The sequence below is a fragment of the Episyrphus balteatus genome, chromosome 2 (assembly GCF_945859705.1).
Source record: "Episyrphus balteatus chromosome 2, idEpiBalt1.1, whole genome shotgun sequence".
NCBI classification, from domain to species: domain Eukaryota; kingdom Metazoa; phylum Arthropoda; class Insecta; order Diptera; family Syrphidae; genus Episyrphus; species Episyrphus balteatus.
Genome location: NC_079135.1, coordinates 10,347,110 through 10,484,746, shown reverse-complemented (window position 1 = coordinate 10,484,746; position 137,637 = coordinate 10,347,110). Strand labels below are relative to the sequence as shown.

At 29.3% G+C, this 137,637-nt stretch overlaps 6 protein-coding genes across 13 annotated transcripts in view; 3 read left to right on the top strand and 3 right to left on the bottom strand.

Annotated features, from left to right (window-relative positions):
- Positions 1-574, top strand: part of LOC129910786 (COP9 signalosome complex subunit 3) — a 5,397-nt gene extending 4,823 nt beyond the window's left edge. For both annotated transcript variants that reach the window (XM_055988328.1, XM_055988327.1), the window contains exons 8-10: positions 1-89; positions 157-227; positions 296-574. The exon at positions 1-89 is cut by the window's left edge and continues 94 nt beyond it. In XM_055988328.1, coding sequence (XP_055844303.1) covers positions 1-89; positions 157-227; positions 296-311 — 176 coding nt within the window. In that variant the 3' untranslated portion in view covers positions 312-574. The remainder of the gene's footprint in view (positions 90-156; positions 228-295) is intronic.
- Positions 575-6,540: 5,966 nt separating this feature from the next.
- On the bottom strand, positions 6,541-7,423 carry LOC129912048 (uncharacterized). 2 transcript variants are annotated; one of them, XM_055990143.1, is made up of 2 exons: positions 6,978-7,423; positions 6,541-6,811 (listed from the first exon to the last, which is right to left on the bottom strand). In XM_055990143.1, the coding sequence occupies exons 1-2, from the start codon at positions 7,159-7,161 to the stop codon at positions 6,600-6,602; spliced, it is 396 nt and encodes a 131-aa protein (XP_055846118.1). In that variant the 5' UTR covers positions 7,162-7,423; the 3' UTR covers positions 6,541-6,599. The 2 variants fall into 2 exon arrangements, with proteins under 2 accessions (XP_055846118.1, XP_055846120.1); XM_055990145.1 differs by having other exon boundaries at positions 6,685-6,816; positions 6,978-7,422.
- An 8,636-nt stretch (positions 7,424-16,059) lies between these two features.
- LOC129912540 (cAMP-dependent protein kinase type I regulatory subunit) lies at positions 16,060-113,040 on the bottom strand. Of its 4 annotated transcripts, none has more exons than XM_055990829.1 (6): positions 112,543-113,040; positions 21,477-21,836; positions 17,726-17,945; positions 17,468-17,622; positions 16,229-16,368; positions 16,060-16,160 (listed from the first exon to the last, which is right to left on the bottom strand). In XM_055990829.1, the coding sequence occupies exons 1-6, from the start codon at positions 112,717-112,719 to the stop codon at positions 16,076-16,078; spliced, it is 1,137 nt and encodes a 378-aa protein (XP_055846804.1). In that variant the 5' UTR covers positions 112,720-113,040; the 3' UTR covers positions 16,060-16,075. The 4 variants fall into 4 exon arrangements, with proteins under 4 accessions (XP_055846804.1, XP_055846807.1, XP_055846805.1 ...); XM_055990832.1 differs by lacking the exon at positions 112,543-113,040 and adding an exon at positions 91,442-91,614; XM_055990830.1 differs by lacking the exon at positions 112,543-113,040 and adding an exon at positions 56,609-56,630.
- Positions 80,626-83,303, top strand: LOC129912542 (uncharacterized). Of its 2 annotated transcripts, XM_055990835.1 has the most exons (4): positions 80,626-81,315; positions 81,423-81,652; positions 81,760-81,918; positions 82,141-83,303. In XM_055990835.1, exons 2-4 carry the CDS (start codon positions 81,553-81,555, stop codon positions 82,269-82,271), a joined length of 390 nt encoding a protein of 129 aa, XP_055846810.1. In that variant the 5' UTR covers positions 80,626-81,315; positions 81,423-81,552; the 3' UTR covers positions 82,272-83,303. The 2 variants fall into 2 exon arrangements, with proteins under 2 accessions (XP_055846810.1, XP_055846808.1); XM_055990833.1 differs by having other exon boundaries at positions 80,626-81,652.
- Positions 113,041-117,120: 4,080 nt separating the features above from the next.
- LOC129910728 (uncharacterized) lies at positions 117,121-120,245 on the top strand. Its single transcript, XM_055988218.1, has 2 exons — positions 117,121-117,270; positions 117,402-120,245. Exon 2 carries the CDS (start codon positions 117,407-117,409, stop codon positions 119,537-119,539), a length of 2,133 nt encoding a protein of 710 aa, XP_055844193.1. The 5' UTR covers positions 117,121-117,270; positions 117,402-117,406; the 3' UTR covers positions 119,540-120,245.
- A 2,527-nt stretch (positions 120,246-122,772) lies between these two features.
- LOC129909170 (purine nucleoside phosphorylase) lies at positions 122,773-129,360 on the bottom strand. 2 transcript variants are annotated; one of them, XM_055986174.1, is made up of 3 exons: positions 129,023-129,359; positions 124,487-124,558; positions 122,773-123,974 (listed from the first exon to the last, which is right to left on the bottom strand). In XM_055986174.1, the coding sequence occupies exons 1-3, from the start codon at positions 129,133-129,135 to the stop codon at positions 123,119-123,121; spliced, it is 1,041 nt and encodes a 346-aa protein (XP_055842149.1). In that variant the 5' UTR covers positions 129,136-129,359; the 3' UTR covers positions 122,773-123,118. The 2 variants fall into 2 exon arrangements, with proteins under 2 accessions (XP_055842149.1, XP_055842150.1); XM_055986175.1 differs by lacking the exon at positions 124,487-124,558 and having other exon boundaries at positions 129,023-129,360.
- Positions 129,361-137,637: the final 8,277 nt, after the last annotated feature.

The window sequence follows — 137,637 nt, the reverse complement described above, 5'->3', positions numbered from 1 at the left end:
TCCTTAAAGTACAAGAAGATATGTCTGGAGTAATGGAAATTATAAAACAAATAAATAAAATGGAAGAAGAGATTGTATTAAATCCTTTGGTAATACAAAAAAAGTTACCTCTTTTAACGAATATCATCTAATGACTTTATTTTGTTTTCATTTAAGTATGTAAAGAAGGCAATCGGCAATCAAGAGGAAGAAATTGCATCTGGGCAGCATTCAAAAACATATTCCGGGTAAGTAGTACATCTCAAAAACTGAATTTCAAAACCAAATTTAAAATTGTGTGTCATTTTCTTAACAGAGATCCCGCAGAATGATGTTTCAACGCTTTGTCATGACTGCAGAATAAATTTTACAAACTAGTTCATCCATTATCATCTCTAAATCTGCGTTATATTTTTAAAAGAACAATGAAGGAATGTACACTATTATATATCTCGTTGCAAGAGTGCTAAACAAAAAAAAAAAACAATATTTTGCCAGTTTATTCGGCAAAATAAAAAAAAAAAACAAAACAAAATTGTAATATTTTATGTTTTTCTATCATTTAGTATTATTATTGTTTTTTTAATTTTTTTTTTTTAAACCGTGAATCGAAGAAATCCGATATAAAATAAATCTCGAGGCAAACAATTTAATTAATGCATAGCTAACAGAAAAATTAAACAAAAATATGAAAAAATAAAATCAAATAGCACACACAAATACACCCACAACATAACTTCACTGCAAAATTCCTTGGTTATTTTAATTTTTTTTAATATAATTTTTTTTCTTTTTGTAATTAAATCATAAGAATTCTTTAAAAAAATAAAAACAAAACAAAAACTATGTTAATTTATGCAGAAAAATAATTGAAGTTCGTTTGGATTTTGCTCGATTAAAAGCTGGATGGTGGTGATACAAACAAATTTGTAGCAGCTAAATATGTAATTTGCATAAACATATGATTGAGATTTACATACACCAGTTGGAAGAAGTTTGACCAGGTTATGACATTGAGGCCATCAATAGTTCAATACATTTTTTTTTAACAAAGTGGGTTTGATTAAGCTTGAAATCGATTTCTTAAGTGCTACCAAACATAATTTCAAGAAACAGAATATTGATCTATCAAGGTGCTAAGAGTCCCCGCACACTACAAACTTTCTATCAGAATGAAAATGTATGAGAGTACGCACACTAACACTACAACGATTAAGTATCGGCGGATCAACAAGTTTGTTTGATCGAAAAAAAAAGTTTGTTTTGCTATACAATTGCCTTCAAACTAAAATATTTCCTAGCGACCCGACTGTTTAGTCGGCTGCCTGTGCGCACACTAGGAGCCCAACCCGACTAAACTATCGGCCGATAGAAAGTTTGTAGTGTGCGGGGGCACACTTCAATAGTTTACAGAACTTAGTGAGAGATAACTATTTTTGTCGTATTTGTGTATGGTATTTTATAATTTTCAATTAAGGTATTGATCCAGGGGTGACATTCTGTATCGCATAAGTGAAGTTCACTTAGGCGTACGGTGACCATATTTCTAGAAGCGAAACCCGGGACAGATAAAAAATTCCTTATATCGTTTTGAAAATATTGATTTAAAGAAAAAATAATAAAAATGGAATTTTTTTAAAATGAATTTTCATATTTTTTCCTTATTTTGATATCATGATTTCTTAAACGATTTGATGGGAGTATTTTCGTTGAAATCATTTAAGCTGTTTTCAAAATCAAGAAAGCGGATTTATAATAGGTACTGTTAATAACTTCGAAGAAAAATATTTTTTTAATCAAAATCGGGAGAGCTGTTTTTTGGCATTTTATTTTTTTAAATGATTTTGAAATTGTATCATCTTTATTAAACTTTTAAGGGGGGAAATCCCTCTGGACGACGGGTTTTTCAAGAATTTTTTTTGGAAAACTGAAAGCATTAAATAAAGTTTGGAAAAATACATGATATTATTGACATCATGAAGTATTAACACAATTTTTTTGAAGTAATAAAAAAACAAAATGGCGGCTCTACAGCCGTTTAAAGTTGATTCCTCGCGTTTGCGCCGTGCAATGCCCAGGTCCATTTAATTATTTGTAATCAAAAGAGAATTTTGTATCCATTAAAATATATTTATACGCATTACATGAACCTAAATTTAGCAAAAAAAAGTGTAAAATAAAAATTAGAGACCAAAAAAACGAAAAAACACAATGTTTTTTTATAAACAAATTGTTAAAAAAAATATTTATTGTGAAAATTATATTAAACTTTTAGGTTCATGCAATGACCAATAAGTTAACGAGTAATTTGCACTTTATTTCAAGTCGATAGCTTCATTATTTTTTGAGTTACGTTGCACGGCGCGGAAAAAAACGTGTTTCGAGAAAAATTCGTTTAAAGTTTTCCTTTTTGTACTGTGGTAGGCTGGGAACCCAAGGGTTTCAGGACTATCAGGGGACTTTTGAGGCTTAATTTAAGGCTAAGACCACTAAAATAGTTTCTTCGGTTGATAAATGATTTTTTTAGGCAAAAAATTAATAATGCAAAAATAAAAAAATTCCAGAGGGTTTTCCCCCCTTAACATGTGCTTAAAAGTTTTGAAATTTAGCTGGGTTCTTTACTCTAACATATAGGAGGTATGTTGTTCATCATTCGAAAAAACTTTTCCTGATATAGCTTTTCAACTTTACAAATACAAGCTGGAATTGACACAAAATTTTAAAAACTACAGCTTAGTCTTGAAGGTGAAACGAAAATTTTTATATAAAACCAGCACAAGGAAATACGAAAATTTAGCTTGTCTTTGCGCATTTATGCAACTTAACCAACGAAATTCTTAATTGTGTTTGAATATTTGGAGAGTCTTCAATTGTTTATCACTGACATTTAACTGTCCAAGTAATTTTTTTTTGCCAAAAGAGTTTTTTGACTTTGGAGACTTTTTTTTTTCGTTTTGCTTCAGCAGCGTAATGTTTTTATAGGAAAAATTAGAAAAACTTTTAATTTAAACCAACCAGCCACTGTTTTTCTTGATTTCCGTTAAAAGTTTTTAAGATTTTGAATACAAAAATCAGAAAATGTGCAAATACGGGATAAATTTTAAAATACGTCCCGGGTTTCTTAAATAAAAACTCGGGACAAGCTGTTGAAATACGGGACAGTCCCGGGTAAACCGGGACGGATGGTCACCGTACTTATGCGATACAGAATGTCATCCCAGCTTTATTTGAAAGTTTATAGAGGGTAAAACAAAAATTAATCATTTTAACAACGAGACGATTATTTTACTCTTTGTTTAAATTTAGTTTTGATGTTTCCTTAAAATATTCACGTGAATTGGAAAACTTTTTGCAAGAAAGTCAGATTATCTTGGTTTTGGTTACATGCACGCATTATCGAAAAATCACCTAAGATCATGTGCCATAAGCTTAAGTGATTTTTTAAATGACCTTGTTTGTTTGCATATGATACACAAAGGACCCACTGGAATTATATGGATGTTAGTGATAACATAAAATGATTGCGTGTTTTTTCGACTAAAAACATTTTAAGGCCGTGTGTGAATTGCGTTAAATAGTTAACACCGTGTAAAATTTTTGATACTATTGAAATGAATATAAAATGTTCAGCTGTTTAAAATTTATTGGGCTCTGGGACCTGGTTAAATTTGAGTAAAATTTTTTTGCAGATGGTTATTTTTTGTTTTTTTTTTTTTTTTTTTATTAAAAAGGAGTTTCATATCAGAAAAGAGGCAGAGAAAAATATTAAACAATAAGTCATACAGCTGAAATTTTTTTCTTCACCTCAATAGTGTCAAAAATTTTACACGGTGTTAACTATTTAACGCAATTCACACAATATTTAAAAAAAAAAATAATCTTAAAAAAATAATTTTTAGATTTAAAAAAAAGTTGAACTTTTTTTATGTTATGTGCTGCAAAATGGCAAACAAATTTTATTTTTTTGTTTAATTACAGTAAACTCCCTTCAAGTCGAATTTCCCTCTTACTCAAACTTTTTCACCATTTTCAATGAAAATTTTTGAAGAAAAAAGGATATATTAATATTAATCCGTCTTATTCGAATTTCTCTCTAACTCAAACCAATTTTTGTATCCCGTTAAAGTTCGACTTTGAGGGAGTCGACTGTATTTACAAGTTAAAAAAAAAAAAACGGTTTTAAGATTTTGAAATTTTATTCTAAAAATGCACCTAAATAAGAAAATTAAATTGGATAGGTACTTGTTCTGGAGGTTTTCATTGGAGATTTTGTTTTTTCCTTTGACGTATTTGAACATATATCATGTTTTTTTTAATTTTATATAAAAATTCTCAAAATTTTAGCAGGTTCGTGCATTTTATTTTCTTTGCCACAGCTTACCTTTTGGATTTCAATATAGAGATCTCTTTTAATTAATTAATCTCTTATCAATGTATAAATTGGAATTTTTTCTTCTTTGCGAATTTTGGAAATTTTTTTGTTTATGTGCTTGGGGATTTTTTGTTTGGATATTTTGAGCTTGGGGATAGTTTATTTGGGAATTATTCAAAGTGTGGGGATAATAGTTTTAGGGGATTTTTAACTTTGGTATTATGACGTTATCCATATCAAACCTTGTACCAACTAATAAAATAAAGTAGATGTTAAATCCTTTGATAATATGCATCATTTTGTTTACTATCTATTATTTTAAATGACATAAGTGTACCCCTTCAAAAATTACCACTTTTTCATTATTTTAACTTTAGGTTTGAAGAAAAGCTTTAAAATGCTATAAAAGGTTTTGGAATTTTGAAGTCAACTGAAATCGAGAGATTCGTACAAACTAAAAAAAAAGTTTAATTGCAATCTTATGGCTCTGGTTCTAATTAAGTGTGTAAGTGTTTCAATTAATATGGAGCAATTGGGTAGACTGATTGCCATAAGTCTTTGTTTATTAAATATAACAACATTCAAGAATAACTTTTAAGCTTTTTAAAATGGTCTCAAATAAAAAATCAAATCAACGACCAAAGATAAGTTTCTCTTGAAAAAAACGCCAACTTTCAACAAATTTGATTAATAAAACCTTCATACTTCATAACAGCTTTAAAAATAAGAATATTCGACCCAATCGTGTGCTTAACTTTTTTCATAATGAACAAAATAAAATGTAACTTTATCTTATAATAACGAAACACGAAAAAATACGCAAAATATTTTTTTTTTCTTATTTGTGTATCGCTGAACTGTCGGATTTCCTCTATACTTATCTTTTCTTTTATCAATTGCGCCATATTAAAGGTAGGTATATAAAAATAAATACCTACTCGTAAATGAGAGCAAGTGCACGAAGTTTCAAATAACGCCAATATATCATTATTTATTTTTTTAATTTCTGTAGGTACGTACGAGTATACTTAGACTTAAGTATGTACATATTTTGTTTAATAGCTCTAACATGATGCAGCAGTAACACAAAAATTTGTTTTTGATTCTGATAAAAAGAAATCTATCCGGTCAATGGAAATGGACGTTATTATTTCGTCATAACTTAACTATAAGATAAGCTACGATCACCCCATTTATGTTGAATTTTTTTTTAAGATAGGTAAACGTTACTCATAATTTCCTTATCATTAAATGTATGAATTTATGTGTGTGAAAATTGAATAGAGATTAGACCACTCCAAAGAACTTTAGTACTTTTAATAATTAAACCTTGTATTTTAAAATACTAGAACCTCTTATGTTATAAGGGTATCATTGGTTGATCTAGCATCCGAATGGTTTAAAGGTCAAAAGAAGTAGGTTTGAATCATATATCTACAGAGAAGAATAAGTCCACCTACACACCTTTTAGCTACTGCCATTCAAAGACTCTTAAGCTTACCTTCATCAACCTTACAATCTTACAGAAAAATATTGCATATTGACCCAGTAAAATTGTTCAATATTAATTCACTAAAAATTATAATCTTTTAAAAAGCGCACCACAAAACGTATTCAAAATAAGCACACAAATATAAGTAATATTTTCACCTTGACAGTGAACGACCCTTTTAATATAAACAAATGACTATCACCAAAAATGGTATTTCCGCATTTAAATTAAGGCTTTTATCTCTTTTCATCTCCAATTAAACTCAAAGCTTTGACCAAATATTTATATCAATAAATATTAAAATGACGAGAACAAAAAAAAAATGCAAACTTATTTTGAATTTCAATCATTTGAGAATGAGATTTAAATTTATTATTAACCTTCATATATTTACATATTTTTTTTATGGATCTTTGTATTGCAAATCACCAATTTATTTCTATTTAAAACAATCGAGTTCGTCCGTCTACTTGCGGTACTAAATTATAAGAACAGAAAAAAAAAATACCACAGCACGAGCTTTTAATTAAAGTGTTTCATGTTACTTGTTTCATGTTTCTAGTTTCAAGTTTTTGTTAGATAAACGTTTATCACACTTGTAACGTGTTTTTCTTTTTAGTTTAAAGTAATGACAAGCTACTTAAAAAAAATCACATTCACATTCTATTTTATAGCAATTAAATTATTCAAGAATGTATTTTAAGTTTCTATGTATTTTATTATTCATTAAAACCACTCAGAGTGACTTTATTGCATTTATGTTACGTATACGCCATAGTGATCGATGCCACGACAAATGCACTTGTTGCAGTTTTGTATGTTTCTTCCAGAATTATTGTTGTTTTCATTCCATGGTATTGTCGAAATACTATCAGTATATTTTAATAAAAGCGTACCTGCTGAACCCACTGGTTCCAATACCAAGATAGCTAAGCGACTTCGTCCGATCCATATGTAAATTCTTAGTGCTGTACTGTTGCCGTTTTTGTAGTTTTATTTTTTGTTGTTGTTGACATAATAAGCCAGAACAGAGAAGAAGAATCCAATTAATATTGTGTTTTACATTATTTATACATAAACTGGCCAACAGTCAATGGTGGGGTTAATTATTCCAAGTCGATTGGTGGGACTTACCGGGGGCAGATTTTGATTTGTATATGGATTTTGTTGCATTCGTTGGTGTGACCGGCAGAATATCATAGATATTGAGATAAACTTTATGGCTGACATAAACAACAATGAAGCATAAAATGACGACCAGTAAACTGATAAAGGTGTAGGCCAAAACTGTTGGTATATAAATTAATGTGTCGAGCATTTTGAATTTTTATTTTATTTTTCCAAAGAATAATTTAGAATTTATGGTTATTTATTTTGATGTTTTATTTATTTTGAAAGTTGAATTAAGAAAGTCACATTGGTGATTTAAATAAATTCTATATTAATTAAAGTTTTTTTTTGTTGAGGTGTTGGTTTGGATATTGGAGATCGTTATTTGTTGTTGGAAATGTTAACACCGACCGAGCACTTTGGATCGAATAGGAACTTCTCTAGATACTATCCATTGGATAACTGATCAAATTGTGGACGTTGAAACTTGTTGAAAGCCTCTGAGTGAGAACCGAGCAGTGATACCACTTTGACTTTATTGATAAATAATACTTTTATTTAGTATTAAAAAGTAACTTTTGCAAAAACAAAAGCAGAAAGTTATTCATATTTTAATAGAGCCGTTGAGTTGATCAGAATAATATAAAATTAACTGGGTGAGTTATAGTTTTTATCATCTGTTCTATCACAGCTCTAGTGGCGTACGTTGAGCTGCTGGGGCCCTGGGGCAAGAGTAAATTTGGAGGCCTTTTCTCTCTTTATTTTATAATAATAATAATTTAACTATATGCCTGTAAGACCTAAGGTCTTTTAAATGCAACTGCACGGCCATAGTTAGAAGGAATAGAAAGATAGGAAAGAATTTTTGTTGGTACAGTGAATTGAGAATAAGATGATTAATATCTCATATAGTCCCACGGGTGGCTTCCAAGCTGGGGGATTAAGAAAAGAATGCTGCCTGATGTAGGGCCCGAACCCACAACCTTCAGGTTAGCAGTCAAGTACTACATCCACTGCACCATTGCCACCCGCAATTTTTTTAAGAAAAATTTTTAAAAACAAAAATAAGCTTCTTTTTATTTTTGTTTACCTTATTTAACATTTTGTAGCTCCTATCGGTCAGCAATTACTAAAAAAAAAAAAGATATTCTTTTCAAATATCTCCATTGACTTGAGCAAACCTTGTTTCCTAGCAACACATCCTATTTATTTTCTTGCGCCCCTAAAAGGAGAGATAACAGAATATTAATTTTCAGTCTTACATAAATGTCTGTATGTAACTAATTGTTTTATACAGTGCTGCTAAAAACATTCCGGATTTTTTTGTCATTTTCATCAATTGAAATTTTATAACACAAAACTGGAACAAAATATTATTTTAATATTTTTTCTAGGTCGTTTATATATCAGTGAAGCAGTTTCAACAGAAAATAGTGATCTTTAAAGTATACACAAATTTAAAAAATTGAAAAATGAAGTAAAGTCAGAATTTCAGCTGTGAAAAACTAACCGGATTTTTCAAGGATTCCGATTCTCGTTGTTGAGGTAACGGTTTTAAGCGTCACTTCAATACAATTTTTGTTTGCACTGACAAACAAAGTTATTAGCTTTGTGAATTGTATAAATTATTTAATGGAACAACGGAAAAAACGCGTTATAGTCATCAAATTCGTTACTGAATTGTAGAACATTTTCAAGACGAAATAAAACAAAATATTGTCCCTTTGGGATGTTGAAATTGCAACGTCAAGTGAGTTTGATATCGTCAAAAAGTAAAAATGCGAAAATTTAGTTGAAGTAGTTCAATTGGGTGGGTGCCATCACAAAATATCCCTAAAAACTGATAGGGGAATAAAGAGTTTTTTGATAAAACATTCTTTTGCGACTTCTTAAACGATTTGTGAGGAGCTTTATCTGCCTTTAATATCAAGTACAGTAAGAAAGGGTTTGAGAGATATGGTCTTTATGTCTTTCGGCTCGAAAATAGGCCATTTCTGTATACTGAGCATTGTCTAACAAGGTAGGGCATAAAAGGATCTTAAGAAACACTTTAAATTTGAAAATAAAAATATTTCATCATGGTTGTATTTACAAAAAAACATCTGAGCTGCTCGACAACAAAACGGAAAAATATGCTTTTCAGTGATAAAAGCAATTCTAGCTTGTTTTATTCCGATTGTGAAATGGCTCAAACATTGACATGTTTCAAACCAAAAAAATATGCTCCCTATCGTGAAGCACAGCAGAGAATCAGTGATGGTTTTGGGTTTTTCAGCTGCAGGCTCTAGCCCGTTACACCAAATCAACGGAATTATGGATCATTTCCAGAATAGCGAGATGTTGGAGTCGATAATGTCTCCTTTAAAGTAGAAAGAAATGCTTTACGTCACCTCATTCTGCAAGTTATGATGCCAAAAATTCTTAAAAGCTCATTAAATAGTAGTTTAGGGTAGACAATACTCCTGGCTTAGAATATCCGTAACAATTAGCCGACTTGAACCCGATTAAAAATGTGTGGGCCATCTTTAAGTGATGAGTAGAAAAGAAAAAGCACACCTCAGCAACTAACGTACTTGTATAGCTTTGAAAAATGACTGAGAGCATATTCCTAGTTCTATTTTATTTAATTTGTCCTAGTCCAAGTCTCGTTGGTGCCAAGCAGTCTTCAAAAAGAAAGGTTACTAAGCAAAATATAAACTTTGAAAATTAACATTAAAAAATCCGGTTAGTTTTTCACAGCTGAAATTTTGACTCTACTTCATTTTTCAATTTTTTAAATTTGTGTATACTTTAAAGATCACTATTTTCTGTTGAAACTGCTTCACTGATATATAAACGACCTAGAAAAAATATTAAAACAATATTTTGTTCCAGTTTTGTGTTATAAAATTTCAATTGATGAAAATGACAAAAAAATCCGGAATGTTTTTAGCAGCACTGTATTTTTTGGGCAACTCTTTAGAAAATCCTTCAAAAGACCACCTGCGCAGTCATGCAGTGGTTTTGAAATTAAAGTACATACAGTCGTCGGCATAATTATTTTGACTACTTTACAATTCTCGATCTGATAAGAATAATTTCTTACGGTTAAACTTTATATAGGTAAAGTTAGTGGTTATTTATTAAGTATGTTATGGTGAATCTCATGGTGGTCAAAGTAAGTCATATAAGTGAAATTTGACTTTCAGGCAGCTTTTTTTGTATTAGAAGTGCTATTTTTTGAGCGGCATAAGTATTTTCACCAGCATTCTTTTTCAATTTTGGTAAGGTAAAGTAATACCTTTTGCTTATTTTAAGCATGTATCAAGCTGTTGAACTTGTTAAGGCTCAGATTCATAAAAAAAATTGGAAACATTTCGCAAATAAATATTGAAATTAGGGCATTTATTGTTACAAGTTAAAATTATCGTTACCTGTTAAACAAATCAATGGAGAACTGATTTGTTTGCGTCAAATTATGTCTTAGCTAATAAAGAAACACAAGAGTACGAGTACTGAGTAGAATTAGCCATGAATCTGTACAAAACAAAAAAATACACAAAAAAAGACTATTTTTTTTTTTGCGTAGTTCACTTTGAATCCTAGATCCTTATATCATGGAGCTGGAAATGAAATCCCTAGGGAAGAATTCCTCCTCGGAAAGCAAAGATTCCCAGGAGACTTAGGAAACACAATTTTGGGCCTTATTCATCAAGAAAAGCACCAGTTAACCTCTTGAAAGTATGTTGAAAACTATGAAATTCTAGACCGCATCCAAACGAAATTCAATCTTGGTGATTTATGGAGTGCAAAAAAACTTTCATCGGTCCATTAAACCTTGATCCAGAAAAAATTAGGCTTACCAACGTGCTTTTTTGCAAATTCCATAGTTTTCAACATACTTTCAAGAGGGATTTCATTTCCAGCTCCATGATATAAGGGTTCAATCTAGGATTCAAAGTGAACTACGCAAACAAAAAATAGTCTTTTTTTGTGTATTTTTTTGTTTTGTACAGATTCATGGCTAATTCTACTCAGTACTCGTACTCTTGTGTTTCTTTATTAGCTAAGACATAATTTGACGCAAACAAATCAGTTCTCCATTGATTTGTTTAACAGGTAACGATAATTTTAACTTGTAACAATAAATGCCCTAATTTTAATATTTATTTGCGAAATGTTTCCAATTTTTTTTATGAATCTGAGCCTTAACAAGTTCAACAGCTTGATACATGCTTAAAATAAGCAAAAGGTATTACTTTACCTTACCAAAATTGAAAAAGAATGCTGGTCAAAATACTTATGCCGCTCAAAAAATAGCACTTCTAATACAAAAAAAGCTGCCTGAAAGTCAAATTTCACTTATATGACTTACTTTGACCACCATGAGATTCACCATAACATACTTAATAAATAACCACTAACTTTACCTATATAAAGTTTAACCGTAAGAAATTATTCTTATTAGATCGAGAATTGTAAATTAGTCAAAATAATTATGCCGACGACTGTAGTTAATGTTTTGGGGGCCCAAAACATTTATTTTTGTTCAGGACCCAATTAACCCTCTGTAGGCACATCTCTTTTTTGCGACGTGATAGACACACGGGTGCGAATTTGGCTTCTACTTTTTCATTTCACTAGAACTCATATTTTATAGAGAAATTTATGTAGAGTTTTCCGAGGAATTCAAAAATTGTATTCACAATTCCATAAAAATATATTTTCACCATTATAAAGAGACTTTTTTGCACCCACTTTTTTTAAAGTGTTATGTTTTTATTTTTGTCGTGCCAAATTCACACCCTTGTGCCGACAGAGGTTTAGGGTACGGGCCCAAACTATTATTATGGTTAGAAAACAATGCAGCATGCGGAAAGGCCCTATGATGGCATGTAGGAAAAATAATGCAATTTGTATGTTTTGTAACAAAATATAATTTACTCTACATTAGGTATATTATTATTTATTTTAATTTCAATTAAGAGATGCACCTACTACACTGCATAACTGCAAGCAATCAATCTTTATCTATAAGCCTTATTTTTAACTCCCATACGAGATTCTCTCAAAAATTTAGCCGAGCTAAAACTTTACTAAGAATTTTATGCAAGTAGTGCGCAGATTCAGATTCAGCTAAAAATGCACACATTCTTTTCTAACTTTACATTTGTATAGAATATTTTGAGTTTCTTAAGCAAACCTGTTATATGAGTTTTTGTAAGAAGTCATTTTTTTGAAATTTCTAATTTAAAAATTACAATTCTAAAAAAAACCTGGAAATGAAATGGAAGTAAATGCTAGCCACAAATGGGCCACAACCAACAAGCTTCTCCAGCTATCTCTATCCTTACCTCCTTGCTTCCAGTTTCACACGCCAAGCTGAAGTGAGAGCTTGAATAAAATAAGTCATTGCTCAGTTTTTTTTTTGTTTTTATATTTTATTAAGACATTAAGTACCACCAAATACACAATTATAATTACAATTAAACAAAATGTTTTTATTTGTAATCTTAATCAGTTATGTATTTTATTTATTTGCTCTTTGTTTTAAATTATTTAATTTTTTTTTTTTTTGTTCACATAACAACGATGTAAAAGTCTACAAATGCTGGCTTAAAATACGTTCTCTTCTCATTTATCCTAAAATTGCTTAGAAAAAATAAAATAAAAAATTTCTTCACAACAATCTCTCATTGAATAGTTTTGCATTGTTTTCCTTTGTTAAAATGATGAAAATAATATAATAAAAAAGGAATAAAATAAAATATATTTTGTTTTGCTAAGATGAAACATTTTTCTTTTATTTGCCAAACGCACTTATTTGTTTTTTTTGTTCTTCTACAATAATAGTTGGTATACTTTTTATCTGATTACATATTTTATTATTTTAAATACAATAGTTGTTTTATTTTTTATTAATATAGTTTTTTTTTATATAAATATTTAATTTTCAGTTTTTTTTTTTTTTTTGTTAAATATATATCTTTTTTTTTTTGTTTTAAATAATTTTCACCTAACCCGCCGGCGGGTATATCCATTGCTCACCTAAGTTGTTATATGGTGTTTTTATGTTAAATTTTTGAATTTTTATTTTGTTATTTGTTTACAAAAAAATCAAAACTTCAGTAAAACAATGGATCGCGCACCAGTGCGCATTTATTTGTTATTTTTTTGTTTTTTTTTTTTTTTTTTTTTCTACATTTAATAGTTAAGAATTATGATTTAATTTATTTTAAATGCATTTTATCATTTTATCTAGTATTTGGGGGTGGTTTATTTTGTTGTATGCTGCATGAATGACTTTTCGTTTTTTTCAACATTCTCTTTTCTTGTCTTGACTATGAACTTTGACGCAAAATTTTAAACTATTTAATTAAATGCTAAAGCCATTTTATTAAGTTAAAAAGTAGTCAGTTTTTTAACATAGTTACTTACTAAAATTATTTTAGCATTTTACTAAATTGTTTAATATTTTGCGCCAATGACCTTTTTTTTTAGAGTGGCAGTTAAAATTAATCTAAAGATTTTTGGGTAATTCAAATAAAATGATAAAATGCATTTTGCCAAATAATATAAAATTGTATATTTTTTTAAACTATAAAAATAAAAAGTTAAAATATTTTGGTACTTAATGCAAACACTTTTGTTTTTATAGAAAAATTGTGTCTAATTTTTCTTCTTTTTTTTATGTTGGGAGAAATGAATTTATGAATTGAAAGAGTTGCTTTGGCTGTAAATTTGAGGATTTTTTCGTCTACCGGGGTCATTGGACTCTACTGTTTCAGAAATGAGGGAGGCTTAAACCTAACCATTGAATAAGCAACCTGTTAGCCAAACTTTCATCTGAAATCAAAGGTATGAATTTGATACATCTTATAATAATCAAACTTGATCATAGCTTGATACATTGAGGGCCATTTGCTGAAACGAAACTTAAATAATTTAAGTTGAACATAAGCTCGTATTCTCTTTTTTCTCTGCGTAAACTGTCACATAAGGATTTATGTAGAACATAAATGCTTAAGTTTCGATTCAGCAAACGGCTCTGAATGAAGCATGAATAATTTAAAAGAAAAGAAAACCAAAACTACTCCTTTGCAATATAATGTGTCTCAAAAATCTTTCTTTTTGTTTTCATTCAGAAAAACTAAGAAAGTGGCAATTGCAAAATAAAAATCATTTCTTAATTTAAACAAGAATACGAGAAATTAAAATAGAACCATGCGATGTTAGAGCACTAGAGCCATAGCTCTTCTAAAATATATGATACATCTCTCCCAACTTTTTTTAAGCTTATTTTAAATTATAGTTTTTTTTGTTAAATAGTTAAATTTGTTGATAATATTAAATTTCCTACAATTTACAAACAATTGGCTAAATACAAAGCTCGAAATAATGTGTGTGTTTTTTTATAACATTTTGTTTTTTTTTTTGTTTTTTTTTGTTTGCGCTTAAGAACAAAAATACACTTAAATGACAAAAAAAATTGATTTTCATAAAATAAATTATAAAAAAAAGAAACTACACACTTATTATTATAATTTTTTTGTGTGGGTAATTTATTTTTTATTTTTTTTTTAATTATATTTATAAAACCATGAAATAATTAAAAATTAAAAAAAAAAAGAAAAACTAATAAAACATTATTACACCACTTTTTTGTTTTGTTCAGTTCTATGCATAGTCATTTTTGCTTCATGTGTTTTATTCTATTTCGTTATATTTACCAGTTTTACAATATTTTTTTTATTAATTTAGCAAATTGAATTAAAAAGAATATAAAGGATATTTTCTTTCAACATACACATACTTTGCACAAAATAGTTCTTATGTTATATTTTAATATTTTTTATCAACTAAATTGGCAATTTTATGCATTTTTTATTTTTTTAAATAACACTGGTCAACAAAATTAAACTTTTTTTTTGTTACAGAAACCAAGGTATACTTTTCTATAGGATTTTGTGTGCTGAGCTCAAATCCGAAGTCAAAAAAATTCTATCACATCACGTTTTTGAGATAATCCTGTTAAAAAATCGAAAATGCCGCTTTTTACCAGTTTTCGAGATTATTTCTTAGCTTTTGGTTATTTGTTTTAAATAAATTTGCAATGGTTTCTAATAGAACTAAATGTTGTCTTTCTAAATCCGTTTAAATCTTTTAAAAATCTCTTATCTTCTTTGAGAAATCTGAAATTGAAATCAACGTGTTTGGTATATCTCATGTTTATTTACTTTTAATAGCGAATCTCGAAAAGTTCTTTGCCAATCGCTTTCAAATTTTGACACAACGTTCCATTTAGAATCTTGCAAGTTTTTATATTTGCGAAGGTGGTGAATCGCAGTGAGATACATCAAAGAGTGACCGTGTCAGATACTTATACTAAATAATTACTAGTGAGAAAAATATAATTTTTTTCTTGTTAAAAACAAGATAAGAACTTACTGGAATGTAAATGAAACGTTGTGTCAAAATTTGAAAGCGATTGGCAAAGAACATTTCGAGATTTACTATTAAAAGCAAATAAATATGAGATATACCAAACACGTTGATTTCAATTTCAGATTTCTCAAAGAAGATAAGAGATTTTTAAAAGATTTAAACGGATTTAGAAACACAACATTTAGTTCTATTAGAAACCGTTACAAATTTATTTAAAACAAATAAATAAAAGCTAAGAAATAATCTCGAAAACTGGTAAAAAAGCGGCATTTTCGATTTTCTAACGGGATTATCTCAAAAACGTGATGTGGTAGAGTTGTTCTGACTTTGGATTCGAGCTCAGCACCCAAAAAACCTATAAAAAAGTATATCTTGGTGTCTGTAACAAAAACCTTGTTGACCAGTGTAATTATTGTTCTATTTCATTTTTAAAAATTCAATTTTTTTTTCTTTTGTATTTTTAAATTTTGTTGAGTTTGTAACAAATTTATTTGATTATTATTTTTGTTATTGTTGTTCATAGAGAATATGAATATTGTGAAAAAAATATAAGAATTTTTATTTTAGTTTTCTCTTGTTTTTTCTTAAAACACATGCAAAAAGTTTTTTTGTTTTTTTTTTTTTTTGTTTGTATTTTTTTAATGAGGTTTGCGTTTTCTGAAGATGCATATTGATAAATCTGTTTTTGTTGATGCAATTTAGACGGAAAGTGACACGAAACTGTTGTACTGCGTAATGTTACGCTTGAGGATATCAGCACATGGGCCTAATACACGTTCAAATCTGTTAAATGGATAAATAATGATTGTATTAAAATATATTATAAGAAATATGTATTGTAAAATATTTACCTCGCTCTGTCTAATTTAACACATTTCAGAGGACCTCTAGCAGTAACGGTGGCTGCTCTTGGTCTGTCCAAAAGTAGTGCAATTTCACCAAAGTAATCGCTGGGGCCCAAGCGACCAACTTCTGCTGGCTCGTCTCCTTGCTGAAAATTCAAAAAATAATTATTATTATTAAAATGAGTTTTGAACAAAATAACAAATTTAAAAAAGTTTTTAGATAAAAATAGTTATTTTTTAGAAAGCGAAATTGTTAACCCGCTTTTACATAAAAATAGTTATTTTTTTAGAAAACGAAATTTGAACCTTTTTTTTGGTATTATACATCTTTCAATTTTTGGTGCAAATGTGACCAATCATTTACAGTTTAAAGTTTTAGAAATATAGAAAAAGTTTTTGTCACGCTAAGTTTATTTGTCCTCTTACATTGTATTATTGCAGACAAATGATTTTTCACATGAATCTAGGATATTTTTGGTTCAGAAACTGAAAAATCAAAACGCAAACGAATTTTCCGAAAAGTTTTTCATTGGAAGACTTTTTTTCAAAAACAATTTCTGGGAGTTTCTGACGGTGGTGAGACGGATGCAATGAAGGATTTTTGTGTGCTGATTCCGAATCCGAAGTCAAAATTGCACTGGCACGCCAGGTTTTTAAAAAACTTGAAAATAAACAAATCAAAAACGCGGGTTATGGGTAATTTTAACGTCGCTGCCGACTTACTGCCGACCAGTGCTCTTAAACGACAGATGGATTTTTTTTATATCTAAGTATTGTCAGTTTAATAATGATAAATGTATGTATATTAAGGGTAGATATTTGTAAGTTAATAATGAATTTTAAAATGGTACTTTTGACAAATATGTAAAATATTACAAAATTTATTTTGTATCTTGGAAATATTATGATGTGATAGCTCAATTCTGATTTAAGATTAGAATTAGACATACTAAAACACTTGGAAAATTCAAATGTTGTTTCTTAAACAGAAAAAGTGATGACTACATTTTTATTAAAACTTCTCTATTAGGATTGTCAGGAGCATTGTTATTAAGTTACTTTCTAATACTTTCTAGATGAACAAAAATACATTTTAGACTTTTACTTCCTATTCATACTTTCCAATTCCATTTCTTTTTTTCATTTTCCATTCAAAAATAAAATTTAGAAACCTTGATGTTGTTTTCTTTCTTTAGAATGCGTTTTTTGTTTTGTTTTATTTATGGATTTTGAAACAAAACTTACCTCTGCCCTTCGCTGCAATACAACAGCACACCCCTCGACAATGATATAAAAATCATCACCGGCTTCACCTTGTTTTACAATTGTCTCTCCATCTTCAAATGACACCATCTCTAGAGCATCAGCAACTGTCAGTCGTTCCCATTTATCAAGGCTCTCTATTTGAAATAAAAAAAAAAAACAAAAGAAATGGTTAGAAGAATATTTAATAATATATTTATTCATAATGTTTTCTATGTAAAAATAGAAAAAAAAACATACCCAATATAGATACACGTGACAGGAATTCTTCGTACATTTTTCGCTTGCGAATTGTTGAGCCCATGAGAATTCGTCTATAGGAATCACGATCGATGCCCCACAGTTTGACATCACTTTTAGCTTTAACTGTTGCAGCACGGGGTGTGCCATAAATTAATGCTAATTCACCAAAACTGCCACCTTCACCAATTGTTGTAACCATTTCAGAATTTACAAATACCTAGAAAGAAAATGCCAATTAAATATTTGTTTTCACAAGTTTTTTTTTTGGGAAAATTATGGAAATTATGTTTAAACATTTCAAAGATTGGTGGGTTCTATATTCCAATATTTCTTGAAACAATTTTAGATGTAAAATTCATTAACTGTTCTGTTACAGGAATGTTATAGGAATGTTCTGAGTTTTAAGAAAGGAGAATGGGCATATTGGACGTTGAGCGGCCATTAATAAAATTGGTATCAAATGAAAGGACTATAACTTAGGAAAAACTTTTACTATGGACGTTTCGCAGTATTGCGTTAAGAATGTAAGAAAATGCAGTATTAGTATCGTTAATGCATTGTTGGATAATGTAGTGGTTGGATATTCAAGATAAAGGTCTTCAGATTTAGGAAAAATGAGAGAGTATCGTATTTTGCACTTAAAATACACACATAAGATACAACTTTGAGACAATCTGCATAAAGTGTTACATGCAAAAATGCATTTTATCCGTTTTTGGAGTACGTCGCAAGGATAAAACTTCTCCACTGTATATGTAAACCTTAATTACATCAAAAAATAACAAATTCATTCCTGGCCGCGCAACGTCCATATTCCATACAAACTTGCCCATTCTCCTTTAAGAACAATTTGTGTCTGTGTCTTGAATGATTTTCTCTTCCCAAAGCTTGTCCAATTTAAAGGGGTTTATATATTTTTTTAATGGTTGCTCATTAAATGAATTCCTCCATAGATTCTGTGGCGCGCATAGCACCTTTACAAATAGCATGACATTCAAAGTGAAATAACCAAAAACAAATACTCAACTCTCTTTTACCTCTTTTACCACAGAGAGATCTCATTAGTGAAAGAAAAACATAAAACTTACTCATCCTTGCAAAAAAAAGGGGTTCAATCTCGAGTCCTTAATGAACAAGTACGTTCGAAATTCACTTAAATGGAATGAAATGTCTGGCCTTTGAAATAGATTTCTCTTTTATTGAAGGATATAACCTAACCACAGTACCCACATAACAAACTTTGCTTTCTGGTGGACCAAATAGATGGGGGTTTACTTACAGAGTATTACACCGCTATGTAAAATTTTCAGAAAATATATCGGAATGAGAAATCGAAACATGTACTCTTCTCTATCAGAACGAAAAAAGAACAATCAAAATGGAAGACTGTCTAGAAAAACTTATATTTTTGTCGATTATGGTATAGTAAAATAATAATTTCTAGGTCATGGTTTTTTATTTTCTATGAGTATTGATGATTTGGCGCCACCTGATTCATAAATATTCAACAGAGCACAAACTTATATCTTCAAGATAAGACGTTCACATATTCCAAGGCTCTTAAACATTTACCTAGGTATAGACTTAAGGCAAATGAATTTCAAGTTGAACGAAAACTATATTATCAAACATGCCCCACCTCCTAAGGCTTTGAATAATTAATTTACAAATTGTGTGTACATAATATTACGTTCCCCTTGTATGCTTCATTAATAAATTATTTGGAGCAAAGTTTGTTGTTTTTTTGTTTTGTTTCATCGATAGGTTATATATAAACAATTTTATGATACAACCGAAATAACAATAAGTTTCGATGTCGTTAAATATGAGAAGGTCAATATTGGCCAAATATCTTTTTTGTTGTTTTGTTCTCAAAATAATAAGATTCTTGTTTGTTGTAAAAACTTTGACCATGATATTAAATAATGGCTGAAACTATATAAGATCTTTGTGTATCTATAAATATTTATTAGATAGGTATTGGAGGCATGACTGTCTGACGCCAGGATTTTACTTAAATGATGTTTCTTTTCTTTATTAGAAACAGTGCGTAGGTATAGGTAATGTAGCTATATGATGTTAACATTTACAAAGTATGTTCTCAAACGACCAGTAAGGGAATTTTCTAAATTAATGATGATTTGCAAGCAAAGAATTATAAAAGGACAAAGTTTGACAAGTAGGTAGTCTTACAATATCTTAATACCTAAGCCCCTAGACTAGAGCAATTTTCTTCAAACTTGATGGTTTATAGTTTTGGAAGATTTCTTAAAGAGGAAATTGAAATTTTGATTAGAACTAAAACTAACGTACCATAAGAAAATAGAAATGTTTTTTTTCTTAAAAACGGCTCTAACGATTTTAATTAAAATTTTTGTGTGTAATGTAGCAACTAAGGCGGTTGATTGGTGATAAAAAAAAACTTCTTTTAAGGTTATTTTAAATTTAAAAATTTCAAAAAACTCATTCTTGTATTTTTAAAAAAATTTTAATTTTTTTTTCTCTTTGAAAAATCAATTTTTTGAAAATGTGGTGATGATTTTTTTAATGTCGTTTTTGAGTATTTTTAATATTTTCTTAAAAGTGGCATGCCTACTCCTTTTTTTTTAAATTTGTTATACAATTTTTCTACACGGTGTCCTCTTTTAAAACAAGGAAAGTTTTAGAGTGTCTTCCTTGATGTTGTATGCGTATGAGAGACCCCGTTTTTAGGATTTTATTTTTAAAAATAATTTACCAATTTGGGGTATTTCACTGATTCAACTAGGTGCATCATATAACCAACAAGATAGGGCTCCAGCCCACTACTGACTAGAATTTAAATATTGGCTGATGAACAGTACGATAGTTTTTGGATGGGAGGAATGGGCCAGTTCAATGCCCTGCAAGATGTCTCAGCCGCATTTCTTATTCGAAAAGGGGGCAGCAGTTAGAATAAACTAATATCCACAAATAAATAACAAAAACGGACTCTATCATACATACAAAATCAAAGAAGAATTTTGATTTTTTGATTTCAACATGATCAAGCAACAAGTTATGAGGGGCACGGCAATTCTACAATTATTTGCAATGTCATATTCTAATGAACCATTGGTTTTAGTAAATAGATTTTAACCGTGTAGTCACAAAAAATATACGAAAATATGCCTTCTCTAGTAAGAATTAACATCATTAAATTTATTTCAAACAGTTTACAAGAACAATTTTGTATCTTCATATGTCACGTTTTCGTATGCTTCTTCATATTTGTTCAAAAACTATCTTATTTAATCCCAAAAAGAGCTGAAACCCCCTTTTTCGACATGTGATTAATTTGGAAAAATAATTGAAGTGTCCACGGAAAATGGCACATGTCATTTTAAACCAGTTCCACCATTTGAAAGTTGTATGCGAAAAATGCGATATTTTCGATATGCGATATGTAGCAAAACTGATTCAACAGTTTTAATTGCAGCTGATTGTCATTTTTTCGCAATAAAACGATAAGACGAACGATATAAGGGTTTTAAAAACATTTTGTTTATATTTCTTTTTTGTATATTTTCTATTTTGTCCCGCGACTGTGTAAAGTTCAAGTTCATATTTAGTTCAAACTACTATATTTCCCTTTTTCTGTGGTGCATAATGCAAGTTTTTGATAAAAAACTTTGTAACCTCAAATTTTTTTTTAAAGCTCAAGACACTGTAATACCGTCCTACCAATCTTTATATTTTGTAAAAAATTAAAATAATTGATTTGACTCACCTCGACCTCACCCATATCGATCACGTAAAAATTGTCACCTTCGTCACCCTGCTGGATAATGTTCTCGCCCATCAAATGTGTGACAGGGAACATTGCGTCGAATATGTCTGATCGTTCATTTTCGTCCAAATGTGAGAAGAGCACATTTTTGGCAATAGCCTTTGACAAGGCAGCCATAGTCTTGTAGTCCTTTGGTACGACTTTCTTCACATAACTTGTGGCATCTTCTTCGGTAACAGGTTCAGCAGAAATACCACCACGCCGACGAACTGGTGGCGCAGCAGTCTGTGGCATTGGACTCAGATCATCACAATCATCGGGACTTGTTGCCTGTTTGGAGGCATCAAGTTTTACCTGTTCCTGCAAATAAAAAAAAAAATAAAGAAAAGTTAGAAAAATTGTGTAACACTTCAATTTAAGCAAATTACTATTACAAACTTGTAAACATTCTTTTTTCGCAACAATTAAAGTTATAAATGTAAATATACAACTTATCAACTATATACTTAAGCACACGACAAGTTCTCTATAAAAAGATTTAAAAATAAACAACATTTCTATGCCCCCTCAAGAATTTTATTGCAGAAGAAACAACTTACTTTGGACTCCATAAAAAGCCTCAGCACACGCATTATTCATAATCAAGTGGTTTGTCCTAATTGGCAAAACAAGATCTTGATTTGGCCAAAAAGGTGCTAGAGTATTTTTGAACATCCAGCAACAAGCACTTAACAGTTTTATTGATTGCGTGGAAAATTGTCAAGTGGAGTTTTATTTTTTTTTTGTTTAGTTTTAAATAATTCGTGACGGAGTCATATTTTTTTCTGTCATCACCTGAATTATTAATCAATTAAACAGGCTATAAGTTCATGATGCAACAAAGCTAGAGGTGCTTGTTTTTATTGACTTCTTGATCTGCAATCAAATTATGTTACCTAAACTGTCAATCAGAAGAAGTAAAAGCAGAAAAAACAGCAAACAAACAAAAAAATTATGAGAAAAAAAAAAACGAGATAATTTGTCACTTATTTAATGTGAGGTCGATATAAGTGTTGACACCTCGAGGCTGACATTCGGAATTAAATAATTGATTAAACATGCTTATGTTATGATTAATAGTGGTTGAAAGAAATCTATTTCAGCATTATTAAGACATCAAGATATAAGATTTGAGCTTTGTTTTCATTGTCACTATTAAGTTTAACTTTCACATTCTAGGGTTATGAAAACAGATATTTTGAAATACTATCACCTAAGAGAAATTTAAGACATCAAACTAAAGCAAGGTATGCTTACAATGATGATAGGTTGTTATAAGTTGCTTATATAGATAAAATTGCTTTTATTGTTAAAACTTAAATAAAATACATATTCCATTTAATTATTTTTTCTATTAGTATCTATAAATTTTTGAAAAAAATCTTAATCGATAAAACCTTTCTTTTTGTCCTTTTTCAAAAAAAAAAAAGCCAATAAGTAAACTTTGGAGGAAAATCTGCTTCGATACCAATTAAATTAAGAAGGAGTCAATAAAAACTTTTTCATTCACAAATTAATGAGATTTAAGGATTTTTGAGCTGCATATATCAATGGCGTACAATTTTAATACTGTATTTAGCTCAAAAAATTATTTAAAATTTTATTTGAGAATGAAACAGTTTTGGTTGATTCCTGCAAAACTTTAACTGATGGACGTAAGTAGTTTTTCAAATGACGGATTCAATTATTATTAAAAAATTATTGAATTCATTTTTCTGCATATCATTGCCAGGGTTGTAAAAATATCAATTATAAATAATAATATTCGTCGAATTAGACTATTTGGTCTAACATTTTGCTTAATATTACAGTTGAAATATCAAAATTCATTTCAATTTTTTTAAATTCTTTGAGAATAAAATTTCAAAACAATAAAAAATAAAATGCACGACTGGGTCGCACGAACTTGATCTTAGAGTTCAAGCTGCTTAAATTTTTAAGACTTTTTTATATATAAATTTGAAAAATGTCAGGTACAAAAAAAATTAAAAAAAAACATAAAATTCGTTTAAAAAAAATAAAACAAAATCTGAAATCAAATTGCCCTCCAAAACAAGTATGCAGTTTTGATTTATATATTGAGATGCATTTTTAGAAAAAACAATTTCAAAATCGTTAGAGCCGTTTTTTAAAAAACTAATTTTTTATAAATAGTTTTTTGGAAAACAAATTTTAAAATAAAATTGGTATGCCATTTTGTAAAAATCACTAATCAACATCTAAACACAAAATTTCAAAAAAATTCAATGTCCCGTTTTCGAAAATTTGATTTTTCAAAAAAAAAATTTCAAAATTTTTTTAAAAGTCCAAACATTTTTTTTTTCGACATTTTATTTTTGGCTTAGTTAAAGACTTTTTATATATAAATTTTAGAAATGTTGAAATGTTAGGTACAAAAAATAAAAAAAACCATAAAATTCGTTAAAAAAAAAAATAAAAAAAAACATAAAATTCGTAAAAAAAAAAAAATAAAACAAAATCTGAAATCAAATTGCCCTCCAAAACAAGTATGCAGTTTTAATTGATATATTGAGATGCATTTTTAGAAAAAAAAATGTTTAAAATCGTTAGAGCCGTTTTTTTAAAAACTAATTAAATAGTTTTTTGGAAAAAAAGTTTTAAAATAAAATTGGTATTCCATTTTTTAGAAATCACTAATCAACATCTAAAAACAAAATTTCAAAAAAATTCAATGTCCCGTTTTCGAAAATTTGATTTTTCAAAAAAAATTTTTTCATTAGAAGATAGACCTTGTTTTAAAACTTCCAATTGAATTTTTTAAACAAAATCGTTGGAGCCGTTTTTGAGCAATTTCAACTTAACTAAAATCGGTATATGACAAGTACCGTTATTTTTGGTCCAAAAAAATTAATTCCAAAAACCCCTCTGGAGAGTCGCCAAATAACGCTACATACCAAGTTTGACATCAATCAGTCCATTTGTTTAGGCTGTAGCTTCGTTTACAGATAAACAGATTGACAGACAGACAGACAGACAGACGGACTTCCGGGACCCAATTTTTTGGCATTCTCTATCATCGTAATGTCATCTAAAAATGTTATCTCAACTTTTTTTTTGTACGAATGCATAACTTGATATAGGTATAGTACCTATATCGCAAGTAAAAATGGTCTTCATGTACTCAGTGTACGTTATTATCCGAGTACTTATCCAGTATTCTTTCAAGCATACTCTGTGTTCCATGTAATAAAATTATTTTGCACTTAAATAATGTAAATTACTTTCTAAGAGTTTGCCATTCCCATTATCATTACTTTCATACCTAAATGTCTTGTGTATCCTGTTAACACCCAATCAATTTCCTCCTCGAACACACTCTTGCTCTCAATATGAACATGAGCATACATAAATGTGAACTATCAATATATTTTTTTTCTTGAAAGCAAACTAGCTGCTTGTTTTTATTCCAAATCCATAATTCTTATCTAAGAATTGGTTATGGGTAATTCACAAGTCCTGGAGCACTTTTGCTTGGTGCGAAATGAGAAAACAGCAAGACATCATTAACAACTCTTCAGTATATCAAACCATCAAGCTGTTAGGTGCGCTGTTCTGTTGGCACTCCTTTTCACGCCGACACTTAGCCACTCAAACTTAAGCTGTTGACATTTGCCATTAAGCGAATTGCAATATTATTTTTACGACTTAAAGTAAATAAACACAAAAACTCATCGTTATCGTTGGTTCTGGTTGTTGTTGTTTTTGTTCTTGTTGTCGTTACTATGATGGTCGTCGCCGATAAAGTAATAGCAGCATAATTTTGCAGAAACAACTAAGTTGATTCTCGTTCTCTGTCGTGATGACCCTGACACATTAATCGTGCTCCCTGCCGGTCTTTGATATGTCATAAACATTAATAGTTTGGACGGTTAAGTTGGGTTTTCAACTAAATGTATTTTAATGAGGTTTTTCATCTGTATATTTTGTATCTTAGGGTAAATTTTGAAATTAACCTTTTCATGAAATTTAAAAGTTATAAACCGATTTTAAAAGAGCTTTTAATCCATTTGAAAAAAATACTAATTACCAGTTTATGCATCTCATTTTTAACTTTACCATTTAAACTATTCCACATTCGCTGCTGGTAATCAATGAAATGAATGAGAGAATAGTTTTGTTTTTAGATAAATAAATGCGCAAATACTCACATTAAGTAAAAAACAAAAGTTACAAGTACTACACGGATAATGTGCTTATATGAATAGTTTGATTAATTAATTGGAGGTAGTATACCGTATACAATGTATATTTATACTAAACATACTTGACTTAAAGCCCATAGATTAGAAACAAAAGTGACAGGAACTCATTTATTATACTCGAAGCATTATTCTATGACGTGTAAACAAGATTCATTAAGCAAATTAAGATACAAAACGAAATTATGTATTTGTGCATGACACACGCATTTCAGGAATTTAATGTGTATTTTAGCAGGAAATTTTGAATTGAATTAAGGTTGAAAGGGATTAGGTATTGATGTTTGAAATATCCTGGCGGCCAAAATAATGTAATTTAAATCATTTTCATTCCACTCTCAATTTTATTCATGTGGTGATTCAATCTATATAGTTTAGTTTACAATGAAAACCCAATCATGAACGATTGTCGATTCACTTTGAATTGCTGAATTTTTGAAGAATGCATAATTAAATAGGCTCATAGTCGAAAAAACTTGCAGAGTAACATAAAAAGTTAGTTTGACTTTTTTAACCATTAATTAACTACTGAAAAACTGAGCTTTAATTACAGGGTGTCCCAATAGTAATGGATCAAACGAAATATGCTGATTGGTCTACTTAAGGGCTTTCAGAATATGGTAACTTGTTCATCGCAAATCCTTACGGGTTTTGATTTAATGCAATTCTTGTGAAATTTAGAAAAATCCCTACTTTGCAACAGTATTTTGCTTCCTGCGCCCATTATTGATTTTTGTTTTTTAAAATTCTTTTACAAAAACATTGCCAAATAATTAGGAACAATTAATTAATCAAAATGGAAGGAAAAATAATAAAGTTTCAATTTTTGTATTTATTATGTGACTTAAAGTGAGTTATTTAAAAAATTCAACGATTAAAAGAAGGTGAATTAGATTTGCAAAAGGGTGAATTTTGTTTCGAAATAAATTAATTTATTTAATTTAAATTTCAAAAGAGCGAACTTAATGGAAAATATACCAAAATGTTTATTTTTTAGCAAGATGTACCTGGTTTTTTATTCAATCCCAAAATTTCTTCATTTTGGCCCTCAACGAAAAGTTTTAATTACGAGTATGTTCAGAATTTTCATCCAATTTTGTTCGTGTGAGATTTTTTTGTTTTGAAAAATGTACTTAAAAATCTTTTGTATGAAAATTTAAATCAATTTATTTAAGCCCTAGCTTGATGAACACATGGATGTACAAAGGCACAGCTCCGCAGATCAACGGACGGCAAATTGACAACCACTTTCTTGAACTTGTCCATCATTATAATATGGGATTTCACGAAACCAATACTTGCTTTGCAGAACAAGTAAAAATCTATATTAACAAAATTGGCAGGTACTTTATATTTTTTTAAGAATCCTATACTCGCAAGTAGAAAAAATACTGAATTTTTTGGTATCACTAGAAATAAAAGTAGGTACCAAATTGATTTTTAAATTTAAAGAATCAACATTTGATTTTCGAAATTTATTTTGTCAATAAAAAAAAAGTTACACATACGCCACAGTGAACGCACAGTTTGAAATATAAAAATTCTTTCGTTGACCAAAAAATAAATCAACTTGAGTTTTGTTAACCATTCTCAAAACTCAGAAATCTCATGAATTATACATTTAAACTATTCAAATACCTGGATATAAAATTGGAGCCAAATTTCTGTGTTTTAGAAAATGGGTTTTAATTTCCCAGAAAAATAGCTTAAAACGTTTCTTTTAAGTGTTTTTCTTCTTTTCTTGTATTCATTAGAATCTTATTCACAACTTTAATTTTTTTTTAAATCGTTTAAATTTTATAATCGGGTTTTTGTACCTGCTAATAAACAGTAAAATTGTATATGCATACAAAACTGAATGCTTTTCACGGTGTCAAACTGTGTACGTGTTACAAATTAAATCTACACAATAGCACCAGCTCTTTGCACGCACAACCAATAAAACCAGTCAAGGAAGCTTAATTACAGAATTCTAACTTACATTTAGCCGCCTTATTTCCTAAAGGAGCAAAAAAAACGCCTTTAATTAAAAAAAATCTGCATTTATAATTCTGCAGTATTTCTCTTGTGAAAGCAGCCATTAAATCTAGTTTTCGACGTCATCGTTTAAGTCCAAGAAAAAAGAAAACCTATTTGAGTTGATTGCATGTGAAACATTTAATAAACTGCAGCACCAGTAGCAGCTGACAGTATGCTAATGAAATTATTTTAGTCCTTGTTTCGTTGGCAATATGTATGTAAGTCTATGCAATTTTATATGAGAAATGACGTAAAGCATCAAGAATGTAAATTCCTATATAAAAGAAAACTTCAAGAGATGCGAGAATATATCCTTTTGAGAAGTGAGGGATCCTTGAAACGAAACTATAGAGACATGCGATACCTTCTTTGGTAAGTTAATATCCTTGTGTCGGTCGTGTTGGTATTGTGGTGGTGGAGCTGGCACATTTAAAGGTCACACGAAATGACTTTTAAAACCAAAAGCCCTAAAAATCAACATTTTATTGCATTTTAGTGTAAACACGCATTTTAAATGCAATTAAGTTCCCGCCTGTAGGTGGTGATATGGTGTTGAACCGTTGAACGTGATAGATAATATATCTTTGTAATTTAAATTCTTTTGTTCAAACAAAAAAATTATACAAAAAAACAGAGGGAAATGAAATTAATTAATAGAACCGTGGGAAAAGTTCGGTCTCTCTATAAACAAAAGTCCTGTTTATGGATATATTTTTTGTATTGTATGTGTGTTGGAGAGAGGTTGTTATATTTATAGAAAATAACCTTTGCGGTTGATGGTTCACTTCTAAAATGAAGGAACGAGGTATTTCTCTTGTTTATGTCAAAACGCCTGTTGCTGATGCATGAACCAACTAAACACGCAAAAGGTCAACAATGAATCTAGCTAGCAGTTGTGGTTTGAGAGGTTGGGGGTAGTGTAAAATAGCCATACACTCAACATTAATTTTGTGGTTCTTTTGTTTTTTGTGTGCGTGTGTTGAATATTAAATTTTTGAACAACACAAAAGGACATCAATATTGTGTGCTGTCTCTGTACGATAGCTGGTATTGTGTCGTCGTAAATAAAATCGTATCGTGGGCGTTTTGTCATCTGGTTAGTTATTCGAATTGATTTTACATACAAAATAGGAAATTTTTTTTTTTTTTTTCATTTTGCACTGGCTGATGGAGTTTTCAGAGATGAATATTGTACAATTTAATGGAATTACATTGTATTTCACGGAAATGATAAAACAAAGACAACACAAATTATGTTTATTTTTTATTCAAGGATTCGTTTTGTAGTAAGGTCATTTTGCATGTCAATTTGTCTAATCATTTCATAGCTTATTCAAATTAGTTTGCTTTCGTGTGTTGATGACTAAATTTAAGCTCAACTTTTATAAAACAACAATTTTCATGGAAATAAAATTATTCAAATAAAAAATGTTTGTTGGAAATAATTGACACTTACTTTGATGCGATTTTGGGTTCTATACAAAAAAATAGAAACGAATATTTCGGAAAAAAAGAATATAGAACTCAACAAAGCTAAGGTTTTCAAGGTTCATCAAATAACTTTCCTTTAAAAAAATTGGCATGTCAATAAAAAGGAAATATAATCGATATATAAAAACAAAATTTTATATACAAAACAAAATTTCATTCATCCAAATTGATTTTTCAAAACAAATTTCGAACTTTTTTTTAAATTATTTTATTTTTAAATTTCTTAATTTAAACATTTAAGTGCCGCTTATGAAAAAATTAGAAATCAAGAAAAATCATTGTATATTTTTTTTATTTGTGTTTGAAACTCATTCATGATTCAATAAAATCATGGTTTTGGAAAAAAATTATCAGAAACACACTTTTAAATAAAATACAAGACTGAGTCGCACGTACTTGCTCTTTTATTAAAAAAAAAATATGCATATGAGAATTATTTTACAAATTTTACAATATAAATAAAAAAATATGTCGAGTTTGGTTTTAAGTTATAAAAATATATATTTAAATGGTTTTGACTTCCAAACATAGAATGTCATTTGATTTCTTGTATGAGAAAAAAAAAATACAAAATCGTTAGAGTCGTTTTTTTTTTATATAAAAAATTTCAAAAACTTTTCAAACTAAATTTGGTATGCAATTAAAAAGGAAATAATCGACATAGTTTCAATAAAATTCATTGCTCCATTTTCAAAAAATTGATCTTTCAAAAACAAATTTGAACCTTTTTTTTTTTAAGCCAAAAATGATTTTTTTCTTTCACGAAAATGTCAGACATTATATAAAACAGTTATGGCAAGTACCGTAAATAACGGTCCAAAAAATATTTTTTATTTCAAAGGTACGACCTTATTATGACAAATTACATGAATTTTTTAACAGTTAACAGTTAGAGCCGTTTTTGAAAAAAAAAAACGTAACTTTTTTTTTAGCTCTAAATGCTTAAGATGGGATCATAATTACTTTTAAAAAATAAAAATAAAAAAATTATCATGTGCTAATTTTTAAACAAGCATGTACAATTTGGGAATTTGATTAAAGAAAAAATAGGGTACAAATCGAAGCGACAAAGCGAAACTCTCCAAAATAATGGAAAAAAATTGGCAAAATGACTAACGAATTATACTGCAGATTAAAATCAAAACATCATATCAGAGTTTAATGATTTTTAACAAACTCTTGTTTGAAGTTTAATCAAATATTAATTATTAATTCTTAAAAAGAAAGTCATCACAGGAATTATATTATATATACATTCAACAACCACACGAAAATCAACTTTTATTGAAATCAAACAAATTTTGTATAGTAATAAAGATAATCTTGAAATGCATTATCATTGTTATCCTTCAATATTATATGAACAGTAACCTATTTGGCTAAAAGGCAAGACAAACCTAGTAAATAAAGGTTACGTCATAATGTCACACATTAAATCCGTTTAAGAGAACCTATTAACTTGTAATTAATTCTGTTTAATATTAGAAAGCTTCCTTCTTTATTCTACCCTACTTTCTGCCTAAGGATTAACCTCATAGTTATATTTATGTTTTTCTTTTAGTGTTTTTAGTAAAAAACATAAACAACGCGCAGAAGAAACCTTTTTCAAAGCTCCAATCCCTCGTGCTATATGTGAAGTAGGTGGGTGGAAATTTAGGAACGAACAAAACGATATCTTGACTCTTTTTTTATATTAATTATTATTCCCTCTTTAACCTTGAAACAGAAGTGGTAATGGAGTTGGGATCTCGAGTGATGTTATGTGTGCGTAAGCAATTAGCTCGAGTGGTATGTTGTGTTTTGTGTACTATGCATGCACACTCTCTCTTGAGGTGTGTGCTCTACCTTTTTGTTATAGAGGTAACCTGCTTATAACATCATGACAGTGTTAATAACTTAGCAAGTTCTCTAAACGATAATGGTTCAGGTTGATGGAAAGAATGTGGTTTACTTTGTTTATTTTTAGAGAGAAATAAAGATAACAAAAGAGGAAATATGAGGATAAAACATAAAATCACTGAACTATGTGAGATTGCTATGGAATTTGCAACTCAGTAGTCAAGTCAGTCCATATAGAAAATACTCTGTGCTCGTTGGCACGTCATCAAAATGAAACAAAAAATAAAAATATAAAATTCACATAGTGCTAAGCATGAAAATATCAAATGTCATGTTCACGAGTTCATTTGACGAAAACAAACAAATGAATATACACGAATTCTGTTGGAATGTGTTTTTGCTTTTTTTTTGTTTTGTTATTTTTGACTAAAACACAGAATTTAATATACCTTGTGTATACTGAATTGGGGCTTCTTGGTATTTTTATTAAGCTGACACGCTACAAGTAATCTTCATGTTTTCACAGTTGACAACGCTCCCCCTCCCGACAGAAGACACATTTATACGAAAGTGAAAATTCTATTCATATTGCTTCTCTTGGAACACTGACTTGCAACTTACATTTTTTTTTCTTTTTTTTTCTGACAAAGCATAATGCATTTTTATGAATTTCCTGGAATAAAGGAAATTCTTTTATTTTTCTTCTTTCTTTTTTCTGAGAGGAAAAAATTGAGAAATAAGAAGGAAATTTTTTTCTTATTTCAAAAGTCATGTGAACAATTTTTGCAAATGCAACGTCTAAAGCTATTCTGAGAAATTTCTTGTTGAACGCTTAAAGGAGAGTTTATAAAAGATGATGTGTGGGTTAAGTTCTGTGGAATATACAAATACACACATAATATACATTTTGTTCAAACCAAAGTTGGAAAATTTATGATTTCCAAATTAAAGATAAAGTTCATTTCGAAGTTTTATTTAAGTGGTAGAATTTTTGGTGAAATTTAAGATATTTCAAGACTGAATCAAAATTTAAACTACACAAAACATTTGTTTTAAAATTTAAAATTCAATCCGTACATTTTCTTCCCTATTCAAACACCATAAAACGACTCATAAATATTTAACAATAATTCTACTCTATTTATATTCATGTTTTTTTTTTTTTTTTCAAATTATTATAAATTGTGTGATCTCTTAAATTCGTAGATAAATCTATACAAAAAATAATATAAAAGCATTTATCTTTTGGCTTCATAAAGGCAACTACAGCAGTCGATTCTCTGCACGTGTTGCAGATTGAGAATCAATTGCCAGCAGTCATCACTTTCATAATTCTCATTCGAAAAACAACGGAATGTAATGGAATTCAATTTAAATAAATTGTTTTGAAATAGATAAATGATTAAATAGTAGATATTTAAAAATAAAACCAAAAATACATAAATGCATGTGTTGAAAATGAAATGAAATTTAAAATAAAATGGAAAAGATCTAAGGATTGAAAAATATGAAATTGGATACCTTATAGTTATTTTGGTAGACGTGTAATAATTAAAATTTATTTAATTTTTTCTTTTTAATGTTTGCGATACGAAATACTTTTTACGTGGTATTATTTTTTATTTAATTGTAAAAAAAATACACAATCCTTAAAATTGCAAATCAAAATTTTTGAAATTTCGATTCTTCCTTTCCAAGGTTCCAAAAATAACGTGTTTACAATATGAAAATAATACCTACTGTTTTTTTTTTTTTTTTCATTTTCGAAATAATTTTTGTATCAATATTTTCTGTGTAGTATGTGGACGAAATAGGTTAAAATAAGCTTATAAATCAAGATTTGACAACTTTCGTTGTGAACGCACCCTTAATTTAATTATTTAAATGTCAAAATAGTAAGACGGGTTGGGGTCAGAATCCAAAAAATTAAAAATCCCGATAACCTAAAATCCCGGAAACCCGAATACTTGAAATCCCAAAATCTCCAACATTAAATAAAATGAAAAATTTGCTAAAATTTTTGGGTTTCAGCATTTTCGGGATTTTGGGTTCTTTGGATCGTTATTTTTTTTTTTAACGACAACTAAAATAGAGAGAGCATAATGGTAGAATCTCAGATTTTATGTCCCATTTGCCACTTCAGCTTTGGATTTACTTTCTAAATCTTCTTCAAAAATTTGGTATGACAGTTGAAAAAGGACACTTAGAGTACATTAGAAACAGTTTTTATAAAAGATAATTAGATCGAATTTTATTCTGATTAATAAGTTTAAAAAAATACCAACCTATTTCTTTGAGGATAGGTCTTTGAGAATAAAAGTAAAATCTTCGGATTTCCTTTTATATTGGACAAAATGCTAAGAAATTTAATACATTTTCGTTTTGACCGTTTTGTTTTTGAAAATCAAGCTATTTTGATATATAAAAAAAACATTTTTTTGACGTTTTTCCGGTACCTATTTATTTTAAGATTACAAAAATCAACAACACTTTAATGGGTCATATCACCAAACTAAGTCCTCCCAGAAATATTATTTTCCACATCATACATATAAACACTGCAAACATGATAGGGCTCAAAACTCATCTTTGAGTGACACCTACTTGACAGTTACATAAATTAACTTGGTATTTTTCTACCATTCTGAAGAGATGCCGTCATGTGTTCGAGGATTTTTTTGAAGAATCATAGAAATTAAATCAATCGCTGAGAGTTTATAAAGGATCTTCTATTAATATGGTCCAGAGCCGCTTTTAAATGAACGAAAAAGTCGTATAAAAACTGAGTACTGAACTGGCTGAGTACAAAAATTTGAAAAATTGAATTGAAAGGTTGTATCGAAAAACAGCTTTGAAATAATTATGATTTTAAGACCAAAGAGAGTACTGTTGAATAGTTATAAAAAAACAACTTAACATTTAACTACATAGGTATTTATTGAAAGTGAGCGTATTTAATACCAGAGCCCATAAAATTATAGAACCACTTAAAAGCCAAGTATTTTCAAACTCTTTTTATACGAAGATCAATTTAAAGAAAATACATTCGAAACAATTTTGTTTGGTGCTTGAAAATCAACAGAAGCAGTTAACGACATAATGAGTACCTAACAAGGAAATTCGTATAATTTTCTCCAAACGAAAAACCGTTTGGATGCCTCATGATGTTAAAGTACCTTGGAAACCTTGGTGTCTATCTCTTATCGTCACACATTTTATTTTTGTTCTTATAAAAGAATGTTGTACGAATTCTTGGAAAAATTATGGTAGGCGATGAGCGAATAATAAAATCAACCAAAAATGTACATCATTCCAAGTTCCATTTTGCAAAGAATAAATATAAGAATTGAAATTGGTTTTTATTTTCTTAAATCATCTCGAGTACAAAAATATTTTCTTTTTTTCCTTTCAACTTTTCATATAAAAAAATAAATAAGAATATTTTGGTATTAATTTTATATTATCTCATATTTTTCACCTCATATACAAAAAAAAAATATGAGAAGAAAAAACACATAAATGTATCTTCAAACACAGCCCACGCACGTACAAGTGTATATCATCATCAGACATATAAGTACAAAAAATTATTATCTACGAGAACGCAATCTTGAAAATCCACGCATCCTGAATAAATTAAATTAAGTTGAAAAAATAAATTTAAAAGTGAAAAAAAAAAAAATAAATATTTTTCTTCATCAAAAGTCATCGTCAACAATCAGTAAAATTTATACTCGTTCTTATTGTCGTTGTATTCATTCACATACAAGTCAATTGATTCTTTTGTACGACTTTGTTTTCTTTTATTTCGTTTTGGGTTTTTGTATCAAAAGAAAATAATTTCGTTTTAAATGGTTGGAGTATTTTGTATTAATTAGGGGAGGACTCCCATCATAAAACACTTGAATTTGTGTAAAAACAAATTACTTAATTGACAGCTGCTATTTTAATACACATTTTTTCTTTATAAAATTTGATTTCCAAATGAAAATAGTTTACATAATTTTGGAATACAAGAAAATAAAAAAATAGCGTGAATATTTTGATAATTAGGAACACTATTTGAACTAATGTGTTAATAATTACATTTTTATAGAGCATAGACTTTTTATATGTTATAGGGTTTGTTTAAGAGGAGAAGACCAATTGATAAGTAAACAAGATATGCGAAGTTTTAAAAGAATGCATGGAATTGGCTCAATTCCAATGCAATTTGTATCAAACAAATATTGAAAGATTGTCAGATAGACATTTTTTTTAAATCAATGTTCACAGCGAATTTTTTTTTATTAACTCAAAACTTAGCAGAATTAAATTGAAGAAAGGATCAAAATGTTCAAGTGTCCTTCACAGAATGTTTTTTTTTAAATTTAATGATTTCCATTTCATTAAATTTTTTTCACATTATTCGCGCATCATTGATGTTAAATATTCTTTTTTTTTCATCTTATTTTCTATCTTTCTTTTTCAAGATCATCCTTAAACAACTTGTGCGAAAATAGAAAAACAAACTACATACTTGTCATTAGCATAATTAAATGATATTTGTATTATGAGAACGTTAGCAGCAGCAGCAGCATAGACAAAACGAAAAGTGTGTAAAATACTTGAAATTCATGTTTAAATAAGCATTTGATGTCCCATAAGCTATTAATCTTTTAGTGTACAAGATGTATCTATTTTTGTAAAATAATAATTATATGCACGCCAAGTTTGTGCAACTTTTTCATTGAACTACTGAGTGCGGGCAATAAATTACATCGTTTTTGCTGATAACACATAGTGTTTTAGTGTACTCTTTCAAAGTTTTGTTTGTGTTTCTTAAGTAGAATAAAATGAAAGGATATCAGAGATAAGGTTTTAAAAGTTGACTCACGAACTTACCAAATTTGTTCTTATTTTTCAAAAAAAAAAAAAAAAATGCACGACTGGGTCACATAAACTTGCACATATTTCTAAAATTTTAGAGATGATCTAAGTCGTGATTTTTCACGACTGTGATTTTCAATTTAATGTAATTTGAAACTGTTATTTTTAACAGTGTTACAAACAAAAAAATAACTAACAGAAAAATGTACACGTTACAAACGAATTTTTTTGTATTATTGTTTTTCAACCTTCACGTTTCTTTAGACTTTTTACGTGAGTAGAACTAATAAAGCTAATATGTATTTGAAACAATCAATGTGATTTTACTAGGGAAACCCACGATTTGCCAGAACTTTCCGTGATTTGGCTGGTGAAAACGTCATTTTGTCTAAGTGACTCTTGATTTCGAAATCTGTTATTTGAACGGAAGCAGTCACTTTACAGAGAAAACCCTTGATTTAACTGGGGGCAACCTGCGATCTTACTGCAAATTTTAAAGGGAAACCCGTTATTTTAACCAATATTTTCGAAATTTTAGGAAAACATCTGTGGTTTAACCGTGGTGACTCCTGATTTTACGCACACCCGTTATTTGATTGAGGAACCCAAACTCGAAGAAATTGGGGTACCGTCTGATTTAACCTAAGTGACTTTTGATTTTACCAGCAAAGTTGTGAGCAAGATGTGATTAATCTGAGTAATTCGTCATTTTACTGGACCACATTGGCGGCAGTCTGCTGATAAACTTTAGCATTAATCTTAAAGAAAAAAACCCTGGATATTACTGGACGCCCCTGGTTTTTATTTTTGCGAGGCAACTTTTGCAACACTTCTAGTGTAAGCGTGAATTGTTTTCACATCACCGGAAATTATTCATATTTTATCGAAATATGGATTTTGCAATAAATTAATTTTAAATAAATTCTAACTTTCAAAGAATTCAGAAGATCGAACAAAGAATATTCGATGCATCAGGTAAAAAGTTTGTTCAACCCGTTTGTAAATGCGAATTTTTAGGACTTTCCACAATTATTGGTAAAAAAAAGTCATCAATAAGTTCGTAAACATATTGGAATACCTGTCTTAAGGTTAAAATTTTTGATAGGAACTAAAGACTTAGGTAAAAGAAAAAGTTTCCCAAAACGCCAAAGGTTCTTAAATTCATATCGCTTCCTTTTAAAAACTTTTACATTATTGGCTAAAGCTAAAAAAAAAACTTTAAACAAAGGAATATCTATTTTGAATTGCATTATTATCTTCCAACATAACAAACAATATGATAGTTTTCTATGGTATTTATTTTGTGAAAATAATAAAAAAGAAAATAAAAACAATTTCTTGCGAGTAATGAATTTATGTACCTTGTTCAAGAAAATGAACAAAAACAGCTACAGGGGGAATACTCTTCTTAAACCTGACGACGAAACTCACAGAAACATTTCTCATCTTCCAATACCTAAGAGTCCTATGCTATCGTCAGATCTATTATCTTTCTTTCTATGAAAAGCAAACTACCAACAGAAAATACAAAACACTAAAAAAAAAACAACAGAAACAAAATTCAAAAACTATCCTTTTATCTCCTTAGCCACACAACTTTGGCAAAAGAACTTTCTACATAACTTTCAGCTTCCACTACTACTTCCACCTACACAACCCACCAGGTGGTTCCCAATCTTTTTCTTTTCTTTTTTGCTTAGCTCTTTTTTAGCTATATGAGTATAGGAAGGTCAATATTAATTCTGAAAATAAAGTGGGCCCAGTCACATCTGATTTCCATCAAAAATCAATAAATCTAACCTGCACGTTTTGGGGTCAGAGGAAGTCTTTAATTTAATTTTTTTAACCAAACTCTTTTCTGTGTTTTTTTTTTTTCTTTATTTTGGTTTTTGGGATGTTGGTAAAATTGTTGTTTGGTGCACATAAATGGTTTCTGAGGATGTAGAGCGTATGTTTTTGTTTGTCGAAGAAAGGGACCGATAATGAAAAAGGATGTCCTTTCTTATATTTAAGTAAACTTTGTCCTCAGGTTTGACATATTTGTGTTAAAAGGTTATTGATTTAAGACTTTCGTATGATGATGTTTAACTTAAGCCGATGCGCTGTTAAAATAATAGTTTTGAATAAGAACTGAAAGATATGATGAGAGGGCACGAAATTGCATGGTAGTAACTATTTTATGAGATTTACCTCATGACACAGATTGAATTTTTAACAACGCTTGTTATAGAGCAAGATCCCAGGGCCGCCAGACATTACTTATTTTCTCAAGAAAAAAATGTATGGAATTACGTAGTGCTAAGACATACTATTAGTGAATGGATACTGGCTATCTTGTGCCGACGGCCATTTTACCACTAACAGGTGCTGAAGGTACGAAAAATACGTAGTTAGATTTCTTATTTTCTCAATGCTGATTTTTATATATGATACTCAGGGAACTAATACATTAATTTTTGTAAGCTGCCAGACCCGTCGGATGGGCCTAACACCTTGCCAGACACGCATAATAGGAATCAGGAAAGTTAGATTTTATTATATGGGGGTCTGGGAAAAAATTTATAAAATATTTTGACTTCAGGACTCGAGAGAGTATCAAGACACGCGTCGAAAACCACATTTTGCACAATCGCATCCAGAGTCATTTGGCCGCCATTTTGTTTTTTTAATAAAAATTGCAATTTTTCACATAACTCACGTATTTTTGAATCTACAGAAAAAAATGTATTGCAAACTTGAAGATAATTTAATTTACTACAATATATGTTAAATTACTTTTTTCGATTATACCTTCGGTTTAAGAGTTAGGGTGGTTTTTTTTTGAAACCATATTTTCGTCATATCTCATTTATTTGAGCTTTTTTGAAAATTAACTGGAAGTAAAAGTTGTAGATCTTTTTATTACCTTCAATTATTACATTAACGGTTTTTAGATTTGACAGTCCGTTTTTGATCTGCAGGAAAAAAACTTCAAAAAGGTTCCAATTTTTTAATATAGGAAAAATGTTCTAGTACAGGGTAATTTGCATTAGATATAACAACAACCTAGGCGTGTAGGTTGCACTCAGACCAGAAAAAATCGTATAACTAACACTGCCAGACCCATTCCGACAGCCATTTTTTTTGCCAGACACCTTAAAGCTTTGAAAAAAATAGTTTAACTTTACTTATTTTCTCAATAGTCTATTGAATAGACCCTTTTGGATGGAACAAATTCGTTCAAGAGTTTTTATTGGCGATTATGATTCCTTGGCATACAAGAATACTCCAGCCAAAAGTGCTACTAAATCCGTTGGTGCATTTCTGAGAAAACGGCAACACTGGTCGGTTTTCAGTTTTTTTGATTTAACTCGAAAACCAAGCCTGACTTTGAAATGGTTCAAAGACACTTTTCATAGAAAATTAAATTTTCTGTCAAGTTAAGATGGTTAAAAAATTTTTTAAATTATTTTTGACTAAAATTCTAACCTAAAATCAAAGAAAAAAAAGTTAAAAAATTGACAATTTTTTTTTTTTTTACTAAATCAAGGGGCATTTTGTGTATGTAGCCGGGACGTCCAAACTTTGTACTAATGAAATAAAGTAGAGGTAAAATCCTTTGATAATATGCAACTTTTAATTTTTTTTTGTCAAGAAACAACTTAAATGTACCTATACAAAAATTAGCACTTTTTCTAAATTTTTGACTTTTTTAGTTAAAAGCAAGTTTTTAAAACTCGATAAAATCGTATTAATTGGTAACTTTCAGACTTTTAAAGTAAACATACTTCGAGGGATTGATTTAATATAAACTAAATATGACAAACAAAAAAATTTATTTGCATCCTTATGGCCTTTTGTGCAATTTTGTGTATGTGCATTTTTATAAATTCGGGTCGAATTGATGGACGGAGAGCCATTAGCTTTGGTCTATTGCATAGAATAACATTTAATACCAACTCTTTTACTGTTTTCAATGGCCTGAAAAACAATTCTTGTAAAATACGCGACCAAAGAAAAGTTTCTCTTGAAAAACGAAAAAAATACTCTAATGAGTTTGAAACAAAATAGCTCAGGCAAATTAGTAAATCCAATTGCACTTTTCGCGGGACAAATTTTTTTCTTGGAACGTGTTTAGGTGAATGTCCTTATCGTAAAAGTAAATTTTTTGGGATGATAAGATATCGGGAACAGCCGCCATCTTGGAAAAGAGGTCGGTGCCGTTTTTATTTTATAACTCCATTTTTACTCATTTAAACAAAAAATGTCCAAGAATAGACTTATTCACAATGAAATTATCTAAAAAACGATATACAAATGAATTCCGTGAGCTAGTTAAATTCATTTTTATAGTCGGTCAAAGTCCGGGTTCTTCTCGCAAGGTTAGGACAATATGACATTTTTTCAAATATCTGAAGAACTTTTGATTTATTTAGGATTTTCTTCAAGAATGAATAATAGCACTTTTAATTATCTATAAAATGAGCCCTTTATCGTTACTGTAACCAACATAATGTATAAGCCATCTAACGTCGAAGTTCACATTCTACTAGTCAAAAGTGAGAAAATAACAAGTTTTCTTCTATTAGACCGAGCAAATTTTTGAAGTGGAAGTATAACCAAAATATAAGTAAACAGTTTTTTAACTATATTCGTCTAAATATTGAATTCAAAGTTTGAAATCTTTAATGTTAACCTTTATATGGTTTTCGAGGTTTTAAATGAAGTGAATTTTCCAATTAATGTGAATAAGCTAAAGTGGCACTATTTGAAATTCTAAACATAAGAACTGATGCCCTGTCATTTTTCCTAAACACGAACACCTCAATCTCAGCATTACGATAAGTATAACTCAAGATATGAGATGTGTAAGCCGTTATGTTTTCGAGACTATTGTGTTTAATTTTTGATTGTTTATTTGAACTATTGAAATCCCAAATATGTTCAGTTAAAAAATCGTATATCATGACTTCGACGTTTGGTTGCTTTTACAATGTGATGGTTACAAAAGCAACAAAGGGCTCATTTCATAGATAATTAAAAGTGCTATAATTCATTCTTTAAGACAATCCCAAACAAATAAAAAGTTCTTCAGATATTTGAAAAAATGTCATATTGTCCTAACCTTGCGAGAAGAACCCGGACTTTGACCGACTATAAAATTGAATTTAACTAACTCACGGAATTCATTTGTATATCATTTTTTAGATAATTTAATTGATAATAAGTCTATCCTCGGACATTTTTGGTTTAAATGAGTAAAAATGGAGTTATAAAATAAAAACGGCACCGACCTCTTTTCCAAGATGGCGGCTGTTCTCGATATCTTATCATCCCAAAAAATTCACTTTTACGATAAGGACATTCACCTAAACACGTTCCATGGAAAAAATTTGTCCCGCGAAAAATGCAATTTGATTTACTAATTTGCCTGAGCTATTTTGTTTCAAACTCATTAGAGTATTTTTTTCGTTTTTCAAGAGAAACTTTTCGTTGGTCGCGGATTTTACAAGAATTGTTTTTCAGGCCATTGAAAACAGTAAAAGAGTTGGTATTAAATGTTCTTCTATGCAATAGACCAAAGCTAATGGCTCTCCGTCCATCCATTCGACCCGTATTTATAAAAATGCACATACACAAAATTGCACAAAAGGCCATAAGGATGCAAATAAATTTTTTTGTTTGTCATATTTAGTTTATATTAAATCAATCCCTCGAAGTATGTTTACTTTAAAAGTCTGAAAGTTACCAATTAATACGATTTTATCGAGTTTTAAAAACTTGCTTTTAACTAAAAAAGTCAAAAATTTAGAAAAAGTGCTAATTTTTGTATAGGTACATTTAAGTTGTTTCTTGACAAAAAAAAATTAAAAGTTGCATATTATCAAAGGATTTTACCTCTACTTTATTTCATTAGTACAAAGTTTGGACGTCCCGGCTACATACACAAAATGCCCCTTGATTTAGTAAAAAAAAAAAAATTGTCAATTTTTTAACTTTTTTTTCTTTGATTTTAGGTTAGAATTTTAGTCAAAAATAATTTAAAAAATTTTTTAACCATCTTAACTTGACAGAAAATTTAATTTTCTATGAAAAGTGTCTTTGAACCATTTCAAAGTCAGGCTTGGTTTTCGAGTTAAATCAAAAAAACTGAAAACCGACCAGTGTTGCCGTTTTCTCAGAAATGCACCAACGGATTTAGTAGCACTTTTGGCTGGAGTATTCTTGTATGCCAAGGAATCATAATGGCCAATAAAAACTCTTGAACGAATTTGTTCTATTTTTGCTCTGGAGCTCGGGTCTATTAAATAGACTACAAGCTTCATTTTTATACATGATACTCAGGGAACTAATTCAATAAAATTATTTTGTTAGCTGCCGGACCATCGGATAGGCCTGACACCTTACCAGACACGCACAAATGCTTGCTAGATTTGTTATTAATAAAATCTAATGGGTCTTCCGTAGTATTGAAGTAAAATGTTTATGCTTAATAATACTAATAATTACTACATTATTAAAAATATATACCTACCTTTAAACTCATAATGAATTAGTTCCATGGGTATCATGTATAAAAATGAAGCTTGAGAAAATAAGTAAAGTAAAAAATTTTTTTTTTAAAGCTTTAAGGTGTCTGGCAAAAAAAATGGTTGTCGGAATGGGTCTGGCAGTGTTAGTTATACGATTTTTTCTTGTCTGAGTGCAACCTACACGCCTAGGTTGTTGTTATATCTAATGCAAATTACCCTGTACTAGAACATTTTTCCTATATTAAAAAATTGGAACCTTTTTGAAGTTTTTTTCCTGCAGATCAAAAACGGACTGTCAAATCTAAAAACCGTTAATGTAATAATTGAAGGTGATAAAAAAATCTACAACTTTTACTTCCAGTTAATTTTCAAAAAAGCTCAAATAAATGAGATATGACGAAAATATGGTTTCAAAAAAAAACCACCCTAACTCTTAAACCGAAGGTATAATCGAAAAAAGTAATTTAACATATATTGTAGTAAATTAAATTATCTTCAAGTTTGCAATACATTTTTTTCTGTAGATTCAAAAATACGTGAGTTATGTGAAAAATTGCAATTTTTATTAAAAAAACAAAATGGCGGCCAAATGACTCTGGATGCGATTGTGCAAAATGTGGTTTTCGACGCGTGTCTTGATACTCTCTCGAGTCCTGAAGTCAAAATATTTTATAAATTTTTTCCCAGACCCCCATATAATAAAATCTAACTTTCCTGATTCCTATTATGCGTGTCTGGCAAGGTGTTAGGCCCATCCGACGGGTCTGGCAGCTTACAAAAATTAATGTATTAGTTCCCTGAGTATCATATATAAAAATCAGCCTTGAGAAAATAAGAAATCTAACTACGTATTTTTCGTACCTTCAGCACCTGTTAGTGGTAAAATGGCCGTCGGCACAAGATAGCCAGTATCCATACACTAATAGTATGTCCTAGCACTACGTAATTCCATACATTTTTTTCTTGAGAAAATAAGTAATGTCTGGCGGCCCTGGGATCTTGGACTATTATTTTGTTGATCTTATTTAAGTATCAAGAGTAGTGCCATTGATTTTGAAAGATTTTGTTTACCCTGAAATCAATATGAAGGTAACAGTAAGCATAACTGCATGCAGAACAGGACGTTTCTTATAAAACTTGCGTCTTCTTCTTTTCTGCAAGAAATACGCTCGACGCAAAGTGTGCAATTTTGCATATCTAGTGGTACTTTATTCAAAATTCGAAGTTGTCCCAACAAAAATATTTTGGTGTACACCGAAAAAAAAAATTTGATAATAACAGCTATCAAATTAACATTTTTCAGTGACAAAAGTCGTCCAACAATTAAAATATAAATTTAAATATAATTTTGACATTTTTTTTAAGTTTAAGTAGTGAAAATTTCACTATGACAATCAAAATATCAATGTTGCCTAGATTTTACGTTTTTGTTTATTATAATGAAACCTATTTCTTTCCTTTTCATTTTTATTATTTTTATTATTTTAAGAATTTTCTTTCTTTTTTCAAAACATTACTGAAAGGGAATATTCTTTACAAAATAATGGTGATATTATTTTTTCTATTATAGGTGATATAATTGTTTTGATATTTTCTCCCAAACTATGTGAAGTAAAATCTTCGTGTCGATCAAATTTTCTCAGTAAATCATACATTTTACTTCGAAAAAACACAAAGCGCCTTTAAATTAGTACACATTAAGAATTTTTAATTTAATATTTTTCAATAATTCGGAATGAGATATTGATGTTTTGTGAGATATTGGTGTGTGTTTTAATAAAAGTTTTATTTTTTTTTTTATATTTCCTTAATATCAAGGTATTATTATGTAAGTAATTTTTTATTTCACAGGGTGTTTCACATTTTTGTTTTGGTGATTGAAGTTAAACAAAATGTGTTTTTTTTTTTTTTATTTTTTTACCTTTGTTAGAGCAAAACTTTAGTTATTCCGCTAAGAGACAGTATTCAATGCGAAGCTTGATTTATTATCTATCAAGAATCACTAAAATTTTGCACCCCAATTATGTTATAATATATTTATTTCGATTTTTCTAAGTGACTATTCAACAAAAAAAAAGATGACCTACCGTCAAAATTGAATAATTTCTTAGGAATTGGTTAGCTATGTTATAAATTTAAGAACTTTTTTTTATATCACAGGGTGCTTAAAAAACAATAGGCTAGTGAATTTATTTAATAATAGTTATAACAGAAATACAGGGTGTTCAAATCCAAAATTTAGAGTAAGAGAAAAAAGAACTAAGTAATTTGAAAAATTAAAAAAGAAAACTAGCAAGGAATAAAAAAAGATTATATCAGATAAAGGGTGTTTCAGTAATAATAAAAAAATTTAAATAATTTAAAATTTTTAAATTTTCATAACTTTTATCGATATTTAAACAGGGTTTTCATATTTGCATACCTAAGTTGATAATCAAGTGATTGGTCATTTATAATTCGTGGCTTAGACAATGTGCTGCTTTCTGAAGACAGAATAAATTTATTTTTGGCAACTATGAGAACGCTTTGTTAAAGATTCAGTGAAATATGAAATTCACATACTTTTCCCGACTCATTGAGAATTTAAGACTACTGTAAATAGTCTAGTACTTTCTCAAATTATGATAGCGGCCCATCATAAGATGAAACAAAAAAGAATTTGATGAGTCCTGCAAAAAAGGCAAAAAACCCAATGTTTCCAGTTAACCTTTATGTAGTTTCCGAACTCCGCTAATTAAAAAATTGGCTAATTATGCATACAAAATTAGTTCTATTTCATTTTCGTTTGTAATAGTTATAATATAAATAATACCAACAAAAATGAATATAAAGTTTTTTTTTCTGCGCGAAATTAATTTTTTAAGAGGGTCTATCAAGATGCCAAAAACGTGTACTTTTAGAACTCTGTAAATCAAAAATGTGTGTAAATATGTTTTTGATCGTACTTTCACTCATTATTGTACATATTTTTTAATAATATTATAAAAAAGAAATGGTAAAATTTTTTTTTTGTGACCGTACAGTACTTTTAAAAATGAGTCCACCGAAAGGCAACAAACTTGTACTTTCAGAGTTCTGTATATAAAAAATTTGACGAGATATTTAAATAATTGTTATTATATTTTATTATTGATATATTTATAATACATCTTGCAAAAAAAGAATTCTCAAAAAGTTAAGCCTGTCAGCGCTATTAATTTAATTCCGCTAAATGAGCAAATTCCCACACTGTGCGCCACAGCGTCGTCATAATGTTCGTGGAAAACATGATCGTGACACAAGTTTGAGGTTTGGTTTAATTTAATTTAATTTAATTTAGTTTATTATGATGCTTAGTTGAATTTTCTTTAAATATAGAGGCCTTTTAATATTTAAATATTTGCCAAAAATTTATATTTTTTTTCGAAATTGTCTGAACTTATTTTTGATTAATGCATTGTTAAAAATATAATAAAAGATTGACAATTTTTGAAAACGAAACAATTTTTGTACTTTTGTTTACTCGTTTATTCAAAAAGGAATATAAAATTTAAAAATCTACAAGTTTAACGAAAAAAAATCTAATTTTTGGGGGCAAAATTGTTAAAAAAGAGATACAATACAATTTTCCAGTTTAGGTTTCAGTTTTGCAATAATCTTCAATGAAAAAATGACGAAACGAAATGAAAATATCGAAATTTTGGTAAATCATTTTGGTCCAAGTTTTTTTGATATTTCTATTTTGTTCATTCTTTGAAATTTGTAATAGAACTAAAACATAAAATAATATCGCGTAAGATTTCAATCCAAAAATTGGACTATTCTCTAAAAAGCATTTTGAAGAAAGCATTGGTTCCTTATTATCGATCGGTTCAAAAATAAAAAAAAATATAAGAAATTTTCGGCAAGTAAGACAAATAAGGGAACTAACTACAATAAAAAGGACTTAAACTACAACAAAAAGATTAAAATTGATTTAAGGGGGGAAATCCCTCTGGAAGACACCTTTTTCATTATTTTCTTATGAAAAACTGAAAGCACTTATTGAAATTTGGAAGACAAGATATTACTGACATTATTAAGTATTGAATAAAATTTTTTTGAAATGAAAAAATAATAAAATGGCGGCTCTGGAGCCTTTCAAAGTTGACGCCTCTAGTTTACGCCGTGCAATGCACAGGTCCAGGAAATCATCTTAAATCAAAAAGATTTAAGATGATATTAGTACGCATTGCATGAACCTAAATTTATTTTTTTTAAATGAAAAATAAAAATTAGAAATCAAAAAAACGAAAAAAACCATGCTTTTTTTACAAAGAAGTAGTTAAAAAAAATATTTACTGTACAAATTTTATTCAACTTTTAGGTTCATGTTGTGGCCAATAAGTTAAGGAGTAATTTGCTTCAAATTTCAAGTCGATAGCTTCATTAGTTTTTGAGTTACATTGCACGGCGCGGAAAAAAACTAGTTTCGAAAAAAATGCGTTTAAAGTTTTCGTTTTCGTACTATGGTAGGTTCGGAGCGCATTGGTTTCGGGACTATCTAGGCACTTTTGAGGCTTTATTTAAGGCTAAGACCACTGAAAATAGTTTCTTCGGTTGATAAATAAATTTATTACGCAAAAAAAAAATAATGCAAAAACAAAAAATTCCAGAGGGATTTCCCCCCTTAAATTTATGAACTAAATATTTGATAAAATTACTAACAACACGAAGGAAAGGTCAGTTACAATAGGAATACAACTGAGTATTTACGACTTCGATGATAAAAATCACACTTACATGCTAAAATGTTTACAATTTTTCTGTATAACGGAAAAAATCATCTAAAAATAATTAAGACACAAAAATGTATTTTAAATAAATACACCCACTTCACACAATCGTTCTGACGACATCTCTCTTTAAAAATCCATAATTTCAAGTGACAACGATAGAAATAAGTCACGTAAAAAAGCTACCTCTAACTGACGACATACCGACCGCTTTAAATGACAGTAATTAGACTAATCCATAAAAGGCACGCCACCTGTTGGTTTTTGTTCGCTGAATAACATATCAAACGAGGGAATATACGAACGATTGAACGATTTTTCAATAGATATTTAATTTTTTATTTCCATTAATGTCAAACTCCCAAGTGTCAATTTATATTAAAAGGCGAAAAAATGTGTGAACACATTTTGTCACGATTTTTTATAAGCTTAGAGCTTAAAGGAAGAATTAAAAAAAAATCACCTTAATTTTTTTGATTGAATATAGTTTAATTGAATTGAAATATAATTGTTACTGATCTCTTTAGGTTTATGTCAGTCAGTCAGTCAGTAAGTCAGTTAGTATTCTAAAGTTCTTAATTGGCTCAGACAAATTGTTAAGGAGGTCATCCAAAGGTATTATGTTTAAAGCTTTGAATAAATAAAATACCTACAAGCAAAAATTCGAAATAAATAAATCAAAACTACTACCTTGGACATTTTTTACGCTATTTTCCCCAACTGAAGATACTACTTTTTTGTAGAACAGGGTAGTGTAGGAGGGTAGTTTGCTGCTTTTAGGTTTGAGGAGAGTAGCTTTTTCCGTTGGTTTTAATCCAATTATGGTTCAAGAGCCGTCTGTACTATCGCAAGATACTTTAACCACACATGCACGATGGTTGTTTTTTATTTTTGTATTTTTTGTGTTTCACTGGAATTGCACTTTTCGAAGTGAGATATATATTTTTTTTTTTTTTATGTAACAGCACTTTATGCTTCTTCGAGTGGAATTCTATTGCTTCCTTTTTTCCACTGCTTTTTTTACACTTCACAACGTTAAAAGGTATTCTACCCTTTGACACTTATTTCCCTTTTAAAAAAGGGTAGTAAGGTATAAAACTTCGTTAAATAAATAAAATCGTTTAGATCGAAATTTTAAATTTTATTTTTTTATTTTTTTTTTTTTCTTAAATTAAAAAATTCAATTAAATTCACAAAGTTAAAATGCTTTTGAATTAAAAAAAAAATTAAATATAAATAAAAAAACGCGCCAACGACATTCAACATTCAAATGCGCGATACTGACTAACTGAAATTCATAGTTTGGTGACTTTTCTTTGCGCTACTAAAAATGCTAACGAAAACCACCAACAACAAACACACTGAATATACCTAGATAGCTTGAGAATTACACCAAAATGATGACGACTATGACTACGACAACGACTATACGACTACGACGAATATGAAGACGGAAAATAAAAGTCGCTCATATAATTCCAAGACCAACAAGACACAACGACACAGTCACACAGTGCGAAAACAAGACTCTCGCCGCTACAAAAGTATCTACTACGAGTGGAGGAAAATGAAAAAGATATTTAGAAATAAAAAAAAAAAAGATACAAAATAGAATAAAATGATATACAAAAATAAAAAAGCTTAATGGTGATGTCGAAAAACTTGAAGGCGATCAAAAGTACCTACAGCTACTAAGATTTTAGAGGGTGTGGGAGAGAGCGAGCGATTCAAGACTTAAACTCAAGTAGGTGTGTGTATAGAGGGTTATTTCCAAGTTCCATAACATCCAAGCAAGTCACAGCCGTACATAGTTATAATTCCAATTCAAGGGAGGAATAGTATGCTCTGAAAAGGCATATATACATACGAGGTAGAGGTAACAACACAAACAGATTCATCTGCAGGCATTCTTTGCTTTTGGTCTTCTTCTCTCAGTTCTCATCAAAACTCATTCACAACGATACACAGATGCACTTTATAACTGTTTTGTGTGCATAAAGTGTCTATATGTAGTTGGGTTTTTGTACTGTTGTAATATTGTTCGACCCCTACGCCTTTTAATTCATCTACTTGATGTGTCTTTGGCTTATGTGTCAACGTCTTCATTTCAAGTTTGCTTTTGAAACGTGCAGAATAACATGCACGAGACCAGGAACGTAACTAAGGGTGGGTTTTCAGGGGTTTGAAGAAACTCTTTGAAAGTTTTAAAAAAAAGCAAAAGTAGTACAGAATTACTAAAAGAAGAATTTAATAATCCTGAAGCACTTTTTGTATTCTTCTTTAAGAAGGATTTAAGAAGGATTTGCCTTTGAGAAGTTTTTTTTTATATTTCCCTTTTTTTTTTGTTAGATACGCGACTGGTAAATAATATGTCACATTTGTGTGTTTTTTTTTTTCTGGTAAAATGGTTGAATAGAACACAGGTGTTATGCTGCTTTGTGACAAGAAAGCCTGAAAGGGGTTGTGGTTTGAAGAAACATAAGGGTTTGTGCTATTGCTCTATACTCGTATGTATATGTACATTTGTACATATTTGCCACTTTGGACTTATGAAACATTTGAGTAGACACCGATGAACATGTGAGATAAAAGAACAAAGGTCAAGATGATTTGGTGGTGACAGGCCGGGTGGTTTGAGTTGAGTTTCAATTGCAATTTTATTTAACACCACTTAAAGAAGAAAAAAATGGAATGAAAAGGCAAGACACCAAGTAAAGGCGTACCTACTTGGTGTTTTTTTTTTTTAATAATTTTTTGGTTAAAGAGAACATTAGATGGTGAAGGTATCTAAAGAAGCCGTACAACGACACGGTTAATTGTGGCTAAAAAACAAGACATTCAAACAAGTTGTTTCTAATAACTAAACGGAGTGTTACACTGAAAATAATAAATTTCGTAAAATTACGAAAATCGTTTCATACACTACATTTTCGTTGGCCCAACAAAACTTTCGTTGGCTCAACGAAAATATGTAATTTTTCGTAATATGAAAACCTTCATCAATTAATGAAAACGTTTCATACACTTTTTCTCCCTTTTTAGTGCCAAAAAATCCAATTCAATGAAAAGATTCATCAATTAACGAAAAATTTCATATTCATTTTAAAGAACAAAAATACGATTTTTTTCCTTACTTAATCAAAGTTTTAATTAAGTAACGAAAAAATTCATTAACTTATGAAATTCAACATTAACTAACGAAAATCTTCATAAGCTTATGAAAATTCTTCATATACTAATGAAATATTACATTGGCTTATGAAAAAATACATCAGTTAACGAAAAAAATCGTTGCCTTGGGTGCATTTCTGTTTTAATGGTTAAAAATTGAATCTTGCTGGATATAGTTCACATTAGGTTTTTGTTTAAAAATCTATGTAAGTTGAGCTGAATATAAAAAATATTTGCGTATTGACAAGGTGTCTCACGGATAAGTCAACTGATGAGTCCAAGTGAGCTCCACCGGGTCGAAACGCCATTTTTTTGTTTGGACTGTATTAAATTAATAATAATTTAATAAGTCCAATAAATATTTATACTATAATCTACTAAAAAAACAAAATTAATACAACGAAAAGTTTCGTTAGCTAACGAATATTTTTTTCGTAATTTAATTAAAATATTCATTAAATTTACGAAAAAAATCGTTAGCTAACGAAAGTTCTTTCATAAATTAATCAAAAAATACATTGACTAACGAAAAATATGACCGTGGTTAATTAAATTTTACGTTAATCAATGAAAAAGTTTCGTAAAGTGATGTAAAAATTCATTAATTCGCGATCAAAAATGTTTATGAAAAATTTCATTAAAATACGACAGTTTTCGTTAGTTGATGAAGTTCTTCATTAACGTATGAAAGCTATTTCGTTGAGCCAATTAAATTTTTCATCGGCTGAAAATTAATTAAATTTTCGTTGGCTCAACGAATTTTTTCGTTGTATTTACGTAAGGATTTGGTTCAGTGTACTTTAAGGGCCAATTTTTCAATAGTCAGATAAACCTCAGTTAGAGCTTATTCCTAGGAATAAAAGTTTTTTTTTATATTGACATTTATTCTTCTGATAGTCTAACTGACGAAAAATCAGGGCTAAAAAAGTAAGCCAAAACCTTAGTATGAGAATATTTGTTGACTTTTTTCATTGTAAAAAAAAATAAATAAAACAAATTGGTGAAGTGTTTCTCTTAGTTTTATCTTCCTCTTTTAATGTAATATAGTTGGTTTTATGAAATTGAAAATTTGTAGGATTTTTGTGGATGCATCGATGTAAGATAAAGCTTACTGACTAGAAACACGGCAGCACTTGAAAATGAGATTATTAGCTAATACAACACAAGACGTAAATATAACAAAGGAGACAAATGAGAGATAAACATTTTCACGGTCCCTTTCCCTTCAACTAACAGTGCTAAGTGATGCTTGATTTCGAGGATCTATCGGAAACAAGGCTCTTGTCTACAGTATTTTACTAAATCATAATTTGTATTTAAGTAATTTTTGGTTGATCGAAGTTGAAATTCTTTCACACAATTTTGAGATTTTTTAACATTACCATCATTTCTTACCGAAACCATAATAAAAAAGCACATTAGACGACTTACCTAGAAAAAAAAGAAAAACAAAATTAGTAAAGTTAACGTGCATTAAAAATATTTATAAATTGAATATTTCCTTAAATGTACAAGAAAATTTAAAAAAAAAAGATAAAAATTAAAAAAAAAAAAAAATTAAAATTAAAAACTAATTTTTGAAGTAATAAAATTACTGTTGTGAAAATATCAACTTAATATGTCTATAGCTTATGGAAACCAACAAATCTAAATTGTGTACTTTTTCAAACTAAATTTTACAAATTAAATCATTTTTCAAAGTAGAACTCTTAAGTTTAACCTATTCTATTTCTTTAATTTATAGTCAATATAAATAGGGAGGGATTTTTTTTTAATCAGTGTACAAGATAGAGGTTGCCCTTATTCTTGCTGAACTGTGCTTATGCTTCTATTAAATTCATTAAATCTTCTATCATTATTATTGACATTTGTCATTGCCTTAAAATGCAAATTTCTTGCTATAAATAAGAGAATATTGATTAAATACTTTTGTGAATGAAGTTTTTTTTCCTTTGAAGAAACTATCCTTAAAATTCTTCATCTCTATTTATGTTGTACTTGTGATTTAAAAAAAAATAAATCATTTTTCCCGAACAAAATAACTTTTGAAGCGAAAGAAATAAAAACAACAAAAAATCCAAAATTGCCAATTCTCGAAAAGATGAATTCTTCCATTTATCAATTCTTTTTTGCTCCTACATTCTTCTACATTTTCTTTTTTTCTTTTCTGCCAGGTGACTTATGGAATGATATAAATGCGTATAATTCAAATTTACTGATTGTGATAATATTTTTTTTTTACTTTTTTGTCTGTTTTTTTTTTTTTTTTTGTATTCAAAAGTCAAGCAGTAGCAAATAATGCAAAGTAGCAAAAATTGTTTGAATAATTCAAGTTCTTATACCCTCAGTTATTCATACCTTTTTTTTACTTCTTCGATATTTGCCTTCTTAGTAGACTGTCGTAATAAATTTGAAATTATTTCCAACTTATCTTTTTTTCAATGAACTTTAAGATCAACAAAAGAAGATATACACGTATAAATAAAATTGTGTGTATTTTGTAGTAATTTAGAATTATTGTTGTGAATTGTATAGATAAGATATCGTATTTAAGTTCATTGGAAAAGTTGCGCAGTATTGTTTCGTAGAGAGGAGAAAAAATAATAAAATATGTATATTTTTTAGACAAGGCGAAAAGTTACCCAAAACAAAGGAAAATTAATTATAAAACTAAATATTCAAAGCAGAGAGTCCTTCGTAGTTAAGAGGATTTATATAATAACAATTTAATTATTCCACGTTTTTTATCGCATCGTATCATGATTGTTGTTTTTTATGAAAATCTATTTTGACTTAACTGGGCTTTGTATTACACAAAATTTGCGAGAAAATATTTGTAATGGATTAAATTATATAAAAAGAAAATTAAAAATAAATAGGTTTACGAGTGCCACACGTGGTGATTTACTTTCTGGGTAAACAATGTGTTTAATAAATTCACATAGTTAAATTCACGACTAAATCGCACGTACTTTGAATAATTTTAATTTTAATATTTATACATTTTTTAATGGGGAATTTCGCACTAAAACATCGAAATAGTTTCAATAATTTGTAAATGATGTTTTGGTTTGGTTTGGGCCTGTAAAATTATAGTTTTTATTCTTCTTCTTTGAGAGGCGAACAATTATATTAAACTAGAAATTTTCAAGAAATCCAATTTTTTTTTATATTTCATAAATTTTATTTTAACCAGTTTTTAACAAAAGTCTCTCTCAATAAACACGATAAAATCTTACGACCGGGTATATTAACATTAATAAGTACAGGGTAAAATAAAGTATAAAAGTTTGAAGAAATACACTTTTGACATTAGTCCTGTTTTCGTGAGAATTACCTATGCAAATCAAAGAATTATACAAACTCATTTTAACTAAAAGATAAAAAGTGAATTAATTTCAGGAACATTCCGTTTGCTGGATTATTTATTTATAATTATTATTTTACCTTTTTGTTTTACCTCTTTAAATCCATTAAAACGCATTTTTTTTTAATTTTATACAATCTATATATTTCGAGGACCTTTTCACCTCATAATCAGGATCGGTTATATGATAGAAAAAAACATGTGTTAAAATACAAAAAAAGTTCATAAATTTACATTATTACCTAATTTCTGAGTTTCTCCAAAACAATTTTTTGACTTTCAAAAAAACCCAAATATCTGGACATAGGCCCATTTTTTGCCTTCATTCATTGCAAAAAATCTTATTATTTTAGAATTAGTTTTTAAAACAGCATGGTTTTTTAAAACATATGCTTTAAATTGATGGTGAAGTTTGGTAAATAATAAAAAAAATGCGATTTTTTAAATTGTTCAGCCTAGGAGGTTTTACAAAACCGCATGTTTTAAAGTAAAAATCAAAAATTAATGAAAATTTGACGAAAATATACTTTTTTTAATGGATGAAGGAATGATTCAAAGACAGTTTTTTGACCCTAGGTTCAGAGTTTGGGGGTAAACACTGAACACTAGACTGATTCAAAAAAAATTTTTTTTTTTGGTCAAAGCATTGTTGAAAATATTGTTGGAAATGACGATAAAAAAATACTGTAAAAGTTTCAGCCCTTAGTGTTAGCATTTCGTACTGCCGCATCGCAAATTTCTATTTCCCATACGATTTGTATAGAAAATATTGTGTATTTGTGTTTAGAATTGTTTATCTTTTTAATAATTCATCCAAAAGGCTTGACAAAATCATTTTCTATTATAAAATTGTCCGCTCTACAAAAAAGCTCTTAATAATTTTTTTGATTTACCCCCGCGTTTCGAAGTTATTCAACTTTAAATTATAAAAAGTAATTTTTTCTCATTTTTTTCCGATTTTTTGACGAAATGATTAGGTTTTTCAAAAAATTTGGCAAAATTTTCTAATATTTGTATTCTATGTTGTGTTTTGGTTTCACAGATCCTTTTATATAACTCTCAAACCCCTTATACTATCATATTAGATTTCTTCAATAAATTTGAATTATTCATTTTTTCAACTAAAAATTATTTTAATTAATTTTTCGCGTTCGTTTTTTTTTAAATTTTATAAATGCAATTTTGTTGAGCGTTCAATTTTATACTAGAAAATGATTACATCTAGCCTTTTTGATGAACCATTATGAAGATAAAAAAATCTAAACACAAATACACAATTTTTCACATACAAATCGTATGGGAAATAGAAATTTGCGATGCGGCGGTACTAAATGTTAACATTAGGGGCTGAAACTTTTACAGTATTTTTGTATCGTCATTTCCAACAATATTTTCAACAATGCTTTGAACAAAACAAACAAAATTTTTTTTTGAATCAGTCTACTGAACACCTACAAGTTAGTATTCAAAGAACTTAGAGTAAGGGTCTTGAGTTAAAATAATACAAGAGTTGCTCAAAAGTAAAAAAAAAAAAAATAGTTTATGAAAAAAACAACATACATTTCCTTTTCTACAAAAAAAATCGTCTTATATTAGCTGAAGAACATGGAACTTATGGCCTAGGAAGATAACAAATCTCAAATCTAAAAACAAATCACACTTTTCATATCAGAGTGACCTAACCATGACCTTTAAAGACTTGACAGAGGCAGTATAATAAATTTAAGAAAAGTATGAATTTGACGAATGGTTGTGTTTGCTTAGGCAAAATTAAAGTAAACTTTGATAAAATATACATAGTTTCTTTACAATTTCTTATCACTCTACTCAGAATTCTTTCATATCATTGCCCTAGTGCTACCTATTTTCTTTTCAAAGCAAAGCATCAATTCAACTGTCCTTATCACATGTTCCTACGTGATAAGTGACATGTCAAATTTTCCTACAATATTATGCCCACATTTTTCTCTACTTACTTATATAGAAATATTTTCTACATTTGCCATAGAAAAAGCAAAACCATTTTTCCAACATAATAAATCATCTCTCTATCATTCTATCTAGAATGCTCAATAAACTCAAATCTTTCTAAACCATCAATAACCTAGAGTAACATAAGATATCTACTGAAGGAATAAAGTAAACATGATGGTGTGAAGAAAAGCAAATTTTCCTGAAGCAAAATCCCTAAGAGCTCAAAGAAAATCGAAAGTGAAAATTTCACCCAACTACACACTGAAAAAAAATAGAACCTTGGTTTCATCTCGGAAAACATTCTCAAAACCATCAATTTATTATGCAACAACAAAAAATTTCATTTCATTTCTATATGCTCGCAGCAAAAATCCCATAAATCATAGACAAACAAAAAAAAAAAACCTCAAAAAAAAAAGAAAACATCATGTTTATGGTTTTATCTCATGAATATGTGTGCCAAAATTTTCCAATATCAATCTGTAAGATAATTTTGAAAAAGATATTTTTTTTTTTGATAATTTTTTTTTCTCTCTCTTTCTCTATTTTTAACGACAATTATTCTTAATTAACCCTCAACGGTTTAACACACGAATTCAGATATAAAATGTATTTTTAAAAATTTTATCTGCCAGATATAAAAATTCAATAAATGTTCGTTCGTTCCAAGCGTTCGCAATTTTAAATTGCATCAATGCGCATCCTTAGCCTTCGTTACGTGTGTGTAGGGGGTTGACCGACGAAACGACTGAAAACCGACAACCGACGACGACAGAGAAATATTTGTTTAAATTTATTTTTTTTTTTTGCAATAACAACAAGCGTGTAAGTGTGTTTTGAGTGTTTTTCAAGTTATTTATGTTAGAAATGAACTTACCAGGCTAAGAGACAGCATATTTGTGGACATATTTTTTTTTTCGTTCGATTTTATTTTGGATTTTTATTTTTTTTTTTTTTTATTATTTATTTTTTGATGTAAGGTACTAGTACTTTTTTATAATATTCTTATTTAAAGAACTCTCTCTCTACACTTGGTGGGGGTGAACGATTAACTGTGGCAGTGGTTGAAAATTTTGTTTGGCTACTTACGAGCGAGAGAAAGTGTCGTAAAGATTGGAAATTTATTTTTATAAGTTAAGCTTTTTTTTATTTTATTAAATTTATTTTTTTCTGTTAATAATAATTTTTTTGAGATGATGCCAAGATTATTGCTGAGCATATATAAAATATTTTATTTGTTTCATTTTTATTTGTTATTATAGAACAAACAAACAAAAAAAAATGTCTATTTAAGTTCGAAAATATCAAGTTTATATTTGTCCCGCACATTCATTGGATTGGAATTTGTTTTTTTTTTATTTATTTGTTCTTATTCTTTCTGGTCATTTGGAGAAGACGAACTTTTCAAAGAGAAATTGAAAATGTTTATGATATTCAATTACATAAAAACAAAACAAGCATTGTTTTGGATTCAATTTCAATCAGTCAGTAGTTAGAGTGTTTGACTTAGAAATGAATTGCATGTATCGCACTTCTACTGCTTTAGATTACATCACTTTAATTGTTGTTTTTTTACGAATACTTTCCATACACTTTCACAAGGTGTTTTTTTTTAGTATTAAATTTAATATTTTATATTAAATTTAATATTTATTTTTTTAATGACCACGTGTGAGAAAAAAAATAAAAAACTCTTGTAATAATGTCATATAATATAAGCAATCAAAATTTTATATTAACTAGTTTTCAAAAGTAAATGTGTAATGTTTCTTAAAATAGTAATATTAAAAATTATAAATAATAGTCCAAGCGGCGACCACCAAGTTACTGAACTCAAAGCTAGATGTTAAAATTGGTGTTAAATGAAAGATAAGTTAAAATGGATAATTCTATCTGGCAGCTCTTTTTAAAAGAAAAATTGTCACATGACTAATTTTTTCATATCATTGTAGTTTCATCAAATAAGAAAATTAATAAAATGGCAAACAAAAGCCTAAATAGTGAACTATTGCAAGAAACGTAAACCTATTTATATGGAAACTCTATTCAAATTTAAAAAAATCTTTTGTGAACAAAAAAATAAGTATTCGGCAACCATACTCAAAACCTAAAAAATAATTGTTTTAAGAGTTTTTAGCGCTTGAGTAGGTTTGCCGAGTACTTTTTATATGGAAAAATGTATCAGCTAAATTGTACTCTTATTTTTTAAAAAGGGATTTTTTGTAGTGTTTTTTTTTTCAAGTGAATAGGGTTGCCAGTCAAAAGAGTAAGAAAAGCACATTATAGACCCCTTCGTAACAGTTGTTGCTTCTTAACAACTTCAAAGTTTTGATGCGAAATAGATAACCTTCTTAGGTTAAAAAAAAATGAGAAATGAGGAGCTGATTTCCAAAACCAGCTATCGGAAAAAAATCGGAAAATGAGATATGCATGTCATTTTTTTAGGTCTTTTCAAAGCGCGTATGATAAAATGCCACATTACGATGATGGAGGAGTTATAAAAGTAGTTTTCGTCATTACTTAGTCCCGTCCGTCCATCTGTACACCGTGCTAGGACCCAAACGGTCTAACGATTTTAATTAAATTGTGTGTACTTAAGGGTTTTAGTAATATTAAGAATCTGTGTTTTTAGTTTTTCTCAAAAATTTGGATAATGGAAATGGCGTTGTAGTTTTTTGCGAAAATTGACTTATTTTTTAGCTTATTTCGTACCAATTTTTTTTTTTTTCAAAATTTGCAGACTGTTATTTCTTATCATTTAAAAAAATGAAATATAGGTAGAGCTATTCAAATAACAAAAATAGACACTCCAAATTACAAGAGTAAGTACGTGCGATCCAGAAACGCATTTTAATTCAATATCATTTATAAAAATGTATTTTTGTTTCTTGTATAAACTAAAATACTGATATTCATAAAGGTTTTTATTTACAAAAATTTAAAAAAAAAATCGTGAATTTACCTGCAAAAAAATTTTCAATATAAAGACTTAAGATATATTTATGTATTTTGAAAACTTTAATTTTATTAAAATTTCGTAAAGAATAAATTTGTAGAAGATTATTTTGCTCTATATCTTCTGTATTACGAAGTAAAGGTTTTTGGCATTTTACTCAAAACTACCTTCAGGTCAGATAGCTGGTTTTGGAAATAACCTCCTCAAATGATCTTATGATCAAGAAGGTCTTTAACATTAGGGTGGGTAAAAACGCAATGATTTTTTTTGTAAGTTCTGACACAGAAAAAAATTATTGCTCTACAAAAAAGCCTTTCATTACCTAATCATTTAAAGGTTAGGCCAGAGTTTGAAAAAATTATTAAAAAATCTTTCATTGTCTGTTCTTAATATTGTTACTAACTGAGCAGTAATTATAATGAAATGAACTAAACTTTCTCGAGAGAAACATATTTCTCTAAAGAAACCCATTTGAACGAAATTCGAGGTCAGAGTTTGAAAACGTTAACTATTTTTTTTAAATATTTTTAATTTACTGAGAATTTGAAAGACATATTTTTGTAGAAAATAAAAGTTCTGAAAAATAAATTTCCGCAGTATTTAATCGGTTGCTTTAATATTTTAAAATATATCCGTATCCTACTCCTCATTAAATTAATTTAATTGTTGTTTGAAGTTCACACTCTTTCCATTGTTTTTTACCCCAACTTATGTTGTGATCTGAATCTGTCAGTTCTTCGGATTTAAAATTTGTTATGCAAAAACTATACGAAGCGTAATCCAGAATTTTGTAGAATCGCATTTTTCCCAATTTGCAAGTTTTCTAAAATTATTATGCAAAGATGTATGTGTTCAACACAAAAAGTTCGGCATTCATATTAGAACTTTATACGAAATGGTATGTTACTGTTCTTTCATTCCATTTTTTTTTGTTACGTATACGCCCGAGTGTCCGATTTTTTTTTTTTTATTTTAACAGCCTTGGACTTTCATAAATATGAACATTTGTTACCCGCACTTTTTTTTAAAAGGACATACAATGAAAGCCACCCAAACAAATTAATTGCATGTTGAGCAACAAAAAACAAAATTAATTAAAAATAATACAAAAACAAACAATTCAAGTATTAAATTGTTTATTGTGTATTTGTAGGAGAGATTACAAGACAGAATCAATTATTCATATACCAATAAAGTCACATGTCAAGTGTATAATCCCTCCTAATACCCAAAAGGTCATAAGTTACAATAAAACTAAGTGTTTCTAGACATCTAGCAGAAGATGCTATATGCATTGTATATTTTATTATTATTTCATTTAATCATTGCGATATAAAATTAACAAAGGAAAACAATTCTTCATTCATCATAACGTCGGTCGTGCTGTTGTTTGTCGTCGTCTCAGTCGTGAACAATTTGTACGATTAAATGCACACCCACTCGTAATCATCATCTCAGTTGCCATAAAGAGAGAGAGCTTCAGCTCTCCTCGTGTTCGTTTTACTACAAAATCAGTCTTTCAAATACAAAATGCAGCAAACAATAAGCTTGACATGGCGCCTGGCATAAAATGGCTAATGCAGCTATGACACTTTTTGTATTTAATTGAAAATGTTTAGTGCTCAAATTATTATTATGAATATATACACAGTTTATTAGACGAAACAGAAACAATTTAGTGTTTAATTCAATTTTAATTGGTGAATATGCACAAAGACTTTTCTGTCTCGCATGGCGTTAAAACTTGTAAACACCCTTGTACGCCAGGTTGTTGTGCAAACGCATTTATATCCTATTCAAAGTACATCAGCATCGTTTGTTCAAAGTACTAGTAGCTTAAGTCCCCTTCAACAACAAGTCGTTACAAAGTTGCAGCAGAAAATGTCAAACGGATTAAATAAAACTATTTATTACTTTTTTTTTTGTAGATTATGCTCATGGTTGGGAGATTATACCTTCCGTTGTAGCTTTTTCATTCAAAAATGATTGTGGGTGTAGTTTATTGTGGGAGTGGGGGTGAAGGTAGAGGTACAATATAACCACATTCATTTTGTCATTGTCAGCTTTTCAGTTGAAAGATGATGGATGGTGATTAAAATTTTATAGAAAACGAAGATTTGTGTTTCTTCAAGCGTTTTTTTTTTATCAGATTTACCAACTTTTAAATAGAACGTGGGTTATATTGAATGGATTGCTTAAGTTATTGTTTGCAATTTAACTGACATTTTTACCATGAGTTGCTTTTTTAACCAAAAAAAAAAAAAACGATATTTCACGTATGTACCTCTTTATTATTAGCACTTTAAAATCTGAATAATTTAGAGAGAATTATGAACGAGTACTCTTAATCTGAAACATACTCTCATAATTTTTATCATTTATAGGTCAAAAAATGATTACTAATGATAAATTAGATGTTTTTCCATGTTGAAGATAAAAATAGTACGTATACGCACCCGTTTCCCATCTTTTTATTAAAAGAAGTAGAAATTGAAAAATATCTTTCGATTTTTAACAGTGAAGTCAATTACAATTTAGCGAAAATAAACTCGGAATTCATTAAGTCTAGTCCGATTTTAATAACTCTCCAAACACATATTGTATGGATTCCATCGTTTCAAGTTTTTCATTTGTAGGTACACATAACTACATTTTTTTGGTATAATTAATATATTACAAGAAAACAAAACAAATGAAACATTTATATATATTTTGACAAAGTTATTATTTTTGATGATACCGAATGAAAATAAAAAATATAAAAAAGAACCTTGAGCTCCTAAAATGAAGTCATAAATCTCTTTCAACAAACTCATTGCTCTAATGTAATTTAGAAAATTAACTCTGCTAAACTCATTAAATCAAAATAAAGAAAAATCATTTTTCATCAAAAGCTTCTCGATATTTCTCTCAAAATTCTTAGATATTAGATACAAAGATCCAACACTATCAAAAACATTTGATTTCCCAAAAAACTTGTTTTGTTTGTTCAATGACCAATTAAACCCATTTAATTTGACAAACAACTGCCTCAGTATTTTGTACGAATAAAATGTAATCCTTTTCATTATTCACTTCACTGAACTAACTTCATTTAATTGTATTCTATTTATCAAGGGAAAGGTGTTTTGAGAGGATAAAAAAGAAGACAAACATTTAAATACATGAACTGTTATTCCTGTACCTAGAATTTTGTATTTGGCAGATATAATTAAATTGGAGAGGGTTAAAAAGTTTTTTTGTTTATCAGAATTTTATTTAACACAAGTTAATGAGTTTTAAATATTTAAAAGGGTTGATGTGGTCATAACTTTTTTAATCAACTTTTTTGTGTAGCTTTTATATTACTATAGAATATTTACATGGTGTCAATTTTGTTTGTAATTATAGTTCTAAAAATAGTATCTAAATTAATAATGAAACTCAAAATGGGCAATTCCATGGTAACTCACGTTACATTCACAAAAATTTCTAACACATAAATAATTTTTTTTTTTTTTTCAATTTTAATGTAAATTGATACGAAATTACTATCCATGAATGGAGCATAACTACTACTTTCATAATTAACTAAAAAAATTGTCTTTATTTTTAACATTTGGTTGGGAAAAATAAAAGTATGATGGTAACTCACGTTACAAAAATCGGACACGAATTTTAAGAGTCCGACAGTATGAAGTTTTTATGTGAAATTAAGAATCTTAATTTGTTTTCAATGAAGATTCCATACATACAAAATTACAAGGTTTTAATATGAGTGACAAAACCAAACATTTTTTCAATATTTCGAGGAAAAATTTTAAAATATTTAGGTAACTCACGTTACATTATTTTGGTAACTCATGTTACCTACGATTTGTGGTTCCAAAAGTAAAGAAAAGATGCATTTTCACTCAAGTTTTTTTTAAATCGAATAGTGTGTAACGAAGCTTGCTTAAGTGTTAACTTATTTTAGCACTCACGAGGGGATATTGTCATCGTTACTATTAGACTCATCATATTTTCAGTTTGCTTGTTTTTTCGTCATTTTTATTTGAAATTCTTCTGTTGTTGGCAAGCTTATGCTATAAAAATGCTTTAAGATTATTAAACTCCCTGAATTTTATGTCTATCCATAAGGGAATACAACAAAGAATCTTTTCTTGCAACTTGCACAAAGAGTTACCGTTTGTAAATAGTAATTTGCTAATAAAAAAAGTAAAAAAGACTGCATAATTTGTTCAAAATTCGTGTCCACTTTTTCATGGAATTACCCAAATAAAGTTCCTCAAAAAATAAAACAAAGGCTGGTTATAGCCAGCAGTGACACATTTGGCATATCTCAAAGATAATTCGAAAACATGTACTAATTCTCGTATTGAATTCAGAAAACACAACAAAGATACATATTCCCAGAATACGTAGTAGCCAAACAATAGCACCAAAAGCGTGCACCAATTGTTCAATTTCAAAATCGGTATGCTCCTCTGCATTCAATTTTCTTTTTCTCATTTCCCATCGCTCATAGCAGCCCACACACATACCAACCTACACGTGTTTTCATCAATACAATCCAACAATTGCATTTTCAATTAAAATTTAAGCACACCCTCTTGTAACATCATTATCATTTTCATCATATACAAACATATGTGTTTTGTTGTTCGAATTGAATCGGATGTAGCAGAAGCAGCTATTTTATGTAAGAGAGAGGAACCATTTAAAGTTCCATTAAAGGAGAATTTTAATGTAATTTTTCTGATCAAAACTCATCAAGAATTCTAAATTACTCTTAACTCTGTCGTCTTCTTTTTTCGCTCAATAAATGTCTATATTCCGTTACCTCCTACACTATATTTACTTGATTTTTTTGTTGATTTTCTTCTTCAATTCAAGAAAAGTCTTTCTGTTGAAGTAAGTAAGTATACGAGAATACATCGCACATATCTTTCATCTTATCCATGTTCTTAATTTGAGGAAATTGCCATTAAATGCTGCAATCTATTCATTAAGAAAACTTGTTGTTAGTTCCCTCTGGGTTTTTGTTTTTTGTTGTTTTTTTTTTTTTTTTAATTTGAATTTCAAATGTGTTTTTGAGATAACAAAAAAACACAACTGAATTCAATTGAAAATGAACATGACCAAAAGGGTGTTCAGAGGATATAAACACATAATTGGATTTTGATTTTGTTTGAAATTCGAATTGGCAAGGGCAAGTTCAAGTTTTGACAGAATTATCAAAATAAGAAAAGTTGATATTACAATATTAAAAGGATTCACTCAGGAACGAGAAATAAGTATTATTTAAACACAAAAAGGTATCAGAAACAAGACAATAAGCAATTACAAAAATATAAGAAAATGATCATTAAAAATCAAGTAGATTTATTTGAAGAAAAAAGTACGTATACGCACCAGTGTCCCATTTTTTTTATTAAACGACCATGGTCAAAAAGAAAATATGTAAATTGAAAGATGATTATCTGATGGACCTGATGGGATACTGGCTATCGAATTCAAGAATTGTGTGAAACACTGTTTAGAATACCTATTAAGTATGGCATCTTTCCTGAGTAATGAAATTCACATAAAAGAAATAAAAAAGAAAGTATAATCACTCTCAAATAATTTTGCAAGACCTCTCTTTGAGTACCCTTCCCAGGTCTGGTGTCCGGATGTATGAAATTTTGTTCCCTAAGCCAAACAATCAAATTGGTTTCTGCCTAGCAGTTCCAGTTTTTGAAATATTTATTTTTCAAATTCAAGGGCATACTTGTGTTCATACTAATTTTTTAAGTTTTCCTAATTTTAGGCGTTTGTTAAAATATTCCAGAAAAATTTAATTAAACCTAATGTATTTGGGCTCAGTAAGCCTAAAAATCACATTGGTTCATTTTTAGGAGCTCTAATTTTTCTTACATTTTGTGGGCAATTTCATATTGTTTTTTTTTTTATTTTTTCTTATCACATGAGTTTTTAAAGTTTTACTGAAAATTTTTTTACTAAAAAAAATAAATATTTTTAAAATAATTCAACTAAAATAGAAAATAGAAAACAAACAAAAAAATATGATTTTTAATACATTTTTATGTATGAAAAAATTAAAAAACTAGACCTGCTAGAGAAAAACTAATGTTTTTCCATTATTGGTCATTGCTGTGCAAAGCAACTACTTCAATCAAAGACTATAGTTTAAAAAAATTAAACAAGACAAGACAAAATTACCTAAATCAAAAGTATCATTATTCAACATTGACATAATTTACGATCTATGTATTTTATTCAAATTTATTTTAAGTTATAGTTACTCGTATAATATATTCTTTAAAAAAATGTCAAGGAGATTATAAAAGCATCAACGACACAGCTTATTTTTAACAAGGACTCGATTTAAAATAAAATTCTTTTATTTTTTTTTGTATTTTCTGACCTGGCAATTTTCTAAGAGAGGAGTAAAGCAGCAGCAGGAAGATAACTGATGTAGGTATTGTTACGAATATAACAAAAAATAAAAAAAAATCTATCTTTTTCCCATGTGGTGGATTTTCTAATGAATGGATTGGATATTTGCACATGTTTGAAAGCATGTTCATGTATGTGTGTGTGAAATACAAGAAAAAAAGCAAATTGAGACATGACATTGTCCTTTGTCTCTTTATTGATTGTTCCTTGTTGAAGGGTGGTTATAGTAAGTAGTTCGTACAAGTAAGTAAGTGATGGTTGTAAGTTTTGTAAGATTTTAGATAGATTGTTTCCTGTACTTAACAATTTTGAAAAACGGAAATTTATGTTTTGATTAACATAATAGAATGAAATATTATGTAGCTATAGGTAAACATATTTAAGTATGTTTATCTGAAATATACAGTACGTAAGAAGGATTAATTTTGCTACAAAAGGATAATGATAAACTGTACATCTAATATTTAAACTTAATTTCTGAAAATATCCTTCAAATGTGTTTAGAAAGTAAAACCTAAATTTGAACTAAACGGAGTCCGAGTTTATTTTTGCTTAATTTTGCTCCACTATAAAAGATCAAAAGAGAGTTTTCAACTACAACTCTTAATAAAAAATTGGGACCCTTATGTTAGTGGAGTAACTAAAGCAAATTATTAGGGAACCCAGCCTAACAGCTGTGATTTTGATGATCTTTTTCTTCAAACGTCGTTAATTAAAAATACTTTAAAGTCTATAGGTTAAAAATTGCCGATGTTGCTGTATTGTTTTTTTTTTTTTTTAATTAAAATTAATTTTTTTTAATAAAACCATTATTTTTTTCATAATTTTATAAAATAAATGATACCAAAAGATTCTCTAGGTAATTTAAGGGAAAAAAATATATATAGGAGTAAAAGACAATCTTCCATCGTTTAAGCGATAAATGCAATTTTCTCAGAAACTGACTTCAAACACAAAAAAAAAAGTATTTTGAACACAACGGCAACACCCACAATATTTACATACACGTTTTTAAAAAGCCAGAATCTAATTTCTATCTGTAAAATTTAAATCTACTAAATTTAATCAAGAGTTTTTGAAAGAATGGTCCTCAACTCAGAATTTTGGAAAAAAAAAATGTTATTGGGTAATTCCATGAAAAAGTGGACACGAATTTTGAACAAATTATGCAGTCTTTTTTTATTAGCAAATTACTATTTACAAACGGCAACTCTTTATGCAAGTTGCAAGAAAAGATTCTTTATTGTATTCCCTTATGGATAGACATAAAATTCAGGGAGTTTAATAATCTTAAATCATTTTTATAGCATAAGCTTGACAACAACAGAAGAATTTCACATGAAAATGACGGAAAAACAAGCAAACTTAAAATATGATGAGTCTAATAGTGACAATGACAATATCCCCTAATAAGTGCTAAAATAAGTTAACATTTAAGCAAGCTTCGTTACACACTATTCGATTAAAAAAAACTTGAGTGAAAATGCATCTTTTCTTTACTTTTGGAACCACAAATCGCAGGTAACATGAGTTACCAAAATAATGTAACGTGAGTTACCTAAATATTTTAAAATTTTTCCTCGAAATATTGAAAAAATGTTTGGTTTTGTCACTCATATTAAAAGCTTGTAATTTTGTATGTATGGAATCTTCATTGAAAACAAATTAAGATTCTTAATTATCACATAAAAACTTCATACTGTCGGACTCTTAAAATTCGTGTCCGATTTTTGTAACGTGAGTTACCATCAAACTTTTATTTTTCCCAAGCAAATGTTAAAAATAAAGACAATTTTTTTAGTTAATAATGAAAGTAATAGTTATGCTCCATTCATGGATAGTAATTTCGTATCAATTTACATTAAAATTGAAAAAAAAAAATTATTTATGTGTTGGAAATTTTTTGTGAATGTAACGTGAGTTACCATGGAATTGCCCTATTACAAAATTTTAAATGACTTTTTTCAAACCTTTTCGTAGTAAAATATGAATTTGGTTTACAAAAAGTTGAATTCCGAAGAGGAAAAGGTAATATTATAGTTTAAAAAAAAAAATAAAAATTACTTCAATTTCAAGGGTTTTTTTTTGGTAAAAACTGAATTTTTGCATTTAAGTAATTGATTTACTCAAAGACTTTGGCAAATAAGAACTTTAAACTTTTGCTATTTAACTTTCAACATTAAGGGCTTTTGAATGAAGAAAAAATAAATTTATATTTAAATGTTGAACTTAAAAAAATATAAGTTAATTTTGTTTTCAAAACTTTTATTAAAAAAAGTTCTTCGAAAATCAAATACTTTTTAATTTTAATTTATTGACATTTCCTTTTATAATTTCAAGTCATAATATGTGGCCAAAAAAATTTGAAAAATAAATGCATTTTATATTACGAAAAAGTTTTAAGAAGGACATGTTAAAATTTTTTCAAAAATCTGACTTTAATTACCATTTTATCAAAAACCCTTTCCTCAATTTACTTAATTCTAATTTTAAAAATATGAATGAGCTTCTAGCTTTTTAAAAATGAATATTAAAAAATTGTAGGTGTTGCCGTTGTGTTCAAATATTTTTTTTTTTTAGTGTTTGAAGTCAATTTGTGAGAAAATTGCATTTATCGCCTAAACGATGGATGATTGTCCTTCACTCCAAAATACACTAGCCCAAAAAATTAAGGGAACAAAAAAAAAATCGTGATTTTTTTAGTGATTTTCGATAGGCTGTATCTCAGTAAAAAATGACCGCATCGTGATAAAATAAAAAGGATGTGAAAGCTCTATTGTTTTTGTTTTAGGATTAAATATTAAATTATTTTATTTCTAACGGTAAAATAGCAAAATTGTTGCAAATGTTCAAAAACCAAAATTTTCTAATTTTTTTATGTTTTTACTTCTCTCGTAAGGAAGTGGGAAAATTTTTTCTGATAAAATGATTATTATTTTTAGAAAGGCTTTTTATTTGGCTTTTGAATTCCTTTTGTTTCAAACTTCTACGATTTTTTTACACTGCAATATCAGTCATCAAACCAAAAACCATACTTTTGACTTTGACTGTCAATATCTCAACAACGGATCACTAAACAGAAAATTTAAGGACACATTTAAAAACTTCATTCAATTATCTACAAAGAAAATAAGTTTGTTTTGTAAAAAAAAATGTTTTCTTATTTTTGAGATTAATTTAGGAAAGCTATCAAAATAGGCATTTTTACGGTTTTTTAGAAAATGTACCGCTATTTAATTTCTATGGGTAAAGAGATTAAACTGAGGCTTAATTATTGAAGCTTAATATACCTGGAATTAATATGCAAAGTTTCAGGCTTATTCATCAAGCAGTTTTTCTGTTGTGAAGGTTTGAACATTTGAGATGAAGTAAAACACCATATTTCTGCAGTTCTAAATGACTTACTTCTTGTTACTTTTTTATGAGCAAAATCAATTTTTTTTGAGTTTATTTGAACATTTTATTGATAAATATCGTTTAAATTATAGATAAACCAAAGAAAAACAGAAAAAATTTCAAAATTAGGAAAAATATCCAAAAATGGTATAAAAAGCTTTTTTTCAAAATTTAAGTTTTTTTGAAAACTTTTAGTTTTTTCTTGGTTTATCTTAAATTTAAACGATATTTATGAATTAAATGTGCGAATAAACTCAAAAAAAATTGATTTTGCTCATAAAAAAGTAACAAGAAGTAAGTCATTTAGAACTGCAGAAATATGGTGTTTTACTTCATCTCAAATGTTCAAACCTTCACAACAGAAAAACTGCTTGATGAATAAGCCTGAAACTTTGCATATTAATTCCAGGTATATTAAGCTTCAATAATTAAGCCTCAGTTTAATCTCTTTACCCATAGAAATTAAATAGCGGTACATTTTCTAAAAAACCGTAAAAATGCCTATTTTGATAGCTTTCCTAAATTAATCTCAAAAATAAGAAAACATTTTTTTTTACAAAACAAACTTATTTTCTTTGTAGATAATTGAATGAAGTTTTTAAATGTGTCCTTAAATTTTCTGTTTAGTGATCCGTTGTTGAGATATTGACAGTCAAAGTCAAAAGTATGGTTTTTGGTTTGATGACTGATATTGCAGTGTAAAAAAATCGTAGAAGTTTGAAACAAAAGGAATTCAAAAGCCAAATAAAAAGCCTTTCTAAAAATAATAATCATTTTATCAGAAAAAATTTTCCCACTTCCTTACGAGAGAAGTAAAAACATAAAAAAATTAGAAAATTTTGGTTTTTGCACATTTGCAACAATTTTGCTATTTTACCGTTAGAAATAAAATAATTTAATATTTAATCCTAAAACAAGAAGAATAGAGCTTTCACATCCTTTTTATTTTATCACGATGCGGTCATTTTTTACTGAGATACAGCCTATCGAAAATCACTAAAAAAATCACGATTTTTTTTGTTCCCTTAATTTTTTGGGCTAGTGTAGTTGTTTTCCTTTTATAGCCTAGACAATCTTTTGGCATTGGTAAACTTATGAAATTTAAGCAAAATTTTTGAAAAAAAAAATTTGTTTTTGTTCACAAAAATCTTTAATTAAATTTAAAAAATCAAAACGGCAACACCGGCAATTTTTAATCTATCGAATTTAAAGTATTTTTAATTACCGACGTTTGAAAAAAATTATCATCAAATCAGAGCTGTTCGGTCGGGTTCCCTAATATTGCTATTTTTTTTAGCTTTAGTTACTCCACTATAAAATGGATACATTTTTTTTAACTTTCAAATCAATTTCAATTTAGGAATGTCAAAACAATGTTTTTTTTTTCAAAATATTTACTCTAATAGCATTCATTCAGTTTTGAATACTTTTTTGAGTGGATTATGAATTTTTTATGTTTATTTTTTTTTTGCAAAGACATTTTTTTATTGATTTTAAAATTCCCTCGGAGGAAATAAAATAGAAACTTGATACACAAGACTCATGACAAAGCCAAAAAAAAAAATACATACAATATTTACCCTCAATAAATTGGACCATGAAAACCCAAAAAGTATATCACTTATTTCTTTTTTTTATTACTTTCAAAGTTTTTTTTTTGTTTTTGGGTGAATATAAAAAATCTGATGTTTTGGTTATTATAAAAAATAAAAACTTTATGATATAAATTAATGTGATAAATTTATGAAAATTGAAATCCCATCCAAACAGAAAAACAAAAATCTATATAAAAAATCTCGTATAAATAACCAATAAATTAAATGAACATAAAACCAAGCAAATTTGAGTAATGTTATAGATACTTTTTTCTTTTTTGTTGATTATTGACGTTCTTTTATCGCCTACGTTTTTTGTCATAACACAAAGCAAAACAAATTATAAAGAAAACCCCTTTAAGCAAAAGGACATCATAAATCTCCTTTTTTTCGTTTAATACCTCTTCCAATCTTATTCTCTACAAAAAGCTACAGACAAAAAAAATTGTATAAATTCCAAAAGATTTTTCCAAAATACCCAAAAGTGGCAATTATAGAACTTAATCGGCAAAAAAGAAGAAGATACCTTTTTTTGGACAAAAAAAAAGGAAAAAACAACTTATGTTGGCCATTCGTAGTTTTTCACTTAATTGTGGGTGTTTTTCGCAATGTTTTTCTTTTTTTTGTGGCAATAAACAAAACAAAAAAAAAAAGAACATGCAAGTCAGAGTGAGAATGAAATCTGAGAAGGAACCACTTAACGTTCTTTTTTTTTTGGGACACGTCTCGAGAAGCCATAATAAGCTAGTAGAGAGAGAGCAGTGGAGGAAAAAGAAAAGCTTATTGTGAATGACGTCAGTTGTGTGGTTTAAGTGCTATGATATAGATACAGAGTTATAGCAACAAAGTATCTCGTAATGGATATAGTCATTGGTCTGATTTATCCACATGAACATGAAGAAAACATTTCCCAGAAACAAAGAGGTCGCACGTAATGGTCTTAATAGACAATGCTAATATTCAGGGTAATAAGTTTGTAAATTGATTTAAACAAGAAGATAAGATACATTTACGCAGGCAAGGATGAAATCCTTAAAGCTCTCCAAGCATTTAATGCGTGGTGTATAACATTTTATATCTTTAATAGTAAAAAGGGGGAATTCCTATCAGTTTTTTTTTTTGCGACAAAATACCTTGCCCTTAAAGTACAAATAGTTGCAAGCATAAAATAAAAATATCATGATAAAGTGAAATAAAAGTGATGATTGAGTAAAGGTCATTTTGATAAGGAGTGGCATTTCCAGCACGCCAAGCGCCAAACTCAATTTCACTCAAAAAGAAAAGATTGATACGCTTGGTAATTCTTAAAGATTATTATGATCGAATTGCTTGCTGGGGAGAAGCATGAATCTCTTTTGTCATGATTCGTTAACGATATAAATAGGTGCTTTGGCAGAGAATAATTTGATTTGTTTCCTACAGAATTGCTATAAATGCTATTATTTCATTATATTTCTTGTGTTCGTTCGTCCTTTTGAATTATTTGTTATACTTTTACCTTACCTATTCTTCTTTCTCTTATAATAATATAATGCCTTTTCTTTTTTTGCTGAGGAATCATAATAATAAAGAGCTTATAGTTGTGTATCACTTGGTAATTGTGCGTTTTTTCGTTTCTTATTATAAGAAAAAAAAAAGCAAGGCTCCAAAGAGATAATTATAAGGACTATTTCTTTGTATTAAAAAGGAACAATGCCTGCACTTTTGTGTAAAAAAAAAAAATAAATAAAAAAATTACCTCTTTTGTTGATGAATCATAATTATATTTTGAGGAAGAAATCGCATGGAAAAGTAGTATATTCAAGACTAATTAATTCTTTTGGATAAAATATAATTAAAATTATTTTTCCAAAACTTTTTGGTGGAAAACTGTAAAAAAAAAAAAAAAATGAACTCTAGAAAACCCAAAAGTTCTTAGAATATATTTTAAGAATCTCAAAATTTCTCAAGTCCTAAAAGCTAAAAAACTTGAAAGGTAGAAAATATTTTTACTTGCTCAATAGGGCAAGTATTGGTTTCGTGCACTCAGAGAATTAAATTTTTTTTTTCCGTTTGCGGCTAAAGAATATCTTTTGCATCAAAAGAAAATCATTTGCTGCAATGTTAATACAATAGCCGCAATAGTTAATAGTTCACAGCAATTGTATTGCATTCGACCCAAATAGTAATTCCATAGCAGCAAACGTTATGCAAAACAACCCATTCGTTTGGAGGTCAATTTTCGTGTGTTCATTGCGGGAAACGAAAATACGTCCTACATCTAAACTCTTTGTTGTTTACTAGTAAATATTAATGTTTGCAACAAACGAATGAAGTCTTTGCGAAGCACCTTTCTAGAATGTTGTTTGTTTCAAAGAACTTTACTTTTGGTGTAAATATAGAATTCATTTACTACAAATGAATAAAAAAATCTTGATCGTTTGTTTCATGGAATAAGAAAATTATTTTTCCGCAAGCGAATTATCAGTTTGTAGCAAACGAATGAATACTTTTCGAACAACATTTTCAGAATGTTGTTTGTTTCAAAGAACTTTACATTTGGAGTAAATATTCAATTCATTAACTACAAACGAATACAAAAATCTTGATCGTTTTTTTTATGGAATAAGAAAATTATTTTTCCGCAAGTGAATCATCAGTTTGTAGCAAACGAATGAATACTTTTCGAACAACATTTCCAGAATGTTGTTTGTTTCAAAGAACTTTACATTTGGAGTAAATATTCAATTCATTTACTACAAACGAATACAAAAATCTTGATCGTTTTTTTTATGGAATAAGAAAATTATTTTTCCGCAAGCGAATCATCAGTTTGTAGCAAACGAATGAATACTTTTCGAACAACATTTCCAGAATGTTGTTTGTTTCAAAGAACTTTACATTTGGAGTAAATATTCAATTCATTTACTACAAACGAATACAAAAATCTTGATCGTTTTTTTTATGGAATAAGAAAATTATTTTTCCGCAAGCGAATCATCAGTTTGTAGCAAACGAATGAATACTTTTCGAAGAACATTTTCAGAATGTTGTTTGTTTCAAAGAACTTTACATTTGGAGTAAATATTCAATTCATTTACTACAAACGAATACAAAAATCTTGAACGTTTTTTTTATGGAATAAGAAAATTATTTTTCCGCAAGCGAATCATCAGTTTGTAGCAAACGAATGAATACTTTTCGAACAACATTTCCAGAATGTTGTTTGTTTCAAAGAACTTTACATTTGGAGTAAATATTCAATTCATTTACTACAAACGAATACAAAAATCTTGATCGTTTTTTTTATGGAATAAGAAAATTATTTTTCCGCAAGCGAATCATCAGTTTGTAGCAAACGAATGAATACTTTTCGAACAACATTTCCAGAATGTTGTTTGTTTCAAAGAACTTTACATTTGGAGTAAATATTCAATTCATTAACTACAAACGAATACAAAAATCTTGATCGTTTTTTTTATGGAATAAGAAAATTATTTTTCCGCAAGTGAATCATCAGTTTGTAGCAAACGAATGAATACTTTTCGAACAACATTTCCAGAATGTTGTTTGTTTCAAAGAACTTTACATTTGGAGTAAATATTCAATTCATTTACTACAAACGAATACAAAAATCTTGAACGTTTTTTTTATGGAATAAGAAAATTATTTTCCCGCAAGCGAATCATCAGTTTGTAGCAAACGAATGAATACTTTTCGAAGAACATTTTCAGAATGTTGTTTGTTTCAAAGAACTTTACATTTGGGGTATAAATATTCAATTCATTTACTACAAACGAATACAAAAATCTTGATCGTTTTTTTTATGGAATAAGAAAATTATTTTTCCGCAAGCGAATCATCAGTTTGTGGCAAACATATGAATACTTTTCGAACAACATTTCCAGAATGTTGTTTCTTTCAAAGAACTTTACATTTGGGGTATAAATATTCAATTCATTTACTACAAACGAATACAAAAATCTTGATCGTTTTTTTTATGGAATAAGAAAATTATTTTTCCGCAAGCGAATCATCAGTTTGTAGCAAACGAATGAATACTTTTCGAAGAACATTTTCAGAATGTTGTTTGTTTCAAAGAACTTTCCATTTGGAGTAAATATTCAATTCATTTACTACAAACGAATACAAAAATCTTGATCGTTTTTTTTATGGAATAAGAAAATTATTTTTCCGCAAGCGAATCATCAGTTTGTGGCAAACATATGAATACTTTTCGAACAACATTTCCAGAATGTTGTTTCTTTCAAAGAACTTTACATTTGGGGTATAAATATTCAATTCATTTACTACAAACGAATACAAAAATCTTGATCGTTTTTTTTATGGAATAAGAAAATTATTTTTCCGCAAGCGAATCATCAGTTTGTAGCAAACGAATGAATACTTTTCGAACAACATTTCCAGAATGTTGTTTGTTTCAAAGAACTTTACATTTGGAGTAAATATTCAATTCATTTACTACAAACGAATACAAAAATCTTGATCGTTTTTTTTATGGAATAAGAAAATTATTTTTCCGCAAGCGAATCATCAGTTTGTAGCAAACGAATGAATACTTTTCGAAGAACATTTTCAGAATGTTGTTTGTTTCAAAGAACTTTACATTTGGAGTAAATATTCAATTCATTTACTACAAACGAATACAAAAATCTTGAACGTTTTTTTTATGGAATAAGAAAATTATTTTTCCGCAAGCGAATCATCAGTTTGTAGCAAACGAATGAATACTTTTCGAACAACATTTCCAGAATGTTGTTTGTTTCAAAGAACTTTACATTTGGAGTAAATATTCAATTCATTTACTACAAACGAATACAAAAATCTTGATCGTTTTTTTTATGGAATAAGAAAATTATTTTTCCGCAAGCGAATCATCAGTTTGTAGCAAACGAATGAATACTTTTCGAACAACATTTCCAGAATGTTGTTTGTTTCAAAGAACTTTACATTTGGAGTAAATATTCAATTCATTAACTACAAACGAATACAAAAATCTTGATCGTTTTTTTTATGGAATAAGAAAATTATTTTTCCGCAAGTGAATCATCAGTTTGTAGCAAACGAATGAATACTTTTCGAACAACATTTCCAGAATGTTGTTTGTTTCAAAGAACTTTACATTTGGAGTAAATATTCAATTCATTTACTACAAACGAATACAAAAATCTTGAACGTTTTTTTTATGGAATAAGAAAATTATTTTCCCGCAAGCGAATCATCAGTTTGTAGCAAACGAATGAATACTTTTCGAAGAACATTTTCAGAATGTTGTTTGTTTCAAAGAACTTTACATTTGGGGTATAAATATTCAATTCATTTACTACAAACGAATACAAAAATCTTGATCGTTTTTTTTATGGAATAAGAAAATTATTTTTCCGCAAGCGAATCATCAGTTTGTGGCAAACATATGAATACTTTTCGAACAACATTTCCAGAATGTTGTTTCTTTCAAAGAACTTTACATTTGGGGTATAAATATTCAATTCATTTACTACAAACGAATACAAAAATCTTGATCGTTTTTTTTATGGAATAAGAAAATTATTTTTCCGCAAGCGAATCATCAGTTTGTAGCAAACGAATGAATACTTTTCGAAGAACATTTTCAGAATGTTGTTTGTTTCAAAGAACTTTCCATTTGGAGTAAATATTCAATTCATTTACTACAAACGAATACAAAAATCTTGATCGTTTTTTTTATGGAATAAGAAAATTATTTTTCCGCAAGCGAATCATCAGTTTGTAGCAAACGAATGAATACTTTTCGAAGAACATTTTCAGAATGTTGTTTGTTTCAAAGAACTTTCCATTTGGAGTAAATATTCAATTCATTTACTACAAACGAATACAAAAATCTTGATCGTTTTTTTTATGGAATAAGAAAATTATTTTTCCGCAAGCGAATCATCAGTTTGTGGCAAACATATGAATACTTTTCGAACAACATTTCCAGAATGTTGTTTCTTTCAAAGAACTTTACATTTGGGGTATAAATATTCAATTCATTTACTACAAACGAATACAAAAATCTTGATCGTTTTTTTTATGGAATAAGAAAATTATTTTTCCGCAAGCGAATCATCAGTTTGTAGCAAACGAATGAATACTTTTCGAAGAACATTTTCAGAATGTTGTTTGTTTCAAAGAACTTTCCATTTGGAGTAAATATTCAATTCATTTACTACAAACGAATACAAAAATCTTGATCGTTTTTTTCAAGAAATAAGAAAATTATTTTTCCGCAAGCGAATCATCAGTTTGTAGCAAACGAATGAATACTTTTCGAAGAACATTTTCAGAATGTTGTTTGTTTCAAAGAACTTTACATTTGGGGTAAATATTCAATTCATTTACTACAAACGAATACAAAAATCTTGATCGTTTTTTTCAAGAAATAAGAAAATTATTTTTCCGCAAGCGAATCATCAGTTTGTAGCAAACGAATGAATACTTTTCGAACAACATTTCCAGAATGTTGTTTCTTTCAAAGAACTTTACATTTGGAGTAAATATTCAATTCATTTACTACAAACGAATACAAAAATCTTGATGGTTTTTTTTATGGAATAAGAAAATTATTTTTCCGCAAGCGAATCATCAGTTTGTAGCAAACGAATGAATATTTTTCGAACAACATTTCCAGAATGTTGTTTCTTTCAATATACATTTCATTTACTACAAATGAATATAAAAATCTTAATCGTTATTTTCATGGAATAAGAAATAATTATTTTTATGCAAACGAATGAATGGTTGCGGGAAACATTTCTTCTATTTAATATTTAATAATTCATTCCATGTTTGTGAACAAAAATGTCTCCCTTTTTTGGTTTTCTACAGAAGAAATTCGATAGCAGCAATATAATTTATTGTTATTTTCAACTGAAGTTGTTTAAGCCCAACTTAACTTTTCAATTGAAAACAAGGATTTTAATTTTACGCATGTCTATCTTGTTTCACTTTAATATTTGTGCATATATGTATATAAACAGCCAAACATTGTAATAAACTTTTATTTGTTTTAATACAAATTAATTAAATTTTCTACTTATTTTGTAATCCTGGATAAAAATTAAGAAAGTTAACATAATGGAGGTAGGTATATGAAACATATTTAGATGAGCGAGAACTAATTCAAAGCCATACTCACACACATATGTACGTTACAGTTAAACCTCCACCAGAGAAAACAACAAAAGCAAAAAAAAATTGCATATGCGAGGCCATGCGCTTACTGATGAAATATGATACATTTTTGCTCAAACGTATATTTCTTATGCAGCTCCACACCAAACAGCCAAACATTGGAATAACTTTTATTTGCTTAAATAAAAATCAATCAAATTTTCTACTAATTTTGTAATCTTGGTTATTAACCTATTCCAATAATAAAAATTAAGAAAGTTAACATAATGAAGGTAGGTATATGAAACATATTTAGATGAGCGAGAACTAATTCAAAGCAATTGTTTGTTGTCTGACGTCTAAGTAGCCATACTCACACACATATGTACGTTACGGTTAAACCTCCACCAGAGAAAACAACGAAAGCAAAAAAAAAATTGCATATGCGATGCGATGCGCTGACTGAAGAAATTGTTTTTGGAGGGAAAACCTGCTTTTCGAATTGAAGCATTTTATCCAATTCAATATTAGGGTTACCCACCTTAAGAGGAATGTATTATGTATAGGTATTATGATTTTATAAAATTGGACCCGAATATTTTTGTTCCAAGAAAGTGTAATAAATTGCGTTTGTTTTAAAGAATAATATGCAAGTTGATATTTAAGTTTATATGTAGATTCAAAAATAGGCCTACGATTGTGATGTAAAGTGCATACATATGAACTGTAAGGTAGGTAGTCTTAGAATCATAGAAAATTCTCATGTACATTTGTATAATATAAGCCGTGTCTTTTCTACAGCACATTAGTTACAAACTTCACACGTATTTGTTTTTGCAATAAAAATTAAAAAAAAATAGTATATACTGAGTTGAAGGAAAAACGGGCTTTAGTATGTAAATAAAGAGGAAGAAATTTCTATAAATTCATAATAATTTTGGTTTCTTTTGACTTATACAAAAATCAGATCAGTTAAAAAGTATGGTAAGGTAACACTACCAATTTAACACGAACAAACAGGAATGCTCAGTGCGTTGAGATGCATTCATGGGAATCAATTCAGTGTTGCCCCCAATTGGTTAAGAGTGTAGAATGGTGGACTTGAAACTTCATCACTATGCCAGTTATATGGTCTTTACTGGGTTATATAGAAAAACAAACTTGTTGGTATTATTTATTTAATTCCAATATATTTTCAAGTTTAAATATTATCCATAACACGTAAAGTGGTTTACTGTTTGTTTTCCTTGAAAGTGTACAAAAACTCATTATCTATCCTAGTAACAGAAATACTTTTTGTTTAGGTAAAAAATTATTGGAAAGAATATATTATCGCTTTATGAAGACACATTGCATAATGTTCTGCAACTCTCGCGTCGAAATAATTTGTCGAGAAACATTTTAAATCGAAATGAAATTCATATAGCTAAGAAATGACATTTGTTTTTCCACAATTTGTCACGATGCGAGAGTTGCAGAACGTAGGCACTGAGTATTCATATACCTAGTATAATTGTTTTAAACAACCTTTAAGAGTAGAAAATGAGTTCGGGATTGTAAGATAAATAATTTTTAGTAAATACTTTACCATTTTACATAGCAAAAATAAATTAATTTGTTTGTTCAGGGGGCAACACTGAACAAATTTAAGCGCCAGACAGTATTATCTTGCGCAAGTGCGATGCGCTGCAGACAGTATTATCTTGCGCATGCGCGATGCGATGCATCGCGTTGAATTTCACATTTTCTTAAACAAAAAAGGTAAGTTCGCACTAGCTAGCTTTCATATTTTCATAAATGGAAGACAATATTGTGTGAATTCTTTAAGAATCCATTTGAATATGATTTGTTTTTGTTTCTTTATCTAAATAACTGACTAGAATTATGTTCTTTTATAAAAGGAAACAATTCAAAGAATCTGCAATATCTTTTTTTTTTTTGTATTAAAGGGACACTATAAATAAATAAATAAAAGTATCTCTACCAAACGTAGAACTACGGTGGTGGGGTCTTATTTCTTTTTTTTCTATTTCGATCCATACCTCCTATTAGTAATTTTCTTAACATTGGTGAAAATTTTATAACTTACCTATATGTATGAAAGAACACAAAAAATACGCAAAAATGGAAAACACTTTGTGCCCAGCATGCTGACTCTTTCTCTCACATAATCTCAAAGGGGAATTATTTTTTTAAAGGAGAAACAAAAATGCTGCCTGGCAGAGTGGAGATGTTTGATAAAAAAAATAAAATCTATCAAATAAGTAAAAATGAAGAAAATTCTCTCAGAGTAATGAAAACTTCTTACAGAGTTAACAAACGTCTTATATCACTTTGTAGCTAGATTTGAACTAAAATGTCTTCTTGCTGTCAAAATAAAAATTTTTACAAAAAACGCGACAAGATAAAATCACGTTTTTCGAATGACGCTCAGGAAAAAACTAACAACAAGTTGAAGACTTTTTTCCTCAACGGCATAGGCAAAGTGCGATTATATCGCGTGCGTTTTTTGTTGTGGGACAGCCTTTACCCGTTGCACCCGAGATATAGTTACAGAGAAAAATCGCTAAGTCAGCGTTTACATTCAACGATTTTTCCAGTGGCGATTTTTTTTTGTTGTAATCACTTTAGATTTCGTTCCACTGCAAAACTCTTTCCTTCTTCTTTTCTCAAAATAACAAAAATAAACAAAAATCGTCACTGGAAACATCGTTGAATGTAAACGCTGACTTACATCCTACCCTAATTATCATTTCTTTGAATTGTCTCAGTTTTTGTACGTTTTCGTTATAAAAAATTTAATTAAAACGCAAACATTCTTTACAAAAATTTTCACATTGAATTTTTGCACTCTCCATTGTTATTTTCCTTTTAATCAACGGTGTTTTTCAACACGACAAGAAAGCGTTTTTCTTAAGACGCTTTCTTGTCTTGTCGCTTTGAGGTCGGTGTGGGTAAGCCTTTAGGGCTAGACACTTAAGAATTTTAACGCGAGATTTTTTCGATATTGTGAGGTTCACAGATTTAACCCGCGACTCATTTTTATACCTAGACGTTTCATGCGAGACGTTTTTCGATTTACATAATAGTAAAAGAATAAGAAATATCGAAAAGATGAAAAAACAAATTGGCCTTGTCAGTCGCGGGTAAAATCAGTGCGACTCACAATATCGAAAAAAGTCTCGCGTTAAGTATTTAGTGTAAAAGAGAATATATAATGTTAGGTCTGTTTAAGTACTAAACAAACAACAAATTTCAGCCCACAGTAAAAGCAGAATATCTACTCAAACAGAAAATCTACCTCCAAAAGACAGCGGGTAATAATAAATATCCTGAGAAAAATTGTTTCATGTGTAGACAGGGTGTAATGCAAAAAAACCGCGTTTTATTTGATCACATTGAAAGCGTTGCTTTGCGTTGCATTTATGTTCGCTATATCAGTGTTACCTCTGTTAAGAAAAAAGTGTTAAAATCAAACAGAAACTTAACATTCGTGGAAATAATGAATTATTGAATCCAAGTAATTGTTTAAGTGACAAAATGTTGCTAAGTAAACGGTATTTAAAAAAAAAAAAAACAATTCATTTCGATAAAACATGTTCGTAAGTATAATGTTTGTTCGAAGTCCACTTTAAATTATAGATATAACTACATTGGCCACTTTTTGCAAAAAGTGCAAAAGTAAAAATATTTTTCTCTTACTAGCTCCACCCACCGTTTTTTCGCGTGCAAAAAGTGCATAAATTGCTTTAAAACTTAAAATGAAAGGTTTTCAACACATTTTTTAAGTTTTAATAAGTTTCATTAAAATAAATATACATATATTAATTCCAAAGGTATATTTTAAGAAAAGTTTCATTACATTTTAAAAATTTCTACACGGCAACACTTTTTTTCAAACTCATCGGTCATCGCATCAATTCTATCGCACATGCGCAGTAAGTGTGTGTGTCGAACGAAAACGGTAAAATTGTTGCGTTGAGTTTTCAGTCTGGCTGGTTCTTGGATAAAGTAAGGAAGCAAAAGCAAGTTAGTTCGTGTTGGATACATTTTGATATAAAGGTGGTGAGTACCTATTTTATTATTTAAAGTTTGCATAGTTATTATTTGTGTTTTTATGATCAATATAAGCATAATTACTGTCTAAAAACATAATTTTCTTATGATTACAGCCAAAGATCAATTTTAAATCGAAGTCCACATTAAATTAAATATATATTAATTCCAAAGGCTGGCTCTGGGATAAATTAAGGAAGCAAAAGCAAATAACTTTGTATTGGATACATTTTGATTGTTGAGAAAATGATTCTTTTCATTACTGCTGTATATAAAGGGTTATCATCAATAATAAAAGTCCAAGGACAATCTAGTTTATTAACATACTTAGAGTTGGCCAAAGCTGGTGAGTACCTATTTGTTTATTCAAAGTTTGCATAGTTATTACTTGTGTTTTTATGATCAATATAAGCATAATTATTGTCTAAAAACATAAATTTCGTATGATTATAGTCAAAGATCAATTTAAAATCATCGGAAATATTAAATTTTACGATGCAAAAGCTAACGTTTTTATTTGTGATGAGGACGTAGTTGAGTATGCAATCCAGTTTAAATCTTCTCCAAGCTGGACCTTAGGAGTGCTAGACGATGGCGTTCTTGAAATTCCAGGTAAACATTTAGCCAGTTCATGTGAAATTAGTATTTTTTAAAGTCGCTCATACACATCACATTTGTGCCAGCACCGGTCTCATGAAAAAAAAAGATTGATTTTATTACCTACCTCCGGTGAGCGCTTTTGTGTGATGTGTATGGGCTACTTAAATCTTAACAACCCATTTAAATCAGTTTTTATTATGAATTAAAATCAATTTCTTTTTTTCAAATGATCAGGTTCCCAAGGAAGTTCCCTATCAATACGTGACAGTGATACTACTGTAGCAAATTCATCTTCTATAAGTGACATTAGTGTAACACCATCGCCACCACCGAAACATCCTTCAGAAATAATACTTCAAGAATAAGTGACGTGCAAGAATACGTTATAACTAAAATCAATGCTCAGGTAAAAACATTGAAATAACTAACTGAATTTTTCATTTTACAAAATATATAGGGGCCCTTCTATGTAACTCTGTTCTACTTTCGGATCTGCTAAGAATCTACTTTCGATTTAACTTTTTGTCTGACTACATAAAGTATCTGAATCTTGCGAATAGATAATATTAAAAAATTTTACATCACTAAATTTATTCAATTTTCGTTTTCTACGGAATCACGGAGATACCATTTTACAAATTTGAACACTTATTGTAGAATCGAATTACATAGTTGGGCCCCCGGACATAAATACTTTAAAAATATTCTTTTTTATTAAAATACATTCCAGTCCCACTACTTAAATTCTTTAAAATTATACTTTTTATTAAAATACATCCCGCCATACGTTTTTTAAAGAGTTAAAATTCTGTTCAGTAATAAATTTAATTCAGTCTGTCTAATTTTTTATTAAAATACATCCCAAATACAAGTCAAAATTTAAATTTAATTATACTTTACATATCATCGGTTGACAACCAAAACTCATTATCTGCAATGTAATTTGTATGCAGTTAACGAGTTTTGGTTGTCAACCAACGATATATTCTTTTGCATTTATCTTTACCTTTTTGCGCTCTCTTATTTTTGTGACTAAAACAGTACCTAATATCACTTTGACTTAGGTGCATTTAACATACATATAATAAATATTTAATGTGTAAATATTAAAATTAAATGATAGTTTGTTACTAACTTGTTGAAATGGTGTATTGAGCTGTTGCAAGAATTTTAAAATTTTAGAAGTCAAATTAATTATACATAATTATCTCAAGCACAACTAAGCCCAATCAAATTAATTAGGGAGCAGAAAGGAAACGACAAATGCAGAAGTGCAGTCTCAGTAAAAAAAAAACCTTATATCCAGGATAACATTTCGATCTAAAAATTTGTAAAGCCTTTGAAGTTGATTAAATTGATTCATTATAATTTAAGTAGCGGTTTACATATCTGATAATAGTCGTATGAACTAATGTATTTTATATTTTTTTTGTGTAGTAACTAAAGAAAATTATTCAGAATTTATCCGAGCAACTCTAATTTCGATAATTTTTTTTTTAATATTGGTTTTCCAAAATAATTCAAGTTTTATGGATTTAAAAGTGCCGCTCTTGGCATTACAGTTTATTAAAATCATGGGGTACTTGAAATTTAAGAAAAACAATATTTCAAAACAAAATTTAAGCTTTTTATATAAAAAAAAATACCATTTCAAGTTCATGTTCTATTTTTTTATTTTGTGAAAAAAAGTAAAGTAAAGTAAACTCTTATAAAGTCGCTCATAAATAAAAAAAAAAAAGTTCTTCGAATATGAGTAGGTACTATATGGCAAGTTTATTATAATAAGAATGCGAACTCAAAACTAACAATTACTCGTAAGATAAAAAGTTTTCAATTTGTTTATTTGTAACTTTTATTATATTCATGTAATTAACAGACAATAAGTTTTGTTGATCTGATCTGTTCTGTTTTTATTATTAATTAAAATCAATTTCTTTTTTTTTTTTTTCAAATGGTCAGGTTCCCAAGGAAGTTCCCTATTAATACGTGAAAGTGATACGAGTGCAGAAAATTAAAGACTCTTAAGGAACCCGGCATCGAGAATATACAAATAATTCCTAAAAATATAACATCCTCCAGTAACAATACAACTCCTCAAGAAGAAACATCCTTCAGAAATAATACTTCAAGAATAAGTGACGTGCAAGAATACGTTATAACTAAAATCAATGCTCAGGTAAAAACATTGAAATAACTAACTGAATTTTTCATTTTACAAAATATATAGGGGCCCTTCTATGTAACTCTGTTCTACTTTCGGATCTGTTTAGAAGCTACTTTCGATTTAAATTTTTATCCAAACTACATAATGTATCTGAATCTTGCGAATACATTATAAAAATAAAAATTTGAACACTTATTGTAGAATCGAATTACATAGTTGGGCCCCCGGACATAAATACTTTAAAAATATTATTTTTTATTAAAATACATTCCAATCCCACTACTTAAATTCTATATTAAAATTCAATAAATTAATTATTTCGCTTGTCTATGTTTTGAACTGTTAACTTTAAGTAAATTTTGTTAAGCTTGTAAATTAATACATATATATTTATTGTTTAAATAAAAAAAGAGATACAAATGAAATTTTATCTATATTTTTGAATGGAAAATGCGTAAATCTGAGAATTAGAATTTTGGAGTTATTTTGAAACTGTTGTACGTTTGTGTCACACTATTATCGCGTTTGGGAACATCGAATCTGCTTTTTGGGGTAGACAAAATACACGTTCACAGAAAACGTATTGCGTAAAAAAATCCAAAACTAAACAAATCAAACACCAATTTTCTGAAATACAAATGTATTAATCGTTTGTTAAAGCAATAAGTTTATTTTCCACAGTTAATTTATTGCTTTAACAAACGATCAATACATTTGTATTTCAGAAAATTGGTTTTTGATTTGTTTTAGTTTTGGATTTTTTTACGCAATACGTTTTCTATAAACGTGTATTTTGTCTACCCCAAAAAGCAGAATCGATGTTCCCAAACGCGAAGGTAGTGTGCCACAAACGTATACCCCACAAACGAACAAAATCATTTGATTCAAATGAGTTATTTGTTTGAATCAAACGAAATATATGGTCCCTTCAATTGCTCCTGTCCTGTGCCACAATCGCAAGATACGATTGCAACAAACGTAAGTATAAGGAAAACGAATTGTAGTTCCCTCCAAATGCTATTGTTCTTTGCTACAATCGCAAAGATACGATTGCAACAAACGTGAAATGGTTGTTTGCATCAAACGAACTGCATTTTAATGCTCTTTTTCTTTGCCACAATCGCAAAGATACGATTGCAACAAACGTGAAATGGTTGTTTGCATCAAACGAACTGCATTTTAATGCTCTTTTTCTTTGCCACAATCGCAAAGATACGATTGCAACAAACGTGAAATGGTCGTTTGCATCAAACGAACTGAATTTTAATGCTCTTTTTCTTTGCCACAATCGCAAAGATACGATTGCAACAAACGTGAAATGGTTGTTTGCATCAAACGAACTGCTTTTTAATGCTCTTTTTCTTTGCCACAATCGCAAAGATACGATTGCAACAAACGTGAAATGGTTGTTTGCATCAAACGAACTGCATTTGAATGTTATTTTTCTTTGCCACAATCGCAAAGATACGATTGCAACAAACGTGAAATGGTTGTTAACCCAAAGATTATAAGAATTTGATGCAAACGAAGTCGAAAATATCTACAGCAAACGAAAAAGTCGATTGGGCAATTTTTCCGTTTGCGGCAAACGATTTGTTCTCTGAGTGTGTAAAAAAAAAATTCGAGGTTTTAATCAAAACTAACATTACGATGATGGAGAAGTCCGAAAAAGTGGTTTCCGTCATGACGTCCGTCGGTCTGTGCGTCGGTGCGTCGTCACAAAAAGCTGTACATGAAGCTGCAGCCCAAACGGGTTGAGGGATTTTCTTGAAATTTGGTACAGATGATTTTTTTGTAATTTCCAAGGTTGGTTTTTTTTTTGTTTTTTAATATCTCGCTTTAAACGTATACCTCCCATACAAAGTTTTGGAGTTATTGCAACTTTCTCGAAAACGGCTCTAACGATTTTGATTAAATTTAACATACGTAATGCTGTTTGCAGTTCTAACATAACTGCGTTTTTAGTTTTTCTCAAAAAATGCGGATAGTGAAAATATGACATTAACTCTTTTTTAAATCGCGGATGTCGGCTCTTCCCGTACATCTTAATGGAGTTATTGCAATTTTCTCGTAAATGACTCTAACGATGTCGATTAAATTTTACACAAGTAATGTTATACGTAAATCTAACGTAACTGCATTTTTAGTTTTTCTCAAAAAATACGGATAATGGAAATATGATTTTACATTTTTTTTAATCTTTGATGTCGGCTCTTCCCGTACACCGTTAATGAGTTATTACAATTTTCTAGACTAAATTTGACATACATAATGCTTTAAGTGATTTTAATGTATGTAGCTAATTGCGTTTTTTGAGAAATATTTTTTTGTAAAAAAAACACGAGTAACAAAAATATGGCGTAAGAAAAACTAAAAAAAAATAATTTCGTATTTTTGCATTTCTTATGAAATTCCTTAAAAAAATCAAATTTTAACTAATTCAAAATATTTTTTTTTAAATCTTTGACATAAAAGCTACTTTTATCATAAGAGCAAGTACGTGTGGCCCCAGTCGTGCATTTTATTTAGTTAGACATAACCCTGAAATCAAAGTCGTAACCATCGAAAATGTCTACAACCTGATATTCAACCATAATTTCGAAGCAAACAAAAGCTAAAACCCAACAAAGCTGAAAAATAATAAGATGGTGGAGATGAAATTTCCAAAAATCTTCAAAAATTTACCAGCAAACCAAATTTAAAAATCATGGCAAGATCGTTCAAAATGGAAATTACAAAATACAGAAAAAATGTTTAATATAAAACCGCAAAATTTTGAAAAATTATTCTTTTAGATGCCAGAGAAAATCTTAAAGAACAAAAAGTTTTGTTTAAAAAAGTCCATAAAAAGTTCCAAAAACATTTTTCCGGTGACTTTGTGAATTCCGCAAATACTTAAAACCCAAAATTTCTAAAATTAAATCAGAGAAAAAATTTTGATATGGGACAAAATCAAACATTTTTGATAACCCAAAATTCAAAAATCTTATTGAAGTCAAAAGTCGAAAATTCCAAGGAAAACTTTGATGTGCGACAATATTGCGAAATCATGATAACCAAAAGTTCAAAAATCCCAACGAAGTCAAAAATCCTAAATTTTTAAAACTGTAGAAATACGAAAAACGCAAAACTAAAAAAAAAATTTTTTGATATGGCCAAATTTTCAAAAAATTTGTCATATCTGCCAAAAGTCCTAAATTTCAAATTGTAGAAATGCGAAAAACCTAAAATTCATCTTAACTCAAAAAACTCATCTAAGTGAAAAGTCCTCGGTTTCAAAATTCAGAAAATATTAAGCCAAAAATAGTGAAGAATATTTTTTTCGGAGTTATTCCAAAGTCCAAAAATCTCAAAACCTAAAAAGTAAAAATTCTGAAAAGTTAAATTATTTTGGAACTTTGGAAAAATGTACTTCGTTAACCTTAAGGACATAAAATAATGTTTAATTTTTACGATTCGTTAAAAATACTTCACATTTCAACAATATTTTATTCAATAAATATTTTATGTATCTCAAACAGGGCCTGGTGTTAGAGTTTTTGAATAAAATGTTAATCAGTACAAATTCAACTTCATAAAAATGTTAACAAGCTGTTAGGTACTTCAACGTTATTGCACATAGTTCATTTTAGATGAGTTTAAAACATATAAACCACCGCAGCACAAAAACTGCCTTAATCAAAACTGAATCCTTTCTTCCTTCCTCCACCAATTCAAGTCCTGAGACAGTTTCATTTTCTTTTGTTTTCTAGTAAAATGATACATTTGAATAAACTTTTTTAAAACATATGTAAAACTTGATTATTGCTGTTTCTCGCGCGCAAACATTCGACCTTTTGAAACTTTATACCTAATCATAAGGTGAAGTATATGTGTTGTATATGCATTTCAAAAGTAATTACAAACCATCATATAGTTGGTTTTTTGAAAAAGAAAGAAAAATATAATCATCCAGGAAGAACAAAACAAAACATCTGGAAATTGGTATACTTTTTGCATGGCAAATAGTGTTTTCCCTTTCGATGTTTTAATTGCTTTCGCGGAAGTAGGTGTAGGTACACAACGGTTGCTACATCCGGCTCTTTAAATTGCAGTTGTACATCCCCACATACAAAGTGTTTTACAAAAGGTACACTACATGCATTTTTAATATAAAGAAATAAAACCTAAGTAGTCTCTAAGGATATCGTCCTTTAGTTGGTGCAATTGTTGTCAACGTCATCACTGTCGTAAGTTGTCTCAGGCCTCTGGAGTCTATCGACACGACTGCTGCACACCACACCAAATAAAAAAAAAAAAAAAACAACGACAAAAGCACCAATAAAAGGCAATAAAAAGGGCAAATTTAAAAGTCATAGCAGAGAAAAAGAGAGACTGTGGGTTGCTAAAGGTGGCAAATTACTTCCGGAATCTTTTGTTAGAAATCTTTATAAAATGTACTCAAGTTGAAAGCGTATATTATTAAGATTGGAAGACAGACATAAAATTTTATACAAGGTATCATCAGGAACTCAAGTATTTTGTCTTAAGAAAAAGGGATTGATGGATTTTCAATGAGTAATAGACAAAGACACACAACTGGCTGCCATCCTTCTTTTTGCTTAAGAATATTTTAACTAAGGATTCATCAATGTAGAAAAGAAAAATGACTTGTTAAATAATTACACTCAGGATAATGGGGATTTATACAACAACAAAAAAAGAGCTACAAAACAATGCAAAGCTAAATCTTGAAGAGAAAAAAATCAATAAAGCAGTTTAAAGTTTGAACTTCTAGTGCTTTAAATCAGATAGAAAAAGAGGAGATTTTTTCGGAGGTAGACTTTATTTAATCTTCTCCAAAGCTAAAAGTTTCTCAAACGTGAAGGAAACCTTCGAATATTTAATCCACAAGGTATTTGTATGTGCTGTGTAACTTAAAGGATTTTTTTTTTGACTTTTTTTTCTCAGAAGATGAAAATAAAAAAGGGATGAGATGATAAAGTTATGGGCAACAATACGAAATAAGCTGTGGTTGAAGATGATATCGAAATTAAGGTTTGAAAAGGGATAATTGTTGAAAGGATTTTACTTAATTTAAATAAACCGATTTCAAAAAAAAAAAAAAAAAACAGCCTATGAAATGTAAGCTTTTTTTATGAGAAAATTGTTATCTGCTTAAGAGATTGTGGACGATAATTTTTTTTTTTAATTAATTAAATTGGCTTTTTGGAATTAATACATATTTCTGAAGCTTTGACAGAAAAGGAAACCGATATCTACGCAATTGAGACATGGTGTAAACTGTTAGGATTTTACTTTTTTTCAGAGTTAAACATCCAGTATTCCTTGAAGGGTTTTACGTTTGGACTTTGGAGTTCCGGGATTTTCTATTGTTTTGAATTTCAGCCTTAATCTTGAGGAACTTTGTAGATTTTGTTTTGTAGGGGTTTTGTGTTTTTTTTTTTTTAACTGCCGAATCGATTTGTTCGATTTTGGTTGAAGAAGTCTTTTAGTTCAGATTCTAATAACAATTTGGTTCAGATTCTAGCCATTTCGGAATTTCAGTCTCGATTTTTTATTTAATTTTCCGATTTTTGAGATTCTTTTTGAATCCCCAAATTTTTTTTTCTGTTACTGAATTTCGATTCATTACTTAAAAAAACGATATTTGGGGAAAAGCAAGAGGAATTTTTTTATATGTATTATGTTCTTTGAATTTTTAAACTTGATATTTGGAATTTTTGGTTTTCTGGACCAAAATTTCCGACTTTTTGGTATTAGAAGATTTCTGAATTTCATACATTTATTATTGAAATCGTTCGAAATCCTGAAAGTCAAATGCCGAAAACCCAAAGTTCATACAATATTATAATTGAGAAATGTTCAAACATTTTCAAAACGCAATAAAGGTCCAAAAACTTGAAAATTCGGAAAATACATAATATTGAAAGAATACATAAAACAAAAAATATAAAAACCACCACAGAAAGATACACAAATGCCAAAAACCCCAAAATAAAACTTTGATCTAAAAAGTTAAAAATCTCGGTAACTTGAAGTTCGTTAAATTCGAAGTCATAAAAGCTGAAAAAGAAATTTTCAAAGATGGAGGTTTCCAAAACCCTATAAAATTGAACACAAAACCAAAAAAAATTAATGCTGTGAATTTTTAATCTAAAACCCAATGATTTTGATTTCGGAAAAAAATACTTTGTCCGAATTTCTTGGTGTTTAAAGATTAATCATTTCGTTTTTTAATTACTTAGATTACAATTTTTTTTGAGTTATAACAGTTTTCTTGAAAATGCTTCTAACGATTTTGATAAAATTTTGAGTGCTTTTTTTTTAAATATTAATATCAATATTTAAGACTAGAAATGCATATGATAATTCGAATTCAAAAGCTAAGTGAAATTGCAACTGCGTTTAAAAAAGAATTGGAAAAAAACATATACCTATGTAGTTAATTTTTTATTTTAGTTTAAACTTTATTCTTAATTCCATGAATTTTTACACAATTTTTTGGATTTTCCGGCAATTTATTTATTTAATAAATTTTATAATTTACAAAAACTTATAAAAATAGATTTTCAAAGCTATATTAATTTTTTTCAGATGGCCTTAATTTCCTTTATTTCTACCATCATTACCGGAAGACAGAATCTTTCTTATCAAAAAATGATAACAACCACAAATATTATGAAAAAAGGTCATTGTTTTTACACAAATCCTAACATAATAAAATCTCTAAAAGTCTATTTTTGTTATTCTTTTTTTTTAGATTTAAAAATCACAGGCACGTAAAGCTATAATTTACGTAAATAATTCCAGTCACATAAACCACAATCCTATCTAAAAGTCCTTTTTTTTCAAAAACATAAACCAACATAACCCAGAGCTGTATTAAAGTCACACAACTCTATAAAGTTTACATGCTTATTTTTAAGGATGAATTCCCTTCGTTTAGACTTGACAATCTAATAACATTAGGTTCCTTCCAAATCAGGATCCTCTTACCACACAAATTTATATTCTCGGCAAAACGAAGAAGAATGGAATAAACAAAAAAAGATTTCAAAAAAAAAAAAAAAAAGGATCCCCAAGCTCATGTCAAGAATGAAACGAGTAGAACATTAATATACGTTAGGTCCACCCTATGACCTTTGAAAAACAGTTCCAAAACACAGAGGACAAAAGAAGAGAAGCGGATAAAAAAATTTGAATTTTTAATCATAAAAATGATAACAAAAAGGAAGAAGAGTAACATTTCTAATACAAAAAAAATTACTATTTCTACTGACTGACTGAATTAACACACACACAAAAAACAAAAGAAGAGCAAAAATGTTATTGTTTTTATTTTTAATGAAAAAAAAAGTGTAATCGTACCATTAAACAAGGCACTCAGAGGAATGGAAGTTTATAGTACAAACGGAAATCCTTCTTCGGTTTTATTTTTTTCTGCGGCGGGCAGGATGCGCGTGTTTTGGACCTTAACCAGTCCAACACTCCACAAATGGCCACTTTTGTTTACTAACAAATTTATGCCATACACTATCCTTATTCCAGAAAAAAACACAAAAATTCGTCGTATCGAAGACTCCTCTCACCTTACACGAGGATTCGGAATTTAAAAAAAAAAAAACGAACAACACACACAAACACCTCACCTATGAAGAATAAACAATAATATTGGACGGCAATGGAATTTGCGCGCGTATATACACCAACCAACAGCAACCTGAGCAACCGAAAGCAAAACGTACAGAGCTCGCAACCGAAATTCAAAACCTAGCAACTACCGGACCAGAGCGTAGGAACGGAACTGAACTCTCGGATATGCCCCTATGATGATGTCCTCCTCATAGGATTGTTGTATAGTATAGAGTTGTCTTGTCGGTCGGTATAACTCGTAGGTACCAACATAAATGTCGACAACGACGACGTCGTCGCCGCTCGGATTTGCCCTAGTACCTACAAAGTTTTGTTGAGGCAGGCTGTTTTTTTTTTGTTAGATGGGTGGATGTGATGGTGGTGGTCGTTTGTTGGTTTGTGTTCGTGTTCGAACGACCTTCAGAAATATTTTGCGTGAGCTTTTTTTAGAATGAGTTTTCTTCTTCATTCTTTATGTCATTTCAAGTTCAATCTATGGAGGAAAAGCTTCAGGGATAATAATGTTGTGTAGTGAGAGTAAAATGAGAGAGAACAGCATTGCCACATAGCTTTTTTAATATGGTTACCAGTTTTTAAGTTTTTTCTGTATAATCTGTTGGTTTGAATGGATTTGTTCAATAAAGATTTATTTAATTACTTCGGTATACTAGAAATGCGACATTTGCATGTTTGCAATCAATTTGAAACTTATGTGTTTGCGAGCCGATTAAAAACTTATTTCAATATTTTTCTTCACCACCTATTTAACTGATTTTAATGAGCTATAAATTAATGCCGAATGAATAGACTTCAAAACAACTCAAAATCAGTCGAAAAAGTTAGAGTTACATCATTTCAATCGGTTTGAAACTAATTTGAAACCGATTTGGAACTATTCAATTTTGAATTTATTTCTATTTTATTCATATTTTTTACACAAGCTTTGGGCTTTAAATTGTTGGCAATGTAATATGAACTTGCTTGCAACTATTTTGAAACTGATTTTCATTTGCTTGTAAAAGTTTTCTAAATGCTTTTAAACTCAGTTCATAAGATTTAACTTTTAAAGAAATCCAGAACTAAATAAAAACATTAAGTAGTTTCCAATCGATTTCAAATTATTTTGGAAACGTTTTGAAACTACTTTTGATGTTTTTTTTAATAAAATCCTCTGAATCAATTACCTAAAACTATTTTTTTAATGGACTTTTGAGTATTCAATTGTTTGCAACCTTGCATCTTCTTCCTCTGAATTTCTAGCCGTTTCAAGACTCACACAACACTATGGACTTAAAAATTAACTATTGTTCATAACTCAATGAAATTGTTTAATAGTTCTCAATTGACTAGAAAATAATTGGCAATCGATTTGAAACAGAGTGGCAATCAGTTTAAAACAAGTAACCAATTGTGTTAATGTTATTTTGCAATCGGTTTTAAACTTGCCCATGTGCTAGACTGAAACTGCTGGATGAAAACTAATTTGCAATTAATTTAAAATTATTTTGCAACCGAATTTAAACCATTTTGCAATCCATATTAAGTTAATTTTTGTTAAAAGTTAGATTTGTTAGCTTTTTGTTTTTTAAACTGCCCAAAAAAACAGCATGGTCACACTGATTATCTGCACATTAGGGTTGGTGAAAAAAATAAATGAATCTTTGCCAAACATGTGCAAAAGTTTCACACCAATAGCCTCACACACATACACATTTAAACCAAAAAACAGGAGAGCTTTTAAGTTTCGCTTTTGCATGATGGCGTCACAAGGACTTGGTTGTTTTTTTTTTTTTTTTTTTTTTGTACTGTGATTACTTGGTTTTGGGTATCTATGAGGTACTAAAAGCCGACTACGACGACACACAGGCGAATAGAAGGCAGGTTTTGGTACTATATATCCTTAATTTTGTGTGTTTCTTCTTGTTCCTTTTGTCGGAATAAAATGGGTTCATGTTAAATTTATTTCTATGACGTGCTTTCACACTCACTCGACCCCCTTCCACTCAATAAAAAAAAAAGATTCAAACTTAGTCACTAACATCCATCAAGGATGAAAAGGCCATAATATACAAAAGAAACTAAAGAGCGTGTTGTGGAAATACGGTTCTAGTCTTTTTTTCTCTTTTTTTTGTTTTTGTTGTAGTAAAATACACCACCAGCATGTATACTGTCATCAACATTGAATCTTCTTTTTTTTTTGTGTGTTATGCTATTCTTTGAGTTAAGATATAGACAGCGCACTGTGGCGTATACGCGATCTTTTATTTTTTACTCGATTTGAAACCACTAGTTTGACTAGTGTTTTAAAAAAACTTTCTTTCTTTTTATCCAATTTTAACCTTTTTGAAAGTGAGACAAATGGCATTCTATTTGCTGACTGCGGAATAGATAAGAGAAAAAAAAATAAAGCCTTTTGTTCACGGCACATCTTTTCAGGAGGCATAAAATAAAAAAAATAAAACACAAGAGAAAGATGGTATTTAATAGTCACCGGAGGAGGTATATATGCTCGTAGAAGATAGAATGTTGCTGACGCGCTCTAGGAGCTTTGAAAGTTTTTTTTTGTTTCTTTTTTGTTCTTTCAATTTAATTTTAAATTTTGTTGCTAGTTTTTTTTTCGTTTAGTTTGGAAACAGGAGATTTCTATATTCGTGTTTTACGTGCAAAAAAGTTTTGTCCAATTGAAAATTCCAAAAAGGAACACTCTGATTGTGTGCGGGAGAAAATTGTGGAATTTTCAATTATTTGCTGTTTCCTTTGTTGGTTTATCTGGCGAGAGGGGCAGCACTGGTAATGACTGGTGGTTTATATTTTATGTGTGATTGCTGCTCGTTTTGGACAGAAATTGAGAATTCAGAATTGAGTGCGTTTGCAAATGATGTGGTTTGTATGCAATTTTCTGAATGGATTTTAAATCATTTTCAGTTATTAAATAAGAGCAAGGTAGAAAGGCAGTTATAATTTGTTTTGCAATTTTAATTCGATTTGCGTAAGAGAGTAAAATGTGTATTTTAATAAAGAAATAAAATTTACGTTAAAAGGATTATTTTGTAAAAAATTATTTTAACGATTATAACGATTTTGTATTACTTTATTATTTTATTTAATTTTTTTATTATTTTATTATTAAATTATTTTATTATTTCTATTTTTTTTACTTTTAATAATTACAGTTTTCTTGAAAAACGGCCCAAACGATTTTGATAAAAAAAAACTCAAGTTAATTTTTTGGGCATTTTTTTTTTAAATTTTATATAAATTATATAAAAAATAAAAATTTAACTTTACAAAAAAAATGTCTGAAGTTTTCTACTACGAATAGAAAGTATTTCCAAACCAAACACAACTACAGAAATTCCAATCAGTATACCACAAATACTCTACAAAGCCAAAAGTCTTTCATTGTGCAATGGTATTTTCTCCCTATCTCGCATTTTATATTTTCAATACTTGTAGCTTGAGTGCTAAATTTTGATGTTATTCCTGCAGCATTTAACTCCTTTAACTTTTCATTAAAAACTGACAAATAAATTCAATATTTTGACAAAAACATAACTAATTGAAAATTACTAACAATTTGCGGTACTAAAAAGAGTTCAGTTCCGTGTCTCAAGTTTTCATGTAAATAATAATAAAATGCATCTAGTACAACTAATGCTGTATATCTGTTTTCCATCTTTTCCATATTTTTTAATCCCTTTTCATATTCTTTTATTAAAACTAGCTGAGCAAGTTTTGCTTTCATAGCTTGAGAAAGTTGGAGCCTCTGGAGGAAGTAAAAGGGCATAGAATCAAAGCTATCCTTACGAAAAGCATCATACAAAGAACCCTGATAGGCACTCCGCAAGACTTAAGTGGGAAAAAGAAATTGTACGAAAATAAATCTGGCGAAATTGCGACGTGGTGTTCGACTAACTGCATAGCCAAGGATAAGTGCCAAAAAATTCGTCACTGGTGTGTGATTTTCTTTTCCAAAGACAAATTGATAAATTTTAAGCTGCATCACTTTCAAGATGGATGTAAAAAGTATGGTTAGGAAAAGAAATCCACCCACATGAATCCATAGCTCATTTGTAAATGGCTGGGCAAGACGACCTAATGTACTTAATCTACTTTTTTTTCGAACCACATATACAAATATTGACGTGTGATAGGCTATTGTTGGAGAAAAAATTTGTCGGCCATCATTTGAATCCATAAAGCCTCCAATTGCAATATCGACTTCATGATTTCTTAACTGCAAAAGCAATCATTTTCCAATGAATCATAATGATAGTTAAAGAAAGTACAAACCTTTTTAAAACAAAGCTTGGTTTTTTTGAGAAAGGTCTCAAATCAATTGTAAAATTCAATGCCATGGCTAGAAATTTCAAAACATTTCCTTCCAAACCAGATATATTTTCCCAATTTCCTACCGGTTCTGGATTACTTGTGTTCCCATCAAATGTGAAATAGGGACGATATATACGGGCTGCAATCTTAAATGGACATTTGAGAAATTTGTGAGTTTTTTCGGAAAAAACCGTTTTTAAAGTTTCAAAGCCTTCACTAAAATTGTACAAGAGTTTTGGTACACAACGACGACAAATGTTTTCCGAAAACAAAAAGTAAGTGTACATGTGAATATCTTTTGTTGGTTGGTGAAGTGTTACAATATTTAAATCGATAACGTCAAATTTATAGCAGAGTAAAAAAATTTCATGCATAACATTAAAGAAATCTGATTTTGGATTTGTTAAAATTACACTGGTCAACAAAATTTAACTTTTTTTTGCCACAAGAACCAAAATATACTTTTCTAGTAGTTTTTGGGGTGTTGAATCCGAATCTGAAGTCAGAAATTTGATTGGCCTCCGTTTTTGAAATATTACCGTTATATAATGCTAAAAAACGTAATTTTGGCTGTTTTCGAGGTTATGTTTTTATGTAGGGTAATTCATTATAAACAAATTTGTAACGGTTATTATAAGAACAGATATTCTTCTTTCAAAAACTGTTTAAATTTTCCCGATATCTCTTTTATTGCTCAAGATATCTTAAATTTCATTTAATAAGCCAAAGAGAAACTAAACTTAATCTAAAGTTTAAGTCACTTGCCACAGAATTTTTGCCACAAGAACCAAAATATACTTTTCTGAAGGTTTTCGAGTTGCTGAGCTCAAATCCGCAATCAGAAAAATTCTTTTAGCCTTCGTTCTTGAAATATAACCATTATAAAAAAAACCCTTTTTTGCACTTTATAACGGTAATATTTCAAGAACGAAGGCTAATAGAATTTTTCTGATTGTGGATTCGAGTTCAGCAACCCAAAAACCTTCAGAAAAGTATATTTTGATTCTTGTGACAAAAAAAGTTTAATTTGGTTGGCCAGTGTTGTTTTTGATTCAAAGACCGCTACTTAAATTTTAAATATCTCGGGCAATAAAAGAGATATCGGAAAGATTTAAACATTTTTTGAAAGAATAAAACTAGTTCTTATAGGCACCGTTACAAATTTGTTTATAATGAATTACTCCACATAAAAACATAACCTTGAAAATAGCCAAAATTACGTTTTTTGACATTTTCTAACGGCAATATTTCAAAAACGAAATCCAATCAAATTTTTCTGACTTCAGATTCGGATTCAGTACTAGACTAGACTACTAGAAAAGTATATTTTGGTTTTTGTGGCAAAAACCTTGTTGACCAGTGTTATCAAAAAACGAAACTGTCTTTCATAGGGATTGTCCTCAAATAATTGATAGAGATACCTAAAACAAAAATTAAACAGATTAAAACCACTTATTTCTGTCCAGTATTTTCTTACTTAAAGGCTTTCAAAGAGTCTACAATGAATAAGTAGTACTCCATAGGTTTAAAGTATTTCCGCAAATAAAATTGAACAGCAATCCTTCCTTTACCACATTTACCACTTCATTCCTTATAAAGTGCCTTATTCTTTTTTGGAATAGATTAACTTATTAATTACCAGCCAGTTATGTTTGAATATTTTTCACTTAAAGTAATGAGCCTTATTTTCATATTAAATATTTTGTTTAGGCTTTCAATTATTATAATTACTTTTCTAGTATGGACAATCATAAATGAATAAGTTGACCCTTTTAGAAATGCATTTATTTGAGTTGTTTCCATTTCTTTAAGAAAGGAAGTAGGCGGAATAGAAAGATAATTATTCTTACTGAAGAAAGTTTTCACTACTATTTTACATTGTTTCCCCAGCTAGGAGTAAAGTCTTAGCTATAGCGTTACCATGTGAAAATAAACTATAAAGTGCTGTAATTTAATTTAATGTACCTCATTTAGTTCGACTTTTTGCAAAACTTTAAAAAAATTATAGCTATCGGTCAGGAGAAATAAGCTAGACAAATTAATAGCTTCAAAGTCACTGAAAGAGGTGCGGGAGTTCACAACGTTACCAAGGCGTTACCGCATTTTATTTTATATAAATTAATTAAATTCGGCTTATTGTTGAGTGTTTCTATAAATATTAATTATTTATTAAAACTTGTTTGTGATTTTGGTTTTGGAGATTTTGGGATGCTGTTTTGGACATTTTATGTTGGGGATTTTGTTTCTGAGGTATTCAACAATATGAAATTATTAAATTAAAGTATTTAAGTATCATAATTTGTTCTCTTTAAACGTTGACTTTTCGTTTTTTTTCTTATTAGTGGTCCGGTCAACTTGCCTGTACGATTGTCTAAAATTTAAAAAAAATATCTAATTTAAATTACTTTCAAAATCCGTCCCTCTTCCTTTCCTTCTTTCAAAATGAGTTTCATAGAGATTCATGTATTTTCTTTCAAATTGGAATAATAAATATAATTTTTTCGTATCTTCATTTGAAAAAAAAATACAAAGTAGGTACCTAATTTTTTTCAGAATAAAGAAAGAAAAAAAAAAAAAACACAAAAAAATGCAAAATTGTGTAAGCTTCTTCTCTTTATAAATTCTCATTATTTCTTACTTCGTTTTGTGTGGGTTTTCCATGATGCTGATGCTTATGATTATGGCAGGACTTTGGGGATTAAAATAATCCATTAAGTTGCCTCTTCTTTCTTTGTCATCTTTCATAAATCTTTACTACACTCTTAACAAGGCAACGAAAACTTCAACTTGTCACACTATTTTAAATGGAAAATTTAGCTTAGTTTAATAAAGTGGCAAAGTGCATTCAAAAACCACAACTCATCAATCAACTACTTGTATACTCTTACTAACGATTTGGATGGATGGAGCTTGGTAAGTTTTTTTAATTAAAAACCATGACATTGCCTCAGGGCTTGGGGGATGTCATTCAACACCACAAGTTGCATGTTTATAATTCTTTGTAGAGAGATAGATATTTACATATTTTATATAAAAAAAAAGAAAATTAAATGTTTGATTACAGAAATTCAAGTGCGCGCAATGAAGCAATAAATCAAAGAGTTTTTCATAATAAATCTTGCAGACTTTTTTTTTATTCTAATTAGTAGGAAAACTTAAAATGCAAATAACTCGGATGTGAGTGTTTTTATGAGTGGTTTTTTGTCGGTGTTCATGATTTTCACAAACATCGTCATTATGATAGATTCTTAGAAAAAAAATTGATCTATGAATTAAAACCATTGAAAGATTAAGGTAAAAACAGCACCACAAGAATTTTAATAGCCTTCTTCTCATTTTTCATGTTTGCTCTTGGATAACGGGATATCATTCAAAAGTTTTAACGAGGAGCTATTAATCATTTAAATGAGTTTGGAAAATGTTGTTTTTATGTGTGAAGGAACTTCACATACGGGCCACTTTTTAAATGATAAATGAACTTTTGCTTTGCTAGGCTTTTGAAAAGTTGTTTTATCTTAATGGTTAGAAGTGTTTTTCTTACCTGTTATATTCCTTAATTTTTGTGTAGTATTTGTATGTGACGAATAAGGGGGGAAATCCCTCCAGACGACACCTTTTTCACTATTTTTTTATGAAAAACTGAAAGCACTTATTGAAATTTGGAAAAAGACAAGATATTACTGACATTATCAAGAATTGAAAAAAATGGCGGCTCTGGAGCCTTTCAAAGTTGACGCCTCTAGTTTGAGCCGTGCAATGTACAGGTCCAGGAAATCATCTTAAATCAAAAATCAAAATTTTTTTCCGTTAGATGATATTAGTACGCATTGCATGAACCTAAATTTATTTTTTTTAAATGAAAAATAAAAATTAGAAATCAAAATAACGAAAAAAAACATGTTTTTTTTTACAAAGAAGTAGTTAAAAAAAATATTTACTGTACAAATTTTATTCAACTTTTAGGTTCATGTTGTGGCCAATGATTTAAGGAGTAGTTTGCTTCAAATTTCAAGTCGATAGCTTCATTAGTGTTTGAGTTACATTGCACGGCGCGGAAAAAAAATCGTTTCGAAAAAAATGTGTTTAAAGTTTTCGTTTTCGTACTATGGTAGGTTCGGAGCGCATTGGTTTCGGGACTATCTAGGCACTTTTGAGGCTTCATTTAAGGCTAAGACCACTGAAAGTTTCTTCGGTTGATAAATAAATTTATTACGCAAAAAAAAAAATAATGCAAAAATAAAAAATTCCAGAGGGATTTCCCCCCTTAAAAAGTGTAGATAAGTTCAAAATAAAAAATAAAAAAAATAGTAAGCTCAAATATTGTCTGAAATTGAAATTTAATTTGCAAAAAATTGTCTGCCTTGTAATGCAAATAGGATGGCATTTCGGTATTTTTTAGAAAAACAACACCTTTTCATTCTATCACTGAAGTGCATGACAATTGATTAAACTGAACAACACTTCGTATTCCGAATAAAATGTCTTTTAACCATTCAACAGAAAGAGCAGAAGTTTCCGGCGGCGAGATGTTAAGACCTAACTATACTATACAATTTAAAAGGTCAGTTAGTGGTCAAGAAAGGCCAACTTAAACTCAGTTTTGCTATCAATAAAATGTTACGCATACACCACAGTGACTATAAACTGATAAAAGATATTTCCGACCAATAAATGCTATCAGTTGACCTTTATTCAACTTTTACTGAACTTTAATAATAATGGGGGGTCAAATTGTACATATTATTGAAAACGCAGCTTCCAATAATTCTACTTCGTGATGTTTTCTTTATTTTTTATTTCCAGACTGACAACTCATGCTTCTCAGACTATTTGAAGCTGGTAGATAAGATTTGCAAAATCTGCATTCTTTTTGGATTTTTCTTTCTTTTACATCTACAAAAAAAACACCCTTCCACTTATTTTATTCTTGATTTGCATGAAAAAGCCAGCATTGATTTTATCATCCTTATCCCAGATTTTCCTTACTTCCCAAAAAAACACCCTTTCACCTAAAATATTTTTATCCGCCGCATAGATTCTTGGTACCTGTATGGTTAATGAAACGTTTTTACGAATTTTCAATGAAGTAACATTTTTGTCAGTTTTTTTTTCATTAAAGATAGGATTCTTATTGCAAAAGCTTTTGCATTAATTTCAGGCACTAAGATCACATCCATCACATATTTCACTTTGAATCATCAACAGTTAAATCTCTTATAAATTTGTATTTAACAAAAAAAAAAAAAACTCTATCTTACAAGAATATTTCGAAAAGGCATGTTAATACATAAATCTGTCTTTGAGAACTTTCATTTAGTCTTCAATACAAAATATGCCTTGCCTTTTAAAAATGGGCAGTAAAGTGTGTGTCCTTATTTCAAATTCATCCTTTTAACATTCGATTTGAAAAAAAAAAAAAATCAATTCAAATATGAACGATCTCGGGTTACAATTTCAAAATTTTCTCCAAACGACCCTAATAAATATAACCCTTACATTTGCAATTCCCTATAACATTTTTCCCATGCCTTCCATATCTCTTTCACGCTCATTCAATGTTTGAATCATTGTATTTATAACTGAGTTTCTATACAGCACATTGCTTTTTGTTACATTGTGGTTATTGTTGGCACAACTGCGTGCGGACTCATTTTCAAGAGGTTTATATGTATGCCTTTTATTTATTTTTGTATATATTATGTGTGTTAAGTCTTTAACCATTAAGCTATACAGAAAACCAAACCAACTCTTAAAGATTGCTTTTTCATGAATCTATTTGTTTTTATGATCAAAACAGAATACAAATAGGTCCTCCTGCCACCAACTTATTGTAAGGTAAAATCGACTTCTTTTTGGAAATAGATATTCGCCTTGAGGGAGGAATTAATATTACCATATGAGATTTAACCGATATTAACAACAACATAAACTGGCCCAGCCAGCATGTTCCAGGACAATTGCGTAACTTTTTGAATTATTTTATTATAATTTCCTAAAATGTTCGTTAGACTCTCCCTTTTATTGGCCAACTCTAAGTTGCCATTATTGATGCCAAGCCTTTCTATTTGTTTTCCATATTAATTTCTGAGAGTGAAAAGAATGAGAATATTGGCTACCAATTTTGTGTGTCGAAAGAAAATCGATATAATATTTAAGAGAAATATGAAATAAGCAATATAATTAAGGATTTATGACGCACAAAATGAAATAATACTATAAGTTTGTTTTTATATGGAAAATATAACTGATTTATTAATAAAGTGAGAACAAAAGAAAACTTTTTCTATCTACATCAAGTCACGCTATAGGTCTTTTGGAAAGAAGAAAAAAAGAACAAAACAAGAACAGCTGATGAAGGCCAAAGCTTGTGAATCAGTGTTTGCCAAAAAGTAAAAAAAAAAAAATAATAACACAAAATTGAAATCTGGGTGTGTTGTAAATTTATTACTTGTGTATTTACTTTTTTTTTTCAAACTTGACAGTATTTTTTATGTTCTCTCACATTAACAGGCTTAAAAAGGACGATCTGCTGCCTTGTGTGTAGTGTTAAGATGTTGTTTCTTCTTTTTTTTTCACTTTTTATTTCTGCTTCTATGGACGTCGATGAATGACGTTCTCGCAGAACTTATTCCTCGAGTTTCCTTGTTTTTGTTGGAAAAAGTTTTCAAAGATCTACTGTATAGAGTGAAAGGAGAAGAATTTTGTAAGCAGTAAGTGCGGAGGAAAAAGTAAACCCAATGCAGTGGAACTTATGTTGAAAACTTTACTAATAACAACTTTAACAATCAACTCTTCTTTTGAAATGACGAAGACAACGACGACGCACGACTTTCGAAGAAGAAGAAGAATGGAAACTATCAAATAATATTTGTTTTAATAAAATCACTGCCACATTAGATGAATTTTATTCGACACAAGATGAATTTTATTTGACGTATAGTTAGTATGTGGTTGAATTTTTAGCATGATTGCAATTAAACAAAACACTAAAACTTTTTGGTGGGATCTTCAAAAGTTTTATAAGACAACATTTTTCACCGCCTTCATAAAATCAATTTCAGATATCCTTCATAAAATCAATTTCAGAATAAACAATTGGACAAGTTCGGATGACTAAGGACCATTTGCTGAATCGAAACTTAAATAATAATATGTTGAACATAAACTCTTATTTTCTATTTTCTATATAACAAAGTTAAATAAAGACTGGATTCAGGGCCAAAATTGAGAACAAAAGCATTTAGCCCTGCACTATCTTGGCTTTGAAAATTAGCTCAAAACATTCTTAGCTTTTGTCAATTTAACCGCAGCATATATAACACTTTTCGGAAGGAAGAATCAATTATGTATGAAGTTGCTAAATGTAGTTGCCTATTTAAGAATATCAGGTGTTAAACTTCATATAAATGATGACAAAAGCAAAGTTAGAAAGTTAAAGAACGAGTTTCCCCAGGGATCCCACCTTGCCGCCTTGCTTTTCAACCGTAACACCAGCGCGATCCTTGCGACTTAATCGAGCTATACAGGATAAGGATATTACCAACACAGATAGGAATCTAACTTGAGACCTTGGCACACATTCAGTAAATAAAAAACTAAGCTTTGGTAAAAACAAAAAAACAAATTTAATTAATTGAAAATTTTTCAAACCCTTTTTTTTTAAACTTTTACACACTTGGTTACATTTTAAAATATTCTCTGTTAAAGGTTGTGGAAAGATTTAATTTTTTTTTTATTTCAAGAGTTGAAAGTAAGTACCTTCTTCCAGGGTTTAATCCCTACAAAATTAATTTTTATTTCTGCATTCGAGTAAAAAAAAAGGAGTTTCCAAGAACATGATAATAATAATTTCCTTGCATAATTTAACAAACCCACGACTTGTTTTTTATACCATCATACCTAAAGATATATACAATGTAAAAGTCTTTATACAAATTATTTCAATAGAATTCTTCTTCTGTTCAACCCTATTTATCAATGAAAAAAAAAATAAAGGTTTTTATGTATCTTCCTTGTGTTAATTTACTCTCTGGAGAAGAAAATTGTATTAAAAAAATCATACTCCTGTTCTTGTAATTATGTATTCATTATAAAAAGCTCTTTGCCCTCTCTGAACAACCTCATCTGCACCTTTACTACTACTCCCATGACAACACTGGACAACAAGATGAAAAAAAAATAAAAAATTCTTAATAAGTCTGTCACTCAAGTGTTTCTTTTCACACTTAATTAATTAGAAAAAGTTTCTGATTTCCTTCCTCATAGATCACCTTTTGAATTATCCTTAATTAAAGAATCCACAGAGAAGCTATATCATGACGAGAGAAAAATTGAAGTAGAAAAAAAATAAAATCGGAAAACAAATATCATCAACCAAACAATAAACACTTCAACTTAGTCGACTCTTGAAGATATCCATGCCTTACACTGACACTGATTAATTGTTTAACCATTGTGATCTACAACAAACTTTGACTCCTTGCCAACACATTTGTATTGTGATATCCTTGGCTTTTCGATTAGATTGAAATCTAGCATGATTCAAGACATACTTTCGATTTGTATATTATTTATAAAAGAGAATCCTTTTAAAATGATATCCCATTTATTATAGATTTATTGTCAATAAATTGTTGGTTGTGACAGAAAGATCCTTTCAAGATACCATCGATACAAAAAAAAAATGAACTAAACAAATTTAACTTTAATCTTCTGCCACTCTTCTTGGGCAACAAGTGAATATGTGTTCTTTTTCAAGTTATTCAACAAAAATTTATTAAATATTCATCACAATTCCAACTCACATTGCTCCTGTGTTCCTTAATAGCACCACACGACGATTGTCGTACATTTATCGTCAACTGATTACTTTCTACCTTTGCTGGTCTTTCCTGTCCTGTTTCCTGTGTCCATTGTTGCTGTGGCAATTGTGAATGTGATGTAGACATCGTCGTTGGGCGGTCACGCAAATTGCCATCACCAACATCTCCACCACCACCACTATCACCAGAGTCATTAGTCGTGTTAACAACATTTCCCAATTTGAATTTATTTAAGACATTTTCGTGCCAATAGTTAGCTGTCGTTATTGTATTACCCATTGCTGCTATTCGCGTGTTACCGTAACCGTGTCGGTCGTCCTTTAACTACTATCTTTCCGCAACAAGTCACCTTTATCAACTAACCATTGCCAGTGCCACAACAACCATAGAGCAACAAAAAAAAATCAAAAAAAAAAAAAGGAAACCACAACTTTCATCGTTGTGCTGGAATACTATTTAAGGATCAATCAATAACCACAAAAACCATATCTCGCCATGATGGTCGAGAATCGAGATGGAAAGAAGAAGTAGCTGAAAGAGCAATTTCTATGTGTACTGTATATAGAAGGACAACGACAACACGAAACGAAGATGAGGATGTGGAGACTACCAACCGACCGACGTTTTTTTTTATTTTTTTTATGTTGGTGGAGATTCCATTCCGGTGTGTGCGTTGTGCTGTTAAATTTTAATGAAATCGGTATACTAGTTTGATGCCCCTCCTCGCATCTTTACACCCTCTAACTCCTGTATCAATTTAGTCACCCACACTTTTGTGTGTAATATCATCAACACACCCATTCGACAATAGGAGGAAGAAGAAGCGAAGAAGCGAATTGCGCTATTACAGATAAGCACAGATATGATGGTGATAGATAGAGATACATACTCTCATATTGATTTTTTTTTTACGCGAGCCCTGATAAGAGCAGTCATGTGGATTAACTTGTTGGGGATTTAGTAGTAATCATTATTTTTTTTTACTCCTGTTCTTGTTCGTGTTTCTTTTTTGTTAGAAAATTATCAGATGGTGAAACTTGATGAAAATACGACGACGACGCACAGCAGCCGCGGTCCGTTACAAATATTATTAATAATGAAATTGGTATTTTTAGAGCTGAGCAATATAAATAGTGATTGCTTTTTGGAACTTAAATTGATTATACATATATCTTTTATTATTATAACGAGGACAAACTCGATCATCCTAATAATTATTATCTTTCTGCAACGAGTATTGATTAAAATTTTATGTTGAAAAACAAGTTATCACGTTAAAGAATTTTTTGGAGTGCATCAAAGTAGAATGGAAATTTGTTCCTTAAATAAAATTTTGTTTGTAAAAAAACTAATTAGATTGATCGCAAATGGACACACAACAATTCGTAAATCTTATAACTTTAAACGAGCTAAAATTGTTTATATATATGTATATATATATATAAATATATATAAAATTGGGATCTCGGAAACGGCTCTAACGATTTCGATGAAATTTTCAGGGTTTGTTCATCTAAGCGAGTAAAAAATTTTGGAAGTATTTTTGGAAAAATCCGCCCACTGCCACGCCCACTTTTTTAACATATAAGTTTTTTCAGAAACGGCTCTAACGATTTCGATGAAATTTTCAGGGTTTGTTTATCTTAGCGAGTCAAAAGTTTTGCAAGTTTTTTTTGGAAAAATCCGCCCACTGCCACGCCCACTTTTTTAACATATAAGTTTTTTCAGTAACGGCTCTAACGATTTCGATGAAATTTTCAGGGTTTGTTTATCTTAGCGAGTCAAAAGTTTTGGAAGTTTTTTTTGGAAAATCCGCCCACTGCCACGCCCACTTTTTTAACATACATATAAGTTTTTTCAGAAACGGCTCTAACGATTTCGATGAAATTTTCAGGGTTTGTTTATCTTAGCGAGTCAAAAGTTTTGGAAGTTTTTTTTGGAAAAATCCGCCCACTGCCACGCCCACTTTTTTAACATATAAGTTTTTTCAGAAACGGCTCTAACGATTTCGATGAAATTTTCAGGGTTTGTTTATCTTAGCGAGTCAAAAGTTTTGGAAGTTTTTTTTGGAAAAATCCGCCCACTGCCACGCCCACTTTTTTAACATATAAGTTTTTTCAGAAACGGCTCTAACGATTTCGATGAAATTTTCAGGGTTTGTTTATCTTAGCGAGTCAAAAGTTTTGGAAGTTTTTTTGGAAAAATCCGCCCACTGCCACGCCCACTTTTTTAACATATAAGTTTTTTCGGGAACGGCTCTAACGATTTCGATGAAATTTTCAGGGTTTGTTTATCTAAGTGAGTAAAAAGTTTGGAAGTATTTTTGGAAAAATCCGCCCACTGCCACGCCCACTTTTTTAACATGGAATTTTTTTTTGGTAACCACTTTAAGGATTTCGATGAAATTTTCGGAGTTTGTTTATCTAAGTGAGTAAAAAGTTTGGAAGTATTTTTGGAAAAATCCGCCCACCTCCACGCCCACTTTTTTAACATGGAATTTTTTTTGGTAACAACTTTAAGGATTTCGATGAAATTTTAAGGTTTTGGTCCCCTAGCCGAATAAAATGTTTTGGAAGTACTTTTAGAAACATCCGCTCACAGCTACGCTTATTTTTCTCACATATTAGTTTTTTGGTAATTGCTTTAAAGATTTCGATAAAATTTTGAGGGTTTTTTCCTCTAGGCAAATACAACATTTTGAAAGTATTTTCTCTTACATTAGTTTTTTTTCGCGGAGACAGATTCAACGATTTCAATAAAATTTTGAAGGATGGTTCCATATTTTACGCATTGTTCTTTTTCTTTTTGTTACAATAACTAAACAAAAATTTTTAGATCATGACTTTTTTGATCATGTATTGAAACTTTTAAGTAATTTGTTAATTAGGTATCACACATTACCTTTGTCTTACGTTTTTCTTTTGATTAAATGCAACTATTGTTAACGTATAAAAATAAAATAACTCACAACAAGCCGACAAGGCTTAACTTGAAAAAAAGATTAACTTTATGTACACTATCCAAAACTTTCTGACCCGTAAATTAAAATTTGAACAAAAAGGGATCTCATTGCTGTAGGCATTTTCGATAATGCAGATTCCTGTAACCCTTCTATCCATTACTGATCGTCGTATGTGTATTCAAACGTAAATAAACTGGATTATAAAGTGGGAATGTGGTGTTTTGTAACCCGCGAAAAAACTGGTCATTGCAAACTCAAACCCACTCCAAAAAATTGCTGTTTACATTTGACTTTTTTCACTGAAAGTTATGACATTTAAAGATACCGAGCAAAGCTCGGTCACCCAGGTACTAATCTGTAATGTTACAAATTTTATAAATCTTAGTATCAATACACTTTTTTTAAGCTGTCTATTACGTTTTTTTTTTTTACATTTAATTTTTCTACTCTATTTTGCAATGTAATTGTTTAAAGATGATGGAGAAGTTAAAAACAGTGGTCTGTTTTAGCTTGTGATCGATCGGCTTGAATTTCGGTTTAGATAGTTTTTAGGTAAGACTCATATTATATTTTTTTTTTTATCTTTTTAATATCTCTTTAATAACGTATAACTTTCATATAACTTTCTTTTTGCATTTTTTCTTGAACAGCTCTAAGGATTTCGATTAAATGTGCAAAGGTCTAAGTGCTCTTGTCAAAAATACGTTTTTATTTCTTTCGCACCAAATTCGGATGACTGAATATGGTGTAGCCTTTTTTTTACAAAAATTGAAATATTTTGTTTGGTTTATCGCGTATATTTCATATAAGGCTGAACCAATTTTATTCAAAACTCACTGACAGACATTTGCTATCATTTTTTAGAATAAAATGTATTCTTATTTTCATAAAAATAAAATAGTTTCAAGGAATTTTCATTTTTCTTTTTTAAGAGGGCTTCGGAAGGTAACATACGTTCTCGTTCTTCGAGACCAAAAATTACCAAAAAAACGTACTTCCTTCCTTAATCAAGGAAATAGAACTAATATCCATCTGGAAGGGTTTAGTTGGTTTATTTTCGATCCGAATTACCACTTTCAACAACATTTTCTTTCTGCCAAATGCAATCTTATCTTGTTGTTATCTTATTTGACCATATAATGTTCTTATTCTTCATTTTAGCATTTTATATGCTGTGCACATTTTAAACTTCAATGATGGTGCAAAACCATCACACTACCCTCGCATTGAAACGACTTATTCGCTCGATTTCAGGTGTAAAACCTCTAAAGTTTCAACTACATAGTTTTTTAATTAATTTTCTCTCTGCTCGCCTATCGTTTTATAGTGTATTTTCTAATACCTTTCGCGGTTGTGCATAGTGGAAGTGCTTTTATTTTTGCATGTACGATTAATTTCAAAGTTTCAATTTTCTAAACTAAAATTAATTTTGTCCACGCTTTTTTCATCATTTTAACCTAATTTAAAAGCCTGCTAAACTATATGTATTCTAGTGACGCACATACAGCAGTATTTTTTGTGAAAAATACTGCACGGTAATAGCCGCACGGTAATAGTGTTGGTTTATTGTTTTTATCACATTGCTTCTTATAAGTTCTTCTTTGTAAATTTGCAATAGTAAATTTGTTCAGATAACCTGCATGTAAGATAATCAACAAAGTTTAAAAATGTGACCATCTTATTTATCTCTTTGAATTAGGGTGCTTTCATAATTGCATGGTTGCTTTGTTTACATGCGGTCATTTGCGATCAGACTAATGTCAGAAAAACCATTTGCGCATGTATTTTACTTTGAATTTATGAACAATTTTTCTGATTTGGGTCTTTTGTGAAAAGTTTGAAGTTTCAATTCAGCCTCTTCTCCAAAATAAACCAATTCCACCCTTTAAGAAAAAAATAATTTTTTTAAACATTTCTCCAAATGTTTACAAATTTATTATATGCAAGAAATTTGCGGCTATTTTTGTTATTTTGACTTGAATTTTGAATTTCCATTCAAAATTTTGATAGAATTGAGAAATAAAGGAAAGCTGTATCATTTTTTACGTCATGTTCCTTCTTTTTTCATGTTTAAATTCATTGCGCATGGGAATTTTTTCATTTGCACATTTGCGCTGCAAATATTTGCGTTTTACATTTATGAACACCTGACATTTGTCATTTGCATTAATGAAAGCTATGCATTCGTCAGACTTGCGCAACCATGCATTTATGAAAGCACCCTTAAGCACTGTTTACATGAGAGCGACAAACGAATGAACGGACAAATGAAATTTAATGTATGTATTTCTAAAGTATTTTTTTTAATAAAAAATCTTTCAAACAGTAGCAAGCTAACTTCAGTTTAAATTTTTCAAAAAAAAAAAAACGTTTTAATATCTAAAATAAGTAAACAATGAAAAAACAAATTGGTTCGTACGAACTATTGATTTTCTCAAATTTTTCTTATTTTTGAAATTGAAATGTTGTACCTAATTTTCTTTGAAAAAATCAAACACTAGTTAGCTTGCCACTGTTAAATACAGTTTTTGTTAAAAAAAAAAAAAATACTTTATAAATACATTAAATTTCATTTGTTCGTTCATTCGCTTTCATTTGAACAGTGCTTTACAGGGCACCGTAACCAACATAGAAATAAAAAGCTAGACGAAGTAATGAAAATAGTGTAAGCATTTAAATTCATCTAATTTTGATAAAATTCAACTCATAAAATTGGATTTTGATTACCAAATTTGGTTTTTGTTTACACATTCACATAAGAATTGTTTAAAATTAAGTGAATATTTTATTTTACGCTCTATACCTAGTCTAGTACATACCTACTCATTTCTCGTGAAATTAAAAATTAATGCTTTTAACAACGTGTAACGAGCTATGTTACCAATTTCTGTGTGCGTTCTCGGAAATGTATGATACATATATGAGTAGTATTGAAGAAATTATAATTTTCCAAACACTTAAACTAAGAATAGAATCTACAAAATATAATCCTAAAAATTTCCACGAAAACGTTTCTGTATGAATATGTATTTCAGTTTAATTCAAAGAGCAATAGATTTATATTGGATAAAAACAAATTAAAAGTGAGTGTTGCATTCAAATTTGTTGTATTCATGAAATTGCTTCCAACTTATGGGTTTAGGGAGTTAGGCAAGCAAAATTTTGGATGGAATTGCTATGAATGCGGATATAATTCCTGGTAATTCTAGCTTCTTCTACAGGTGGGTGGTTTTGGTTTATGTGAGATACCCAAAGTAGATATTATATTTTGTATTTATTTGCGCAAGAGCGTATAGCAATTACCATGTTGAAAATTCTGAAAAAATTTGGTTTGAACTATACGGTGACTAACGGTGACCATCCGTTCATTATAATAATGAACTGTTCATTATCCCTTTGTTGCCCGGATCAATTTTTTTCTCAAAAAAATTTAAAAAAACGTTGAAAAAACTTTAAATATTTCTAGAATATCGTACCAGAAAAAAATATATCCATTGCACTAGTAAATATCATTATATTAGCAAACTTCTGAGCCAGGTATTTGCTGATATATTTAATTGGGACAAAAAGTAAAAAATTAAAGTTTAAAAGGTGGTTTCTTATTGTAACCACCGGAAAACAAAGGGTTATTTGAAGGACATGTTCATTATGAATTATTTTGTGCCAAAAAACATAAAAATGTTCATGATAATGCGAACGTGTCCCAGTTTTCTGAATGTACAAAAATCATAATGTAATTACATGCGATTTTAACCCTTGTGACCCTGAGGCTTTTGACGAATATTCGAGCATTTAAAATTTTTTTTTTTTTGAAAATTGCACTACGGGAAAAAAGTTAGAGGACTAAAGAAGCAAGTTGGACGGGAAGCTTTAAACAAAAATTTCAACATTTTAAAAAATGTGGAATTTGTATTTTGGAGATTTGTTTTTGTGCAACTTTTTGAAATAAAAAAAAAAAACAGTAGTTAGAAACTCGGTGAACTGTTTGTTTGAGTTCATTATTTCAAATTTAAAAATATGGTCACCATAACTATACCACCCATTTATTAAATAAAGTAAACCTTAATTTTTCATATTTTTTTGAAAATTCTGTTATGATTTCTCTATCTTTAAAATAAAAGATTGCCAACACACATTCTAGTTTATGTACATTTTAAAGGGCTTTGTGCTTTGGGTCATTGTCATTCTAGAATGTAAAATTTCTTGCAAGCTCAAGAAAGCATTTAATTATATGAGTTTTGTAAAACATAATTTTAATACATATCAGCCATTTCCCAGGACGACGAAAAAATGTTTTTACCAAAAATTTGTATTTTTTGTAAAATAATTCTATAAAAAAAGATACATAAATTATTAAATAATAATTCTTCTCTCATTTTTAACAACTATTTTATTTCTGCAAAATGTTTGCATAAATATTAGCCAAAAATAATTGTAACTTTTTTTTCTTATCGGAATTTTTTCATTTCAAAAAGAAAAAAAAACATGTAAACAAAAAATATTCCAATAAGCTATACGTCAAATTCTTCCACCTGTCAATTTTCCATTGGAATGATGAAAAAAAATTCTCTTCCATTACCGCCCCATAATCATATAACCATCTCCCTCTAACTAACGGCTTCTAACGGCAATAGCAAATTTTACCAAGAGAAAAATCCAACATCATGATAAAAAAAAAGAAAGAAAAAAACACAAATTTTATACAAAAACAAAAAACTTACCTTTTCCAACTTTTGAAAATATTGCCTCAAAAATTGGACAGGATTGTCCGGACGACTAACGCACAATTGGACAATGCAATCCTTCAATACGCGCTGGATATTATGCGTTTGAATGTAATTTTCACACTCGCGAAGGCTTTGCTGCTCCTCCAGGGTCGACGCCATGTTTGAGGACATTGCGATTCAAGAGAGATTCGATTCGATATCACTTTTGTTTCCCTTTTTTTCTTGTTTTTTTTTTCTTCACTACTTTTTTCGTCGTGACTTGGATTTGAGTTTTTTTTTATGGATTTTAATGTACTTGTGCAGACTCACGAATGAATTTTATAATGTTAATGAAAAATAATTTCACTGATTTAAATGAATTTCAATAGCGAGGAATTGTGCAAGTTACAAAACAATTGCCCTAGTTTATCTTTTTTTTTTTTTTTCTTTTTCCTTGAGTGGATTTTTTTGGTGGCGGCGCCTCGTTTTCACACAACTTTTCACAAAAGAGACACAACCAATGGAATTCTAATTGGAAAATTAAATGTCAAAGAAACATATTCCAGGAAAGGGATGATTTTCATCACAGTGTTCGATGAGGGAATTTTTTTCTCTTTAAGGTTGAGCCTTCACTAGGAAGAATTTATTCTCATGATATTTTTTATATTAAGCCTAGTACGCAGCTGAAGCGAAACAAAAATGTTTGCAAGTCTCTAAAAGCGAAAATTTTAATGAAAAAATATTATCGGTTATTAGAGCAAAGTAAAAATAATAAAATTACAAATAAAAAAATTCAAGAAAAAACATCAGAAAATAAGTTTCAGAGCAAAAACAAAACAAATTTAATTTCGTTCAAGATTTCGTTATCGAATATTTGTATAAAAAAAAATTAAAAATTAAGTTTTATCACATTTGTGCATTGCTTCAATAATAATGGTCACATAAATAAGTTAATAAATCATTACTTTCAACTATATTCTTTTTCACAATTAAAGAAAAAACAAAATAAAATAATTAAAAGAAAAAATATAACAGGGGTATTCATGAACCCGCGTGATCGTGGTATGCCTGGTGAAATGGTAAATGTGGTTAAAGAGCTGACAAAATTTGTATGTAAGAAATTTTACCAAAATATGTTAAATTTTCATGAATATGTAAGATGTTTATCTCATTTCGAATGTCAAATCGTATAGAAAAGAATTGAATTTGAAATTTGAACTGACCTTATTTGCGAAATTATCTCATTTGGGCTGCAGTGGAAATGGAAACCACCTATTAACTACATTGTCCACATTTTGCAAAAGTACAAAAGCGAAAGTATTTTTTTCTCGCTACCGCAATTTTTTTCTAAAAAAAAGTATTCAAATTATTTTTAAAGCCTGGTACGCTGCTCGCGCTAAATTTTAGCTCCCATACAAATTATCGAAAAATTTTAGCCGAGCTTAAATGAGTCCCATACAAATTATCGATAACTTGTATGGGAATTTTATCTTGGCTAAAATTTAGCGCGAGCAGCGTACCAGGCTTAAGATCAAAAATTAAGCTTTCTGCATCATTATTGTTTTAATTTTCAAGCCCGAAATCTTTACAAAAATGTTTTTGAAAATGTTCACTTTTATACTTTTTTCACTTTTTAAGCCTTAAAGCCTGGTACGCTGCTCGCGCTAAATTTTAGCTCCCATACAAGTTATCGATAACTTGTATGGGAATTTTATCTCAGCTAAATTTTAGCGCGAGCAGCGTACCAGGCTTTAACTATACATTGGCTCAAAAAGTGACAAAGTACAAAAGTGAACATTTTCAAACGCATTTTTGTATGGTTTTTCGGGCTAGAAAGTTAAAACAAATGATGCAGAAAGCTTTTTTTTGTCAAAAAATCAATTTTTAAACCCTTTTTTGCAACAAAATTTCGGTAGAGAGAAAAAAACTATTTTCACTTTTGTACTTTTTCAAAAAGTGGTGAATGTAGTTAATACTACGTTTCCACCTACCCTAAATCCGAGATTTAGCTAAGTAGATTTAGCACAAATCTCGAGTTTTATTCTAAATCTCGGATTGAAAGTAGGTGAAAATCTTAGATTTAGGGTAGCTGAACCCAAATCTGAGATGTAGCGAAGTAGATTTAAAATAAATCTCGAGATTTATTCTAAATCTACTTAGCTAAATCTCGGATTTAGCGTAGGTGGAAACATAGTATAAGCCTTTAGCCATAACTACAATGACCTAAAAAGTGAAAAAGTAGGAAATTTACAAAAGTAAACATTTTTATTTCTTTCTAGCGCTATTTGTTTGTGTAAAAAACTATAAAAATTGTTTTTTAAACCAAAAAATAAGCTTTCTGCATCATTATTTTTAATTTTGTGGTCGGAAAAACTGTCAAAAAATGAGTTTGAAAATTTTCACTTTTTGACTTTTTGCAAGAAGTGGCCGTTTTAGTTATACCTTTTGACCCAATGTAGTTTAGGCTTTTCTCATTTCTCTGAAATAGCCAAATATAGCCTGTTTTCACCAGAGTCAGTTCAGGGGTCGAACTACGGCATACGTTCGTTAACGAATGGTTGCTATGTGTCCCTATCTTTCTCTACTAATTAAATAGAGAGAGTAATAGTCAAAACGATAACGTATGAACGTAATCGTGTGCGGTGATTCGACCCCAGATTTCAAACTCAATTTTTTTTCTATAGAATTTGACATTCGAAATGAGATAATTTGTGAAAACAGAAAATTAAAACAAATGATGCAGAAAGCTTTTTTTTGTCAAAAAATCAATTTTTAAACCCTTTTTTACAACAAAATTTCGGTAGAGAGAAAAAAACTATTTTCACTTTTGTACTTTTTCAAAAAGTGGTGAATGTAGTTAAGCCTTTAGCCATAACTACAATGACCTAAAAAGTGAAAAAGTAGGAAATTTACAAAAGTAAACATTTTTATTTCTTTCTAGCGCTATTTGTTTGTGTAAAAAACTATAAAAATTGTTTTTTAAACCAAAAAATAAGCTTTCTGCATCATTATTTTTAATTTTGTGGTCGGAAAAACTGTCAAAAAATGAGTTTGAAAATTTTCACTTTTTGACTTTTTGCAAGAAGTGGCCGTTTTAGTTATACCTTTTGACCCAATGTAGTTTAGGCTTTTCTCATTTCTCTGAAATAGCCAAATAGCCTGTTTTCACTAGAGTCAGTTCAGATTTCAAACTCAATTTTTTTTTCTATAGAATTTGACATTCGAAATGAGATAATTTGTGAAAACAGGCTTTAACAAATCAATTTTGCGAGTGAAGTGAGATGAGAAAGGCAAGTTGGCGAGACGACTCACTTTACTCTCCAAAATAGCTACCCAGCCCTATTCTGGCAAACCTCACAAGTCACAAGAACCTCACAAGATGAGCTGAATTTGATGTTATGAGGTTTTCTAATTACAAAACTTTCGATTTGTGATCTGCTCTGAAGGAGGTCACAATCACAACTCACAAGTTTGAAATTTGTTTGTAAGAAGTTTGAGAGAAATAAATCCTCACAAAATCGGGTTATCTTCACCTTGTGAGGTTCTTTGTGACTTGTGAGGTATCAGTGAGGTTTGTCAGAATAGGGCTGTCAACAAAAAAAAAATTAATTTCTTTCAAGATGTTCTATTTTTGTACGGAAAATTTCGTTTCGCTTCAGCTACGTACTAGGCTTTAAAAATGTTATATTGGAAAAAATCAAAGTGAACTTAAGTTAAATATGCTCGTGAATTCCCAATTTTGTCCCACAATTATTACTTTCGTGTGCGATTGAAGCAAAAATTATATTCAGAACTAAGCCTAGCTTGAAAGATTGGTAAATCTTTTTGAGAAACCTTTCAAATTATTTCTAGTTGCCATTCAAAAAGGTTTAAAAATACCAGTCTTCTCTATTTCAAAATATTGTCCCAGGGCACGATGGTGTCTTGAAATCTTTTGAACAAATACTTAAAAGTAGGTACACTAGTGATGCGTTCTTTTATTCGACGATGTTAACTATTGTTAACAATAGTTAACTTTCATTTCCTAAATGAGAAAAAAGTTACAAAGTGTAACATCGTGACGTCACAACATCGTTCCTAAATCCAGTGTTGAAGTGTCAAATAGTTACATTTTGTTACTTTTTCCAACTCAGCTCCTGGACTTGAGTTTCAATGTTAATCTGTCAAACACAACTAAATGGGGAAGAGAGGGGATGATGTGAGAAGAGAATTTCTTGTTTGTTTCCATATTTGAAATTATTGAATGCATATTTTTGTTTCAATTTGCTTAGAATTCAATTAAAAAGAATTATTTCAGTACCAAATTAATTCTTTCTTGTTTATTCATTCATAAAATTAATCTCAAAAAATTTTGTTTTGACAGATCAACAAAATGTAACATTTAGTCGTTCCTAAATCAAAGTTGACATTTTGTAACAAAATCTAACAAAAACAAATACAACGATTTTTTTGACATAACAACAATAGTTAACATTGTTCAATAAAAGAACGGACCATAGTTAAACCCGTCCCTTAAGTACTAACATTCCAACACCAACATTCCAGTACTAAAAAAACTGACATCTTTCCAAAATTAATTAAACTGTCAAATATTTTTCCTTGAAAAATTTTTTGTATTTTTTCGGCTTTCACAGAAAAATTAAAATTGTTTAAAAAAAATCAAAAAAATTACTTGAAACAATTTGTGTTATGCATTAAAAAATGTTGTCTTACAATTGCATGTCTACACGTTTTCAATTTAAGGTAAGCTCCTATCTAAAATAAAACAGAACACAGAAAACTATCAACAAGAAAGAAAAAGTCTCAAGTTTATTGATTTTTCTATTTGCGAACTTAAGAACCTTTGTTTTTTTTTTGTCTTTCGCTTTTCCTAGTTAAAATGCTCAGCAGTGATTCACAGCAGGGCATATACGCGCCATTAAGTCAAGTAATGTCTGATTCTGACAGCGAAGAAGAAATACACAATTCAAGTCGTCACACTTCTCGTCGTCAACAACAGCCACAGCAGAACCAACAACAGCAACAATATCATCAAACCAATCATAACAATTTACAACAACAACAACAGCGTCAATCGAGACAAAGAAACAGCCAACGACACCAACAACAAGGCTTCCACACTCGCACCAACTTGCAATACCACCAAAAGTATCCGAACGGCCATCAAATGCATCACAGCAGCAGCATGTCTCTGCAGAACTCTTTCCGCAGTGTCATGGACGGTGGCAGTAATTTCACCAGCTTCAATAGCGACGGCGAAGAACGTCATCAAACCGATGCCGATAATGTCGCGATTCTGGGACCTCCAGAGACCAAAGACGAACCAATGACAACCACTCGAAAGTGTTGTTTCATCGGTTCGATTCTTCTCTGTGTGCTGACAGTCGTCATCTTTCTCTGGGTTATCCCGTGTAGCGAAGAAGGCACTTGTCCAGCTCCTCCAGATCGCATTAAAACCCACAACTGGCTTAATAACTATACCAAGATCGAATTGAAAGGTGTCATTAATGTCGTTGATGGGTTAAGGAACTGGGAAAAGAATCTCATTTTCCTCTATCGAGGTGATGCCTTCTTTCCTGAGTTTGAACCATCAAACACCAAAAGAAATGGAATCATTTCATTGATTGGAAGCTCTGGAGCCATCGCTTGGTTCGATGAAATGGTCGATGAACCCATCACAATCGACTGTACTCTGATTGATATCGACAAGAATGGAAAGCCAGATTGTTTGGTCATTGATGAGTTTGGCGAACTCGGTGTCATTAATCCGATTTCTGGACAATGGCACTGGAAATTCAGGGTGAGATCTCTGACTAAAGTCGATGTTTTGGATTTCCCTGTGATTCTTCCTGATTTAGACGGAGATGGGATATATGAGATTCTATTGGCGACCACATCTCCAATTCTCGATATGAAACCGAGGAACTTTATAACTCCTCATATAGACTTCCATGGGGATGCCCCATCGGGAGCTAGAAATCTCCTTCGAATCATCTCGGGGAGAATTGGAAAACCCATAGGAGATGGATACAAAGTCCATGAATGTGATGTCCTTAGGAAGTTCCAATTGGAAAAGAATCACATAATCACTTTTAACTGTGTTCGTAATAGCACAGAAGCCCAACGCTCCAAGGCACTCACGGAACTCTTTTCGCTGGTCACAAATCGATCGATTAAGAGTGAGAAACTTACTCCTGCTTTAAAGATCTCTCAACATCGTCATTATGGGCAGCGAAAAGAAACAGAAGCTCAAAGGAATATCTACTCGCTGAGTGGTCGAGAGTTGATTGTTGAAAATCGTGGAAAATGTCCAGATGATTGTAATGTCTCCTTTATTCTCAGTGAGGAGCGTAACGGACGGGTGAATGTAGTTCGTAATTTCACCAATCCTGGAATGTATGGGATGGTCCCAGCTCAATGGCACTTTAAGAATAGCAAATCCAAGATGTCTGGATTTGTGATGAAATTCTGGAAATGGAATAATGACTCGACTTTGCATAGTCATCGCAAGAAGCGTGAGGAGGACAAAGATGAATCGGATTTCCCCACCAGCGAGTTTAATATCTTTGATCATTTGGTTCAGAAACGTCATACCTACACGATTCCGGAGAAGATAGCTCGTGTGGAACGTAGCACTGCCAATATCACGAGGAAGAAAACTAGCAGTAGTCTTCTACTGAATAGTTACAAACGACAAATGATCACTGAAACGGTTGTTCTCGTTATATTTATTGGATCGGATACAAGGATTGAAAACACCAGCCAGAGCGACATTATTCAATTCTGCCGAAATGAAGGAAACGAAGTTGTCTGTCAGCCAGATTTGAATAACCAAGAGAATTCTCTTCTCATTGCTGACTTGGATCAGGATGGATCTCAAGAATTAGTATCGTACTATTCGACATTTAAGGAAGATGATCAAACAAAAGACTGGAAGTTGGTTACCTATGTGCAGTTGCTTCGATTGGAGTCAGAATTGCCGGGTTTCTATGGCGAGGGAAAGCGTAATTAGAATATGGTTGGGGAAGGGTTTTTTTTCATTTAAAACAAAACAAAATATTCAATCACACCAAAAAAACACACTCGTAGAAACGTAGACAAAACAAAAAAACTGCACCTTTTAAGAAATGGAAACACAGCACTGCTGTATTTTTTTCTTAAACAAAAAAAAAATATTAAACATTTTCATTAACTCAGAAGAAGGATGGAAGGAAAAGGTTTTCTTCATCTTTGTAATCTCTTGCCTTAATATTTTTTTTTTTTTGTAATTTGACATGCAAAACAAGTGTGGATTGTGCAATAGAATTTATTAAAGACGCATGGCGTGAGTCTGTCCTTGGCTGACTATTTTTATTTGAATTTATTTTTAATTTCAATTTGTTTTTTGTTATTTTGGCAAAAAAACAGTTGAGAAAAGTTGTTTAAATATTAAATAAAAATTAAATAAATATGCCACCAATTTTTTTACTCATGAAAAATATTTAAATTTAAATTAATATTAAATACATTTTTAAAAAATAATTCAAAATTAGATTAATAAATGAAAAAATTAAAAAAAAAAATATTTAAGTAGGATAAAATTTTAGAAAAACAAAAAAAAAAATAAAAAAAAAATATATAGAACAATGCTATTATACCAAAGTATCTTTCAAAAAAAAACGATCAAATAAAATAGAATTCTAGTCACTGGAAATTATAATTAGAAAAAAAATCATGCATTTTTGTGTTTTATTTTGAATTAATAATTCTTTGATTTATTTTTTAGTTGGTATAATTTTCAGTTCAGAATAAAGTAAGTTTGGAGTTCCTACGAATATTTGGATTGTCTTTTACAATTACATTGGGATGTTAGCGAATACATTCGGTGTCACCGTAACCGAAGTAAGATAGCTATCATAATGCATAGCAAGGTGGATCGAAAAACAGTTTTTTTTCGAAGAAGGGTTTAAAAAATATTAAAAATCGGTTAATATCATTTGCCCGGGCAATGGCTCTGGGAGGGCAAAAAGTACCAAAGTAGTAAAATACTTTTTAAGACCTTTTTCATGCTATTTCTTGGATTTTTGTTTAAGTTAGCACACTTTTTAACATCTTTCCTATTTATTTTCATATATAAAGTTGATTATTTTGTCTTTTAGTCATTGCAAGATACATTGACACTTTACGAATATTACAATATCTTATATGTGCCCATGATTATGAAAGTTGACTAAGTCACTTTTTGCATTGTTTGAAGAAAAACTTACATAATAATTTTCTTATAACGATTTAATTATATTTCTTTTATGAACTCCCTAGAGGAGCAATTAAGAAGTTTATTTAATGCAATTTCGCTTTCAAATAAACTTTACCCCTTTAATAATAATTATTTTTAGGCTAGATTTGATGCCATTTTTAGGAGTGACTTAGGTCCATTTTCTTCACTCGGAGTTGAACATAACTTGAGAATTTTTAATATAAAAATTCTCAAGTTTTGTTCAACTCCGAGTGAAGAAAATAAACCTTAGTCCACTTTCATAATTAAGGGCACATATCTAATATATACAAATCTAATGTCGCAGTGTTTGTTATCAAACTTCTTCGAAACGGCTAGACTGATTTTTATGAAATTTTGTACATCTGTGTATGTCGGGAAGTCTGAGAATCGGCAATTCGACCAACATGAATTTTCATATCATTAAATCGCTAGGGTGGTCCAATCAAAAAAATTTCTATATATTTTATTGAAATGATTTTTATGAAATTTTAGGTATATCGGGTAAGTCTAAAATCGGTCAACATCTATTTTTATACCACTTAATATTTAGGGGGGTCCAACCAAAAATTTTTTATATATTTTTGGAACGATTTTTATGAAATTATGTGGGTACATCGGGTAAGTCTAAGAATCGGTCTAAATTTATTTCCATACCATAAATGGTTAGCGTGGTCCACTCCAAATTTTTTTTAACGGTTTTTTCAAGTTCTGGCTTTATGTTATTTTCAAGGGGTTCAAAAAAGTTAGCTTTCCAAATCATATGAATAGCCTAAATTCGTAATATTTCATATTCTAAATAATATAAGCCGTGTTTTTTCTAATACTCAGAAGCTACTCATTTTTCATTTTATTCGCAAAACAATAATAAAAATTACACAAGTAAGTATTTGTTTTTATTGTTTTTCGAATAAAATAAAAAAATGAGTAGCTACTGAGTTGTAGAAAAAAACACGCCTATAGAAACTTTAAGCCTACAAACATCAATCTTGATAATGCGATCAATAGAACTCAAAAAAACACATTCTTTTATTTATAAAGACCTGGGGTCGAACTAAGGCAAACGTTCGTTAACGTTTTGACTATTGCTCTCTCTCTCTATTTAATCAGAAGAAAATGATAAAGACATAAGGCGTCAATGCGTTAACGAACGTATGCCGTAGTTCGACCCCTTTATACTACATTTGATGTTGTGACCCGATTTTTTTTTTGGAAAAGATTGACACACTCCAAAATTGGAAGTAAATAGCCGAAGAGGTGTAACGAAGTCCGCCGGGTCAGCTAGTTCTTAATGTAATACAGTTATACAGTTAAACGAACTTAGTAAAAATTATCCCCAAGTTACAGTAGCTACAATCTCATTAATGGTCGCCGAACGTCCAAAATGCTCCATGCTCCTTTAATCGAAATCATAAGAGCCGTATTTATTTAAGAAACAAGTTCCAAGAAACAAGTTACATTCGCTCTCATTAATTAATCAGGATTTTTCGGTATTTTTTTCTCTTATATTTAAACCCGATTTTTGTACTGGAATATTAACTTATTTTAAGATATTTTTTTTATATATCTAAGCCAATTTCTTTTTTGTATTTTTTTTTTAAATTAATCTGAGAGTGCTAAGCTATTGAGAACTGAAAAAGAAGTACGCAATTGTTAAAAAATATAAATAAGCCCTTTTAATTACCAAATTTGGTACTGCTTTTCCCCATCAGATATGTGAGATCTTACATGTAGAACCCAACCGTTTTCAACTTTTGACAATCAACAAATGAACAACAAAAGAGCCAGCAAGTACTAATATTTGGCCAGCGATTTATTTGTATTTCTTTAAATTTTTAACTCTGGGGGTCACTGAGGTGTATGCGCAACTTTTTTTTGTAGTACAAAATCGTAATTTAAATGCAAATTGTTCCATTTTTTAACAATAAAATCGGATGAGTAAACCATTCTTTGATCTATAAAATGTCACGTAGTTGAGTAAAAAACAACTATTTAATTTTACCAATGATGCGCATCTTTATTTGATAAAAAAATAATTTAAAACTATACACAAATAACAGTGTCTTCACATAAGTAGGCCCGAAGGCAATACTTTCTTTTACACACTACACTAGTATTGTATACATATTTTTGTTCTTTTTTTGTTAAATAAATAAAATTATATATATGATGAAATTGAGATTAGACAAAATCTTCTAAAAGATTGCATAAAATTTCTATTCTAAGGCACTAGAAGACTAAAAAAAACTTAAAACAAACAAAGTTTTGACAATTAGTTTTTCTATACGACATACACATAACAATTATTTCTTTTAAAATCTCCAATTTTTGTATTCTTTAATTAAGATCTTCTCCGATAGCTCTAACCATGCGACAAACAACTTCTCCACATGTATCCTGACGCATCCTTCCAACACTAACGACTTCTTCATGGTTAGCTTCATCCTCACTGCTATTATAGTCGGTAGCACATTTGTTGGTGATCAAACTGAATGCAAACACAGTCATATCACAATGACGAGCAGTGATGACTTCATGAACTGTTGACATGCCAACAGCATCAACTCCCATGGTACGCAGCATTTTCAATTCAGCAACCGATTCATAGTTCGGTCCTCCCAAGCATGTGTAAACACCTTCGTGCACATCATTTTCAACGCCCATTTCTTTGACAATTTTGCGAGCTTTGCGAACCATCTTCGAATCATAGGCATTGGTCATGGGTGGGAATCGAGGTCCGAAACGTGGATCATTTGGTCCTTGAAGGGGGCTGTTTCCAGCAAAGCCCATCATATTGATGTGATCTCGCACAATCATAAGATCACCGACTTTGAATTTTGGATTAAGTCCTCCAGCAGCGTTTGTGGCAATCAAAACAGTGACACCGACGAGTTTCATCACACGAACTGGCATTGAGCATTTGGCCAATGGGTATCCTTCGTAGTAATGGAAACGTCCTTGCATGCACATAACTGGCATGCCTTCCAAGTATCCAAAGACCAGACGACCAACATGTCCTTCAACTGTTGAAACTGGGAAATTAGGAATATCCTCGTAGTCGAATGAATCAGTGTTCACAAGGTGATCAGCCAAAGAGTTCAGACCTGAACCACAAATTATTCCAATCTTTGGACGAATTTGAGTACGAGCTGTGAGGTAATCGGCAATTTCTTTAATAATTTCATAAGAGTAGCTAAAAGGAAAAAAGAATAAATAAGAAGAATGTTAAAATAAATTGTGTTTGTCGCGAAAGAATGGAAATAAATGAAAAAATACGTTTTCCAATGGATGAAATGATTATGAATACATATTATGTGTTGTTGGTTCGCTAGCTAAACACAATCAATAGCTGCGAAAAATGTCTAAGAATTCGTTCGAAGAAGTACGCAGGACATTCTCGCTTAAAGAAGGTACATTTAGAAAATATTTCAAAAAGTTTGAAACTTGATAAGATTTTTATAGAACTCAAAGCTAAAGACCAAAGAACTGCGGACATAAGAGACTTTCAGTTTAGCTTTTATTAAATTAGCTTTACAGTAAAGTTTCGGGCTTTGATAGCCTTGTATACATACTTTCTCTTTACTCATTTATCATAAATAACATCCTCGGAAAAAGGAAGAAGGTTGAATAAAAATACTTGTGTGGGACACTTACAATGGGGTGAATGATTTTATGTTCTTATTTTGTTTCATAATTTTTACTAACTTTTCTTCGTTTAAAACAAGCTGAATTTGTTCATCGGGTGAAAGTTGTTGTGGTTGTTGTTGGCCTTCTTGTCTGTAATTAAAAATTTTGTTGTTTTTTTTTTATTTTTTTTAATTTTGAAAAAGAATCAAATAATTTTTGGAATCTTACAAATGCTTTTTGCAAGGAAAGTATTATATATTATGACAAGGTATACATTTTAAAGAACGTAACATAAAAATTCAGAACTTCAAAGACTAAGAATGGATTTCATAGTGTTACACAAGTGAAAATGTTCACTTTCCGGTCTGTGAAGAATTTGTGCTCAAACATTTACTTCAGCATATTTCCTCGGGTATTTACCTATAATAAGCTAAAATTAACGAAAAACTTTGGTTTTCCTCAAACCTAACGAGTAGCTGAAGTGGCCAAACGCAAGACTTGAGTAACGACTATAAATTCCGCTCTTAATAGCAAACAAAACTTAAACTAACATTCAAAATAGTCAAAATCAGCAATATTTACATTAATACCTACTCCCTATTCATATCAACATTTTAATTGTATACCTCAGAATTAAATTATACAGACTATCCCTTCCATTATTCAATTTATTTAGACCTATAGAGATCATCATGTAACATCTACATCAGAAACATGCTGGAAAGCATATTAATATAGATTGAAGTTTATGCAACTTAAACATGAAAGAATCTGATGTCTGTGTCACAATTTAGAATGAGATTGATATAGAACAGAGCAATCATCATCATGCATCATGTCAATTAGTTAGTAATATACTTGTAGGTTTTTTAATTATTATCAACTGTACACAAATTAAATGTCTACAAATTAATTACAACAATTACAAGTCGAAGAGATTGAATTAGAAAGGTCTTCATATTTTTAAGTTTTGTAGCTTGAAGAAAAAAAAAAACCAATTCATTTTTGTATGTTAAAATTCCACATTTTTTTCTTAAAGAAAAGGTCGCAAAAGATTTCATTCAAGTCGTCTGCAGTATTGGTAGTGAAAATTCAGAACTTTTAACAATTTACATATTAGTTGTTTTGATATCGATGTTGTTGTGCAAAAAGGACAAATTGTTTATATAAGAACTTTTGGAAAAACTTCAAAAACATTTAGTTCCTTTAAAGCAAAAATACGTCACTGATTTAAATTATCAGTTTATCATCTACGCAAGTTGGATAACAAGTTATTAATACATAAATACATACATAACTGTATAAATATTTTGATAAGAAAGGGGCTGGTCTCTTTATCTTCCGATTTTGTTGCTGATAATAAAAAAAAACCTATTTTGGTAATACCTAATTATTTAAAGATTTTTTATTTTGACAATGTTGCTATTAATTCGATTTGGATAACAATATTGTTTATTTTTTTTTTGTTTTAAATATTTATCATTATTAGTATCCCAAAGTTCAATTGCATTCTAATTTATTACTTTATAATAATGTTTATTGGAAAACAAAACGTGCGCTAAGTTCTTTTATGAGGAAATTAAATTGTTTACAAAAACTGTTGACATGATTCAACAAACTATTTCCGATTGAATTGGTTTTCTTAGAAATGTAATCTTTCGTTAAATTTCCTACGATTAATAAAATAGTTAAAACAGAAGACTTAGAAGATAACACAGTTTTTTATAAAAAAAAAACTTTTTTTATAGCATTTTCAAAGATTTTATAACTAAATGTTTGATAGAATCTATGATATGACCACTTGGGAAACTTTAACAAAACATGTGAAATTATTAACTACAAAATTATTATAAAAGAAAAATCCAAAGAAATTCGAACTGAAAGTAGAATGTAACATTGTACTGGTCTTAAATTACTCACCACTATCGTCTGTCAACTTTCAGTGTTTGATTACTTTCACTTTGTTTTAGTTGTATCTTGAATCCAGGAAATTGATTATTATTTACTATATCACAACTAGTAGTTAGTTATAATACCATAATTGTTTAATAAAGCACCCACTGATTTTTATTTAAATAAATAATCATTTCCCTCCTTGATTATCCCCTAGCAAAGTAAAGTGTTAAATCATCCTTAAGATGGTCTAATCCGTTAATTAACAAGTGACATCCATTTAAGTAGTGACAATACTTGTCAACAAGAATCATTATTGCTATGGAAAAAAGACCGGAACCAGATGATAAGAGATGAGAATACACATTCAAATTATTTTATTTGAGACCCTCAGACAACTGTCATGTTATTATAATAATAATAATTGTAACGCATTGTTAATTATTAAAAAAAAAAAAAGAAATTGATACTTAGCAATTTATGTTAGGAAGTGACAATTTATTATGAGCGTGTGATGATAAAAAGAAATATGATGCCGATGCCGAACCATCAACATAAATTGACGCACATTTGTATCAATTAACTTTAACTTTTTTAATAGATTGTTATTGAATTTCAGTGCGAAATAGCAAAAAGTGACAAAATTGTTTTTGCAGAAAAAGAAACAACGCACATTTTTTTTTTTTTTTAACAAAGCCAAAACAAAATAGTTTTAAATAAATAGATTTTTGAATTTTTCTGTTTTAAGGAAGCTATTATTATAAGTAACTTAACAGAATTTTATATACAAGATAAGACCTTGAATTCTTGTAGGTCTCTTTGATGTTTTTTTTTTTTATAAAAATTTAAATCTATCGAAAAATAAATGTAATCATTCTCTTAATTGACCCCAAAAATTGATAAGAATATGACCAAACAGTTTAATAATATTTGTTTTTATTTATTTTGTTTTAAAAAGCATGACAATCGCAAGAATGACAATTTATTATGGATTGTTCTAAGAAAATTACGTACCTACTTGACGACATTATTGGATTGTTTTTATTTAGTAACCATCTAGGTATATAAAATATATTTATATTTTTGATAATTTTCTGACGCAATTGTTTTAATTTTACATGAAATGTACAAAAAGAAAATAACAACAACATCAGAATATTTTATGATGTTCAAAATTTTGTGGTAGGTATCAGACTAATCGAGCAAAAAAAGGTATGTAATCGAAAATATATGTATCTTATGAAAACAGGTGAATTTGATTTGCAAATAGTTGAATTTGATTTGAAAAAGGGCGAATTTAAAGTTTTGAAAAGAACATAATGTATTCTATAAAAATCGTTAGAGCCGATTTAAAAAAAAATTAAGTCTATTCGGACAACTTTTACTTTGGATGGCAACCATTTACCAATTTAACTAACCTTTTTGCAAACTACTATTCACCATTTTGCTAATTGAATTCATTCAAATTTTGTTAAAAATAAAAAGTTAAAAATGCTTTACATAATGATTTGGCGAAGTTGTTATATAGGAAGAAAACTTGCTCATTAAAATATTGCGAACAAAATTTGTGCAAAATGTACAAATTGAAAAACAAAAAACGTGAAACGATTGATGGAAAATTGCCAAAAATGTTCCAAATAATGACTTCTATCACGTTTCTCCTTTTTAACTTTTCAAAAATGTTTGCATTTCGCACTTTAATTAGGTAATCTTGCACTTTTTTTGACTTTTGCGTAGAAAATTGCAATACAATTTTTTTTTTAAATGTTATTTCTTACAAAGAAATACCATAGGACGATAGGTGAAATTTTGTATTTCCTAGAGAATTCTCCGTTCAAACCAATTTAAAGAATCACCTTTTTTCCGGCCTTATTTCTTGAAAAATGTAAAGGCTTTAAGTAATATCACTTTTCTTATTTTCGGAATTCTATTAAACCTTAAGTTAGACTTTAATTCACGCAATCGCAATACGCACTCATTTTTCCAAGTTTTTAACAATTTTTTCGTAGTATTTTTTTTTTTTCAATTTTGAAGAATTTTAATTTCAATTTTTAACACTTATTTGCATTAAACTAACGCAAATGGTAAAAGGAAAATAGGCCCGAAGGTCTGGATGCCAAATTGAAAACCACCCTTCTGACGAGACTTAGATCAAAAATCTTTTGGATCCGAAAACATTGTGTTATAAAATTGAGAAATAAAAAAACATTACCACTTTTGTAAATGAATGCAATTTCTCACAACACTTTGAAAACCTTCCATGACAGACAAAATATAGATTAAAAAATGTTTTGCCCAACTAAACTCTTCCTCCTATCAAATTAAACTATTTAACTCACATTTTTTTGTTAAAAGAACTAATTGTTCGAATAAATTTATATAGAATTTAATATTAAACATCAATTTCTTTCACTGCACTTAATTGTGGCCTTAAGAAATAATTCGCATTGGCAAGTGAAACATGACTCCCCTTAGTATGTAGAATGGTTCTAGATACAAATAGGGCACATTCTTGCGTTTTATTTCTTGTTCTAGCTACATTATGGATCGCTAAGTAAACATAGCACCGGCTCATGCAATTATTACATTGAAGTACATTTTATTGGATAAAAAAAAATAACAAGCACTTGCAGAATTAAGTAGTTTAAAAAGTCATCGTTAACATGAATTAAAAAATGATTTTCACATTTTTAACGTTTTTTTTTTTTTTTGTTTACTTACAATGCATTTTCAGTTGCAGTGTATGTTCCGCTGGAATTGCCATTTCCTGTGGCGCCATTGGTAGTTGCTTTCTTTGCACTTATAACGCTGTTTCCATTTGTGTATCCAGTCATTTTGATTTAAATTGTTATTATTTTTTGTATTTAAAATTTTTTTAAAGATGATATAAAAATTGTTATAGTTTTTTTTTCCAAATTGAGTATTTTTCAAAATTGATCTTTCAAATCTATGTATATTGCTCAAATATCAGCGATCTTGTTCAGAGAATATGAAAAGATGTTTTCGGATAGTGTTCGATGTGAACTTGTTAACGTTTTGTATTAAACTGTTGCCTCAACTTGTTTCGAGCGATATATTTATAATGTTGATGGTTGTTTTTGTAATTTTATAGCAGCAGCTAAACTAATCTTTATGTGTACCATCTTGTTGTTTTTGTTTACATGCAACATTTGTCCAATTCCAGATACATTCATATACACTATACACATACACAGTGTGTACCAGTGTTCCTATAGATAGATGTTTGGAATTTTTATAGAATCGCCTGTTGAAGCCGATAAGAATTGGTTATGGTTTAGATTTAGATTATAGAAACAAAAAAGTATACAGGGCCGCACTAGTTTTGTATGTAAGGGCCATTTTGAATCACTATTTTTAAGAAGTTACAGTAATAGTTAAATCCAGAGTTTTTGAGGACGAAAATTTTTTATGATCGATCATTTCAATAGATTTTGATAGTTACTATCCAGCTGCTTACTTTTCAGCTTAATGTAATTTCTATAAAGCCCTATAGAAGTCAAAACGTTGATTAGCATATGTACTTCAAACAAATTTGTTTATCACATTCTAATGAGCTTATTTCATATCAAATTCCAATTTAGGGCCATTCAGAGTTGAACATAACTTGAGAATTTTTAATATAAAAATTCTCAAGTTATAGACCAGTGCCGATGCCTTCAAAAACATTAAAAAGTACAAAAAAATCATAGTAAAATGAAACCCATTGAAAAAGGAGGTGAATATGATGAAAATTAAAGGAAAAATAAATTACGGGCGAGCCGAGTTTGGGAAGTGGGTGGGTTGAGTTTTTAATGGTAAAAAATGGTATATCTCGATTTCCGACAAAACTACAAATCGTATAGAAAAAAGTTGTATGGCAAAGTTGTAGGTAATAAAAAGATCTACAGCTTTTGTATCAACAATTTTTTCACATAACCTCAAAATTTATGTGAAAAATTCAAAAAACCAAGTTTTTGGTTTTTTATTTTTATCTTTTTCAAAAACAAAAATTTTTCTACGAAATTTTGTGAAAACTTACCTTATTATGTCCCAAATACACTGTAATTTATTTGATTTAAAATATTAATTTGTTTACCTTATTTTGACTTAATACCAAAAAAACACCCTAATTTTCAATCGAAAATTCACGTGTCAAAATATCAGCTTTTTTCAAAAAGTCGGTGGGCATTTCGTTCGTTAAAATGTCTATTTTCTGATGGTGTAAAAAAAATTTACATTAGTATACTATAGAACATGTTCTCGTAAAATTCAAAAAATGAAAAATGCTTGAATTCGAAAAATTTTTTTTATCATTGTTTACAATTTTGGCCTATTTATTCAAATTTACACTTTAATTACTCAAAAAACGAAAGATTTCATGTAACATTGATAAATCTTACGTTTTTTGAGTAATTAAAGTGTAAATTTAAATAAATAGGCCAAAATTGTAAACAGTGATAACAAAATTTTTTCGAATTCAAGCTTTTTTCATTTTTTGAATTTTACGAGAACATGTTCTATAGTATACTAATGTAAATTTTTTTTTACACCATCAGAAAATAGACATTTTAACGAACGAAATGCCCACCGACTTTTTGAAAAAAGCTGATATTTTGACACGTGAATTTTCGATTGAAAATTAGGGTGTTTTTTTGGTATTAAGTCAAAATAAGGTAAACAAATTAATATTTTAAATCAAATAAATTACAGTGTATTTGGGACATAATAAGGTAAGTTTTCACCAAATTTCGTAGAAAAATTTTTGTTTTTGAAAAAGATAAAAATAAAAAACCAAAAGCTTGGTTTTTTGAATTTTCACATAAATTTTGAGGTTATGTGAAAAAATTGTTAATACAAAAGTTGTAGATCTTTTTATTACCTACAACTTTGCCATACAACTTTTTTCTATAGGATTTGTAGTTTTGTCGGAAATCGAGAAATACCATTTTTTACCATTAAAAACTCAACCCACCCACTTCCCGAACTCGGCTCGCCCGTAATTTATTTTTCCTTTAATTTTCATCATATTCACCTCCTTTTTCAATGGGTTTCATTCTACTATGATTTTTTTTGGTTTCAAAAATTATCGACCCTGGTCTATTATGTTCAACTCCGAGTGAAAAAAATGGCCCTTAGTTTATTGAAGTTGATTCTACAATAATATAAATACAAATAAAAGGAACCTTTAAGATGAGACTAATGTTTCAACAAAAATCCAACCCTGAATAATGGGATAATATTGATTAATACAATTTTATGATGTCAAAGAACGTTCGAGATACAATGACTGTTGCCAACTGCTTAAGGTTATTGGATCTTCAACCTTTTAATAAATGGATAGAAAGAATGTACTTACGTTTTAACATCACAGATATTATAAAGCTGATCCAATTCATATCATCATATTCGAATTTAACGGCCATACTATTCACTAGTTTAAAAAATAAATCTGGATGTAAAGAAATTGAAATGTTAAAAATTAATCCAAATCCATAATATTCACTACTTAAAATCCAATCGTAAATCCAATTTTTTAAATCCAATCTAGTTAAATCCAAATAAATTTAAACTGCTCTCTGGAGGTCTATTTAACTTTATAAATCCAGATGTAAAATTCATTTTCACAGTGTTCAGTTGCTTTGTCAAGTATTTTGAGAAGGAAAAATAAAGATAAATGCAAACTATACAAAATTTATTGAATAATCACATAATTGAACAAAAAATTAAATCTCTGCATGTATGAAATTCGGATTTGAGGGATTGGATTTAAAATTAACATTAATCCAAAATAAATCCAGAGTGAATAATATGGCCGTAAGTGTAAGAAAAACTATTTTTTCCCATTTCTGAAGTAACTTTACATTAGACTGTTGGTTGGTGTGAACAGAAACTAGTTTTTAGTAAAAGTACACTGCTGTTCCTGAATTTTAGTTATTACTATTAAAAAAGGAAAAGCAGTTTCGAGTTGTATAATTTATTTTGAAAACAGTTGATTTTATAATAAATTACAAGACGATATTTTTTAAAAATGTCCGCAAAGACCAAAGTAATCGAAAAATGAGACCTACTTACTATCAACTCGGGAAGAAGAGCATGGCATGAGTAGATGATAGTACTAGATTAACCAAAACATCTACTAGTAATAAAACACCACCTCCAATGGAACAGGTCTATAGTACTATTATGGTTTCTTAAGCAAGATATAAAAGAGACTCTAACTTAATCAGCTTGTTAAGCAAGATTCGATATTTTTTTCTTATTAATTGCACATTTCTTGCACGCACATACAATCCTTCTGAAAACTACGGACCTGAAGAAATCCTAGATTATCCATTGACGTCGGACTGGGATACAAAATGCATGAATCTTTTTTTATGGAATCATGTTGATGATGTGATGTGCAATACCTATAATTATTCCTAAGATACATTTTATTCTTGTATATTGACTTCGTTTCTCTGATAAGACTAACTGTTGCATAGAACGAATGATTGGTGGTTACCGGCGAACTTGTTTTTTAATGTAAATATTTATTCTTAGATATTTTTATTCTGGAGAAGATGCATTCAGTAGGGATCCGGTTTCTGCAAAGGTTTTTAAAAAATTGCATCAATTTATTGACTTATTTCTTTCTTTTGTTTCAAAGTTGGTTTCCTTCGAAGAAATGAATTAAATTCATTAATTTCTTATTAAAACCGATTCAATCCTCTGTTTAATCTTCTCAAAGTCAAAGTTCTAGAAAAATTTACTTATTTCTCCTGTATTTTACCTACATTTTAGCAATGTTAGCAATTGACTTGTAATTTATAAATATTTTTATTATATTATCACTCATGTGTCATGTGTGATTTTTTTTACTTTGAAAAAAAAAAAAAAAAAACAACAAAACAAAAATAATAAATCCAGTCAAATGTATCGGAAATTATTCCGTAACCAAGACTTTTGAGATAAGAAATCAAGTGATTGGAACATTGACTTGGTTAATTTGTTTGTAGCAAAAATTTATTAAGAGGATAGAAAAGAAATGTGATATTCAATCTCAGTTATTTGATTTTCAAAATTTTTGTTCCATATGAAATGATAGGTAACCGTCACATAAACCTAATTCAAGAATCCCAATCAGAAAAAAAATGTTTATAGGAATGTTTCCTCTTCTATACCTTCTTTTTGTTAAATTGTTTGGTTTCCCTAAAAAAAGACAAATAAATTGTCAATGGAAAATTTTTGTGACAAAAACATAAATGTGTGTTGGGATGGGAAGAACATTCCCGAAAGGAAAATTCCCAAAATTAAATTCTAAAGAATATCTTTGAAAATCAGGTATAAAAAAGGTCATCATCATCGGACATCAATGGTTGATCTTGTTTCTTTAAATAGTCTTCGGATCGTGGTAATTTTCCATGAGAACTAGAATGAGGATTGTAAAAAATGATGAAATTCGTCAGGTTTATTTCCCAATCCAAAACAAAATTTGGTTTGGTTGCACAAAAACTATTATTTGTTTTCCAGAAGAGTGATGAGATTAAAATTTTGTTGACAGATAACGTGAATACAACATATTTTGAATGTGTTGATTTGATAGAAAATCCAAAGATGGAAAATTTTTCACGCTTAGGGACTCCTTACTTAGAATAGAAGTCGAATTCAAGTAGATGTTGTAAGATGATGCAATTTGCTACAGAGTAAAACTCATTTTTTATTTTGATAATATTAAGTAAGTAAGTATTTGCCTTTGTTTTTGGGTTGCATTCACGCATCATAATTTAGGTACCTACTTATTTCTAAATCGGGCTAGTGAGAAACATGATACCCTACCCTACCATTCAAATTTCGAATAAAGGTTAGCTGTTATCCTGAATGCTTAATTTGTTTTATTGAGATATTAGAAGCTTTTATAAGTGAACAAGTGGGTACGTAATTAACGGTGCTTTTGGTTTGGTTAAGATTTGATTATTATTTATCTCATAGATCTTTTAGTTTTTTTTTTTTAAGAAATACCCCTATTCAGGTTGAAGCACTCTAGGGGAATTTCCTCCGTCAAGTAAGTATAAGTGAATACACTTTTTCTTAGAATGTGAAACATAACTGTGTGATAAGGAGTCTGGTTTAGAATTAGTTATTTGGCCGTATCCAGCTGATAAGTAGCCTTAAAGAAGATAGTTCTAATGAACAGTATAATGAAAATTAGAAAAAGTAAAAAATTTGTTTCAGTGCTTTTGACAAAAAAAAATTTATAAACGAAAAAAATCGGTTAAACGAAGCAAGAAAACCGATATAGTTTTGAACTAACTTCAGCCCAAATCTAAACGAAATTCACAAACCGTCTACGCAGTGTAAAATTAACCTTTTTTTCATCCATCGTGTAAATCATGAGACTCATATTGGCTTCAATTAAAATTGTCTATTAATGGACATAGAAGCAATAAATGTAGTTTTTTTGTAGAATTATTCATACTTAATATATATTTCAAATTGAAATTCCATTTTGCTTATGCAAACAAAAAAATCAACAAATTTAAAATTTAAAATGATGCATTTAGTTTAACTATAGAATTTAGATTTAAATAAAAATATATTTCTCTTGACAACCGTGAGACGACTTTTCTAGATTATCCCATAAAGATTAATTTTGTTTTAATAAAAAAATTTAAATATATTTAATTTTATTTTAAATACCTATTATTTAGATTCTACTTGGATTTAAATAAAATTCAATCTACTACTTCTCCTCCCTGGTTTATGGACTATTATTATCAGCAATACTTTTATACGTAATGGCTTGCCCCCCAAGAGCGTTGGACCATATTCTGCTGACGCAGTTTCAGCAATGAAATTAATCAAAAACAATAACAATTGATGAGCTTAATTGATGAAAAAATACCCAATAATGTGTGTTCTTATCAGTGTTTTTTTGTTTTTGTTTTTATTTTTGATTTTTGCAATGAGGACTATCGCATACAAACACGCTAACTAACAACGTGTTGAAAAGACCCCTAATGAAGATTCATATACAAATTAATCACGTTCCAATGATTCTGTAAATGGAAAATAGGTATAAGCAAGTTAATAAATTCAATAATAAATTACAACAGCATACAGATGCGTTAAATTGTTTAAAATTGTTTTTTGTCTTGAAGGATTTAAGTAGGATCAAATCGAAGGTTGATGGTTTGAGCAGGTTTTGTTACTTGAGATTCATGTAACTTTAGAATACAGACTGAGGAAATCCTTTATCCCTCACAAAATTCTCCTCAGGACCGAATTTAATTTTCACCAATTTTTATTAAAAATTATTTGAGTTTTAAATATTTAAGAAGATATATGTAAGTTGTCAGCTTTGGTGGCCATATGTAACACGTTTTTTCAATAAGTTTAAAAAATCATAAATTGTTAAAAAAAAACAATTTTCTAAATAAAAAAATTAATTTTTTTTTGTAAAAATTTTAAAAATGAGTTTTTGTAAAGTTTTAAAATAAAAGGTTTTTCAATATTTTTTTTTTATAGAAAAGAAACATTTACATCAGGTAGATTTTAAGGCAAATAATTTAAAGGAGAATGGGCAAGTTTGTATGAAACGTGGACGTTACGCGGCCAGGAATGATTTTGTTATTTTTTGATGTAATTAAGGTTTACATATATTGTGCAGAAGTTTTATCCCTGTGACGTATTTCAATAACGGATAAAATGCATTTTTGCATTTAACACTTTATATATGTCTCAATGTTATAACTCAATTGTGTATTTTAAGTGCAAAATATTATTTTCTGTCATTTTCCCTGAGTCTGAAGACCTTTATCTTGAATATCCAACCACTAGAACCCAAACTATAAGCATTTTAAAACAACAAATTCAAGCCTATTTTTAGAGTTTTGTTGTTCAATTTTTTGTTACTTTGAATTGTTTGAAAACTTTCGAACCTGAAATGGTTGTCTTAAAAATCTTATATTATGAGTTCTATTGGTCGGATTTTCAAGATTAATGTCTTCATGCTCAGGGAAAATGACAGAGCATCATATTTTATATTCCAAATAAAAATATAAATCAGTTTTTCCTTCATACATTGAACAATGCATTAACAATACTAATACTGCATTATCTTGCATTCTTAACGGAATACAGCGAAACGTCCATAGTAAAAGTTTTTCCTGGGCTATAATTCTTTCATTTGATACCAATTTTATTGATGGCCGCTCAACGTCCAAAATGCCCATTCTCCTTTTTGTTTCTCCGCAAGAAAATTACCCGATTTTGTTTCATTACAAACTTTAAAAAAAAATCGATAGAAAGAGAGAATGCAGGATCGATTTTTTTTACTTTAAGGAAAAGTCATGCTTGATTGTTATCGATAATATCGAATTTACCCTATAATAACTTTCACATATCGCCAGCAAAAAGCAACACTTTGCTTTCAAACATGTGTCAAACATTTTTATCTATTTTTCATAGATTTCACACACGCATCTTTCAAATAGATTCCTTCATTTAACCTCAGGGTTAATTCAGTATATTTGATGAGTTAACTCAGAGTTAACCCCGGGATCAAAATTGACTATTATAATAATACTTTTTATCAAAACAGAAAAACCGACTTCTATGGAATGGATCGAAGCTTAAAATTATATGGTTTTTTTTTCATGGATGCCTAGTCAAAATTTGGATCAAATTGAAATGGGACAATGCTGGAATTACCAGCTATCAAAATCATCAAAATCGGTTAACACAGTCGAAACTTCTGAGATCACAAACAAATTTAAAAAATTTTAAAAAAAATATACTTCTTCCTTTTTGAAGTCTGTTATCACTTCATTAAACATTCAAAAACTAGACATTTTTGGATTATAAACTGCAACAAAATATAATTTGATTTTTTTTTTGTCTATTTCATTATAGCTGGAAAAGTGATGAAATGATAACTTTCTATTGCGCTTTGCTTGATTTTCATTAAAAGATTGATAAGTTTTGACAAGAAAAAAAAAATCATCGGTCTTATCTCGAATCTGCAGGGGATTTCAGTCTCTCTAGAATTATTTCACTTTACCGATTTGATTAGTAACAAAAATCAAAATGAAAAAATTCACACTCAAACCAATTTATTCTGAAGGGAGTACCTATCATTGTCTCGATCCCCAAATTTCGAAAGAAATTTGTATACCACACCCTATTCCCCCTATACCTAAAAGAAAATACTATCTTATGTTTTTTTAAGTAATCACTAGAAGTCGGTGTAAATCTCCAATATTTTTCTACAAAAAAATTTTACATCGATTTACTAGAAAAATCCATCTTGTTTGGTTGCTTACGTAATTTATTTTCTAAATAAGAACTTTGGTATAAAA

Excerpts from the sequence above, each read along its gene's own strand:
- LOC129912048 (XM_055990143.1), bottom strand. The coding sequence starts at position 7,161 with ATGCTCGACACATTAATTTATATACCAACAGTTTTGGCCTACACCTTT. Across the intron at positions 6,812-6,977 it reads CAAATCAAAATCTGCCCCCG|CACTAAGAATTTACATATGG; the intron begins GTAAGTCCCACC and ends GCAACAGTACAG.
- LOC129912542 (XM_055990835.1), top strand. The coding sequence starts at position 81,553 with ATGATTCTTTTCATTACTGCTGTATATAAAGGGTTATCATCAATAATA. Across the intron at positions 81,653-81,759 it reads CTTAGAGTTGGCCAAAGCTG|TCAAAGATCAATTTAAAATC; the intron begins GTGAGTACCTAT and ends GTATGATTATAG. Across the intron at positions 81,919-82,140 it reads TGGCGTTCTTGAAATTCCAG|GTTCCCAAGGAAGTTCCCTA; the intron begins GTAAACATTTAG and ends TCAAATGATCAG.
- LOC129912540 (XM_055990829.1), bottom strand. The coding sequence starts at position 112,719 with ATGTCCTCAAACATGGCGTCGACCCTGGAGGAGCAGCAAAGCCTTCGC. Across the intron at positions 17,946-21,476 it reads TCGATATGGGTGAGGTCGAG|GTATTTGTAAATTCTGAAAT; the intron begins GTGAGTCAAATC and ends TTTTCTTTCTAG. Across the intron at positions 17,623-17,725 it reads GTCACGTGTATCTATATTGG|AGAGCCTTGATAAATGGGAA; the intron begins GTATGTTTTTTT and ends TATTTCAAATAG.
- LOC129910728 (XM_055988218.1), top strand. The coding sequence starts at position 117,407 with ATGCTCAGCAGTGATTCACAGCAGGGCATATACGCGCCATTAAGTCAA.
- LOC129909170 (XM_055986174.1), bottom strand. The coding sequence starts at position 129,135 with ATGACTGGATACACAAATGGAAACAGCGTTATAAGTGCAAAGAAAGCA. Across the intron at positions 124,559-129,022 it reads ACTGCAACTGAAAATGCATT|ACAAGAAGGCCAACAACAAC; the intron begins GTAAGTAAACAA and ends TTTTAATTACAG. Across the intron at positions 123,975-124,486 it reads CTTGTTTTAAACGAAGAAAA|CTACTCTTATGAAATTATTA; the intron begins GTTAGTAAAAAT and ends TTTTCCTTTTAG.